Genomic DNA, 139,321 nt, shown 5'->3' on the forward strand with positions numbered 1-139,321 from the left:
TATGCCCACATGTATGCATGCACACACACATACACATGCTGCAGCATGTGCTTATGTGGTCGGTGTCTTCACTCTAATTTGGTTATGAGACAACCATTCGTCACTGCTCTGACAAGCTGAAGAAACAACCTGAGGGAGAGAGATGCTCAGCACTCATCAAAGGAAACAACATTATTTAGCAGCATCCACTCCTTTTTTAAAAGGTTTACATATTAATTATGTATACAGCATCTGCCAACATGTATCCCTGCAGGCCAGAAGAGAGCGCCAGATCTTATTATAGATGGTTGTGAGCCACCATGTGGTGGCCAGGAATTGAACTCAGGACCTCTGGAAGAACAGTCAGTGCTCTTAACCCCTGAGCCATCTCTCAGCCCCACAGCATCCATTCTTGTCTAAGCCTTCCAATGTTACAGATTTGTGGTTACATGATACACTTTATGCTCATAGCTTATGTGTCTGAAGAGTTGGTATTGAATTTATACCAGCAGAACAGAAAACATGTTGTGTTTACATGTCAATGGAATAACCTGCTTTCGTTCTACAGAGAACAGAAATCAGAAATCAAACGCCCTTGGAGTTCCAAAACCGAGCCTCAAAACACTTTGCAATTTTTTATTTAAATTGCTAAGAGGCTTGTTGCTATTGGCTAATCTGCCTTCCAGTAAATACACTGCGTCTTGGTTGGGTTTTTGTTGCTGTGATGAAACACCACGACCAAAAGCAATATAGGGAGGAAAGGGTTTCTTTCAACTCCCAGTACCACATCACAGCCCATCACTGAGTAAAGTCAGGGTGGGAACCCAAGCAGGAACCTGGAGGCAGGAACTGCAGCAGAGCCTCTGAAGGAATGCTGCTTACTGACTTGCTAGTTCCTGGCTTGGTCAGCCTGCTTCCTCATACAACTCTGATCACCTTCCCCGGGGTGGTACCAACCCAAGTGGACTGGGTCTTCCCACATCAACCACTGGTCAAGAAAAATGCCCCACAGGCTTGGGCAAATGACTCTAGCTGATGTCGAGTTGACAAAAATACTAGCCAGCACGTAATTCTTATTATAGCACCTATATAAATAGACCAAACAGTCACTGGACAGTTGATCAGCTAATAGCTCTAACAGAAAGAAGTTGACTTTTCTTCCATAAACCCCAAAAATATATTTCCCACAAAACTCAGTGTTGTTTTATGCAGTTCTCTTACATTTTTGTTCAGTTAAACATAGCTACATTCTTTTTTTTTTTTCCCTATGTGTAACAGCCCTAGCTGTCCTGGAACTCATTCTGTAGACCAGACTGGCCTCAAACTCACAGAGATCCATTGCCTCTGCCTCCCAAGTGCTGGAATTAAAGCCTGTGCCACCATCACCCAGCATACCTACATTCTCATGTTAGCTTCTCTGTTCAATCTGTTTTGAAATGTTAGTTAAAGGATGGGAGGGAAATATGGCCATACACATATTTAACTGGACAAGAGGAAAAAATCAATTTAATAGCCTTTTAAAAAATCATTCTAGACTCTTCTCTAGTACCACACATATCCATACTGTACAGGTGGTTTTATTTATTTATTGTATTATGATATATGTGGGGGTGCGTGTCTGTGTGTGTGAGTTAAGAGCACTTGTTGGGGTGAGAGAACCACCTTAAGGTGTTTGGTCTCCACCTTCCATCCATAGGTCTCTCTGCTGCAGCAAAAGTCGGGCTCTCTGGTTTGCAAGCATCCTGAGAGTCTCCTGTCTCTTTCCCATCTCTTCTGAGAGTGTGCTGGGGTCATAGACGCTTGCTCCTTTCCATTCAGCTTTTTTTGATTCCATGGAGCTCAGCTCAGATTATCAGGCTTACACAGCAAGTGATCTTACCTATCCAGCTAATATTAAATTTTAATAGCACTGGAGAACACCGTTTTCTACGCACTCAGCAAACACTCTACCACTGAGCTATAGCTTCAGTCCTTTTTTAAAAAGTATTTATTTATTATGTATAGTGTTCTGCCTGCATGTATGCCAGCAAGCCAGAAGAGGGCACCAGATCCTAGTGCAGGTGGCTGTGAGCCACCATGTGTTGCTGGGAATTGAACTCAGGACCTCTAGAAGAGCAGCCGGTGCTCTTAACTGCCAAGCATTCTCTCCAGCCCCCATCCACAGCCTCTTTTTAAAATCTATTATTTTAAGACAGGGTTTCCACAAATTTCCTAGCCTGGCCTTGAATTCATTCTGGATCCCAGAAAGGCATTACATTTGTGATCCTCCTGCCTCAGTCTTCCCAGTGCTTTGAGGCATATACAACACTGCACTCAGCAGAGTAAACTGTCTTTGGTACTGAGGGATTCAACCTATGGCACTGCACATAAGAGACAAATCCCAGCTCGTCAAAGGCATTCACAATTGAAAATGGTATTTTTATTATTAGTTCTTTGAAATGGGGTCTCTCTACATAGCCCTTGCTGTCCTGAAACTTGCTATGTAGACTAGGCTAGCTTCAAATTCACAGAGATCTACCTGCCTCTGTCTGCTGAGTGCTGGGATTAAAAGCTTGTGTCACCATGTCTGGTGAAAATGGTATTTTTTAAAAATTGGGCATGGCTGCATATGATAATGATCTTTGCACACGTGAGACAGAGGCAGGGGGTTGTTGCAAGTTTCACGAAAGCCAAGTCTACTTATGGAGTTTCAGGATAGCCAGGGCTGCATCATGAAACTCTGTCTCAAAAGTCCAAAACCAAGGAAATTAAAATGGTACTTTAAAAAAAAATTGGAACTGAAGTCTGGGCATAATGCCACCTGTCATTAATCCCACCACTTGGGAAGCAGAAGCAGGCACATCTCTTTGAGTTTAAGGACGATATGGTCTACATAGCATGTTCCAGGCAACCAAGGCTACTTAGTGAGGCAAAACAAACAAACAAACAAAAAAGTTGCAAACTGAGGTTTGGGAAATGGCTTAGGACACTTGCACATCTGACTTTAGAGTCCCTAAACCCGTGTAAAACCCAGAAGAAGTATGCATCTATATCCCAGTGAGTTTTTTATTATTATGTATACAATATTCTGTCTGCGTGTATGCCAACAGGCCAGAAGAGGGCACCAGATCTCATTACAGAGGGTCATGAGCCACTCACTATGTGTTGCGGGAATTGAACTCAGGACCTCTGGAAGAGCAGTCAGTGTTCTTAACCATTAAGCCATCTCTCCAGCCCAATCCCAGTGATTTTCTAAGGAGAAATGGAAGACACAAACCAGAAAACTCCTGGAAGCTTGCAGGGCCAGCTCATTAATCTGCCTAAGCAACAGTGAATATCAAGAGACCCTGTCTCTTGATGGATAATAAGGACCAACATCTGAGATTGTCCTTTGACCTCCACATGCACACCATGGCACACGCGTGAACAGACAAAACTACACACATTGCGGGGGATGTAGCTCAGTTGGTAGAATGCCTGCTTAGCATGCATGAAACCCTGGGTTCAATCCCAAGCACCACATAAAATAAGGTGGGGTGGTACACATTTGTAATCCCAGGAGGTGGAGGCAAGAGAATTAAAAGATCACAATTATCATCACTTAATTGGATTACTTAATGAAATAGCCTGGGATACATAGCACCATTTCGAAAAAAAAAAAAAAATAAGGGCATAGAAAGATGGCTCCGTAGTTAAAGAACACATACTACTCTTTCAGAGACCCAAAGTTCAATTCCCTGCACCCAAATTGGGCAGTTCACAGCTGCCTGCAACTTCAACTCTGATGCTTTCTGGTCTCCATGGACAACTGCACTCATGTGCATACATCTACACACACACACACACACACACACACACACACATACATTAAGAATAAAATAAAGGGAACTAGAGAGATAGTTCAGCAGTTAGAGCACAGACTACTCTCCCAGAGGATCAGCGTTCACTTCCTAACACATACTTGGAAGTTCACAACTATCTATAACTCCAGTTCTAGGGGATCCAAGACCTAGTTCTGGCCTCTGTGGGTACCAGGCTCACAAACATACATTCAGGCAAAACACTCACATACATTTAAAATTTTTTAAATAAATAAAAATCAAATAAAGTTTTTTTTTTTTTTTTTTTTTTTGGTTTTTCGAGACAGGGTTTCTCTGTAGCTTTGATGCCTGTCCTGGAACTAGCTCTTGTAGACCAGGCTGGCCTCGAACTCACAGAGATCCACCTGCCTCTGCCTCCCGAGTGCTGGGATTAAAGGCGTGCGCCACCACCGCCCGGCCTTTTTTTTAAAATTAATTAATTAATCAATTAATTAATTAATTTTTTGGATTTTCGAGACAGGGTTTCTCTGTAGCTTTTTGGTTTCTGTCCTGAAACTAGCTCTTCTAGACCAGGCTGGCCTCGAACTCACAGAGATCCGCCTGCCTCTGCCTCCCGAGTGTTGGGATTAAAGGCGTGCGCCACCACCACCCGGCTATAAAGTATTTTTTTAAAAATATCAATAGGGTAGCAGGAGCCATGTCTCATCATTAAGAGATCTTGCTTCCTAGCACCCACATTGTGTGGTTCATGACCACTGTTGCTCTGGTTCCAGAGTGATCCAATGTGTCTAGCCTCTGAGGGCATCAGACACACACACACACACACACACACATAATTTAAAAGGAGGAAAGAAGAAAGAAAGAAAGAAAGAAAGAAAGAAAGAAAGAAAGAAAGAAAGAAAGAAAGGAAAAGGAAGGAAGGAAGGAAGCAAGCAAGCAAGCAAGCAAGCAAGCAAGCAAGCAAGCAAACAAGTAAGCCAACCAGCCTGGAAGTATGATTTAATAGTTAAGAACATTTACTGCTCTACCAGAAGAAGAGAGTTTGGACCCTAGCACCTGTATCTGTAGCTCACAAGCACCTGCATCTTCAGCGCTAAGGGATCTGATGCCCCCTTCTGGTCTCTAAGAGTACCACACAGGCATGCAAGCAAAATCTCACTAAGTAGCTCTGACCTGCTTGGAAGTCGCCAAGCAGGCCTTGAAATCACAGTGCTCTACCTGCATCTGCCTCCCAAGTACTGGGCTCAGCCTTAAAATAAATTATTTACAATTTTTAATAAATATATGTAAAATAAAACAATCAAACAAGAAAATTCAAGGCCGGTGTGTTGGTGCATGTCTGTAATCCCAGTACTTGGGAGATGGAAGCAGGAAGGCCATTAGCTGAATAGAAAGTTTGGAGCCAGCCTAGGTTACATGTGACACTGTCTCCAAAACACAAACGAACAAACAAAGCATAAAGTGAATAAAGGAGCACATAAGTAAGTAGCCAACTCTGTAAATATGTGACAGTAGGAACATGGATGGATACTGTTCCAATTTGCTGCCTCTGTCTTCCTTCTTGCTCTGTTGCCAGCATCACCAGTGCAAATGCCAACATGGCGGTGTTATTGTAGCTGCTGTCCTTGAAGACCCCAGGAGCTCTGAGCCACACTGAGCAGCACTGCTAGCAGATGTAGACATAAAAGCAGGGGTTATTGGGGCCAGATGTGCTTGGCAGCTGGAATCACTAGACCAATAGTGTTCCTGCTGTTGGGGACATGTCCACTGCTAGGTTATCCTAACAGGCAAGGCAGGTCACATCGCTTTGGAAACTACAGACCTATAAGAAATGGGTCTCGCAATCACTATCACACTGTGGCCCAGCAGGCAAAACATCTGTACACAGAAAACAAGAAATAAAAACCTGTGGCCCAGAGGGAGTCAGTGCGGCCTGGAAAGTTTGCATTGACTCTTCTAGGATCATGTACAGTGACGCTTCTGGGTTGTAGCTCAGCGGTAAAGCACGTGCATGAGGCTCTGAGTTTGATCCTCAGAAGTACCCACCCACCCCAAGTTAATTCTATCAAGTTTAACATCCCGGTCTGTTATACACAAGTGGCTCACTCTTGTAATCCCAGCACTTGGCGGGTAGAGGCAAGAGGGTGAGGAGTTCAAGGCCATCCTTGGCTATATATTGAACCGGAGATCAGTTAGACTATGTGAGACTCAGTCTAAAAAACGAAGTGGGGAGGAGAAGAGGGAAGACGGCAGCAATAGAATGGAGGGATGGAGAGTGGAGTTTGAGTAGAAGGGTGTACTTAGCAAGTGTCAAGTCCTGGGTTATCCACAGGACTAATAATAATGACAATAACTGTGGTGGCTTCAATAAGAATGATCCCCGTCCACTTGGACGTGTGGTTCCCAGCTGGTGGACTGCTGGGAAGGATTAGGAGGTGTGTCCTTGTTGGAGGAGGCCAGTTCAAAAGCCTTTCCAAGCCCAGCGTCTCTGCCTGCTACTTGAGGCCTCTCCAGCGCCATGCCTGCCACCAAGCGGACTCCCCACCGTGATGACAATGGACCAAGCTGCTGAAGCTGTAAGGCAGCCCCCAGTTAAGTGCTTTTCTTTATCAGAGTTGCCATGGTCATGGTCTCTCTTCACAGCAACAGAACACTGACTAAGATGATGGCGAAGGCTCAGTGACTGTGCCAGGCCTAATTGCCTGAGACTGAGCCTTGGGACCCACTTGGTGTTGTCCTCTGATCTCCCCTCGAACACACGTGTGCATGTGCACTCACTCACACACACACACACACACACGAAAAAAAAATAAGGGCTGAAGAGATGGCTCAGCGGTTCAGAGCACTGGCTGTTCTTCCAGAGGTCCTGAGTTCAATTCCCAGCAACCACGTGGTGGCTCACAACCATCTGTAATGAGATCTGGTACCCTCTTCTGACCCGCAGGTGTACATGCAGGCAGACCACTGTATACAAAATAAATAAATAAATAAATCTTTAAAAAAATAAATAAAAATAAAAAATTAATGATATGGAAATAATAGGCAACTTCAGTAATCATCTATCTAACAGGAGTGAAGATACACTAATGAGAGACACTTGTGCCCCTGCTTAGGCTGTCAGACTATCGGTTCCAAAGAATTAAACTTTCTCCAGGATTCCTAAGCTAGAGTAAGGGAAAGGCTGAAGTCTGGTGTCAGCCGGGAAGAAGCTGCCTCCCAGGAGAGATTTCACAGAATTCTGACTACTATCAGATTACTCTGTCGGCCAGACTAGAGTAGAGGCCCTGAGGGGTCCATGGTTTAGGGAGCACATACCGGCCAAGCCTGCTCAGTTATGCAAGCCTCTTGGCCTCTATGTGAGTCTAAACCTCACGTCAATACCCTAAAGGTGGACTTGGGGTCACTTGACCTCTTTATTTGTTCCTCTCTCCAATGTGGACACATCAAATCAATCTCCTCTCTCTGTTTCTATTACTTGTCTCTTTAATTTATGTATTGGGGTTTGGCGGCCAAATCTAGCTTGTTGGGGCTTTTATAACCCAGGGTTTTTTTTTTATGGTTTACTTAACTTTATTTTATATGCATTGGTGTGAAGGTGTCAGATCCCCTGGAACTGAATCTTCAGACAGCTGTGAGCTGCCATGTGGGTGCTGGGAATTGAACCCTGGTCCTCTGGAAGAGCAGTCAGTGGTCCTAACCATTGAGTCATCTCTCCAGCCCTATAACCCAGGTTTTGACCCTAAGAACTCTAGCGGTACCACTAGAGTAGAAAATCCTAAATCGTAAATACATTCTGTGGGAGCACTGGGGAAAATGAACTAGGAGATTAAGAAAGTTTCCGACAATTTGTTTTGAATTTGAGCCTGAGGTGCAGCCCAGCTGCTAGAGGGCTTCCTTAGCGTGCACAGGGCCCACTGATGACATCTAAACACGGATGGGCAATGGACCTGCAATCTCAGGGACGGGAAGACGGAAACTGGCCATTCCCTGGGGCTTGTCGGACAGCTAATGTAGTCTAGTTGGTGAATTCTACGCCTGTGAGAGACCTTGTCTTTAACAAACAAACAAAAAAAAAGTGGCTGTTGCCTGAGAGGAATCATACCCATTGTCCTCAGACCTTTACTCCCAAATGTACCTGCACACACATGCACACACGGCAGTAGCATTTGAGCTGGCTTTAATATAAGTAGAATTTCAGGTTGGAGAGATGGCTCTTCAGTTGTGAGCAATGAATGCTCTTCCAGAGGATCTGAGATCGAGTTCCAGCACCCACATGGCAGCTCACAACTGTCTATAGCTCTAGTTCTAGGTGATCCTATGCCCTCTCTGGCCTCTGACTACCACCACAAGGTGCACAGGCATACATACAGGCAAAACACCAGAGAGAGACAGAAGGGAAAAGGGATTTCAAAGTCAAGGACAACTTCCTTTGAGAAATTGGAAGTTCTGGGTGAGCTAGGTAGGGTGGCAACATTCACCTAGAGCCTTCTGGATACAAGAAATACATCTGTCTTAAAAACAAAATGTCCAGGGGCTGGAGAGAGGGCCCGGCAGTTAAGAGCATTGCCTGCTCTTCCAAAGGTCCTGAGTTCAATTCCCAGCATCTGTAATAAGGTCTGGTACCCTTTGCTGACCTGCAGGCATACACACAGATAGAATATTGTATGCATAATAAATAAATAAATAAATAAATAAATAAATAAATAAATAAATAAATATTTAAATATTTAAACAACAACAACAAAATGTCCAGGGGCTGGAGAGAGGGCTCGGCAGTTAAGAGCACTTTTGACTGTTCTTCCACAGAACCCACGTTCAACTCCAAGCATACACACCAGTCTGTAACTCCAAGATGTGACACCCTCATACAGATATACATGCAGGCAAAACACCAATATGCACATAAAATTCAAAAAATTAAATTAAAAAACACCAAAATACCTCCACCCCCAGCAAACAATTAGCAGGTTGCGCTAATTCAACAGCCTTTGCCTGCTTCGGTTCAGGGAGTGGCTAGTTTCCGGTGTATCCCTTCAGGATTCACACGTCTCATGGAAAAGTCCAAAGGTTGGGAAATAAATTTCTTCGTGGGTCTTTCCTAATAAAAATGTTATTTTGTTTGCATTGTGAAGAAACAAACAACAACAACAACAAAACCCCACCTTATTTAGCTCTAACGTTAACATCCAAAACATTGCATGAGTTACCTTAAGGGGAGGCTATGTCGTATAATACTGAGTAAGGCACAGTCCCTACCTTCTGCCAAGGAAAATTAAATCATTTAAACTAATATTTTCCTTTTTTTTTCAGACAGGGCCTCACTATGCAGCCCAGTCTAGCCTGGTACTCATTTCTCTTTCCACTTGAGGCTCCTGAGAGAGGAGATCACAGGTGTGTGCCACTACCCCTGTGCTAGGCGCTTTTCTCTTCCTAAGTTTGAGATGTGGTCTTTCTGTGTGCCCAGGCTGACTTCAGCTTCCCAAGTAGCTGGGATGACAGGTGCCATGCCACTACCCACGTCTAGCAATTAAGATTTTTTTTTAAGTGGAGTTGGGAGGTTCCAAGAGGCCTGCACTCAGGCCTGCTGAAGGTTAAACCACAGAATGTTCCGATAGGCTTGGGTAAACAACTGAAGTCAGTATCTGTTGGCCTTCGACATTTCTCAGCAGGAGTACCCTCAATAATTAACAAGGAGGTTACAGTCTAGGATGTCTGCCCAAGCAATGGCTGCCTCCCAAAGCGACTCTGGAAATCCCCAGTAAAAGGCAAAACCAAAGGAGCCCCTCCCTGCCTTTGCCTCCTGCAAAGTTTTAGGGTGCTCCAGTTCAGTCTGTCCAAACAGCTCCTAGATAAATGCTCCCCGACTTTAGTTTGTGGGGTTCTGTGTTTGTCTGTTTTGGTTTGGTTTCTGAGATGATCTCAGTATGTAGCCTTGGCTGGCCAGGACCTCAAATTCAAAGATCCATTCTTAAATTTTTTTTTTTAATTAGTGCTGTGCTTCATAATTTAAATATAAATTGGTCATGGTGCCCCATGCTGGTAAACCCAGGATTGGCAAGGTTGAGGCAGGCAGATTATCTTAAATTCGAGGCTAAGATTATATAACAAAATACAGTCTCAACAATAAATGAAAAATGTACATCTTGGAGAAGCAGAATGTGTTTGCAGCTACAAGCATGTATGGGAAAAGGAAATTGATAAACATGGGGGAGAAAGACGCAAATTCAATTCTGCTGGGAATTCCAGAAATAAAGAAATATGAGAAGAATTTCCACAGGCCCAAGGAATGAAGAAGCCCTTCAGCAAGGAAGGGTGTTGGAGGACAGGCATGTGTAAGGCTGAGAAGGCTGTCTCCTGAAAGACTGGGAAAGTGGACGGACTCCTGGAATGCCTGCCCGGAAGTCTGCCTTGAACCAGGAGGCAAGGTGAATTCACTCAGGTTTGTTTGGGGAACCCAGTGAGTAGTCGCAAAAGGATGGATGGGACCGAAAGGTAAGTTTGGAAACGGATGGAGTTGTCTAGAGCAGAGACCAGTGGACGCCCACTGGGAAGCGGGAGTTGGTGAAGAGAGTGAACATGTAAATGACTAAGAAGGAATGACAGTATGTAGCCACCCCGTGTGGTGCTGGGATCAGACCCAGGGCTTGGCCTGGCTAGAAAAACAGTCACAGAGCTATGCCAAGCCTTTGCTTTATGCTTGCTTCATTTTGTAGTTCATTGCTCACACTGCAGCGCAGGCTAGCTCTCCTGCCTTACCACCCAAGCTGCAGTGAGTGTCACTGTGCCTGGATCACCATGCCTGGAATCAGCCTCCTTGTTTTTATTTTGTTTGAATTTCTTCTCAAGATAGTTTTGTTTTTAAATAACAAACAAAACCCAAGGCTGTCCTACAGAACAGCCCTTCAAAGGAGGCATGTAAAGTACAAAAGTGACCCTAAATGCGACAGACACCACACATTTCTCCCAGACGACAGGCCTTCCTGCTCTGCAATCACGTGGGGCACTTAACTCGTCAGCCAAAGTAAACTGGCTCTCCCCAAACTTGGCATCTAGACTGAAGTATGATTGCTTGGTTGAATTTGTTTGTTTTCGAGACAAGACTCTCTCACTCTTTAGCCGGGTCTAGCCTGGACTCACTATGTAGCTCAGGCTGGTCTCCAACTTAAAGTGATCCCCTACCCCTGCTGCTCAACTGCCAGAACTCCATGCACGAACCATCATACCCAGCTTTTGTTTGTTTAAAAGATGAGGTCTTCATATGTAACCCAGCCAGCCCAACACTAGTGGCCTTTTCAGGCTGTAATCTTCCTCCTCCCTGTTTTCTCCCCTTTCTCTCACTTGCGTTTTTCTTAGTTGCCCCGCTTTGTTTTTAGACGGATTCTAGTTATAGCTGTATATACAAAGCCAGACTTGAACTTCCGATCCTTTTGCCTCCGACACTCAAATACTAAGTACAGGAATGCCTGACTTTTTTTGTTTTATTGTTTTTGCTTCGAGGCTCTGTTAGCCTAGGCTGGCCTCAAGCTCACTGTGAGCCCAGGCTCGCCTCAGACTCACAGTAATCCATCCTCCTGCTTGGCCTTCACAGGCTGGAATTACAGGAGTGAGCCACATGCCTAGCATCAAAAATGATTTTGCAAGTAGCCTTTATTCTCATTCCTGTTTGCAGAACCAGAAACTGGAAGCTCCAGAGGGAAACGGCTTATCTGAGGTTACCCCAGCTGAATCAGCAACACAGCAGAAGATCCTAAGACAGACCATCCTTAAAACACTGCCAAGGCTTCTCTAGCCTTGACCTATGACCTGCTGTCCCTATTCCTTACAAAGTTACGGTCAGTCGCTGAGGGTGAGTTCCCCTCCCGAGGTCTGTATTGTGAGGCTGCAATCCCAGCACAAGGGTGGGTAGGACAGTAGGATTATTCTCAGCTGCACCGTGAGCTCCAGGCCAGTCCCAGCTCCATAAGACCTTGTCCCAAGGGGAAAAAAGAAACAAGGGGCACAGAAAAGTTACTGATCTTTTTATTTCTTTTGAAGCAGACCATTCTTTTCTTTCTAGAAACAAAAGTTCATGCAAAACAATCTCAACAGGCTGCTCCCACCACAGAGTCTAGGGAGCTCTAGGTTCAGTGGGAGACAAGGGGGAAGGGAGGAAGGCAAGCAGAGAGAAAGGCAAGTGGAGGGGTGGGGGAGAAAAGATAAAACGGAGGAGGGAGGCAAGGGGGCGGGAAGGCAGGAAAAGGAACACCTGGGCATTTTGGCTCACACCTCTAATCCCCAAATTTAGGAATTTGGGGAGGAAAGATCATTGAGTTTCAGACCAGCCTGGACTATATCATGTTCCAGACCACCTGAGCTCCATTAGGAGATCCTGTCTCAAGATACAAAATAAAATAAAAATAATAAATCCCAAAGAGAGAACTGGAGAGATTGCTCAGCAGTTGAGAGCCCAAGCTGCCCTTAGTTCAGTTGGCCACACCCACATCAGGGGCGCCCACAGTTCTAGGGATTCCAAGGCCTTCTGTGTCTTTCAGGACAATGAAAGGAGAGGCAGCTGTGACTCAACAGCTTGCCTAGCATGCGCATGACCCTGGCTTCAACCCCCAGCACCCATCCCCAAAGAGAAAGAATAAAGTTTTCATTAGTTGTGCAGTTTAATTTTCTCTACTAGTCAAATGAAAACTGGACAAGGGGCTGGATGTGCAGCTCAGGTGGTGGAGCCCTCACACGGCACTGCAGGGAACAGTAGATTCAACCCAGCACCATACGGAAGCATGGTGGCACGTGTGTGTCCATCTTAGCTGAATGAGTCCAAAGCACCATTTCAACTGCCATCAGTTGGTTGGTTGATTGAAGTCCTGGTCTGGCTGGCCACAGCTCAGGCTATGTAGCCTGAGGTAGCCTTGAATGTGATTGCCCCAGCCTCAGATTCCTGAGTTCTGGGACACCACACCAGCCTATAAAAGATTAATGAGCCGGACGGTGGTGGCGACGCCTTTAATCCCAGCACTTGGGAGGCAGAGGCAGGCGGATCTCTGTGAGTTCGAGACCAGCCTGGTCTACAGAGCTAGTTCCAGGACAGGCTCCAAAGCCACAGAGAAACCCTGTCTCAAAAAACCAAAAAAAAAAAAAAAAAAAAAAAGATTAATGAAATTTATGAAAGTATAGTATTTTTATACTGCTTTTTAAAAATCTGACATGCACTTTATAGCCTCAGTTGTCACTAGCCAGACTGTGACTGTTCGATGGCCACATGAGTCAGCACTGTACTGACAATACACGTACAGAGGAAGGGTTTGGGGGTGGAAGGTCTGGGGGCAGACCCAGGACTCCAAACATCCTGGAACTCACTAAATAGACCAGTCAGCCTCAAACTCACAGAGATTTCCCCTGCCTCTGCTTCCCAAGTGCTGGGATTAAAGGCACCAACTCCTGGCCCAGATGGGTTATGTCTCATAGACCTCCTTCAGTTTAGGATGACTCTTTTAAAATACAATTCTTTCCTTTTAAAAATATTTAATTTCATTTTTACTAATTTTATTTATTTATTTATTTATTTGGTCAGAGCCTCACCACGTAGTCCTAGTTGGCCTGGAACTGGATAAGAAAGCCAGGCTGGCCTCAGATTCACAGAGATATACCTGTCTATCACTATAACTGTGTGTGTGTGTGTGTGTGTGTGTGTGTGTGGTGCACAAGAGTACAGCTTCTGCTGGGGCTAGAAGAGGACGTCAGATCCCTTGGGGCTAGAGTTGCAGGAAACAAGCTGCCTGATCCGGGTGCTGGGAATCAAGTTGGGGTCCTCCGGAAGAGCAGTGCGTGCTTTAGTGGATGGCCACCTCTCCAGGTCCCAGTTCTTTCTTTGTGACCACTTGAGCCCTGCCTCGCCGAGAGAATCTGCAGACTGTAAAGACTTCGTTTAGAACCGACATTTTTGTCACCTGTTGACCTTTGGCTAAGATCAGGTGTAGAGATGACCTTCTCCATTGTAACCTCGTTCCCATTTATTCTAACTGTTTCTTTTGCTTTACTGGGAAGGAAATGGATTGTGCAGTTTTAAGGTGTTACTAGGGCACTGGAGAGACAGTTCAGTAGTTAAGGTATTACTCTTGTAACGAGTCATTCATTCTCTGTCTTGCCTGCCAGCTCTCAAATAATGACACAGAGACTTATTATTTAAGAAAGCTCGGCCTAGGGGCTGGAGAGATGGCTCAGAGGTTAAGAGCATTGCTTGCTCTTCCAAAGGTCCTGAGTTCAATTCCCAGCAACCACATGGTGGCTCACAACCATCTGTAAGGAGGTCTGGTGCCCTCTTCTGGCCTGCAGGCATACACACAGACAGAATATTGTATACATAATAAATAAATAAATAAATAAAAGAAAGCTCGGCCTATAGTTTAGGCTTATTCGTAACTAGCTCTTATAACTTAAACTAACCCATTTATATTAGTCTACGGTCTTCACGTGGCATTACCTCTCTTCCATCTTGCAACTTCTATTTCCTTTCCATGTTTCCTGATTTCTCCCGAGCACCTAGATTCCTCCTCTTTCTTTCTCTCCCCAGAAGTCCTGCCTATACTTCCTGCCGGGACCATTCAGTTTTTTATTACAACAACCACAACAATACACCTCCATACACTGTACACCTATACCATAGCATAGTCTCCCAGAGAGAGTTCAGTTCCCAGCACCCACAGCAGGCAACTCATAGCTGTCTATAACTCGCAAGGAACCTGACACCTCTGCCCTCAGGCATACCCACACATACACATAATTAGAAATAATAAAAATAATCCTTTAAAAAAATCTAATTTTTAAAAAGTGTTACTAGTTGCTTTGATTTACTTCCGTAAAACTAAGCACGCATTTTTGGGGGGGGATACAGCTTATCCAGGAGTCCCTGAGCATGCTCAAGAGAAAACACTAAAGTGTCTCAAAATGATACAGGGATTCTAAATTTATTAAAGGCTTTTTTTGTTTTGTTTTGGGCTCTTATTTGTCGGAAGAGGGAAGAACTAAGATTTCCTTCTTGGCACTGTTATTTCTTCTGGGGTGGGAAAGAATGTCTGCCCTCTTGGTGCCTTGTTATTGTTCTGTCTTGACAAACTCCATCCGGAGAAGAGCAGATTTTCTCTGGCGGAGAGCCACATGTGGTGGAAAAACCCTTTACCCCAGGCCCCCTCCTAATCCATTGGACAATCTTTGGACAACTGACCAGGGTCATCAACCCCCATGGTGACCTTCGGAGGGAAATACAAGACTGCTGAATTCTAGAAGAAAAGGAGGGGTTGGTGAGAGAGCTGCCGTTTCCCGACTGTCCTCTGCCCTGCGGACACTGCTAAGGTGCCCTACCCTTTCTGTTCACACTCTTCCCCATGGCCTAAGGTCAGCCTCGGCACCTGACAAACCCTGAGAGGAGGAAAAGATTCTCTCAGACCCAACTTGGAACGTTCCTAGAGTTTAATTATGTGTATGCGTGTGTGTGTGCACATGTGTGTTCATATACCCACAGAGGCCAGAAGAGGGCATCCAGCCCTCCACCCCCACCCCCGCCCCAGCTGCAGTTTGTGGGCAGCCAGATGTGGGTGCAGGAACTGAACTTCTCTCCCCAGGAGCGGCAGGTGCTCTTAATTGCTGAGCCATCTCTGCAGCCCCGTTTTCTGAGGATTTTAGTGTTTCTCACTCAGGTTGGCCCTGGGGGACAAAGGTTGCCCAGCGAAATATTTTCACCCGTACATTCTTTCTATCTGAACAAGGCTAATTTAAGTCCCTGAAAACTAGAATTACTTATTTGAAGCATAAAAAGGAGAGTTGATCCTTTCTTTTCTCTTTCTGGAGGACTTAGACACTCCCCCCCCCCCCCCCCGTCCGGAGTGCCCTGTTGCTTTAAGCTTAAGCTTTTGTTTGGGAGGAGACTGGGAGGGCGGCAGAGGGCGGCCGCCTACCTGGAGAAACCTGCAGTTAGGTGTGGCAGGAGCCGGAGAGGCTGGAGTCGCGGGATGGGCAGGAGGCGGGCAGAAAGTTGGAGTAACAGGAAGTGAAGCTGTGGCTGCGCTAAGTGGAAACAGACTAGGCGAGACTGTGAGGCCCAAGTGCTCCGAGACATGGTGAGTGGCGTGGGGACTAGGAAAAGAGAGATTTAGGGGGCTGCTAGAGGGGGATCGGGTCTGGGGGTTGCTTGTGTTGAGATAGGTAAGTTGGCGATAGTCAGAGGGCTGGCCCTCTAGGGCCAGCGCCGCCTCTGTCTCCTTACTTTGACAACTCGTCCACAAATAGCTCTGCACTCCGGGCCAGGGATTCCTGACACTTCTTCACCGCCTTCCTCCCGTGACCTCGGTGCTGGATCGGATCAGGGTTTCGGTGGGGGCTGGGGGATCCGAATTCCAAGCCAAGCTACTGCGCCGCACCCTCCCCCTCCTCCGCCTCCTCCAGCTGGGCCTGAGCCCGGTGTTGTGACATTACCGGGCCACAAGCGCCCCTGCTCTTTGGGGCTCAGATTCCAACCCAGCGGGCTGGAGTTCTCCCTCCTAGCCTCGCACTGTATATCTGCAGACATCTGTAGATCCGCCTGGCCACCAAAAGTAGTCCCTTCTCTAAAAACATTAGCAACAGCGCCTGAGTTCGTAAAGCAGCCAGGCGTCGGTTCTCCCTGACAATCTAGCTTCAGCCCACACCCCGTGACTGGTACCTGAGGCCCCCTGGGTCACCAAGGGAGGAGTCCATGCCTTTCCCCTCCTAGTTCAAAAGCCTTATCTAGAAGCCTTCTGCAAAGAGAGACCGCAGCGGGGAGAACTTTTAATATCTATATAAGCAGGCGGTGGTGTGTGGCCTACACCAGGCGCTAAATTCTGGGGAAAGCAGAAGTGTGCGGTCCAACGCTCATGACACTTTCTGGGGGCCACAGCCACTGAACCGCGGTTATACCGCCCAGCAGGCCGGAACCAGAACAACTCACCAACAGCTGTCTCCAGAGGCACTTGGGGGTGGTTGGGCCAGGCAAGGGTGCTCTGCTGGCCAGCTCTCACACTTAGAGAGAACCCACTAGGATTGGGAAGAGGGTAGCTGTGGAGACCAGTGAAGAGTAGCTGTGCACCCCTGAGAACAGAAAGGCCGGCTGTGTCATCTCCTTGACTCTCTTTGTGGCGAGTGGAAATAGGGATAGGTGTGTGTGTGTGTGTATTGTTCCTTGTCAGGGACCCTGAAAATCCCAAGTAGAAGGCAGATGATAGTCCAGAATCAAATCTCATCTTCAGGGACTTAAAAACGCACAAATGTGGCAGCCAAGGTGGCTGGCAGGTAAAGGGGCTCTCAGTGTGAGCCTGCCAGCCTGAGTTCAACATCCCCCCCACTTCTACCCATCCGACTGTAGAAGACAATCCACTCAGGAAAGTTTCCTCTGACCTCCACATGAGTGCTGCGGCGTGCATGTATATCCCCCACTCTGCATCCACACATACACATACTTACATATGTGTGTGTGCATCTATATTGCACTTATACAGGACTCGGTTGGTAGCATGTTTGCCTGGCATGCATGAAGCTCTGAGTTTGATCCCCAGCACCTCATAAACGAGGGCTGGCTGTGCACAGCTGTAATCACTCTCAGCACAGGGTAGGTAGAGACAGGAGGGCCAGCTGTTCAAGGACATCCTACTTAGGAAGTGAGGCCTTCCTAGGCTGAGACCCTATCTCAAATAAATAAGTAAGTAAATAAATAAATAAAGCTGGGGAGGTGACTCAGTGGGTGAAGTGCTTGCCACATAAGGATGGAGATCTGAGTTGGATCCCCAGATGCGCATTAAAAAAGAAAAAAAAAGCCAGGTGTGGTGGCCACAAGCACTAGGTGTGATGGCTCACACACAGCGTTAGGGTGGGCTTGATGGCCAGGCTAATCTGAGAGCCCCAGGCCAGCTCTCCAGAAGTCAGCCTGAGGGGGGTGGGGAGAAAAGGCAAGGTAGCAGGAGCACCTGACTACAGGAAGCTAATCTCTGGCCTTTCATGGTGGGATACACACCTGTGTGTGCCCACCCCCGCACGTGGATATAACTACTATAAACAAAGAACGTTCTCTTGGTAACAGTTAAAGTATTGGAAATGGCTAAAATCTGCTTCAGTTCTTCCAACCTCCTCTGGCCTCCTGGATCCTCTGCTGTTTGGCCTAATTAACCCCTGTTTTGACATCCAGGAGGACGCCAGTGGGGGAAATGACCGCGTTAGGAACCTGCAGAGTGAGGTGGAGGGAGTAAAGAATATCATGACCCAGAATGTGGAAAGAATCTTGGCCCGAGGGGAAAACTTGGACCATCTCCGAAACAAGACAGAGGACTTGGAAGCCACGGTGAGATGGGGAGCAAACCGGGACTGGAGGGAGAGATCTCATGGTGTGGGTGGAGAGGCACAATGAGCAGACGGGATGGCAGACTGCCGTGTCCATCTGCCTCTTGCCTATTCAGAGGACTGTTGGTTCCCCTCTGTGGTTGGTACAGAGTCCAGTGAGTGGGTCTGTTTGGTCTTGGGGGGTCCAACCACAGAGCCACTTCAGAGATAGCTCAGTCACCTGCTGCATTCTTAGGCTTCTTTGGGGCTGAAGCTGATTCTTCTTTTGAAGCCCTTGACAATCATTTGGAGTTGACATTCCCAGGGCAAGTGGCCCTTGGCTTTTAGCTGGTAGTAGGAAAGTAGGGTTTTGCCGAGTCTGCTTTAAAACAGGACTGGGAAGAGCAGTGAAAGTCTTTGATCCCAGGATCCCTCCACCTGCCAAAGGCCAAAATAATCTCTCTACACGGGCTGGAGGGATGGCTCAGTGGTTAAGAGCATTGCCTGTTCTTCCAAAGGTCCTGAGTTCAATTCCCAGCAACCACATGGTGGCTCACAGCCATCTGTAATGGGTCTGGTGCCCTCTTCTGGCCAGCTGGCATAAACACACACAGAATATTGTATACATAATAAATAAATATTAAAAAAAATAATAATAATCTCTCTACACATCTTGCTTAGACCTCTCCTCTTTGCAGTCATGGGCTTAGGCCAGCTTCTCAGGGAAGTTAAGTCTGCCATCAGCCAAGGCTCAGTTTCCACATGCTGTGGAGAACTCTGGCTTTCTGGGTCCCATGTGTAATCTTGGAATCTAGTGCTTTCTGTGAGATAAGATGGAGACTTAGTGTCTGGAAGTTAACTTGGGGTATCAGGAAGCATTTTCTTACTTTCCCAACCCTCTGGAGAAGACAAAGTGTCATGGAGTCGGTAGATGTGCCCATCTGGAGCACACTCCTGTACCCTCAGCCTGTGGGTCTGCTCTCCAAAGGCCAGACTGCTCTGCCAATCAAACAAACCTAGACTATGAGCAGCTGTAAAAGACCCCTTGGTGTGCAGGCCAGTGCGGGGAGGGGCAAGAAAAAAAGGGAGGCTGGAGATAGGACTCAGGCGGTAGAGTTCTTGACTAAAATTCATGATATCCAGGGTTTAGTCCCTGGCACCATATAAACAGCATCGTGGTACATGCCTATAATCCCAACTCTCGGGAGGCAGCATCAAGAGGATCAGAAGTTCAAAGCCAGGCTGTCAAGATGGCACAATGGGTAAAGGCACTTGCTGCCAAGTCTAAGGACTTGATTTCCGCACCTGGGGTGTGCATGTTTGGTTGACAGACAAGACTTGATTCCTACAGAGTAAGCTCTGACCTCCACTCTGTATGCACACCACACATACAAACATAGATAAGTCAATATCATTTTTAAAAGTTCAAGTTCATCCTTTGCTACATAGCAATGGAGGCCAATCTTCGCTATATGAGACCTTGACTAGAAAGAAAGAAAAAAAAAAGGAAGGGAAGGAAGGAAGGAAAAGGAAGGGAAGTCCTGGCCCCTGCCATGCTCAGAGGTAAGCCCCATGAGCTCATGAATTCTAACTCTGAACTTGGCCTACAGATTGTTGTGGAAAGAGATTTATCAAGTAGGAGGGTAACACACGAAGTTCCAATCCAGTCAGGGATATATAGTGAGACTCTGGCTCAAAAGTTAAAAGCAAACAAACAAACAAAGAACCCAGAGAGCTAGCCAAGGGGTAAAGACTCCTGTCACCATGCCCGATGGCATGAGTTCAATCCCCGGGACACAGCGTGGAAAAAGACAGCTCCTGCAGGTTGCCCTCTGTGGTGATATGGCAGCACACAGGGGCACAAACAAATGTTATCAAAATATTTTTAAAAACCTTTCCATTCCCATAGCCAGGTGGGGTGCCATACACCTTTAATCGCAGTACTCAGAAGACAGAGGCAGGCAGATCTCTGTGAGTTCAAGGCCAGCCTGGTCTACAGAGCCAGTTCCAGGACAGCCAGGGCTGTTACAGAGAGAAACCCTGTTTCAAAAAAGCAAAACAAAAACAAACGAAGCAAAAGGAACTGAAAAACCTTTCCATTCCCACTGTAACAGGAAAAATTTGTTTGTTTGTTTGTCCAGCTCTTTGTCCCAGGTTGTTACTCCAGTTTATAATGTAAACATCTACACTCTGGCTTGTGGGCCTCCGTTTGTCCTCTGGTCCTGAGGGAAGGAGCACTGGGTCACTGCTTTGTCTTGTCCCTAACAGTCTGAACACTTCAAGACAACATCGCAGAAGGTGGCCCGGAAGTTCTGGTGGAAGAATGTGAAGATGATAGTCCTCATCTGTGTGATTGTTCTTGTCATCATTGTCCTCATTGCGCTCTTTGCCACTGGCACCATCCCCACTTAAGAGCCCCTTTCATCCCACCCTAGTCTTCAGGGGTAACCCTCCCTAATGTGTGCCAAGAGGGGCCCTCTCCTGCCCTCCTCCACAGAAATGCTGCTTAGTCCCTGTGAGGGCCTTCCGCTACATCATATGCTCCAGAAACACCTCGATCCCCTGGGAGGAGAGAGCTGGAGTGTGGCTGCATCTCATGGGTCCCGAGAGTGGGGTAGAAGGGCCTGCTTGTGGTTGGGAGACTCCTGGTGACTGGTGGGCAATAAAGACCTTTCAGTGTCCCAGCGTGTGTGAGGCACTTTCCTCCTCTCTCTTTTGCCCTTTGCCCTTCTGTTTCTCTCTTCCTGAGGATCCTCTCCGGATCGGTTTCTCCCAATCTAGGATCAAGATGGTGCAAAGACAGAGAGCACAGCTTTATAGAAGAAAGATGGCATCTCAGAGGCTTCGCACACCTGGATTACAGCTGTGAGTTACCATACCAAGCTAGAACCAATAATTTTGTCTGACACACACACAGAGACACACACACACTCTCTAGTGTCTGTGTATGTGTATACATATATATGTATGTGTGTGTGCATATATATATGCATTATATATGTGTATGTATATGGACTTTTGTTTTTTAAAATGTATGGGTATGTGAATGCAGGTGCCCCCAGAGGATGTAGGTTCCCCTGGAATTGGAGTTACAGGAAGCTGTGAGCTGCCCATCATGGGTGTTTGGAACCAAACTTGGGTCCTCTGTAAGAACAGTTTGCACTCTTTTTTCCCCCTTAGGTAAAAAATTTAAATTTATTATTAATTAAAATGTAATTATACTGTGTTGTTCTCTTCAGCCTCCCCATGCTCCCTCACGCCCTCTCAAATTCATGGCCTCTTTAGTTGTTATTGTTTTACACACACACATGCACACACACAAATACAGCCTGTTGATGTTTGGTGCTGCTTGCATGATATGATTTCATATGATTTCAGGGCGGACCACTTGGTGTTGGATAAGCAGGTAAGGAGCTCATCTCTGGGGAAGACTGATTTTCCCTCTCTCAGCATCCCTCAGTTGCCTGTCGTTTTGTCTAGGCCCCTTGAGAGTGCCCCTTCCACGTTAGCATGTTTATTGATGTCCTTGTTCAGGTCTTCTGTAGGCAGCTAAGCTACTCAACAATTTGCACGTTTTGTTTTGTTTTGTTTTAGAAACAGGGTTTCTCAGTGTAGCTCTGGCTATCCTGGAACTCACCCTGTAGACCAGGTTGGCCTCAAACTCAGAGACTCAGAGGTCCGCTTGCCTCTGCCTCCCAAATGCTGGGATTAAAGGTGTGCACCACCACCACCCAGCCAATTTGCACTCTTAACCAAAGAACCATCTCTCCATCTTCTTCCCTCCCTTCCATCTCGAATATATGTGTGTATGTACATCCGTGTGGGTGAATGCAGGTGCATGTATATTTATATGTGCTTGTATGTATAGGCCAGAGGTCAATGTTGGATGCCTTCATTGCTTTCTGCCTTACTATCTAGTGTGTGCCCTGTTTTCCTTCCTTAATGGTACTGGGGATTGGACCTACATCATTATGTATGTGAGATAAGTACTCTACTACGGAGTTACAGCTCCAGCCCTTACCATACTTCTTGAGACGTGTAGGCTGAGGCTGCTCGTTCATTCCTGGCCACCCAGACCTGAAATAATCACACAGAAACTATACTAATTAAAACACTGCTCAGCCTATTAGCTCGGGCTTCTTATTAACTAACTCTTACATCTTAAATTAACCCATTCCTATTATTTTATATTTTACCACAAGGCTTGTGGTTTACTGGTAAGGTCCCTGGGGTGGTTGTCTCCTTCAGAGGCTACATGGCATCTCTCTGACTCCTACTTTCTCCCAGAATTCAGTTTAGTTCTTCTGCCAGGAAATAGACTAGTTCTATTCTGCCCTGCCGTAGGCCAAAGCAGCTTTATTCATTAACCAGTAAAAGCAACACATATACAGAAGGACGTCCCACATCAGAGATGGGGGGTCACTCGGTAAACCTGGAGCTCCAGGGATCTGCCTGTCTCCACAGTGCTGAGGTTACAGAAGCCTCTGTCAGACCTTTACAGAGAACTGGAATCCTAACTCAGGCCCTCATGTGTGCACAACAAGGGCTTTCCCTCCTGAGCCATCTCCCAAGCCCTCCTGTTTTTCTTCATAGCACACTGTTCATAGGCCACAATAAGTATTTCCTAAGGATCTTACCACAAGGAGAATTAAAACCTCCATAGCACTTTAGGGTAGGATGCAGAATTCAGTGTCTTCCTTGGACCTTGTTATGTCCCTTAACTATTCTCCTGGATATGTTTGCAAAGATATGACATGCCATTTAAAACCTGGTTCAAGAGCTCTTCTGCCATTCTCTTCTATGGCCTTGGTATAACTCAAAGCCAAACGCTGAAGGAACTAGACAGCTTTTCCTTTGTTGGTCATTCTGTGTGTTCCGTTTGCCTTTTTTTCCACCATTGCTCTTCTGGGTCTTTACAGGGCCCTGGATCTCAGCTGTTCTGAGGGGGTGGGGGCAAGCATCTCTCCCCGGAGTCCCATGCTAGTCACAGTCAATGTCACAGGACAGGGCCTGCAACACAATGAGCTTTCTGTCTTCTGGACCCCTCCTCCCCACCAGGTTCTTCGTCAGCACTGTTCTTTCCAGGGCCCAGTTTGCATTGGTTTGTGGGAAGGGTTCTTGGCTACCTCTACCCCTGTTTCCTCCACAGCCTTTCCAGAATTAGAAACAACCTGTTGTTGGGAGGATGTGCGGAAAGGGCAGGGTTAAGAGACAAAAGTTTGAGACTAAATAGAGATCAGATTCTGGAACCATGCTCCTGATTCCAGGCAGGACCAGGAAAGTACCAAATAGCCTCTCTTGGTCTGTTTTGCCATGGCAACACCTACCCTCTCTTCCCCAACCCGCTCTGAGGTGCTGTGTCCAAGCTTGGAAACCAGTGGTCTGTCCTCACAGTGGCTCAACCCCAAGGAAGAAAGCCTCTGATTCTTTGGTTAAGAGACCTCCTTTGGAATGTCAAGGGTGGTCTGGAAGATGGAAGACGGCTTTGGTGATTTCTCCACAGAAGTTCAGGAAGGCTCCTCAATGCTAGAGGCGCACCAGCAGCCTTGGCACAGGAACAGGCCTGCAAGTTTCTCATGATGAGTTCAGAACAGAGAAAAGCCAGAGCTTGCACTCTCACGAGAATCTGCTTTCTTTTTACATTGGGGTGAAATTTTTAATCAAGTCTCACTTGATTAAGTGAGATCAAGTCTCACTTTGTAGCTTTGCAGCCTAGCTTAAGCTGTCCTGGAACTTACTATGTAGTTCAGGTTGGTCTCAAACTCAATCTTTCTGCCTCATCCTCTCAAGTATTGGGATCACAGCCATAAGCCACAGTGCCAGCTCAGTTTGTCTTTTTGTTTTGTTTTGTTTTTAGAGAGGGTCTCATGTAGTAAACACTGACCTTAAATTCACTCTATATAGTAGCTGGGCAGTGATGTCACGTGCCTTTAATCCCAGCACTTGGGAGGCAGAGGCTGGTGGATCTTGAGTTTGAAGCCAGCCGGATCTACAGAGTGAGTTCCAGGACAGTCAGGGTTACACAGAGAAACCCTATCTCCAAAAACCAAAACAAACACACCAGAAAAGACCCCACTGTGTATCAGACCAGGACTTGGAACTTCTGATCCTTCTGCCTCTGGCTCCCCCAGTGCTGGGATTTCAGGCATCTACCACCAGATCAAGTTTCTGTAATGCTGGAGATCAACCCCAGAGCTTGGTGCATGATAGGCAAGCTCATGCCCAGCCACAATTTACAGTTGAATTTTTCCCTTAACACTTCAGTCTTTTTAAAAAAATATTACTCTTTTGAGAGGTAGGGTCACCATCTTGAACCCCAGATTGGTACCTAGTTCAATTATTGTCAGAGAGCCTTCATCCAGCAACTAATGGAAACAGAGGCAGAGAATCACAAGCAAACATTAGGTGGAGTTCTGAGAATCCTGCTTAAGAGCGAGAGGAAGGATTGTATGAGCCAGAAGGGTCAAAGCACACTATAAGAAGACCCACAGAAACAACTAACCTGGGATCATAGGAGCTCACGGAGGCTGAGCTGACAACCAGGGAGGCTGCACGGGACTGCCCTCTGCATAGATGAGACAGTTGTGTAACTTGGTGGTCTTGTGGTACTCCTAAAAATGGGAGCAGGGGCTGTCTCTGACTCTTTTTGCTGACTCTTGGGGTCCTTTTCCTCATACTGGGTTTCCTTACCCAGCCTTAATACAAGGGGAGGAGCTTAGTCTAACTACAATTTAATATGACATGTTTGGTTGATATCCATGGGAGGCCTGACCTTTTCTGAATAGAAACAGAGAAGGAGCAGGTTGACAGGGTGGGCAAGGTGGAGAGGGACCAGGAGGAGAGGAAGGAGGGGCAGCTGTGGTCGGGAGTAAAATCAATAGGTAATTTTTAGAAATACCTTTTCTTTAAATTACTTTTATTTCATGTGTAAAGATGCTTCGCTTGCATTTGTGACTATGTACCACATACATGACAGTAGTGAGCTGCCATGTGGCTGCTGAGAATTCAGTCTGGGTCCTTGAGAGGAGCATCCAGTGCTTTTAACCACTGAGCTAGGTCTTGCAGCCCACGTTTTAGTCCTCGGCTAAGCACATAAGACAGTACTACATAATCTATTTCTCCGTGAGTTTTTTTAAAATTTTTTTTAAAGATTTATTTATTATGTATACAACATTCTGCCTTGATATATGCCCGCATGCCAGAGGAGGGTGCCAGATCTCAGTACAGATGGTTGTGAGCCACCATGTGGTTGCTGGGAATTGAAGTGGTTGCTGGGAATTGAACTCAGGACCTCTGGAAGAGCAGCCAGTGCTCTTAACCTCTGAGCCATCTCTCCAGCCCTCCATGAGTTTTTTTTTTTGCGAAGTTCGGATTACAGTGTATCACTTGCAAATCTTTTGCCTTTTTGATTACACCTTTCACACAGTCCTTAAAAACAAGCTCATCTTAGCCTTGAAGTTGGCCTGGGGCTGAACTGGGCCAGTGGGATTTAGGAAGAAGACTGCTTATCTGGTCATTGGCTCCTCTTTAATTTTTCCCAGTTCTGCAAGAAAAGCTGTGGTATCCTCATCACCCCTCTCCTTAAAATCCCATCTTCCTCACCTGCTAGAGGTCCCCCACGGCAGGCAGCAGGAATCGAAGGGGAAGCTGCACATTCTTGGGCTGGACCGTCCCTGTTGGTCTTCCTTGCAGCAGCTTGCTCTCCAGTTTGGGTGCTCTTCAGGACTTTCCATGCTTGTATTTTATCTTTGTAGGAAAGGAAAGGTCTCTCTACTTGAGTACTGCTCTGGAAGCTAGCTCAGATCTATCTTTTCCCTCTCCGCCTCTTGTTGGTCGCCGTTGTCATCTTTTATTTCAGGCTGGGATCCATCCCTGCAACTTTAGAGGCTCATTCATCCATACATCATTGAGACTTTTAGCTCACAGAAATGTCTGCAGCATTTTAGCATTAAAAAAAATCCCCACTCCCCCAGTGTCTGGCCATCAGAGGACAATTTGCAGGAGTTGGTTCTCTCCACTATGTGTTCCAAAGATGGAACTCTGATTAGGTTTGGCTTCAAGTGCCTTTCTTTATCCAATGAGCCATCTTGCCAGATCTGTTTATCATTTTTAAGTGTACAACTCGGTGACATGTAACCTGCTCCGTCTGAAAACAATCAGAACTTTGGAGTGGTTGATGAGTTTTTAATTTCGGCTGAGATGAGCTCACCAAGGTGACAAACACCCATTCTGGAGTGTCCATGACATCTCAAGCACTTAGCACTCACAGATGCTTGTCGCATGACAGAATGACGCCTCCCTGGCTAACTCCTTTTGCAGCCGCAGATCCAAAAGACATACTCTTTTCACTAGGCTGGGGTGTCATCGGAAGTCAGATGCTGGTGACCCGGTAGGAGGCGCCCCACGGGCCCTGTTGTCGCTTTCGGTTTGCCCGGGTCGGGCACCTCTCTAAGAAGTCGCACCCCCCCACCCCCCCACCCCCGCCCCACTTAGCCCGCGGGGCCGCTCCGCCCCGCGGCTTCCTCCAGGACCGCGGGCACTGAGGCCGCACAGGGCAGAGGAGCCGGAGCCGGCAAGCAGGCTGTGGCGGCGGCGGCTGCAGAGGCGATGGTGAGACGGGCAGGGGCAGAGGGTGATTGTGCAGGGGTGTGAGGTGGGAGCCCGAATCCCAGGGGTGTGGGTCACACTGGTCGCATGGGCCAGACCCAAACTTTGCAGGCAGCGGGTATAAGAGACTCAGAGTGCGCCCCGTCGGGGCGGAGTGAGCGGAACTGCAGCTTCCCATGCTCCTGCCCCAATACCGGGCAAGACACTTAACCTCCACAAGCTTTCTTTTCCGTGCCATAAAGTAGGGGCAGCAGTAATACCTACCTACCTTAGTAGGTCCTTGAGAGGTTAAAGGAGATGTTTATGGTTGGTGTTGCCAGACACACTCAGAACCCTTTGCTAAGAAGTAGTAGGTAATGTGATGACCTCCACAGGTCTTCCTGGGGCTCAGAGAGCCAGAGCTGGCCCAAGGGCTGGAAACCTGAGTAGATGCCTGGGCGAGGTCCGCTGTAGGCCCGCTGCTGAAGGGTAAACACTTTCCCCAGGGAAAGAGAAAATAAGTTGTTTGCTAGAAAAGTTCCTTGAAATTATCAGTGTAACACAGGCTGACTTTCCTAACCTCTACCTAGTGACATAATTCTGAGTTAAGTCACCCATACCCCTGTTGCAGACCTGCCATTTCCAAGGTGCCAGAGATCTCTGGTGCCAGGATGCCCCTCCCCTTGGGACTCCTGGGAGGATGGGCCAGAATGGAAGCAAGTTCAGTCCTCTAAGGCTGGATGGATGTGGCCTGGCTAGTGGTGGCAATGCCTGGATGGCTTGGTCTCTGGGGAACAGGAGGCAGGAAAGGGAAGTGGGGCAGGAAAGTAGTCCTAAGCTTTGAGGCCACACCAGGAAACTGAGGGAGTCTCTGAGAATGGGCTCGAGCTAAGAGCCCACTTCCTAGAGTGCAGGGTAAGAGATGGGAGGAGGTAGGGGGTGGGCTTCCAGAGAGCCCTCAGCTCCTGGGGAGCTGAAACGAAGCTATCTGGCTGTACGGGAGAACCTTGGGATGCTCACAGGTGCATTCCATGTAAAGGGGGTTCAGAGCCAGGAGGGGAGTTCATTGTTCCTCTAGCCTGTCTCCAGCTCCATCAGCTAACTCTTCTTCCCTTCTTGTCCCCCTTTCTGTCTCCACCTCTTTCCCTTTGCCACCCACCCCTCTGACTACCTAATTACCCCACCCCTTTCCTTTCCTTCCCTTTTCTTCTCCGTGACTCACGGGGTCAAAAAGGATATAGCAGTTCTTTTGTGCCATAGCACAGGACAAAGCGATGATTGGGAAGATGGAAAGCGAGCAATCAGTTTTTTGCACGTGTACAAGTGTGGTGTGCATGCTTGTTCACATGTGTGGGCACGTACGTGTTTAGGTGCAGATGGAAGTCAGAGGTTGATGTCAGCTCTCTCAGTCAACAGCTCTCTGCTCTGATTACAGAGGCCCTGTCTAGGGCTGAACTGGGAGCTCTCCAGCTTGTCTAGGGTAGCTTTTCCTTGAGGTCCCTGTTCCTGCACCCTGAGCACTAGGATTACACACGGACCGCTAGACTTTTATGTGGGTGCCCTGGAGTCAAACTCAGCTTTTCATATGAGTGCAGGAGGAGCCTTATGCGTGGAGCCATCTCTCCAGAACCATAAATAAGGTTTTAAAAAGACTTGATCATATGTGTATAAATGTTTTTCCCACATGTGGAGTCCAGAGGAGAAGGGTGTTGGTTCACCTCCAATGGAATGATAGATGACGGTGAGCTACCGACTGGGTGCTGGGAACTAAACCCAGGTCCTCTGGAAAAGCAGCAAATGCTCTTAACCGCTGAGTCAGCTCTCCAGCCTCACTATAAATAATTTTAAAAATTACTTAGCTTGCTTGTTTGTTTTTTGGGAGCCAAAGTCTCATATAGGTCAGGTTGGCTCTCACTATAAAGCTGAACCACCATGCCTGACTAGAATTAACTATTTTTTTGAGGCAGTCTTGCTATTTAACCCTTAACCTACCTATGCAGACAAAGCTGGCCTTGAAATTGCAGCAATGCTCCTGCCTCTGCCTCTCAAGTACTGGGATTACAATTATCTGGTACCATGCCCAGCTATTGAATAATTCCTTTTGTTTGTTTGTTTGTTTTTATTTTTGTTTTTTCTTGAGACAAGATCCCACTATGTAGATCGGACTGGCCTCGAACTCTGCCTATTGAGTTCTGGGATTAAATAGGTCCACAACAATGCTCAGTTGAAAATAATTCTTGAAGTCATTCATCTGACAGAATCTGTGTGTGTAGTCACAGGCCTCTCGTTTGAACCTGAGCTGAGTTGGCAGCATCAAGTGACTGGTAGTCTTGAGCCAATCAGTTGGAGCATCCCCCCCCCCCCCCGTAACTAGTTTAGCTTGGGGTTTAAACTTGTAGCCCCTGGAGTCTGGCCGTTCTACCCTCAGATCAGTTACCTACTGACTCTGGACAACTTAACACCTCTGGGCTGTAAAACAGGGACGATAACACTGTCCAGTGGGTTATTGTGAAGACTGAGCCAGATCCCCCTGTGCACAGCTGGTCAGTGCTGTTCAGGTTATGTACCCACTGAAAAGTGTCTGTTGCTAGTGTTCAAGACTTAAGGCCTGTAACCCCAACACTCAGGGGCAGAGGCAGGAGGACCCCCAAGTCTCAGGCCAGGCTGTGCTATTTATTGAGAATCTCTTTCATGTTTTTTTTAAAATTAGAATTTTTTTTTTTCTTTGGTTTTGCGAGACAGGGTTTCTCTGTGGTTTTGGAGCCTGTCCTGGAACTAGCTCTGTAGACCAGGCTGGTCTCGAAGTCACAGAGATCCGCCTGCCTCTGCCTCCCGAGTGCTGGGATTAAAGGCGTGCACCACCACCGCCCGGCTTAAAATTAGAATTTCTGAAAGGGTTGCAGTACGTGATGTCCTAGGTTCAATCTCCAGGACCACACAAATAAACAAGATCTCAATAGCCTGTGGGACCTGAGCAAAAGAAAGCCGATGCTGGGTCAGAGCAGCAGTTCTCGAGGATCCATGGAAGGTTCCCCACTTAGAGAAGATGCATAGTGTGCAACAGGGAAGACCTTGGCTGCTTATGCATCTCGTAAGGAAGGAAAGAAAAGGAAAAGGTGACTCTCTTGAGGAACGTATACCCACACTTAAGATGTCCTTACTAAGGTCCCCAACACTCCTTCATGGTGAGGGGGGATGGTGTTGGCTGGAGTGGTGGCTCAGTGCTGCTCTTCCAGGGACCTGGGTTACATTCCCAGCACCCAGATGGTGGCTCACAACCACCCCTCTCCAGATGCCAAGTTCCAAAGAACCTGACTTCCTCAGGCACGCACATGGTGCACATACAAACATGCAAGCAAAGCCGGGCGGTGGTGGCGCACGCCTTTAATCCCAGCACTCAGGAGGCAGAGGCAGGTGAATCTCTGTGAGTTCGAGACCAGCCTGGTCTACAAGAGCTACTTCCAGGACAGGCTCCAAAACCACAGAGAAACCCTGTCTCGAAAAACCAAAAAAAAAAAAAAAAAAAAAAAACCATGCAAGCATGCAAGCAAAATACTCATAGATAATAAAATCCATCTCAAAAAACAAAACAAAACACTGGCTGCTCTTTCAGGGGACCCAGGTTTGATTTCTAGCACCCACATGATAACTAACGGCTGTCTGTAACTCCAGTTCCAGGAGGTCACACACCCTTTTTATGGCTTCCTCGGGCACTGGATGCACTTGGTGCACATACATGCATACAAAACATCCATACACACAGAAATTAAATAAATAAATCTTGGGGAAAAAAGAGTGGGCAAAAGGAGCCCAGTGTACATGATGGTATACACGTAGTGAGTTCAAGGCCATCCTGGACTACATTAGACCTGGAAAGAAAAAGAAAATGGGCTGGAGAGATGCCTTATTGGTTAAGAGCAATTGCTTCTTCCACAGAGGACCTGAGCCCAGTCCTCAGTATCCATTTTGGGTGGTTCATATGGCCAGTGCCTGAAGAGACCAGATAGGTTGTTACCTCCCCTGGAACTGGAGTTGCAGGAGGTTGTACCCATCTCATGGATGCTTGCAGTCAAAGCAAAGTCCTCAGGAAGAACAGCCACTGCTTCTAACTGCCAAGCCTTCTCTCCGGCCCCCATAAATATTTTTTAAAAAATAAATCTTAGGGCTGAAGGGATGGCTCAGCGGTTAAGAGCACTTTGTTCTTGCAGAAGACTTGGATTTGACTCCCGGAACCCACATGGCAGCCTACAGCCATCCATAGTTCCAGTTCCATGGAAGTCTAAAATCCTTTTCTGACTTTCTTGGGCACCAGACACATACATGGTACCCACACATACCTGCAGGGAAAACATCCATTCACATAAAATAAATCTAAAACAAAAATCTTATGTTTAAAAAAGAAGTCTTACATAAAAAGAAAAAGTGATGAAAATTGGTTTTCATTAATACTAATTAGTTATTTATTTGCGTTTAGTGTGGGTCAGGTATTGTTTAGGCTTTTGTTTATAACATATCCCACAGTCTGAGCTAGTGTGATGAGCTCTATGAAGTAAGTGCTGTTACCACCACTTTACAAAAGAGGAAGTAGTTGGTCAGAAAGGTCACATCCTCAGGTTAGTTAATCAGCTGGTAAGTGGCAGAGCCAGGTAGAATTTGAGGCGAGGGAGGCAGCACACCTTGTTCTTGAGATCAGGTCCTCCTGTCTTCCAGGCCCCCAGCAATGAGGTTATAAGTGCTCACCAATACACACTGTTTTTACATGGGTATGAGCTAGCAGGCTCTGGGAATTTTCCTCTACCATGTCACGTGCTCTGCCCCTCCTCCTTGTGCTAGGGTTATGTACACGCATGGTCACACCCTACTTCTTGTTTTTAAGAGACAGAGGCAGGGAGATATCTATGAGTTCAAGCAGCCTAGTTGGTCTATATATTGAATTCCATGCCAACCAGAGGTATGTAAAACGAAACAAAACTGGGCGGGGCTGGAGGACGTGCTCAATGAGAGATCGAAGGTCTGAAGCTCTCTGCAAGCACGTGCGTGCGTGCGTGCGTGTGTGTGTGTGTGTGTGTGTGTGTATGTGTGTATGTTCCTGCTCTAGCACTCTCTACCACATCCCTTTGAGACTAAGGCTTTTACCAAACCTGGAGCCAGAATGGCAGCCCGTAAAACCAATAATCCTCTCCCTTTGCTCACTAGGTAGCTGGGGGTATTGGGATGTGCAGCCATAACTGGCTTTTTACATGGGTGCTTGGGATCCGAACTCAGGAACAAGCACTTTTACCCACTGAGCCATCTGCCCAGCCCACACACCCCCAGCCTCTGCCTCGAGAAGGTCTAGTGTTGTCTGGGCCAAAGATGACCTTGAATTTCCAATTCTCTGTATCATGCCTAATGCTTTTGTTTTGTTTTTGAGACAGATTGGGTAGTACATAGCCTAGGCTGGCCTGAGATTGGAGATTCCCCAGTTACGCATGCCACCACCCCTGACTTGGTTGGGTTTTATCACTTCCTCCACACTGGTTTTCACCCCTTGACTCTTGCTGCTCTTCCTAGCCCTGCCCAGCCTCTCCACCCTCTCCCAGGTCCCTTCACTAGTGGGCTGTGTCCCTGTCTCTGCCAGAATGACCCAGCTCCATTCCAGCACCTGCCCTTTTGATTACAATTCTGACCCTTGTAATCTCCTTACTCCATGGGTGCCTAGGACACTTTATGTCCCTTGTATGATGGCATCACATATTTCTCTTTCTCAGCTAGGGAGAGCTCTTCCTGAAAACAGGTACAGTTCATCCAGAAAATACCTGTCATGTGTCTGCCAGCTGCCAGGCCCTTGGCTGAGTGACAAGTGGCACAGGGCAGCATGGCCCTTGCCCTCTGTTTGCTCAGCTCTTCCCTGACACTTTTCCTAGCAATTTCTCTTTCATACTGCCAGCAGAGACCTGTGCTGTCCTTTTATCTTTGGTTGAGGGGACCAAAGTGGGCTGGGATTTGGTGGCTGTGTTCCCTAGAACATACGTATCCTTTTGGGTCTGGGGCCCATCTTGGCTCCCCATAGGCATAGGTCTGGCTTTGCTGGAGAGGAGAAAGGCTCCGGACTGTAGTTGGAGCACAGCCAGCTCTCCACAGAAAGTGAACCTGTTTACCCTTTGTATGGGAATAAGATAACAACAGCTGTAGAATCCGGAACACAAGAACAGAGCTGGAGATGTAGCTCAGCGGGTAGAGTGCTTGCCTGAGCGTGAATGAAGCCCCAGGTTTTCATCTCCAACAGCACATACACTGGGCATGGTAGAGCACGCTTGTACTAGTACTGCGAAATGAGACTAAAAGGAGCAGAAGTACAAGGTCAGTTTTGGCTGTATAGTGTGTTGGAGGCCAACCTGGGTTAAACAAGACCTTGTCAAAAGAAAAGAAAAAAGTTAAAAGGTAAAGAAAGGGGAAGATGCTGTGGCTATGGCTCCGTAGTTAACAGCACCTGTCACTGTGCATGAGCGTTGGTAGGGCTTTCTGGTTACCAGACTCTTCCAGGTTCAGTGAGAGACCCAGTCTCAAGGGAGTAAAATAGACAGTGACAGAGCAGGACACTGGCATCATCCTCTGACCTCTGGGTGCATTGCAAGTAGGTGTACTAGCAAAACCACTAACAATACACTCATAAGCTTCCCAGAGTGGGGGACAGACAGACAAACAGGGGCCGTGAAATGGCTCAGCAGGCAAAGCGCTTTCCACACAAGCCTGCTGACCAGAGCTCAATCCCCAGAATCCATGGGAAAGTGGACAAGTTGTCTTCTGACCTCCACATCTGTGTCCCCTTACAATCATAAAAACAAATTTACGCATGCCTTTAATCCCAGCACTTGGGAGGCAGAGGCAGGGGCATCTCTGTGAGTTCGAGGCCAGCCTGCTCTACAAGAGTTAGCTCCAGGACAGGCTCCAAAGCTACAGAAAAACCCTGTCTCAAAAAACCAGAAAAATAAATAAATTAATTAATTAATTAAAAAAAAACACAAAAATACCCCCGGCATCCCACCAAACGGTGATTCTCGATTTCAAGTTCTGTCCATTCCCAAATCTGTGCTTTGGAGTGCTGGGATGTGGGGAGGTTCAAACAATGAAGCCTTGTCCAACAATGTAGTAGTCACGGCTGGGATGACAAGTGACTCAGGAACGGGAGGAAGCATGAGTCCCCTGTTCTCTTCACTGCTGCCTTGGGTTCCAGCCTCTGAGCACCTTCTGCCTCCTTAGTTTGCCCGCACCACTCTAAAAACAAGCTGTTTTTCTGGCTCTTGGGTAAATATTGACCTGTTGGGGTTTCAGGTGCCTGTCCCTCGAAACTCCTGCTGAGCTAGATAAGCAAATCAGGAGAACCTCTCTTGAGACTAAGGGTTCCTTTTGGATAGGCGATCAAGCAGCCGACCCCTTTACTGGGTCCTTGGCGTGATCAGCATTGTGTTGGCCTCCCAGGCTTAAGGGTGCCGGAGGATGGACTAGGATACTGCCCCCTGCTCTCCCTCTGGGAGCTTGTGACCTAGCTGTGGAGAGAGGACTCATGTCCTGGGAATGCGCTGGGGCTGTGTGCAGAGGGGGCAGCTGTGATGGTCCTCTGTGAGGATTCTTGCCTGTGGAGGAGGGAAGCCTCTGTGACTACCAGGTCTCTCCCAACACGTATTCTCCGGTTTTAAGTGGAATTCTGTCAAATGCCAATGTGTCTGCTGCTGTGAACAATGGGAGATATGGGCTGGCAGGAAGGGGTGGGGGTTGATGCTCTGTGAAAAGGAGATAGATTAGGGATGGGCTGGGAAGGACTAGGCTAAGGGGAGGGAGTTTCCCGTGGTTTGCTAATCCTCTGGTATTTGTCTTCCTGACGAGATCTGCTCCTGGTCTCAGCATGTGACATCAAGAGACAGCAGCCCTTTTGCCCCCACTCTCTTACCCTCTCCCCCCCTCTCTCTTTTCCTTTCATACCCCCCCCCATTGAAATGTGTGCCCCTCTCGTCTCCAAAACAAACTGGGTTTCTTGGTTAGGTGAAGCAGTGCCAAAGATTGTCACTTGGATTCCATTGAAAACTACAGATCCCAGTGAAGTCCTGGGTGACTAGAAGGCTGGAGGCCAAAGGCCAGAGGGTCTCAGGTTCCCAGGAGAAGAGGAAATAGAAGGTGGTCACTGAGGTGGAGAGTAGGTTAGCTCAGAGGCAGAACTGGCCTGACTGGTAAGCTGTTCAAAGAGGCAGAGATGAGCTGCTCCGTTGGGGAGGGGTTCTAGGCAGAGATGCTGATGTGGCCTGGTCTCCAATGACCTTTCTGTCCTGCAGAGTGGATTTTTTTTTCTTGCCTGGCTTCCTGCTCTTTGCCACTTCTTGGGGTCAGTGGGAAGTCGTAGGACAGATGAACACTGGGTAGATGCCATCTTGGAGCAGGTGAACAAAGCGTCTGCTTTGTGGGACCCGAGAAGGTTCCCAGTTTGAACTAACATAGAAGAAGCCGAGATACTGAAATCCAGAGCGGATGGACAAGGAGCCCGGAGGTCAACCGCTCAGAAGGCAGCCCTTTAACCTGAATAGCTCATGCCTTTACACACAAAGGATGCTATTACTCATCTGCCATACCCAGACATTGTAGGGGAGCGGGGAGTTCAGGTCCTTTGTGCCAGGAGGAAGGCTCCTGGGTGGGGAACTCTTGCATCCTTGACCTTGGGCTTGGTCCTCAGGCAGGGAAAGAATTGGAGCGATGCCAGCAGCAGGCGGATGAAGTGACGGAAATCATGCTCGACAATTACCAAAAGGTCCTGGAGCGGGATGGCAAGTTGGCAGAGCTGGAGCAGCGCTCGCACAAGCTCCTGGACATGGTGTGTGGCCCCGGGGAATGGGGAAGGGAGCTCTTAGGCTGTGGTGGGGAGGCTAGAGGTGGGGTCTGGGACTTCTGGTTTCCTACTAGAGGATTTTACAAAGATACACTTGAGTTGGGGCTATAGCTCAGCTGATAGGGTGGTTAGCTAGCATGTGCAGCCCTGGGCTCACTCCCCACCATGGCATGAAACACAGCAGTGTACACCTGTGATGCCAGCACTCAAGGGATCCAGAGGACCTGAAGCTCATTCTCAGTCACACAATAAGTCCAAGCCAGAGCTACAGGAGACCCTGTCTTACAAACAAAAGTAAACAAATAAACCTAAGAAGTCTTTGGAGCTGTGTGCATTCCTAGAGGTCATGGGCTAAGTGGGTGTGAGCTAGCAGGGTCGAGAGTCAAGTGTTACAGCAGTGTTTGAGGTCAGGAGCCAGGTTGGAAGGGCTCCAGAGTGCAGTGAGTGGAGGGGCAGCAAACAGGACAGGGGGGATGCTGGCGTGCAGATGGAGAGCTGCCTTTGAGGTCCTGTGGGACCATTAACTCTCTTTCTCTCGGTGTCTTTGGGTATCCACAGAGTTTGGCCTTCAGCAAGACAACCAATACTCTAGCCCAAAAGAAGCGCTGGGAGAACATCCGGTGCCGGGTCTACTTGGGGCTGGCAGTGGCTGGTGGCCTTCTCATCATCCTGATTGTGCTGCTGGTCACCTTTCTTCCCACAAGCGATGGGGAAAGTAGTCAACCATAGGACTTGGATGCAGGAACTGCCGTACGAACTGGAACTGACCCAGCCAGGCCTGAAGGAGAGGCTGAAGGACCGCACAGGCCTGTCCTGGTCTCCAGGGAATCTTGGTGTTTGCGTCTGTCTAGGACTCCCCACTGAGTGCTAAGGGCATCCTGGATGTTGTGCACCTCTACATTGCCCATTATGTCATGGACTGGCCCCTGAGGGCAGCCTGCTGCACTGGCCCTACTAAGTTGCACCGCTGGAGCTGAGTAAAAGCTGCTGTTTGGTTAAAAGGGTGCTCGCTTTCTTTCTTTCTTTCTTTCTTTCTTTCTTTCTCTCTCTCTCTCTCTCTCTCTCTCTCTCTCTCTCTCTCTCTAACACGCACCCCACAGACACAGAAATATAACAGACACGCATACACCACAGACACAGATGTGTACATACACACTCCAGACACAGAAATACCACACACACACACACACACACACACACATCCCACAGGCCCAGAAACATACTACATACTATATACACACATATATACACTAAATTAATGTAATTTTAAAAAGAAAATAAAATCTGTTTCCTAAAGGAGGATACCCCTTCCTTTCCTCTCCTCCTTGATCTTGCCCTTCACAGACAGACCTTTATGTAATATGGGGGCACAGACATAGCAGCCCACAAAACAGACCTTTGAAAATGAAATCCATCATTTCTGACATCTTGAGGGTTGTCAGAGGGCTAATGGGACTCCAGATGGAAGAACGGAGAAGAAGGGGCTTGCTGGGAATCCAGCTCAGTTCTTAGAGTGCTTGCCTAGTATGAACAAAGTCCTGGCTTTGATGGTGGTGCACACATTTATAGTCCCAGCACTCAGGATGTAAAAGCAGGAAGATTACAATGTCAAGATCATCCTTGGCTACAGTTAGATAATGTCAGTCTGGACTATATGAGACCCTTCCTCAAAAGCAAAAAGATGGCTGCAGAGATGGCTCAGTGGTTAAGAAGGCATGCTGCCCTTCCAGAAAACCCACATTTGCAAATTCAGTTCTCATCTCTCAAGTCAGGCACTTCATAACTACCTGTATGTATGTCCAGCTTCAGGGAGAGCATCCCTCTGTGGGCACCTGCACTTAAGTGTACACACACACACACACACACACACACACAATTTAAGCAAACAGAAAACATGCTGAGAGATAATCCCATAAAGTGTTTCCCTTGAAAATACAGGGACCTGAGTTACATCTCCATAACCCCTTTTAAAAAGCCAGGTGTATAGTCCAATATGATAGCATTAACCTTGATCTAAGCACTGGGGGAGTGGGGACAGATAGATCTCTGTGAGATTGATAGCCTGATCTACACAGTGAGACTTTCTCTCAACACATAAACAAACAAACAGTAAACAATATGGTGGCCTTGTACATCCAGAACTGGGAAGGTGGAGACAGGCAAACCCCTGGGGAATCCCTAACCCCCAGCCTAGCCTAATTGGTGAGCGCCAAGTCAATAAGAGATGCCATTTCAAAACTGATCTGGTGAGTAAAGACTGTGGAGTTGGGGGCTGGAGAGATGGCTCAGCAGTTAAGAGCACTGACTGTTCTTCCAGAGGACTTGTGGTTCAATTCCCAGCACTCACATGGTGGCTCACAACTGTCTTGTAACTCCAATATCCTCACACAGATATACATGCAGGCAAAACACCAATATACATAAAAAAATAAATAATTTTTTTAAAAAAGACTGTGGCATTGTAGCTGGTCTGGTATGTTGGTGCACACCTTGCCCAGCTCTTGGAAGGCAGAGGCAGGCAGATCTCTGTGAGTTTCAGGCCAGCCTGGTCTACAAGGTGAGTTCCAGGACAGCCAGGGCTACAAAGAGAAACCCTGTCTTGAAAAAACAAAACACGATAATAACAATGCTCATCTCCTCTTTATCACCGCTAGTTTCTCAGCTCCAGCTAACCAGCATGGATTGTCCTAGCAGATTCACTTTAGTGGTGCCAGTCTCTTGTTAATCACCACTGGGTCTTCAGCCCCTGCTGACCAGAGACACAGATTTGTTTTTGCTCGTTTGTTTGTATTTTTTTTATTTTGAGATAGAATTTCTCTGGTTATCCCTGGCTGTCCTGGAACTTGCTTTGTAGACCAGGCTGGACTTGAACTCACAGAGATCTGCCTGCTTCTGCCTCCAGAGTACTAGGATTAAAGATGTGTGCCACTACCACCCGGCTAAGCCACAGATTCTCAATTCAAATATATCTCACAAACAACCCTGGCAGAGTCTTTAAGGGACTCTTGGTGTGGGAGGTCCTTCTGTCTATGTGTTGCTTTTCTTGATTAATAAAGAAACTGCCTTGGCCTGTTGATAGGGCAGAACTTAGGTAGGCAGGGAGATGGAACTGAATGCTGGGAGAAAGAAGGGCAGAGTCAGAGATGCTGTGGATCCACTGCCAGAGATAGACATGCTGGAACTTCGCTGCTAGGCCATGACCTCGTGGTGATACACATATTAATAGAGATGGGTTAAATTAATATGTAAGAGTTAGCCAATAAGAAGTTAGAGCTAATGGACCAAGCAGTGATTTAATTAATATAGTTTCTGTGTGGTTATTTTGGTTCTGGGCAGCTGGGACTAACAAGCGGTTCCTTGCAACAGACTCTCAAACTTGCCTCTGAAATGTCTTTAAGCCAGGCCTTCATCAGCTGCATGGCTGTCAGCATTATTTTCCAAGTTCCCACAAGTTCATTAAGTTCTAAGACTTTAACAACTTTTCCAGCCCAATGTTCCAACTTCCTTACCAGTCTTCCCAGATAATATGTTCAGATCTGTCATAGAAATACCCAAGTCCTAGTGCCAACTTCTGTTTTGTTTGCTTCTATTTATTTATTTATTTGGTTTTTTTTTTTTTTTTGGGTTTTTCGAGACAGGGTTTCTCTGTGGTTTTGGAGCCTGTCCTGGAACTAGCTCTTGTAGACCAGGCTGGTCTCGAACTCACAGAGATCCGCCTGCCTCTGCCTCCCGAGTGCTGGGATTAAAGGCGTGCACCACCACCACCCGGCTTTTATTTGGTTTTTTGAGGCAAGATTTATTCATGTAGTCCTAGCTGTCCAGGAATTTGCTCTGTAGACCAGGCTGGCCTCAAACTCACAAGAGATCCCCCTGCCTCTTGGTGCTGGGATCTTCCTGAGTGCTGGGATTAAAGGCATGTGTTACTACTGTCTGGCAGTGTTTGCTTTCTATTGTGATGAGACACTATGACCAAAAGCAACTTGTTGAGAAAAGGGTTTATTTCAACTTATAATTGTAGTCCACTATGAAGGGAAGTCAGGACAGAAAATGAGGGCAGGAACTGAGGCAAGAACTGGAGCAGAGGCCGTGGAGGAACCCGGCTGCCCGCTTTCTCAGCCTGCTTCCGTATACAGTGCTGGGGTGTCACTGCCTGCAGTGTGCTGGGCCCTTCCATATCCATCATTAATCAAGAAGAGGACTGTCTACAGGCTCATGTGATGGAGGATTTTCTCAGTGGAGGTTCCTTCTTCCCAGATGACCCTAGCTTATGTCAAGTAAGGGTCATACTGGCTTATTAGTCTTTGTTGGAGGCAGTGTCTCCCTAAAAGCCCAAGATGGCCACTTAAATTCTCAAATTATAGGTGTATACCACCATGCCTGCTCTAAGAATTTGTTTCCTGCCGGGCGGTGGTGGCGCACGCCTTTAATCCCAGCACTCGGGAGGCAGAGGCAGGCGGATCTCTGTGAGTTCGAGACCAGCCTGGTCTACAAGAGCTAGTTCCAGGACAGGCCAAAACCACAGAGAAACCCTGTCTCGAAAAACAAAAAAAAAAAAACAAAAAAAAAAAAAGAATTTGTTTCCTTCCCTGGGTTTATTGTCATCTTCCTCTGCTGAGAAAGATGGAGGATATCCCTTTGTACTGTTAAGTAGGTCAGCAACACTCACTTTGGGTAAGCCACTTCTGAGACTCAGATTTCATTTATATAAAAGGGCACAGAAGTAATGGGGGTGCAGCTCCATGGTAGGGCAGGTGCTTAGCAGGCTCTGCAGTTAAGCCCCCACGAGAAAAAAGAAAAGCAGAAGGTACCTCACTACAGTATCAGACAATTACAGCGATCAGATATGGGTTTTTGTTCTGTGTCTCTCCTTTTATCCTGTTTTTTAAATTTTTATTTATTTTTATTTTTTGTGCATTATTGCTTTTGTCTGTATGTATGTCTGTGAGAAGGTGTCAAATCTTAGAGTTGCAGACAGTTGTTAGCTGCCATGTGGGTGCTGGGAATTGAACCCAGGTTTTCTGGAAGAGCAGTTAGTGCTCTTAACGGCTGAGCCATCTCTTCAGTGACCCCCGACCCCAACCTTCCAGCTTGTCCTGTTTAAGACAGGCTCTTACTATGTAGCCATGTCTTGAATTTGCAATCCTCGGGCTGTCACTTTTTTGGTCTGGTCTGGTTTAGTTTTTCGAGACAGGGTTTTACTGTGTCTGTACTGGAACTCACTTTGTAGACCAAGCTGGTCTCTAACTCACAGAGATCTGCCTGCCTCTGCAGCTTTTTTTAGGGGGGGGATTTTCTTTAAAGATTTATTTATTTATTTATTTATTTATTATTTATTTTTTGGTTTTTTCGAGACAGGGTTTCTCTGTGGTTTTGGAGCCTGTCCTGGAACTAGCTCTTGTAGACCAGGCCGGCCTTGAAATCACAGAGATCCGCCTGTCTCTGCCTCCCGAGTGCTGGGATTAAAGGCGTGCGTCACCTGGCAGATTTATTTATTTATTATGTATACAACATTCTGCCTCCATGTACGCCTGCACGCCAGAGGAGGGTGCCAGATTTCATTACAGATGGTTGTCAGCCACCATGTGGTTGCTGAGAATCGAACTCAGGACCTCTGGAAGAGCAGCCAGTGCTCTTAACCACTGAGCCATCTCTCCAACCCCTGGGGGGGGGGGATTTATTTTTATAATTGTGTATGTGTTTCTGCCAGTTGAATGTAGGTATGGGGGAGAAGGGAGCCAGGGGTTGTCTGGAACTGGAGTTGTAGGAGGTAGTAAATTGACCGACTTGAGTCCCTAACCATACATGGTTTTGTCTTCCTTCCTCTTTCCTTATTTGTTTATGTTTTTTATTTTTATTGACTGAGACAGGGTCACACTTTGTAGCTATGTTTGGCTTCACACAGAAATCCGCCTGCCTCTGTCTTCTGAATTCTGGGGTTAAATGTACCTTTTTTTTTTTTTTTTTCATGTGTGTGTGGGTGTTTTGCTGCCCTTCTGTCTGTCGGTCCTTGCGTGCCTGGTGCCCGGTGCCCGCAGAGAGTGTCGGAACCCTGGAAATTGTCTTACAGATGGTTGAGCGCCACCTGTGGGTGCTGGGACTAGAACCTGGGTCAGTTGAGCTTCCTCTCCAGCCCTTCCACCCCTTATTTTTATGCCCAGAACATCACAAATGCGTGGGAATTATCCTCTCGAGGAGTAGGCGGGGCATGACGGGAAACTCAACCAACGGGACTCAAAACGGCTTCCGGCTTCCGGCTTGCACTTCCACTTGAGGAACACAGTGAGGGCCCTCGGGGCGTGACGCCGGGAAACTCCCCGGAATTCCCTCGTTCTCCAACTCTATTGGCTTAACCTTTGGTCACCTGACTTTTCCGACCCCAATGAGAGGCGACTGAATCTGTACTTCCGCGCCTCTGTGCGGCCAGCGAGCCACTAAGCCCACCCTACGAGCACTCTGATTGGCTGCCCTCTCAAAGCCCGCTCGCTTATTGGGCAGGCGGGATCCGGCTATCCAGCGGCAACCTAGAGCTGTGTCAGACAAGCCTAGCAACCCGGCAGCCATGGCGTCTTATTTTGATGAGCACGACTGCGAGCCGTTGAACCCTGATCGCGAGGCCCGCAACAATATGTTGCTGGAACTCGCGAGGAGAGTGCGCGGGGCTTGGAGCTGGGCCCCGGGCAGCAGGTTTCTGGGCTGGGGCTTGGCGGAGAGGCGGGTAACCTGGGAGATGGGATGAATAATATGGAAATGTTAGTCTGGGCAACGCGAGTAGACGGGAGTCATTAATTTGGGCCGTTAATGAGCAGGACTCGCCAGGGGATCGTGGGAAGGACTGAGTCGGAAAGGGTGGGAGTCGCAGAGGGAGACACCGGAGGTTGTCACGGGGGAGCGGACACGACTTGTGTCTTGTGTGCGTAAATTGGATAGATTCTAGCAGTAAGCTGGCACAGAAGTCCACTGCCGGCCCGGAATCAACTTGGCGTTGCCCGGTCATTACTGAACGACTTCCTTGAGACCGGTACTTCGTGTAAAATGGGAATGAACAGCGAGCTAGAGTTGTCTGGTCACACTGCCGTGCTGGTGTTTTTCTTGTGTTGTGTTTTGAGACAGACTCACTATGTATCCCTAACTGGCCTGGAACTTAATACCTAGAAAAGGCTGGCCTCGAACTCACAGCCTCCCAAGTATTGTGGGAGGCTTCGTCCCGCCCCCACCACGCCTTTTTTTTTTTTTCCTGAGCTGCTGTTGTGTACTGGTCATTATTTGCTAGAACAGGTGTTTTTGTCTGTGTCTAGGGGTTATGGGGACCAAAAATGTGTGGTTTCCTTAGTTGTGACATTACCCCCTCTTCCTCAGATCACTTTTTAATAGGATGGACTTTGAGGACTTGGGACTGGTAGACTGGGAACACCACCTGCCTCCACCAGCTGCCAAGGCCGTGGTAGAGAGTCTCCCCAGAACGGTCATCGGTAGCGCCAAGGCTGGTGAGGATACAAGGTCTTCTTTTCTGTTTAGGGCAGATAAGCCAGACCTGCCATCTCCCCCAAGCCACCGCAATCTGGCCTGTTAGTTTTCTAGGCCAAGTCTGGGTCTGAGTGGGAGGTTAGGGTGGGGCCTTAACAGTTCTCCTGATCAGCACATCCTCTTCAAGAGCTCAAGTGCCCTGTGTGCCTTTTGGAATTTGAGGAGGAGGAGACTGTCATTGAGATGCCCTGCCATCACCTCTTCCATTCCAGCTGCATTCTGCCCTGGCTAAGTAAGGTACTTCATCCAGCCCGTACCCTGCCCTGATAACCAATTCCTAACTTCAGTTTTGGTTATGGACTGAGATGGGAATTAAGGAAGGGTGAGAGCAGGGGTGGAAATCAGGAGCAGCAAAGGGCTGGAATACTGTTCTGATTTTTCTAGACAAATTCCTGCCCCCTGTGCCGCCATGAGCTGCCCACTGATGATGATAGTTATGAAGAGCACAAGAAAGACAAGGTAGGGGCTGGTGATTTTTGTGGAGGGATACAGTGGGCTTGGTCAGCCGTTCCTCCACCTCAGCAGGCTTGGACAGGTCTCTTGACCACTTCATGTTGGTTCTCTTCCAAGTCAAATTAGTAAGGGGCAAAGGCCTTAGCATTGCTGATGCTAGGAACCTGAAAACAGGCTCCATGACAGCTGCTCTGTGGCCCTATCGGAATTCAAGCTTGGCCCTGCCCAGCCTGTTGTCTTTCTTCCAGGCTCGGCGGCAGCAGCAGCAGCACCGCCTGGAGAACCTCCACGGAGCCATGTACACGTGAGGCAGCATCAGGGATGTGAGCTCGGCCTCTGTGACATCTATGCCCTTTTGCACTTTGAGTCTTCATTAAAGGTTTCTTTACCCACTCGGCAGGTGCACTGCTCACACGCCCGAGCAGGGGCTCTGCATCCTCAACCCTGCTGCTAATGAAAAAGATGGCAAAGGTGTCAAATGGTAGAAGGTGCCAGGCTGCATTTCCCTTTTTGCTGGCTCTAGACTCTGGGTGGTGTGGCCCTGGTAGCAGCCAGGGCTTGGGTCTGAGTGTTCTTGGTTAGAAGTCAGACAGTGTCAGGGCCTGGCACTTTGTAGCTTTTTGAAACTGATAAACTAACTTGCACCACCCCCTTCCGGAAGAATCTAGTTAACCTTGGAACCTTTAGTTAACATTGGAATCCTGGGGGTGTTCTTTAGTTCCACAGAGAAAACTTTTAACATTGTAAAAGTTGTTCTCTGTATCCTGTCCCTGTAGTCCCCGGCTATCAAGGAATCAAAAGTTCAAGCCAAACTGGGCAGGGGAAAGAAATGAGACAACAAAGCCAAGCCAGGTCTTTAGCTTGTTTAGACTCATAAAGGGGGCCAAAGTTTTGAGAGTGGGTTTCTATGTGGCCCTGGCTGACTGAGCCTGGTCTACACAGAACTCCTAGCTCCCCAGTGCTGGAATTACTGGTGTGTAACACCATGCCCAGACCCTTCTGATGTATTTAGATGGCACCTGTCACTCTTAGTTACTGGCAACCCTCCAGAATCTTTCTGGGATGAAAGGGCTTTTTCTCATCCCTACCTACTGGATCAGACCCTCCCTGATTCTCCAGAACAGACTGCAAACATGCAAATTAGAATTCTTTTAATAGATATAAAAAAGTACTAAAATACTCATGTGGTTCTGCTGTGTTATTTGCCCTAAAGGAAGTGAGGGGCAGAGTGAAGAACCCAAATGCAGCTGGGTGGGCCTTCCCTTAGGCTAAGGCATGCTCCTCCCATCATCCAGACTTATGGGCCCCCGCTGCCCCAGCCCCCAATTCCTGCAACAGGAAACCCCAGTGGTCTGGCTCTGGCACTGGGAGTAGAAGGCACCTGAAGGGCTGGCAGGGCAAGTGAGGACAGGTGACCTTTAACTCAAAATACTGCTCTGGTATGGGGTAACAGGACATGGAGCAGAGCAGCTGGCGAGACCGCGCTCCTCTATGGCACAGGTGGATGTTGAATGACCACTTCTCCAAGAGTGAGGAAGCTTAGATCCCAACAATACTCTAAAAAATTGTTTTTGGTACAAAAGAAATGCAAAGAAGGTAGAGGGTGTGGGTACCATGGAGGCTGGGCCAGCCACCCTCCAGACTCAGATCATGGCAATACTCTCAGGAGCACAGTTGAGGTGGGTAGAGGTGCTGCTGCTCCCAGAGGACTTACAGGCCCTGCCAGGGGCGGGCTGCAGGGCAGCCACCAGTGTGCCTGAGGAGACTGTCCCAAACTCATAGCTAAAGGTGCCATAGAAGATGAGGATATCGAGGACAAACACCCATTCACACAGGGCAGCTCCATGCTGCAGCTGAGAACTCTCGTGGAAGAAGAAGACTCCACCTGGAGTAGGTAAGGTTAAGGAAAGGTTCACTTGGCAGCACTGTTCGGCCATCCCGTATATTTAAGTATGCTGAGGTAAAGGCTCAGACCTCATAAGGAGATTACTAGGGCAATGGTCACTGAGCTCAAGATCTCACCCCTCCCTGTTTCGAAAAACCAAAAAAAAAAAAAAAAAAAAAAGATCTCACCCCTACCCCCGACTTGGGTGGGAGAAGGGTTGAGCTAAGGGGATGAAGTCCTGGCTACCCTGTCCCAGAAGGATACTAAGGACCAGGGTGATGAAGGCGATGACAGCTAGCACACTTCGCAAGTGGGCCATAGCCAGGTCCAGGGTGGTGGTGGCCCCATGGTAGAAGAGAACACACTGCAGGCACACAAAGAGCAGCCCAGCAAGGAGGGCCACACCGGCTCCGACGTAGTGTAGAGACTTGGCATGGTCCACCTGGCCCAGACAGGGGCTAATCCATGAAGTAGCCCCACCTCTCTTCCCCATCCATCGCTTCTCTTTCCCTCCTCGCCCCTCCCTTCCTGGGTCAGCCTCCAGGTGCTGCCCATGCAGGCAGCTAGACCCTATTAAGGGGAGGTGGGGAGGAGGCACCTGGAAGTTGCCGACCACCACAAGGCCCGCAGCATTGGTGCAGCCTGTGATGAGTGCTGTGGTGTTAATCCAGGAGTGCCGGTTCTGCTCCAGGAGCTGCCCATAGCGAAGGAGGCAGATCAGGGCCACTAGGGGAGACAGTAATGCTGTGGCCAGGTCCCTGCCCTCCTCCAACCTTCCCAGCCTGCTCTCCAGCCTCTTGCTGAGAGCTACAAGGTTGTGAACAAGAAGGTAGGACTGTTTTTCTGTCCTTCCCGCCAGTGCTAGGCTTTTATCCAGGGCAGTTAAGATTAGTTAGCATCTGGCCTTCAGTGAATAGGAGAGAAGTTGCCTCCTCACCAGCTCTTGGTGATGGGGCAGGCTGATCAGAGTAAACATTTCTGGATTTTTTTGGAGATGAGGGTAGGAATGTGATAGTATCACTCACCCATAAAAGCACCCACGTTGCCAATGAGGCTGAAGAGGCAGCTCTCTGGGGGATATGTTCCAGACTTGCTGAGGGGAGGGGTGAGGACAGTGAGGCAGGAGTACCCATGACCCTCTATACCCCTCCTACACCCCCTGAGGGGGCTTTATCTGTACTTGGTCCTTCAGCAGACAAGCCTCTGATTTAAATAGAGCTCAAGTGTAAGAGAGATAAAGAGGTGTCCCAGAGTGCCTGGCAGATCTGATACTCCTTGCTGAGGCCTGCAGCTGGTCTAAATCTCCTTGAACTTGTTTTGGGCACTCAGAAGTGCTGACCTTAAATCCAGGTACTTTCATTGGCTAGCTGTATGACCTGAATGAGTATCTCCAAGCCTCTGTTTCCACATCTAAAGTGGTGAAAAGAGATCCTAACCTGAAGATGGGTGGAAAGGCACTACTGGCATATAAAACTCAGCAGAATGCCCAGTCCTAGAAATAGCAAGTAGTGCATTTATTTCTTTGAAACAGGGTCTTACATTGCTCAGGCTGGCCAAAAACTGGCTGGGATGACCTTGAATTTCTGATCCTCTTGCCTTACTCTCCAGAGTGCTAGGATTGTGGGCCTGGGCTACCACATCTAGTTTTATGTGGTGCTGAGTTTTGTGAATGCCAGGCAGGCATTCTGCCAACTGAGCTACATACTCATGCCCAGGCTCCCTTGTCTCTGTTCTTCCCTGAGACAGTCTCAAGAGCACAGGCAGGTCTGGAATTCATCTTCCTACTTCCCAAGTGCTAGGAGTATAGCTCTTTGCCACTAGCCTTGGTAATATTACTTGGCTAAGTGTGTTTCATCTTGAGATCTAGAGTCAGTCCTTTGCTTGGGGTTTCTGAAGTGCGGAGGGACCTAGAGTCTGCCCAGTTTCCAGGACCTACCTGATGAGAGGAACGTCGTCAAGGGTGCAGCAGGTCTTAGGGCCCCCTTGTTCAGTGGGGTCAGGAGAGCAGGACTCGTTGTAGGACCTGGCAGGTAGGACACAGGGTAGACTGGGAAGGGGTATCTCAAAACCTTGGAAATCTTTCCGACCTCCCCAGAGCCTTCCTGGAGCATAAGTGAAGAGGATGAAGGGATGATGGGAAGTGGGTGGGCAGGCAGGATGTCATGCCTGGAGACCAATGTCAGGGAACAGCAGTGAGGTCTATGGTCTCCATGTGCCTTGTGGGCTCAAAGAGGGACAGAGATGAAGGGAACTTGAGAGTGAGGCCATCTGCAGAGTGTTCCATACCAGTTTTCCACTGGGCACACGTGGCGGTTCATCACGGCCATGGCATACCTGTGGAAGCAGAACTTCCTGTCACCTGTCCCCATGGTTCTTCAGGCCCAGCCACCTCCTACTGGCTCTTTGACTTTTGGCCTAATTCAGCCTCACTGTCCCTGCTGTCATTCGGTGGGGTGAGGAGGTAGGTACTGATGCTATAGCAGACCCTGCAGAATTGCCTTCAACCAAAGACTCTCTGGAGGTGTCCTGCCTAGAAATGTATGTCGGAGCTGTCTTGCTGGACTGCAGTGGTGCCAGCTTGTCTCATGAGGCTGTGTGCCCAGGAATCAGGCCAAGCTTTGGAGACAGAGTGACCCTGGGTACCCACCATTCTGGAGCCTACAAACAGGTCAACAGATTTTTTTATGTGCCATCAAGGTCCTGTTAGAGCCCCCCCCCCCCCCGACCCACACCCCTCTTACTTACACTGTCCATATGCCCGTGATGGAGAATGCTGACAGGCTGACAGGAAGGAGGATCCAGGCGGTCATGAGGGAGTGGAGCCAGGGTGGTGGTGGTTTGGGGGTAAGGACAACAGGTAGGTGGGGAAGAGGGGGCAGGCCCAGCTACCTTGAGGTATTTCAGCCACAATCATCAGCTGCCCTGGCCTGGTGGGGGAGAGAGATCAAGGTCCAGGGTCTGGTGACTGGCCAGGGCGGGGGGAGGGGGAGGGTGGGCAACACTTCACCCAGAGCTCTCCCTGGGCTTTCGAGCGTCCAGATTTTGGGCTGAGCCCCAGCCGGAAGGTGGCACCCTCTGGCTATCCATCTGGGGCCTCCGCGATTTACTCAAATGCCACCGGCGCGCTGAGACCCTCGGGCAGGGCTGTAACATCTGGAAAGAGAGCCACGCTCCCCGGCCTGAGGGACACTGGCTCGGTGGAGGCTGGAGCTAGGACAATCAAGGGGATCATGCCAAGGAAAGCCTGGAAGGGTTCGCCCGGCCGTGAAAGCGGCTGCGAGGCGTTGGCGTGCGGGCAAACCACCTGACCACCGCGCCCCGGCAAAGGGGCGGGTTCTCGAGGGAAACCCGACCGGGTCTCGCTCGGGTAGGCACAGGGACCCCAGCTTGGGTAGGAGTCCGCAGTCAGCGACAACTCCCCTCCCTCCAGAGCCCGGCTCCCCAAAGGCGAACCCTTGGTGGCCGAGAGAGAAAAGAAGTCCAGTACGCACCTCCCCGGAGCGCCCCGCCGCCGCCGCTCCCTGCACGGCCCCCTCGTGGCTGCGTCTCCAGCTGCGGCCCTCGGAGCAGCCCTGAAAGGTTTAAAGGGCCGAGCGGCCCCGCCCCTGGCGGCCCCAGGCCCGCCGCGCCGCCCGCCGGGACGTGGAGTCCGCGTAGCCCCGGCCCCGGTGCCGGCGCCCCGCCCGAGACTACAACTCCCGAGCCCCCGCGGCAATGTCACGGGGGAGACGTGGGCGGTACCCTAAGTCCAGGGGACCTGGGCGCCGGGGGCGATGGCCCGGACACCTCTGACACCGAGATCTAGAGGGCAGTTGTGTTTGTCATTCCTGCGGTGGGAGTGCGGGCTGGCCGGCCCTGCAGCTCCGCCCGTGACTGTAGCCTGTGGCTGTCATCGTACACGTGGCTGGAAGAAGCCTTCCTCCACTGCCTCGACCGGCTGACTGTCAAGGCTTTGGGGAGGCTCTCCCCTACCTCAATGTGGCGCCCCAAGCCTGCCACAGTCTTGACAGGCATGAGGCAGGTGGATGAGAAGGCAAGTACCAAACCTGGTCCTGGTTTAGGAAACCCAAAGCACGTTGGATTTTGTTTTGCCCACCCCACCCACTTCCCTCCGACCCGCCCCATTAGCAAACTTTAGAAGAGGGCTGCTTTTATTTTTATTCTGGGGGCATACAAGAACACAGAGTACTGGCCAGAAGTCACTGTGTTCAAGATGTTTCCCGACTAACGACTCAACACTTAAATAAGGTTTAGGGTACTAAAGGATACTGATTTTAAATACATACAGGTGCCTGTGTAGGGCCAGTAAAGACGAACACACCCAGGTGCTCTTTGCTAGGGGGAAAGGTGAGGGACTAAATGGAATCTGGGAAGAGATAATAGGGAATAAATTATCCATTAGTCTCCCTTCAATTGATGGGCTGAGAGTGTACCCGGAACATTCTCTCCATGAAGGAAAGGGCAGGCTATGTCCTGTGGTGTGATAGGTGTGCCTGGCTCTGCCTATGAGGCAGCCGAGCAGTGGGGTCCCCGTGAGACCACTCTAAGGAGAGTCATTATCCCAAGGGAGCACAATCTCAGGCTGGTAGAAGCGGGAGATAGTCAGACTGGTGAAACCAAGGTTAGCTTCACAAAGTCCCTTGTGCTGAAGCAAATAGAGCAGAACAAGCTGTGGATTGGGGCTTCAAGAGGAGAAACGTTTCCGGGATCCAAATGGAGGACAGAAATGGTATAGGAAACCACTGAATGGCCATTTCCCCCTTACCACCAGGACTTATTAGGAAAAGCAAGATCGAGAAACATGACTGTGCAATGATTACTGGACAAGACGAGCTTGGCTGAATGGACAGGGGTGGTGGAGGTGGGTATAAAATCCAGCCCAGCTTCTGACTGTAGGGACAAAGGTTCAGCTCTCAGTAACACAGTAGTATCTTCCTGTCCCACTGCATTCCGACCTAGCCATGTACCTTCTTTCTTATATGTTCAAACAGGACTATGACCTATCGCTGAAAGCTGCTCCCCTCCCCCCACATAGTGTCCTATTATGTAATCCAGACTAGTCTCAGACTAATGATCCTTCTGGCTTTGGCCTCGAGTGCTAGGATTACAGGCATGTAGCACCACACCTGGTTAGCTTTTTTTTCCTTCCCCTCAAGATAGGGACTGTGTAGTTGTACTGCTGGAACTCCTTGTATCTGGCTGGTGACCTTTTATTTTTAAAATTATATGTGATTTTTATTACTTTCTATGTATGGTGTTTTGCCTGCAAGTCTGTGCACCACATCCTTGTAATGGATCCTCTGGGACTAGAGTTACGGTTGTGTGCTGGGAATTGAGTCTTTGTCCTCTGGAAGATCATCAAGTGCTTTTAACCGCTGAGCCATTTCTCTAGCCCCCAAATTATATAATCTTTGAACTCAAGAGATTTGCCTATCTCCGACTCTTCACCCAGGGATTAAAGGTATGCTCCACCAAGCTCAATTTAGCCTTTAACTTTTGACTATCATCCTGCCTCTGTCCTAGTACTGCTGCGACCGGACTCCATGGCCTTGACATTTATTTAGCTCTGTGATTCCTAACGCTCACTGCATCCTACTGAGCTGGGTTGTCTCTCTATCCCATCTCCACAAGCATTGCTGACTATTCTGACTGGTGTTGAGGTCACCTGCACTCTGAAGCTTTGCCACTGGAGTCACTTTGAGGTTTACTAGGTCAACCTGAATAATCCCTAAAACTTTTTTTTTTTGGTTTTTTTTTTGGTTTTTTTTTTTTTTTGGTTTTTTCGAGACAGGGTTTCTCTGTAGCTTTGGTGCCTGTCCCGGAACTAGCTGGCCTCGAACTCCCAGAGATCCGCCTGCCTCTGCCTCCCGAGTGCTGGGATTAAAGGCGTGCGCCACCACGGCCCGGCATCCCTAAAACTCTTAAGATACAGGTCCTGATGAGGACCAGGTTGTTTATGGACATCTGAAGGAGGAAGCTGCCTAAGAGGACAATAGTAGGACCAGATGGCTTTAAAAGTTTCAACTTTGATGCTACGTGAGTCTAGCTGTTATACTCTGACCAGAGCAGCTCTTAAAATAGTGAGCCCAGCAAGAGATGAGATTTTCAGTGCTGATTCGGTAGTGGAGCGACTTTAGGGCAGGCATTTAACCTCCTGCCCCCAAGTACACAAGTGATTTCACAACTCTTGGCAAAAACAGTGCTGTAAAAATAGTTTATTTGGTTAAAAAAGTACTTTCCACGATTTTGAAACAATTTTCATAATTCATTTTATTTATACAGAAACACCGGAAATGAGAATGTATGGCTTTTTCTGTTTAGCACCACACAGCCGGTACACTCCCATGTGGTTTTGCTTTGTTTTGTTTTCTGTTGTATAGTTTAGGCTGCTCTCGAATGGACAGTGCTCCTCCTGTCTGAGTTTCTTCAACTGTTCACCACACTCCCAGCTCTTGTCTGGTTGGCTCTGGGAAGAAGAGCCCTTACTACAAAGTTCTCTCTTGTACTTTCACTCCAGCTTCTATGGGGATCTGGGCTGGATGCCTAGGGCTCCCAGGGATAGGATAGGAATATAACTGAATTAAGGTTTCAAATAACTGTCAACATTCCACAAGATTTTCCCAAAACGCTCGGAGGTAGGAAAGTCATCTGTCCTTCACACAAAGGTCTCATTTAATTTTGAGTTGTCTGGGAAGCACCACCCTGCCTTTCAGACCTTGTCAAACACACAGTAGGTTGGCATACTTACCCCAAAGGGGTTCGAGTTATCTGGGTTGATCTAGTTGGTAGTACACCCCAGATGACCAAAGAGATGGGATGTTCTTCCACATTGACTAGACCCACCACTGGCTGGACTGTAGCGGACCATACACTACTCACATCATATACATTTTGTATCTTTTCCCTTCCTGCACTATACTCTTCAGAGAATTTCATGCTTGCCAGTGGGCTACAACTCCAGCTTTATCATTTCTACTTGCATAGCCTAAGGCCCCTTGCAAAACCAGCTCTCTCAAGAATGACATAAACTCTGACTCAGGAATTACAAAACTGTGAAATATGGGCTTAATTCTAGTTAAGAATTGAGGGGAATAAACATTCCACAGAGAGTAGGAATGAGACTTTTTGTTTGATACAAGGTCTGTAGTTCAAGCTAGCCTCAAACTCAAGGCTCTTTTTTTTTGGAGGGGGGTTTAACATGGGGAGTTGAGACAGGGTTTCTTTACATAGTTTGGCCTGTCATGGAACTTGCTATGTAGACCAGGCTGGCCTCAAACGCAGTGACCTTTCTGTCTCTGCCTCCCAAGTGCTGGGATTAACGGTATATGCCACCATGCCTGGTTATATGGCAATCCTTTCACCTCAGCCTCAAATGCTGGAATTACAGGCATATGCTCTCCTACCTGACCCAGCCTCCCTTGCCCCCTGTATTCTCCCCCACTCCCACCAAAAAAAAAAAAAAAAAAAACAAACCACAGCCAAGACCTTATCTACTCAAATGAGTGCTGACCCTGAAGCAGTTGCTGTTAAGTTCTGCCTATAGCACACTGCTTCTACTGTGCCACAACATGGCACACTTCTGAGAGCTCACTATGGCTGTGAGACATCTAGAAGCAGGTCTGCCAAATGAACTCAACAGTACTACCATGGACCCCAGAGGAGAGCAGAGCGATGCAGCCAAGCTGTGAGGCTGAAGACGCAGCCCCCGGCATTTCAGGGGTGCTGGAGAAACAGCAGCAGCTCCGACAGGCTCGCTCAGAATGACGGCTTTCAGCTGAGCACAGGTTTGCACCTTTAGGACAAATAAGCTAAGAATCAAGAATGCTTTCTTGGCTAGAAAATCTTTCATACACCTGATAAGCAAAATGCTTCCGGGGAAAAAGGCTTAGAGGAGTTTCTATCAGTCACCCTTCTGAGGTCTTTGTGAGGCTCATATAAACACATAAAAGGACTACACTGAATGCTGTGTTCTTCTCTTTCTTCCTTTTCCAAGAAATGGGAATAGAGGCAAATTTTTAGGTGCTGGGTCCTCAGATTCCTCTTCAGGTGTTTTTTTCTAAGTTCAATAACTGAACCAGGAAATAGGAAAGAAAGCTCTAAGAACGCAAACCCCCCAAAGCAGCCAGAGTTCCAGTGAATCCTGTGTTTCAAGTCAGAAAATGGACTGATTAACTGGAGACTAAAATGACCTGCTGGATGAAGAGCGTGGAGTTTGCAGAACCTCCTTCACCCTGGAGGTTCTGGATGTAATTTAACCATGCAGGTCCAAAGGCACTGACAGCACATGTGCGCAAGTGCAGGGGAAAGGCGCTTTCCTTTGAAAGCAGAACTGGGCTTAGGACCAACATGCTTAAGGCACTTAACCCTGGGATCAGCTCTCTGGGTCTAGAGCATTTAGGTCCCCAGTCACACCCACAACCAGGCCCTTCTAACTTACCACCTAACTCACTGCCCCAGAATTCCTCTGCATGACAAGCTGTGACTTAGTGTTTTAATGGCATCAAGATGCCCAACCCCATTACATCTGTTTTCATCAGAGTGGGATAAAATCCAGCAGCCCCTAAGTATCCTTAAAAACTACTGAGCTGATCGCTAGAATGAGGGTCTTGAGAGCCTCGTGTAGAAACCCCCGGGGCAGAGGGTCTGGTTGTAGGCAGTCTCGGTGCTCACAGGCTCTTTTACAACTCACATTTCAAGCTGCTCAAGGTAGGCTCATTTCCTGGAAATCCTAGGTACTTCTGAATTCCTGTGCACAGGATGTGTTGTGGACTTCAGACCTTAGCCTAATCTTCTGTTGGAAAACATGTCCCCTGTTGGAAAACATGTCCCCTGTTGGAAAACTGCTATGTCTGGAGATCTTTACCCAGAGGACCTAAGTTACATTTTTTTTTTCTTGAAACAGCTTAGGTTGGCCTTTAACTTGCAGCAATCTTCCTACTTTGGCCCCCTGCATACTGGGGTTACAAGTGTGCATAACCATGCTCAGACATAATCTGGGGAGGTAGGAAAGCATCGGGTGAAGAAGTGTTCATATCACTTCATCTATTATGTTCTTTAGGACTCTCTTTTTGCAACTACAGGCCACCTCCCCCAAAGGCAATTATAGCTATTGTCAACTTTCCCAACTTCAGTAATTCAAGACTGTTAAGTCATAATTGGAGAGTTAATTTCAAATTTGTTTTGATAATTCCCTTCTAGTCTGAGCAGACGGTATAGTCTGTTTATAGCTGGGGAGTGAATTTGGTAGACCTAGCCATTTGAGACAGGGTCTCTCTTCAGAGCCCTGGCTGTCTGTCTATAACTCCCTCTGTTCCAGGCTAGTCTTGAACTCACAGGGAGCTGCCTGATTCTACCTCCTGAGTGCTGGGATTAAAGGTGTGTGTCACCACTCCCAGCAGGCAGGTTTTTCAACAGATAACTGAAGCTTAGCTCAGCATCTTCTTCCTAGGTCTCCTACACAGAGGTCTACACAGTGCAAAAGCAGTGGGGCATATGAGCAGCTTGGGAAAGTCATGGAAGGGGAAGGAGATATGTTTCCAAATAGGCCTCAAAAACAAAGTTCTCCTGTTTTATTGGCATCAGAATTACTTGGGAGAACTTGGTAGGAAAGCAGGCTCCCAGAATCCCCACTTTCAAATTCCTGAGTGGTCGAGAAACAGTCATGTTGGGAGGGTGGGGGAAATGGATTCTACCCATGGCAAAAGATAGGAGAAAGGAAAACTGACAACTGGTCTAGGGGAAGCTGGGTGGACGAAAGCAGAACATCAAAGAACCACAAAATATCAAATATGGCTCAGGAAAGGGCCTGGCAAATGACCTCATCAAGATAGCAGCACATGGGCAAAGGTTTCATAAGCCCTGGTTCTCCCTGAACTCTCTGCTCCCAAAACACCAAGTTAGCCAAAACTGTCCATAAAATTCCAGAATGTTAGGTCAAACAAATGGGCCAATATACAAGAAACAATGGCTGTTGGGAGGTAGGCCAGATGTGGTCCTGCAACCCCCTTCTGGTTAGAGCAGCTTGGAGAGGGAGGACAAGGATCCCTGAAGATCATATAGACTGGTCCTGGTACCCTCAAACTAGAGGTGAGCTCCCTGGGTGAAATTCTGCCAAGTGCAGTGAGTCCTGCCTGAATGCCTTCAAGCTGGTCAGTGTTGGCTCTGGCGCTTTGCAAGCTCTTCCTGGATGCGCAATCTGAGGGCCTCTTGCATGGCTGGATCCAGAGGTGAATGTGCTGATATTTCCTCAGTCACCCTTCTGGGGTCATCATCCTACGTAGAGGAAGAGTCAGGAAGCTCAGAGCCGGTCTCTTTCAGGAAAGTGACCTGCCCTGTTCCTAGACAGCATTCTCATAGGATTCTTTGGCTTAAGCCTTCTCATTTCTCAGGAGTCCCCTGTAACAGTGATTCACAACTGAGAGTCACAAGCTCTTGCTGTCCCCCCAACTAAGAATCGCTGTGTGCTGAGAAAGTTGTACCTGCTGCCACTGCCCAGCACTCCCATGGGGAAGACATGTTTTCCCACGGGCCGTGACATAAACATCGGCTCAGGGACTAGCAGTAGCTTCCATCATGGCCCGGGACCTTCAAGCTGCAGCTGTTTCCAGAAGGCGTACCTGATACACAATAACTGATGTGACCTCTCCACTGTCTGCCTCATATTCTAAGCAGAAGAGCTGGCGGCCAGGAGGCTCCAGCTCAGAGCTTCCAGTACTGCTGCTTTCACCCGACTCTTCACAGTCTGGGTTGACTAGGTGGGCAGAGACATCTGTAAGGGCAAACCAGAATGAGAGGGAAAAGGGGGATGCTGCTAAATCCCCTACCCACAGAAATGATCAGAAAAAGGGCACCAAGAAAGGTTCCAGGCTTCCGACAGACTCTGGGTATGCATGTTTGTGAGCACAGTGTGTGCGTTTGGGGAGCTGTCAATCAGGATTTTAACTTTCCTATCTTTTTCTACTCTAGAATAGTTCTGTTAGAAAGTAGGTACAAGATGCACATGACTCCAGCATGTATCACTGGAAGCTGCTGGAAGGATGGGCAGAATTCTGCCTGGGTTCAAATCCAAGCTTTGCTATTTACTAGCTCTGACACGCTGGACAACTTAACATTTCACCTCTTTGAAAAGTGAAACAGAAATAATAGTTCTCAGCTTATGGTGTCCTATGGACTCAACGAGTTAATGCACTCAGGATCTAAACCCTCTGTAAATAACAGCACACCAACTTGGTGTCATTATGTTAGTTAACGTGAGTGTATGGTCACAGGAAAACCGGAAAAGGCCATTTGCTTGGTTCACTTCATTTTATGTACTGGCCGTTTATGTTTTTAACTCTCAGCCAGGCTTTCTCTCTTCCAGGTGGTAGGAATATTAAAATACAGCATGGCAGACTACACCGATGGACAGTGATTTCTGGTCGGGTCCCATGTACCTTCAGTGTTGCTTAACTGGGGTCACGAGCCCTGGAGCGGAGATCTGAGGGCGCTGAGGCAGTGGCTTCTGCGAGGGCTGTGACAAGGGGGACGTGGGCCCTGACACAGAGAAAAGGGGCTCGCCCAGAGGGGTGGGGCTTGCCCAGGGGGCGGGGCCTCGGGCTGGCTGCTGCTTACCTCGGTGGCGCGGCAGGTACACCTGCAGGTCTGGCTTGCGGGGCCGCGTGGGCGCGGGTGTGTGGCGCCTCCTCGCCTTCTCTTTGGCCTGCTTCACCTTCTTGTCGTAGTCGTCCCTGCGGGGAGCCGAGCGGGAGTCAGGCTCTGTCACCCGGCCGAACCGGGCCGGGCCGGGCCTGGGGCGGGGCGGTACCGAGCGATCTGGTTCCGGCGGATGTGATGTACGAAGCCGTGGCTCATGTCCAGACGCCCCCCGGGCTTGCAGCACAGTCCCGGACCTGGATCCCGTGCCGCCTCCATCCGGATCCTGGGCGCAGAGCCGCAGCAACCGTCAAAACGGCCGCGGAACTCAAGTCGCCAGCTGCGGAGCCCGACTTCCGGCTGCGGCTGCGACTTCCGGCTCCGTTGCACTTCTTCCGGTTGCGTAGGCGCCAGTGTTTTCGGAGTTTAGGAACCTGGTCTAGTGGAGCACTATTAGGGCGGGAGTTTCGCTTTCTTTGTAATATCACCAATCCGAAAGAAGAATTTTATAGCTGATGTACCAGGAAATTATAAAAAATGCGAGTCGTCCACGTACTATTGCTAAATATTGAAAACTATTGCTAGAGATGTTTTTATTTTCTAGCCTTTTAAAATTAGTGTACAGTACAGTGAGAGCTTCATTATGAGATCAAATGTATATGTATATGTGTATGTGTATCTGCTTTGTTCGTATAAGGGCAGATTCTGCTCATGAGAAAGTGATATCTTGTCATTCCCATCACCTCTGCTCCTTCTCTCCCTTTAGATCTCTCCCTTGCCTCTTATAGTTCTTTATAGTTCTTTATCTCACACACACACACACACACACACACACACACTATTAAATCTAGGCTCTGCCTGTGGGAAAACACGCAGTATTTGCGATTAATCTTTCCAAATCTTACTGAATGCGCTTAACACGATTTCTAGATTCACTATTTCTCTGCAAATGACTATTTCATTCTTTGTGCAAAGAAAAAAGAAAATGTTATATATGCCACTTGGTTGACTCTGAGCCAGCTGTGCCTAACTTTCCTTCCTTTTGTGTGTTTGTGTGTGTGGTGGAGCCCAGAGGAGAATACCAGGTTTTCTGGTTTGTATTCTCTATTTTTTTTTCTTGAGATACGGTCTCTCACTGAACCTGTAGTTAATCTGGCAGCCATCAAGCCCCAGTGGTCCTCCTGTCTCTCAGGTAGCTAAGTCCCTCCCCCCCATACCCAGCCCCTATTCCAGCAACATTGGGGTTGCACTGTCGCAGCCCAGATCACTTGCTTAGCTGTCTTCATGGGAGGAAGCAAGGCTTTTGAGGGTCTAATATGTACAGCTGTCTCTTCCTTCTTTCCTTCTGCTATACAGCTCAGGATAGTCTCGAACTTACTCTGTAGCCCAGACTGGCCTTAAACTTTGGGAATCTTTCTGCCTCAGCCTGATTGGATATTTTTTTAAGTCCTTGTTTTAAATGCGAAAAGCAGGAACTCATTATTAGAACAGTGACAAACTCTTGTACAACTGTGTGATGCAATATTGCAATGCAAAGTAAGGAACAACTGTCTATACAGTTGTGAAAGAGGCCAGGTCAGAGAGATTTAACACTGTATAGCACTTGAGTATGAAATTCTAGGCAATGTGGTCACCCAGTGGTTTGGGTAGGATTTCACAGGGGCACAAGGGCATTTCTGGAGTGAGACAAGTTTCCTCTCTGGATTATGGCAGTGGATTCACAAATGTTCACACATCACAATTTAGCAAATTACTCGGATCAAACGTGCAGCACTCTGTCAATTCTACTTTAACGGAACTGTTCCAATAGATAGGGACTAAGGCATGGCTCAGGGGTCAAACTGAATGTGGAGTTTTATTAACTAAACAATAAATGAGCCTTGGCAGAGTATTTGCATTTTCCTTATTTCGAGGGCCCTCTAAATATGGTACTAATTGAAGTTCCCAGGTACAAGTCTGAATGAAGGAGGTAATTTGGGAATACTGACTCCTTTTCCTGTATAGGACATCAGTCCCGGATCAGGGGACATCTCCGGATTGTCGTTTCGAGACACAAACTGTCCTGAAGATATCTAGGGGTCGAATGCCAGCTTCCTTTCTTCTACACTCACCGTAGCCCGTGAACGGTTCCTATCTCTTTAAGCTGTGACGAGCAGCTGTGAAGCAGCAGGTTCATAACTGTCTCAACAGGGCGGGTAGCGCCTGTAAGGGTCCAGCCGCGTGTGTTGTCCCTCGCAGCGACTCGTAGCGAGCTGTGCTTCTGAGGCCAGCTCGGCTCCTGATTGGCCGCGTGTCCCCAGCGTGCGCGGCTCCGGCGCGGAAGCTCCTACGGCCGGTGGCGATGTCTAGCCGGTCTAAACGGCAGTCTCATGGTTCCACCCGTGGGAAGCGCGAATCCGAGTCGCGGGGTAGCTCGGGTCGCATCAAGAAGGAGCGAGACCGCGAGCGGGAGCCCGAGGCGGCGAACTCCCGGGCCAGCCCGGTCCGCGTGAAGCGGGAAGCCGAGCCGACTGCACGGGAGGTTCCGGCGTCCGCGCCCCCGGCGGTGAGGGTGAAGCGGGAGCGCGAGGCCGACGAGGACTCGGAGCCTGAGCGGGAGGTGCGAGGTGCGCGGGGCTGGGCGGGGCGCGCCCTCCACGCTCCCCTGTTTTCTTCTTTTCTCCTTTTTCTTTTTATGAGACAGGGTCTCAGGAACTTGGTTGTTAGCCAGGGATGACCTTAGATTCCTCTATTGAGCTCTGAGATGCCCATTTTTCGCCTGCCTTTTAGTTTTCCTTACTTTCTGTGCTTCCCTGCCCGAGGTTGAGTCCAGACAGGACTGTTTTCAGATGAAGACAATTCTAATCTTCACGTTTCACGATACAACACAGCTCCCCTTTATCGAATAGCGCACGTGGGTCAGGTGCTCTGCAAATAAATTTACAGATGTTCCCCTCTCCAGCTTTTTGCAAAATTCCAATATCTGGAATAAGCCCGTTCAGTCGAGATCTCTGTGCACCCGATTAAAGTACTGACTTTGTATTAGTTCAGTATGGAGACAGTTCTGCTTCTCCTGGGTTTTGCAGGAGGTTGTTGTAGGACATATATTGTCTTGTCAATGATGTTGATACAGTCAACAGCCTTAGGAGAGAGATTGTATTATTCTATAGATTGTATTATTCAAGGGCTAGGTTTAATGGTGTACACCATCATACATGGTGAAAAAGAAGGGTTAGTGCATTTATTTATATGTATGTACGCATGTACCATGGTGTACATGTAGAGGTCAGAGGACAACTTGTGGCAGTCAGTTCTCTCTTCCTACCTTGTAGGTCCCAGGGATTGAATTCAGGTAGCTAGGCTTGGTGGCAAGTACCTTTACTAAGCCATCTTGCTTGCCTGGATTTCTTTATGTAATATATGGATTAATCTTTTGTTGGTTATGTATGTAATAGATCTACTCTTAGTTTGTACCTTTTTAGAATGTTGTCACTACAAGAAAAGTAAAAGCTTTTCCTAATCTTAGTTGATCAAAATTTTCCATTTCCATGGGAAACAGAAACAAACAGAACACAGTGTGCCCGTGATTTGAGTAGTCTCCTGTTCTCCATTTATGTTGCTGTGGAAGAGCGAATCCTGCCCTTACTGGTCAAGTGCTCTTCCACTGACTTACATCCCAGCACAAGTTTTCCATCTTAAAGTCTGTGATCTCTTTCTTCTCAGCAAAGAATGGCCGAGTGGATTCTGAGGACCGGAGGAGTCGTCACTGCCCATATCTGGATACCATTAACAGGTCAGTGATAGAAAGAGGATGAGGAAAAGGCTTGGGGATATATCTCAGCAGTGGAGCACTTGGGCTGACTTGTCAGAGGCCCAGGGTTTAATCCCAGTACCATACAGTCAAAACTCAGTGGGTTTTGATATGCAGAATATAGTAAAAATTTTGTAGAAAATTCTCCAAACTGAGCAGTGAACAGTTCATTCAAATTTTCCTCATTTTAAGCCTTTTTGCCTCAAAAATTGTGCTTCTTGCCATGTTCTTCCATGTTGTCTCTTCAGAGTGGCAAAGTTTGTTTGTTGTGTAGCTCTGACTGTCCTAGAACTGTCTGTGGACCAGGCTGCTCTGGAACTCAGTCATCCATCTGCCTCTGCCTCCCGAGTGCTGGGATTAACGACGTGTGTCACCATTGCCTGTCGAGTGAATATCCATACACAGTAAAAGCTTTTAGCTGATTTTGAATTTCTAATTTGTAACTAAGGGATACATGTGTACCTGAAGTTACAGTAGCATACTGAAATACTTATTGAATCCACACCATTTATCGGGTGCTATTCTAGATTTTCAAGATTCATTAAACCAAATATAATTATTTTCTTTGTTACTGAGGCACTTTGAAGAAATTTTAATATCGACTTAAGGACAAGGTTAAGGGAAAGAGGTACTCACAAGAAGGCAAGACACATCTAAGAGCATGGGTGTGGACTTCTCGAAGAAGAGTTGCCAAGACTTCTGTTTCTTCAAGATTTAGCTGTGTGTGTTCTTTCACAAGTTAGTGTGTATCATGTGCGTGCAGGTGCCTGTGGAGGCCAGAAGAGGGTGTCAGTGCTGGGCACTGAACTCCATTTGTCTGCAGCCATTGCTCCTAACTGCTGAGCCTTCTCTCCAGGCCCCAAATGTGGTTTTTGTGTATAGCAGAGATAGTCCTCTTGTATTTTCTTTGATTTCCAGTTGTCTACAGCCTATCTTCTAAGATAGTGCTGTCCAGTAGAATTCTCCACAATACAGAATTGCATTTAAAATGCTGTTTTGTTTGAGACAAGGTTCTGATATATGGCCCAGGCTGAAACAGAATTTTCGATCCCCCCACCTCAGCTGCTCAGTGCTGGGGTTGCAGGTGTGCCCCACCAAGTCCATCAGTAATTGCTTTTCGTAAGGGCTGTCCCTTGTAGGATGTACAGGCTACACATGACTCTTGAGGATTTGAAATATGGCTTTAGCAATTGAAGCACTGATTTTTTAGTTTCTTTGTCATACTTGAAATCAAATCCAGGCCTCTCATGCTGGACATGCTTTACCACTGAGCTATATTTCAGTCCAGGAACTAAATTTAAAATTTAGTTATTGCTGGGTGGTGGTGGCACACGCCTTTAATCCCAGCACTTGGGAGGCAGAGGCAGGCGGATCTCTGTGAGTTCGAGGCCAGCCTGGTCTACAAGAGCTAGTTCCAGGCCAGGCACCAAAGCTACAGAGAAACCTGTCTCGAAAAACCAAAAAAAAAAAAACAAAAAAAAAAACTTAGTTATAAATGACCATTTGTGGCTAACTGGTCCCTCAACAGTACAACTATTAATATTTACTATTAAATCCCTCTCACAGTTGTGGATTCAGTGGACATAAAAGGCTTTTTTGTTCCTTTAATGTTGAGCAGTCACACATATTGCTTTGTGTTTTAATGACCAGGTCTAGTTGTAGGTGTTCTTAAACTTCTTCAGGTGCTTGCTCCTTCATCTCTGTCTCTCTCTCTCGTGGATTTTTTTCTTTTCTTTTCTTTTCTTTTTTTTTTTTCTTTTCTTTTTTTTTTTTTTTTTTTTTTGTTGTTGTTGTTTTGGTGTGTGTGTGTTAGGGTCTTGTGTTTGCTGGGCAAGTGCTCTGCCATTCAGCAGAATCCCCAACCACTTTTACCATTTATTTACTTATTTATTTATTGAGATAGTGTTTCTCTGGGTTACAGCCCTGGCTGTCCTGGAACTAGCTTTCTAGACCAGGCCAGCCTCAAACTCACAGAGATCCACCTGCTTCTGCCTCCCAAGTGCTAGGATTAAAGGTGTGCGCCACCATTGCCTGGCCTTTTTTTTTTTTTTTTTTTTTAAACAAAGATAAAATTTTTATTTATTTTTGAGCTAAGGTCTCACTGTGTAGCCTCAACTGGCTTGGAGTGCAATGTGCAGACTGGGCTAGCCTCAGACTCAGACATCCACCTGCGTCTGCCTCACAAATGCTAGAATTAAAGGTATGTGCCACCATGCCTGGCAGAATTTCTTGTCTCTCAGCAGATGTGTTTACACTTTATGTCCTCTCACTCTCTCAGTGTTGTTGGGTTCTTACTTAGTCCTCTTTGTTGTTTTTCCTGCAAAGAATTTGAATATAATGGAAGGGTCTTTGTTTTTGCTATCTTACTCTATAGTCAATGACGATCTGGAACTTGCAGTCTTGCTGACTCAGTCTTCCAGGTGCCAGAATTAGAGGAGTTGGGCCTCTATGAAAAGTTGTCTCATATCCATGGGGGGAGTGGGACCAAGACTCCCTGAAACATGCCAAAATCTGACTGTTGGCTATATTACATATATTCAATATTTATATAGTTACATATGTTCAGTGCACATCCTCCTGTTACTTTAAATTGTCTGAGATTACTAATCCCAAATACAGTGTCAAGTGCTATGCAAAGTAGTCATTTAGGAAATAATGCCAAAGGGGAAAATGTCTGTATATGTTTAGTGCAGATGTAACTTTTGTTTTTTCCAAATATTGATCCACAGTTGGATGAATCTAATGAAAAAATGTGTTGTGGGCATTTGCGTTTGATGCAGACACTTTGAGCCTGCTCTGGGGGGAGTGCTGGATATGTGGTTTTATGTTAATGCAGTCTATTAAGGATGTGTGTGGCATTGTGGCATGGAGAGCCACCACTGCCTCGTCCCTGTTCATTGTCCTGTGCTCTGTCTCTCAGGAGTGTGCTGGACTTCGACTTTGAGAAACTCTGCTCTATCTCCCTCTCGCATATCAATGCGTACGCCTGTCTGGTGTGTGGCAAGTACTTTCAAGGTAAATAAATGGCATGATTGATAAATGCGTTAAACTGTGAAGCTGTCTTTTCTCTCTCTCTCTATTTTTTTTTTTTTTTTTTGGTGGAAAGTAAGTTATTCTTGGGGACCATGTTTAATAGTTTCAGTCTTTCTTCCCAGGAAACTGGAGGTTTTCTCCTTGATGAGAGTTGAGCACATCTGAAAGGGAGAAAGAGTTAGTCCTAGGTCTCCTGGCACTGAACTTCTAAGTTTCTTTCTTTTCCCCCCACCCTCTTTTCCTTCCTTTTGGCACTGGACAGTGAACCTAGGTTCTCAGATGTACGAGGCAAGTGTTCTACCACTGAGCTGCATACCCAGGTCCTGGGTTTCTGAGTCTAATGTTTTCTGCATTTATATCTTTGCTGTTTTGAGGTGGGGTCTGAGTATGTAGGCCAGGCTTACCTTGAACTTGAGCCTCCTGCCCCAGGCTTTCTCATGCTGGGTTTTGCAGGTGCCCTATCATCATCTCCTGAGAATACTTATTTAGTTCTTTTCTGAAAATGTATTATTTTAACTCATTTAGACCAACAAGTAGTATGCATGTACATAGTATAATGGGGAAGTAAAAAGAAACGAGAAGCCACATTTTTTGCTTTTGTAGGGAGCTTATGTGAGATCAAGATTGACAGATAAAACAATCAACAAATCCTACATTAATGATTTCTGCTAGACTATATAGCAGTGAATAAAAATGAGGACAGAGGGTAGTGAAATACATGAAGATCAGTTTTTCTTCCCCTTTGATATTTGAGACAATACTTCAGTATGTAGCCCTGATTGACCTAGAACTCACTGTATTGGCCTGACTGACTTGAGCTTACCTCAGGTCCCCTATCTCTGGTCATCTGAGTGCTGGGATTGTAGGTGATGTCATCCTGCCTGTCTCCAAAGTCAATTCCTAAAATGTATTACATTTTAAGGTTAGTTTTATATATCAGTGGATATTTGTGGGCATGTGTGGAAGTCAGTGGACAGCTTGTGAGAATTGGTTGTCTTTCCGCCATGTGCGTTCCAAGGATTAAACTCAGGTCATTAGGCTTGGTGGCAGATGTCCTTACCTACTGCCAGCTCCCCAAGGTCGTGTGTGTGTGTGTGTGTTGTGTATATTTTCAGACAGGGTCTTGACCCTCCTGTCTTCATCTCCCTAATGCTAGGATCACAGGTGTGTGTCACCATGCCCAGCCTTTTTTTTTTAAAATATGGAACACTGCCGGGCGGTGGTGGCGCACGCCTTTAATCCCAGCACTCGGGAGGCAGAGGCAGGCGGATCTCTGTGAGTTCGAGACCAGCCTGGTCTACAGAGCTAGTTCCGGGACAGGCTCCAAAGCCACAGAGAAACCTTGTCTCGAAAAACCAAAAAAAAAATAAAATAAAAAAAAAAATAAATAAAATAAAATATGGAACACTGCACGGATTTGCGTGTCGTCCCTGCGCAGGGGCCCTGCTAATCTTCTCTGTATCGTTCCAATTTTAGTATACGTGCTGCCGAAGCGAGCACCCTTTTTGTTTTTCGAGACACATTTTTTTGTGTGTGTAGCTCCCACTTTCCTGGAACTAACCCTGAAGACCAGGCTGGTCTCAAACTCAGAGAGATCCACCTGCCTCTGCCTCCTGAGTGCTGGGATTAAAGGTGTTTGCTCAGCCTTTATCTTTGATGTTTTAGGTTAGAATATGGAATGATAGGTCTCATACGCTCCATCATACACATGTGTCCCTCTGCTTTGTTTTCATTTCTTTGTTTTTGTTTTGCTTTTTGAGACAAAGTTTCTCTTTCTCTGCGTACAGCCCTGACTGTCCTGGAATTCACTCTGTACACCAGGCTGGCCTTGAACACAGAGCTGTGCTTGCTTCTGCTGACATTGGAAGTGCGTGTTCCGCTCCTCTGCATTTGAATGTGCTGCAGGAGAGTGATACTAAAAAGAGGAGTGCTGGAGGGGGTGCGGACGTTATCCCAGCTTCTCAGGAACCTGAGCTGGGGGATTGGAAGGTGGAAATTTGGAGACAGCTTAGTCAACTTAGCAAGATTGTGTCTCAAAATGAAAGAGTTTGGCAGGGCAGCCTGTAGTTGGTTTTTCTTTTTTTAAATTCTTTGTGGGCCTGCCACCCTGCTCCCAAATAAATACACGGGGACTTATTCCTACTTATGAATGCCCGGCCTTAGCTTTGTTTATTTCTAGCTAGCTTTTCTAAGTTAAATTATCCCGTTACATTTTGCCTTTGGGCTTTCTTTTCTTTTCTCTCTTTGTCTCTGTTTCTCTCTCTCTCTAACCCTTCTTCATTCTATGTCTTTCTTCCCTTCTCACTCCGTGACTGGTTGTGTGACAGGGTGGTTGGCCCCTGGCATTCTCTTCTTCTCCTATTCTCACTCCTCCTTGTTCTTTGCTTCACTCAAGCCTAGATTTTCCCTCCTGTTTATTATTCTCTCTGCTTGGCAACCCCACCTCTCCCTCTTTCCCGCCTCACTATTGACCGTTCAACTCCTTATTAGATCAGTCAGGTGTTTTAGGAAGGCAAAGTAATACAGCTTTACAGAGTTAAACAAATGCAACACTAAAGAATGCAACACGTCTTTGCATCCTTAAACAAATATCCTACAGCATAAACCAAGGAAACTTTCACAACAGTAGCCTAGTGCTGGAGTATTGCCTAATGTGCGCAAAACTCTGGGTTAACATTAGTACTGCTAAACAGTAACAAACATAAAGGGATGTAGTGAGGACAGAGGACAAGGGTGCAGGTGGGAGCTGAAGACAGCTGATGGGAAGGCAGCCTCAGGATAGGTATATCTGTGTGTGTGTATTTATGTTCTTATGTATTAAATAACATTTTTTTGATACTCCTAGTTTCTGATACATATGAAGTTAGTAAATATATATGTATATATACATATATATGTATATATATATATATATATATACACTTTTGTTTGTTTGTTTGTTTTGTTTTTTTGAGACAGAGTTTCTCTGTAGCTTTGGAGCCTGTCCTGGAACTCACTCTGTGGACCAGGCTGGCATTGAACTCACTGAGATCCTTCAGTCTCTGCTTCCCGAGTGTTGGGATTAAAGACGTGCCACCGCCGCCCGATCTACATGTATACTTTTATGTTGAAACTAATTTCCCTAACTTATGTCTTAGTGTTCTTTCTGGTTCTCTTTGTGAGAGAAGTTTGTGTGGGGATTAATTTCATGGATGGCATAGGACTTACTTTGTTTTTGTTTTTAACATGTTTTGCACAAAGTAATGAGGCAAGAGCAGACTTGATCTGTGCCTTCTAGGCCTTTCTCTGACAGCCCCTCCCTTCCCACAGGCCGGGGCTTGAAGTCTCACGCCTACATTCACAGCGTCCAGTTCAGCCACCACGTCTTCCTCAACCTCCACACTCTCAAGTTTTACTGCCTTCCTGACAACTATGAGATCATCGACTCCTCCCTGGAGGATATCACAGTATGTGTCCCAGGTTGCTGGTGTCGGGCACGTTGTTTTGTGAGCTATCCCAAGGGACTCTGGGAAGGGCCCTGCTAGAGAAAGTGAAAAAGTAGAATAAATTCAAGTTTCAAACTAAGTTCATGATGATAGTTCTGTGACCAGGAAGATTCTGTCTTGCCTTCACAGCCCTGGGAGGCTTGGAAGCCTAGCAGGGAAGAAGGTGCTCCACTCCTGAGCTAGATACACAAGATACCCCACTGGAGACTTGGGCTCCTGCTGTCTTCATAGTCCTGAGCATCCTGGGGTTCTGGCAGCCATTGATCATGGAGTTGACCAGACTATAGGGGTAAAGACAGACGTGGAATTCAGTGATTCAGGATTAGACACAAAGCCCCTTGCAGATGAGCTCTGTGGAGGACTTATTCCCCTACCTGGGTCTTCATCCCTGGTGGCTGAGCCTTAGGATATAGAGTGGGGCATTTATGACCAGGGAATTTTTATTTTCTGGATATACCTTGTGAACCCTGTTTACAACAACCTGTGTGTTCTTTTTGCTTGGCAGTATGTGTTGAAGCCTACTTTCACAAAGCAGCAAATTGCAAACTTGGACAAGCAAGCCAAATTGTCTCGGGCATATGATGGTACCACTTACCTGCCAGGGATTGTGGGACTGAACAACATAAAAGCCAATGACTATGCAAATGCAGTGTTGCAGGTATGCTCAAGAAGGAACACTGGGGAGGGGAGAGTAACTGGAAGCCGGCAAGAAGTTAACACTTTCTTAGAGAGTACAGTCGGAAGGTCCCAGGCCCCAGACCTCTCTGAGGACTCCACTTGAGCATTTGCTCTGCAGCCAGCAACACACTCCTTTCTGGTCAAGGGGCGGCTACCACATGCTGAGGGAATTTTCAGCGTCTAGGCTTATGGCTCCTGCAGTTTCCAGATTGTGAGAGGCAGTGGACTCTGTTCCTAGGCAATGCCAGAATGAACCACTGTGGTGGGGTCTATTTCTTTTTCTCTCTTGCTTCCTCCTTTCTTCCTCTATTTTTTTTAAATTTATTTTTATTTATTTATTTATTTATTTATTTATTTTTTTGGAGACAGGGTTTCTCTATATCTCTGTAGCTTTGGAGCCTGTCCTAGAACTCGCTCTGTAGACCAGGCTGGCCTTGAACTCACAGAAATCACCTGTTTCTGCCTCTGGAGTGGTGGGATTAAAGGCATGCACCACCTCCACCTGACTCTTCCTTCCTTTCTGTGTATATGTATGTACTGTGTGAGTATGTATGTGCATGTATGAATGCAGGTACTTGTGGAGTCCAGAGGAAGGTGTTGGACACCTTGGAGCTGGAGTTGCAAGCAGTTCTGAGCTGCCAGACATGGGTCCTGGGGGTCCTCTGCAAGATCAGGATGTACTCTAAACCACTGAGCCATCTCTCTAGCCCTGAATACTCTTTTAAAAAAGACTTTTGGGCCGGGCAGTGGTGGCGCACGCCTTTAATCCCAGCACTTGGGAGGCAGAGGCAGGCGGATCTCTGTGAGTTCGAGACCAGCCTGGTCTACAGAGCTAGTTCCAGGACAGGCTCCAAAACCACAGAGAAACCCTGTCTCAAAAAACCAAAATAAATAAATAAATAAATAAAATAAAAAATAAAAAAGACTTTTGATTTTGCTTGCTTTTTTGTTTATTTGTTCGGTTGCTCTGTGTGTGTGTGTGTTTTAATTTTGTCTTTTTTTTTTTTTTTTAAACTAGGGTCTTGCTCTGTAGCCCAGGCTACTCACTACATAGTCCAGGCTGGCTTCAAACTTGTAGTTCTTCTGCCTCAGCCTCCCAGGTACTGGGATTACAGACCTGAGTCTCTGCTTGACTTTTTAAGTCCTTCATTCACTGAGTGTTTGTCAGCCTTTATTTTGTTGTGACTCAGTGAAGGACATTTCTCTGAGCTCTGGCAGCATTTTCTCTTCCTTCCTTCCTTCCTTCCTTCCTTCCTTCCTTCCTTCCTTCCTTCCTTCCTTCCTTCCTTCCTTCCTTCCTTCCTTCCTTTTTTTAAAAGATTTGTTTATTATGTATAGTGTTCTGCCTGCATGTATGCCTGCAGACCAGAAGAGGGCATTAGATCTCATTATAGATGGTTGTGAGCCAATACATGGTTGCTGGGAATTGAACTCGACCTCTGGAAGAGCAGCCAGGAAGAGCAGCCAGCGCTCTTAACCTCTGAGCCACCTTACCAGGCCTAGGGTCAGTTTCTTTTGGACATTTGAAGGCTGTCCTAGTCCTGTCACAGGCTTTATCGGAATGTTAGCTGGAACAGCCTGGTCCTGAGGGGTCCTGCAAAGGGCTTTGTGCTAATTGGAATGCTTGATTTCCAGGCTCTGTCTAATGTTCCTCCTCTTCGGAACTACTTCCTGGAGGAAGACAATTACAAGAACATCAAGCGCCCTCCAGGGGATATTATGTTTTTGTTGGTCCAGCGCTTTGGAGAGCTGATGAGAAAGCTCTGGAACCCCCGGAACTTCAAGGCACATGTTTCTCCTCATGAGATGCTTCAGGCTGTTGTCCTTTGCAGCAAGAAGACTTTCCAGATCACCAAACAAGGTGAGAGACAACTCATCCACATCTCTGACTTGAGAAACGCATTTCAGGGGCATCTCAGAGCCAGTGAACACATTTATTTCGTTGTCAGTGAATCCTGATAGGACATGAGGGACTATCTGTGGATAGAGGTTAGGGTCTTCATTCTTTTCTGATCAGTAGGTCCAAAGAGATTTGTGTAGGGGACCGAAGAGACTGCAGCTGTATAAAGAGAGAATACAAAAATCTTTTTTTTTTAAATATTTATTTATTTATTATGTATACAATATTCTGTCTGTGTGTATGTCTGCAGGCCAGAAGAGGGCACCAGACCTCATTCCAGATGGTTGTGAGCCACCATGTGGTTGCCGGGAATTGAACTCAGGACCTTTGGAAGAGCAGGCAATGCTCTTAAATGCTGAGCCATCTCTCCAGCCCCACAAAAATCTTTTATTTGTCAGAATAATGGTATTGCTTATGGGAGATCCTAGGCAAGCCCCTGTTGTTAAGTGGCTGCCGCTTGTGTTGCTCATTTGTTGGCTACTCAGGGAAGTTTTCCACTCTTTCTCATCTCTCAGCCCACTTCTAACTGCTGCTGAGTGAAGTCTCCGGTTACTCTTAGTAGCCGGGTATTACGCAGTACCACATCGCATCCATTTGTTCATCCTGCACTCTTGGTTTTGAGATAAGGTCTCACTCTGTAGCCCTGACTGGCCTGGCGCTCACCCCAAACTCACAGAGAGTATTTGAATTCTTCCTGTCTTTGCTTTCCCCACGCTGGGTCATCCTCTACTTTTCTTCCTGAGTTTTAGAGCTACAGGTTGAGGTATATGATCGTTTTCTTCCAGGAAATGCCAGGCTAACAGGAAAGGTAATTGTATAGGAAGTATTTAGAGGATGTTAAGTGCTGTGATGAGAAAAGCAGCTTCTCCAGCTCATGGAGCAGAGACCCAGGTAAACATATGGGTAGAGGAGGAGGTGGGTTGGTAATAGGCGTGGCTAGGCAGGCATGGAGTTCCAGTATAGTTTGGGATGCCCAAATGTGTCTGGCACAGAGAGTAAGTAGTCACATCTTGGATTCCAGGGTCAGTGGAGAACCAGGGTAGTAGTTAGGAAAGGGGATTTTCCAGTTTCTGTGTCTTTGTAAGGAGACTGGGTTTTATCTTAAGGATGGAAATCAGTTGGCACTTCCAAAGTGTGACAACAGTGCCATGGGGTTTGGGGGGGCGCACGCCATTAATCCTAGCACTGGGCGGCAGAGACAGGCGGACCTCTTGATTTCGAGGCCAGCCTGGTCTACAGAGTGAGTTCCGGGACAGTAGGACACGCATGCAAACACACACACACACACACACACACACACTATTCTGACCTGGGCATGGTAGTCCATGTGTATAATCCCAGCACCTGTAAGGTGGAGATAGGACTCAAAAATCCCAAACCAAAATAGAAATCCCATTATTGTGATTGAGGAATGAATTACACAGAGAGAAAGGTCAGTGGCTTGGTTTTTAATTTTTTTTTTTTATTATTTTATGTGTGTGTTTTGCCTTTATATGTATGTCTGCATACCACATGCATGCCTGGTACCGGAGGAGGCCACAAAAGGGTGTCAGATCCCCTTGAAGTGGAGTTACAGACACTTGTGGGTGCTGGAAATCAAACCCAGCTCCTCTGAAAGAATAACGAGTACTATCCTCTACCCACAATACCTTTTTTTTTCTTTTTTTAAGATTTATTATGTTTACAGTGTTCTGCCTGCAGGCCAGAAGAGGGCACCAGATCTTATCACAGATGGTTGTGAGCCACCATGTGGTTGCGAGGAATTGAACTCAGGACCTTTGGAAGAACAGCTAATGCTCTTAACCGCTGAGCCATTTCTCCAGCCCCACAATACCTTTGTTTTTTAAATAGACAGGTTCCTACTATGCAGCCCTAGATGTCTGGGAACTTGCCATGTAGACCAGACAGGCACAGAGATCCACTTGCCTCTGCATCCTACATGCTAGAAATAAAGGCATGTCCCACCATGGTTGTGTAGTGGTGCCTTTCAGATTCTCAGGGACTTAGGAGAGGAGTACTAACTAGGAGATAAGGTAAGTAGATGAGGAGCTGAGACTCGGGGTTTAGGAGTTTAGGGCAACAGAGAGTAATATGCACTTGGGAATAGATAGTGTATGTTGACCGAACCCCATGATTTATTTCCAAATGAGCAGAAGTTGCAAAGACATTTGAGCATGGAGTTTCATAGTTTGTAACAGGCCAGTAACACTTACTCTTCTGAACGGGGGCAGCCACCTCTTGTGCTAGATGAAGCTTCACATATCCAGTATCCAGATTCATAAAATTACTTAGTTTCTGCACCAACTCTGTGAGGTCTCAATTTTGTTTTGATTTTTAAGATTTATTTTTAAGTGTGTGTGTGTGTGTGTGTGTGTGTGTGTGTGCAGGTGCCCATGGAGTGTGTGTGAGAGTATGTATGTGTATATATATAAATGTGCAGGTGTTCCTGGATTCTAGAAGAGGCTGTTGGATCCCCTAAAGCTGGAGACTGGAGTTACAGGTAGTTGTGAGCCATCCATTGCAGAGGCTGAAGCTGAACTCAGATCCTCTGCCTAATCAGTGAGCTTTCTTTTGTTTTTATGTCAGGGCTACAACAAGATATGATATTTTTATAGAGAAATTTATTTTGTGTACTATGGGTGGTTTTATCTGTTAGTCTTTCCTTCAGTTTTTGACACCTTTGCAAAGTTGAAGCCTGATGGTTAGAGTTGCCGAAAAGCCTTAGCCCTAAGAGTAAGCTTAGCTTGTTTCCTATTCCATAGTTATAGTTTGCATTGTCAGTTAAGTAGTTCCCCCAGTGTCTGAGACCCCAGTGTCTGGGTATTATCAATTGCCTAGATGTATGTGGGTGTGCAGAGAAGTTCTTGCTTTGGTCATTTGTAATTAAATAAAGCATTGTGTGTGTGAATCTAGGAAAGTAATTTTGTAGAGCTGTCAGGCCTTTGGAATCAGGGAAATGAAGTTAAAGAAGAGTACATAGCCTTATAGATTTTAACTAGATGAACAGAGGGGAAGTGAATGGAGACAGACATCTGGTAAGACAGTAGCCATTGTCTCAGACATACTTGGGAGGTAGGCACCTAGTTTCTTCTTAGGCACTCTTATCACGGGCCAGGAATGTTGCTTGTTCCCAGAATCCTTTGCTTTGTATTGTGTGTGGATGCTTTCTTAGAAATAGCACTTTAAGTCACCTTCCTGAAAGATAAGTCTTTAAGATAGGGAAGTGAGGAAGGAAGTCAGAGCCACTCTGAAGGTGTGGATGTTACAGGGCCTTCATTCATTATTATCACTGGATGGTGAGGTACATTCTGGGGTGGAAGTGACAGGGTCCAGCTGTAGATCAAAATACCTAGAGAGAAAGAGAAGACTAAAGAGTAAGCTTGGGGAACTAGAGAGATGGCTCAGTGGTTAAGAGCCCTGCTTATTCCATCCAGAGGTCTTGAGTTCAATTCCCAACAACCACATGGTGGCTCACAACTATGTGTAGTAAGATCTGGCACCCTCTCCTAACCTGCAGGCAGAACACTGTATACATAATAAATAAATCTTAAAAAAAAAAAAAAAATTGCCGGGCGGTGGTGGCACACGCCTTTAATCCCAGCACTTGGGAGGCAGAGGTAGGCGGATCTCTGTGAGTTCGAGACCAGCCTGGTCTACAAGAGCTAGTTCCAGGACAGGCTCCAAAACCACAGAGAAACCCTGTCTCGAAAAACCAAAAAAAAAAAAAATTAAAAAAAAGAGTAAGCTTGACCTTGAGGAGTGCGGGTGTTTGTTGTCAGGTAGAGGAGGATGCACAGGGTGGGTGCGTGGCTGGAGAGGATGAGGAGAACCAGCCAGTACATGGTTGGGTTCCTTCCCTGCCTCTGAGCTTCAGCATGTTCTCTCTCCCTTTGTTCCCAGGGGATGGAGTTGACTTCCTGTCTTGGTTTCTGAATGCTCTGCACTCGGCTCTGGGCGGCACCAAGAAGAAGAAGAAGAGTAAGTCGTGCTGCTTGTCCAAAGAGAGCCCCATTTTTTTTGTTTTTGCTTTTTTTCTAGAAAAACATTTATACTTATTTATACTTATACTGCTTCTTCCATTTTGAGACAAAGTCTTGCTGCAGCCCCAGCTGGCCGGGAGCTTAGGTTCTTCCTGTCTCAGTGTCCTCTGTACTGAAATGACTTAGAATGCATGGTTCTTCTGCTTCCACCCCCAGGAGTTGGGATTACAGGCGTGTGCCATTAGGCTGTGCTAGACCTGAATTCATCTTGCCCTGTTTTTATTAGAATATGGTTATATTCTCAGTTTATTTTTTTTCCTGGTTGTTTTGTTGTTGTTTTATCTTTTTTTTTTTTTTTTTTTTTTGAAATCTTTGAAATATGTTCTTGCTGCCTAGCCCAGGCTGGGTTGGAATTTGTGATCCTCCTAACTCAGCCTCCTTTATACTGAGATTACAAATATATACTGCCTTGCCTGCCTGGCCCCAGTAGTTTTTAAGCAGAAATGCCTGGAAGATACTGGGTTAAGTGAAGTAAGACAGATAGAAAACATGGCTGTGTCTTGTCCCTCCAGAAGTGAACTTCCGGCGGCCGAGAGTAGAATCCTGGTTACCAGAGAGTAGAATCCTGGTTACCAGAGGCCTAGGGCTAAGGGCTCTCAGACAGAGAAGTCAGCGGGAGGAGGAGCTTTCAGTGTTCTTTGGCACAGTTGGTAAAAGTGGTTGACATCCACTAACTGTACCTCAATAGAGCTCCTAGAGAGGATTTAGAATGTTTTGAGCACAGGGAATGATAAATGTTTAGAGATGAACATGCCAATTAGCCTCACCTGGCCATTACTGTACTATGTATTTACTGAAATAGCACTCTGCTCCATTAATTGATAATGTCTTAGGTATCATTAAAGCTCGTTCACCTCCAAATGTTAGGATTACAAGCATGTGTCATTTTACTCAGATTAAAATGCTTGTTTATTTAATGTGCCTGCATGAGTGTATGTGCACCACACGTGTACAAGAGCATTCCGTGATCAGAGCCTGTCAGAAGCCCAGGGATTGGAGTGACAGGTGGTTGTGAGCCATCTGAAGTGGGTCCTAGGAATTGAACTCTGGGTCCTCTGCAAGAGCAGTATGTGTTCTTAACTGCTGGGCCATCTCTCCAGAATAAGTCAAAGCTTGGTTTTGCTGTTGTTTTTGAGACAGAGTTTATATGTGGTTCTGGCTGACTGTCCTGGAACTGACTGTGTAGACCAGACTGACCTCAGACTCACACAGATCACCTGTCTCTGCCTCCCAAGTGCTGGAATTAAAGACAAACACCACCACATATTGGCCAAAGCATTTTTTTTTTTTTTTTTTTTTTTTTTTTTTTTTTTTTGGTTTTTCGAGACAGGGTTTCTCTGTGGCTTTGGAGACTGTCCTGGAACTAGCTCTTGTAGACCAGGCTGGTCTCGAACTCACAGAGATTCACCTGCCTCTGCCTCCCAAGTGCTGGGATTAAAGGCATGCGCCACCACCGCCCAGCACCAAAGCATTTTTTTACAAATCAGAAATGGTATAATTGTGCTCTAGAAATTCTGACCCAGTTTGGAATGGAGAGTGGGAGCATTGTGTTCTAGACTCTTCGATTCCTCCAGTGCTAGAGTTGGTGAAGGACTGAGCTGAGTGGTAGAGCAGACTGGAGTGGCTCTGCTTGTAGGCACAAAACTAAACTGAGCGTCCCTCTGACCCTCAGCTTCTCTTGTTTACTTTGAATTCCAGTTACACTTTGCAGCTTATAGACTGCAGAGTCAGGTGAGTCATTCTGGAGACATAAGGCAGTGTAGCTTTCTTTTTTGTTTTTCAAGACAGGGTTTTTCATTATAACATTCCTGGTTGTCCTGGAACTTGCTTTGTAGACCAGGCAGGCTTGCCTCTGCCAAGTGCTGGGATTAAAGACCTGTCAACACCATGCCCTGCTGCTTGTCTTCTTTTTTATTTGATTGATCGTGTGGTTGTGTATGTGTTGTTTGTTTTGAGATCAGGTCTTGCCTTGTAGCCTGGGCTAGCCTCAAACTCCCAATCTTCCTTCTTCACTGCCTGAGAATTGGTGTGTCCCACCATACCCAGCTCTTGTCTTCTGGGTTATGACGGCTCTGCTGGGTGATGGAGTTGGATTCTTACTCTAGATAGCTCTGCTCTGTCTGCGAGGTAAATTCAGCCAAGCTCATTCTCTCAGGTCTCTAACTTGTGTTCCACTGGGATTCTCTGACCCTGTGTGCTTTGTGTCTTTGTCTTGGTTTTGTTCTTGTTTACCATCTTAGTCATTTCTCTCTCTTGTCCAGTATAGGTTACAGTCTTTGAAGGCAGAAATACCTTGACTAAGCTGCTTTTGAGGCCGTGTGTGTGTGTGTGTGTGTATACACCTGTGAAGGCCAGTGCTGAGATTAGAGGTGAGATGGGCCTTACCCATCTAGGGATCAAACTCAGGTCTTCATACCTGATAGAAGGCTCTCTAATGACCAAGCCATTTCCCTCTGTACCTATTTTTGTTTTCATTGTTTTGAGGTAGGATCTCATGTGGCTAAAGTTGGATTTGAACTCTTGATCCTCCTGCCTCCACCTCCCAAGTGCTAGAATTTTAGGTGTGAACTACCACACCCAGTTCTATGTCCAGTTCTGACTGATATTTTAAAAAAAGATTTATTTATTTTATGTGTCTCGGTGTTTTGCCTGCCTTTTGCTATGTGTACCATGTGTGTGCCTGTTTCCCTCAGAGGTCAAAAGATCGCATTGGAGCCTCTGGAATGGTTGTGAGCTACCATGTAGATGCTGGGAATCAAACCTGAGTTCTCTCTGCAACAAGTGTCCTAAGCTGCTTAGTCATCTCTCTGGCTCTTTTTAAAATGATTATGTTTTTAAGTCATTCTTTTCAAACTCACATTTTTCCCCTTTCATGACCCAGCCCAGTGGTTAAAGAATGTCGTGTGGAGGAGATATAATGTCATTACTTAGGAAAATAATTATGTAAGTACGGTGATATATGTTACAAGGTGAAGCTTCTGTGCTTAAGAAGAGCTTGAGTCTTACACTGTTCTGGTTTATACCAGAAATTTAGAAGTTGGGATATGTTCTTGACATGCTTTCTGGCCTCACAAACTTTGTATTTTGCTTTTTGTTTGACAGCTATTGTGACTGATGTTTTCCAGGGGTCAATGAGAATCTTCACTAAAAAGCTTCCTCATCCTGATCTGGTGAGTGTCCAGAACAGAATTCTAGCCTGATATATGTTACCTGGGGGCTTGGGGAACCCGGAGCTTAGAGAATAGACAGAATGTGCTCCACAAAGAAGTTGACAGAACACCTGCTGTAGGGCAGTTCTGTGCCCATAGTGGCCTTGTACTGTGAACTTCAGAGTTGGTAGCTGGTAGTCTTGGTTGAAGTGGTTTGACCGCTGAGTGGTTCAGCTGAGCTTCTTGAGAACTTTTTAAATAGTAGGTGAATAAGTAAAACCCTTTCAAAGAGGATTAGTGTTTTCTTTAAGTGTTGGTCTACAAGGGAATGGGTTTGAGTGGTGTCTTCAAACCCGTGTGCCATTACACTTAGTTCTCATTAACCCTCTCTTCCGTTGCCCTGCTCTGTTCCCAGTGCTCTCTTCCTGGCAGGTTTCTTTCCACAACAGTTCCTCCTCTTGCTTCATGTCCCTTGTATTCTCTTTCCCACTCTTCCCCGTGAAGGTCTCCTTCTGTCAGCGATCGATCGCCTTTCTAGTTGGATGACCGCATGCATGCACACACGCCATCAGTTTTTGAATGAATACTGTCAGGTGGTTCTGCATACAGCTGCCTGGGCTCTGAACTAGGGAAGATGTGAGTGAGCATCATGTCTCTGTGGGTTTGCTTCCTGCTGTTCATTCCTTTCCTCTTTTGTCTTCTCATTCATTTTCAGCCAGCGGAAGAGAAAGAACAGCTGCTCCATAATGATGAGTACCAAGAGACGATGGTCGAGTCTACGTTCATGTACCTGACGCTGGACCTTCCCACCGCCCCACTTTATAAGGATGAGAAGGAGCAGCTTATTATCCCCCAGGTGCCACTCTTCAACATCCTGGCCAAGTTCAACGGCATCACTGAGAAGGTAGCCACATTGCCACCCTTGCCCTGTTTTCTTAGTTTGTATTTTAACTTTATCATCACCAGCACCCCTTTTTTTTCAGTGTTGACAACAGGGCTTTGGAAGTAGAAGGCAAGTGCTCTACAGACAAGTTACTCCCCAGCCTCTGTGTCTTTTTCTATTTCAGAATCAACGCATAAAGATCATAGTCTTACTCTGAATGTACTGTCTTTTTCAAGTCTCCCAGCCTCTCTGGTGTTTAACTCTTACTTTTGGAGCCCTTCTTACATGGCTCCTGCCTGCCTCTGAGAACTGTAAAGAAAAGTGGGAGATTCAGATGTTTGGAAACTCAAGAAATACAGAAATCTCATCTTTAAAAAGAGAATTTTTATTTTGTTGTGTTTCTTGAGGTAAGGTCTTGTCTAGCCAGCTTAGCCTAGAACTTGCTGTGCAGCCACAACCAGCCCTGAATTCTTGATTCTCCTTCCTCCACCCAAGTGCTGGCCACCACTTCCAGCTCCAACAATTATTTTTAATTTGTCTATTTTGCTGTTATTTTTTTTTGTTAATAATATAGGTACTTACTGTTAATTCAGTCTCAGTATCCAATTGTTGAACTTTTTTTTTTTTTTTTTTTCCTGAGGTAGGGTTTCTTTGCTGTCCTGGAACTCACTCTGTAGACCAGGCTTGGCTTGAACTCACAGAGGTCCAATTGCCTCTGCCTCCCAAGTGCTGGGATTAAAGGTGTGCACCACCACCCAGTGAAACTGGACTCCTGGGGTGGGAGAAAAGAACTTTGAACTGTTTTGCAGTGGCATTTCCTTCTTACTGAGCTGGCAGGGACAGTGTAGACCCCACACTCTTATTTCCCTTGCTATCTTATTAACATTTTGGAGAAGTAACCAAACCTTTCTTTTGAAAAAGTTTCTTCATTTTCTAGATGACCTTTAATAACTTTCTCTCAATTTGCTGGGGAGCAGGTCTGTAAGGCCCCTCACTATGCAGTCAGAAGTGGGTCTCTTACTTGCTGTTTTATAAGGTCATTGTCCAGATAGTATTAAGCAGGCATATTCTAATTTAAAATCAGTGTTTTCTTGGGGTTAGTGAGATGGCTCAGCAGGTCAAAGCCCTTGTCATGGAGGTCTGGAAACCTAAGTTCAGTCCCTGGAGCCCATAGTGGAAGGAAAAAACAGACTCCTGGAAATTGCCCTCTGGCCTCTAGACATGAAATGTAGCATGTATACATCCACTTTCACCCAACATCTCTCTCTCTCTCTCTCTCTCTCTCTCTCTCTCTCTCTCTCTCTCTCTAAATTGAAAATATTTTCTATTTCCTTGAGCAATTTGTGGATCTCAAGGGGTCTGTTTTTCCGTTTAGAACTCAGTCAGTTCAGAAGGAAGCCTTGGCTGATTGTTTCTGGTTATGATTGGTCTTTCAGTCCTATCTCTTAACTAAATGTAAGCTTAGGTTTTACTGGGGTTTGAGCCTCAACCTTATGTATACTAAGCAAGTGCTTTATTAGGGTATATTCCCAGACAAAGATAAGAATTTATGTTTAACCCCAGCATTAGGGAGGCAGAGACAAGTGGATCTCTTAGTTCAAGGCCAGCCTGGTCTACAGAATAAGTTTTAGGACAGCCATAGTTACACAAAGAAACCGTGTCTTGAAAATCAAAGAGAGAGAGAGAGGTGGGGAGAGAGGAAGGAAGAGAGGAAGAGAAGGAGGAAGATGAAAGAAAGAAAGAAAGAAAGAAAGAAAGAAAGAAAGAAAGAAAGAAAGAAAGAAAGAAAGAGAAAGAAAAGGAAGAAAAAACTATTCTCAGGGCTGGAAAGATGGATCAGCAGTTCAGAGTGTTGCCCTTGCAGAGAACCTGGGTTCAGTTTCCAGCATGCAAGTGGTACCTTACAACCATCTGTAACTCCAGTACCAGGGAATTGGCATGCTCTTCTGGCCTGTCTGGGCACACACGGGTCCACATAAAAGAAAAAGGGAAGCCACTAATGTTCACTCGCTTTAAGCCCTTTGGGTTGGCAGGTCCTGGCCCTTCCCTTTCTTCTTAGGCCGTGTAGAATGAGCTCACAGGAAATGTGACCTGCTACACTACTTACACAAGCCCTGAGATTTCTTCTCAGATGTGAGCTTCGGTTGCTGGGGATTTAGATAGACCAGTGCCTCCTGTGTGCTGAGTACAGGTTTTACTGCAGAGCTACTCCAGCCCAGGTCTTAGATCCTTTAAGACAGAAAGGATGGAAGAAGTTGTTAGCCACCTCCTTTGGAATACTGAGGGTGCTTCACTGTTACTAAGGCAAGAAAATTTTCCCCATTTTGAGTAAGATCTGTTTTGTTGTGTTTTTCAAGACTGGGCTTCTCTGTAGCTTTGGAGCCTATCCTGGAACTTGCTTTGTAGACTAGGCTGGCTTTGAACTCACAGAGATCCCCCTGTTTCTGTCTTCTGAGTGCTGGGATTCAAGGCATGTGCCACCATGCTGCCTGGTGTAAAGTAAGATCTTTCTGGTGATAATTCAGCTTTTAACCGTTGTTTTCATTTGGTGGTTTTGTTCTCTGTGTTTGCCTGAGCCTGCACAGCTGTGGTATTAGTTTCAGCAGTGTGATCCTATACTGGCTGAAGCAGTCCATTGTATTTTACTGTGTTTGCTCCATTGCTGATCTTAGCCTCTTTTGTGATTTTTGGGACTAAGTATTTTCTAAATTTTAGGTGTGATACAGAGCTATGTTTAAAAGCCAGAGCAAAGCTCAGTCCCTTTTGTACTGAGTGCTGACTCTGAGTGCTGGCACTAATGTCATCAAACTGTTTTTCTAGGAATACAAGACTTACAAGGAGAATTTCCTGAAGCGCTTCCAGCTCACCAAGCTGCCTCCATATCTAATCTTTTGCATCAAGAGATTTACTAAGAACAACTTCTTTGTGGAGAAGAATCCGACAATTGTCAACTTTCCCATCACGTGTGTATTGCCCTACTTCATTCTGGCGGGGTCCCTCCCCTTCTCTTTTTGAGACAGGGTCTTATGAAGCCCAGACTGTCTTTGAACTTGGCAGATGATCCTGACCACTTGAAACTCCTGCCTTAGCCTGTTGTAGGAGCTGCTTGCCTGTTCCTACCTAGAAACTGTATTAATTAAATCACTGCTTGGCATATTAGGTTGAACTTCTTATCGGCTATCTCTTAACATACTGATTTAACCCATTTCTATTAATCTGTAACACCACGTGGCTGTGGCTTACTAGATAAAGTTCTGTTGTCTGTCTCCTGCGGGGCTACCAGGCTTCTCTCTGACTCTACCTTCTTTCTCCTAGAATTCAGTTTAGTTTTCCCTGCCTACCTCTATTTTGCCCTGCTCTGCTATAGGCTCAAAGCAGTTCTTTATTCATTAACCAATAAAAGCAACACATGGACAATAAAAGCTCCCACACCATCAGCCTCCCAAGGCCACAACTGTCCCATCTGACTGTGAGTCTGGATTATCTTTCCATAGTGTTCCTTTTCGACTGACTTGGTTGGAGATTACAAGAACCAGCTTCCTACATCAGAGAAATTAATGATTTTGCTGGAAGGATGTATATATTTCAGGGTCCCCAAAGGCGGATATTATAGTCAGAGTTTTTCTGTCCCGCAGAAAAACTGCTCTGAGGCTTGTATTAATTACAAATACTGGGCTGGAGCTGGGGAGATGGCTCAGAGGTTAAGAGCACTGGTGGTTCTTCCAGAGGACCTGGGTTCAATTCTCAGTACTCGCATGGCAGCTCACAACTGTCTGTAACTCCAGTTCCAGGAGATTTGACACTTTCATACCAATGCACCTAAAATAAGATTAAATAAAAATTGAAAAACAAAACAAAATAAGTGCCCAGCCAGTAGCTCAGGCTTATTACCAACTAGCTCTTACATTTTAAGTTAACCCATATTCCTTATTTGCACTCTGCCACATGGCGGCACATTCATTCATTCATTCATTCATTTATTTATTTATTTATTGGTGGCACCTTTATTAGCATGGCACATTCATCTCCTATTCCCACTTTGGCTGTCTGGCAACTCCGGTCTCCACCCTTTTTTCTCCCAGCATTTTCTGACTTTCTAGCCTAACTTTGCTGTTCAACTATTGGTCAGTCAACTTGTTTATTAAACCAATCATAGGGGTATATAATCATACAGTGTATAGAAGGGTTATTCCACAGCAGGGTACTTAACATAGATACAGCCATTTATTTATTTGTTTACTTATTTGAGATACAGTCTCATGTAGTCCAGACTGTCTTTGAAGTCACTTTCTAAGCCAAGATGACCTTGAACTTTTGATTTTCCTGCACTCTACCTTCCAAGTTCTGTAATTACAAGCAAGTGACAGCACACTGTCATAAATTACAAATTTTAATGTGGGACCTTTTAATTTACTCTGCAGTTGAATTTTCAGGATTTTTTGGTTTTTTGAGACAGGGTTTCTCTGTGTAGCTTTGGTACCTGTCCTGGAACTAGCTCTTGTAGACTAGGCTGGTCTTGAACTCAAAGAGATCCACCTTCTTCTGCCTCCTGAGTGCTGGAATTAAAGGTATATGCCACCACTACCCGACTTAAGTTTTCATGATTTGTTTGAATGAACTGAAGGGTACCTGATATTTTTCGTTGACTGTCTTCTAATTCAGAAAGACTGAAGTGTCTTTAGAAAGAACTCTAATTCACACAATTGGTTATGGTCTGAAAAGCCAATACTCTTAGTTTTTTAAATTAAATTTTAAAAATTATTTTATGTGTATTGCTATTTTGCCTGCATGTATGTCTGTATCTTGTGCATTCCTGGTGCCCACAGAGGCCAAAAGGGCATCAAATTCCCTGGAACTGGAGTTACAGCCACATGTGAGCGCCCATGTGGGTTCCAGGAATCAAACTGTAGTCCTCTGGAAGAGGAGCCGGTGCTTTTCCCTGCTGAGCCATCTCTCTACCACCAAGAGACAGTGTTTTACATGGTCTGAAGAATGGTCTGAGAATGTGGGGAAGCCTCGTGGCAGGCTGACAAGTGTGTCAGTGGGTATTGAGGTTGGAGGAAGCGTAGTGTCCAACACAGATAGCAGGGGAGGGCTTTGGTTGGGCCTGTGTTTAACTTGAATGTCTAGAGTATGTCCAGTTTTCCTGTTGACAGGGAAGTTTTACACTTTTGTTTGTTTCTTGTAGTCTTTGAATTTCATATTTTAAGTCTTTGTAGTTTAAAATAGCAGAGGAGTTCAGGGTTATGGTGGGCAGATGCTCATCTTCTGGTCTCCTTTTCCCCTCAGGGCCTTTCTCTTTCAGTCCCCTAACTACCAGGACTGCCACTTTTCTCCTGTGGAAAGATGTCCAGTTCTTGGTTCTGTGTGAGTCTGGAGAGAGGATTAGCTGGGCAGATGGCTTAGTGGGTAAAGCGCACTCTGGGCTGTGGGCCTTAGAGTGGATGAGCCCTAAGGGTCCTCCCAGGGCAGGGCTTGTTTTGTTTTTCTAATGGATTCCATCTTCCCTGAGAATCTGTGGCAGTAGATGGTGAGAAGAGAGAGGTGCCCTGGGGTATCTTCTCTTAATTACTGGAGGCAGAACCAGGCATCCTAGGTGCTGGGCAAGCACTGTATCACTGAGCTTTATCTAAATTTTACCTAATTTTTGGAGACAGGATCTTGCTATGAAACTCAAACCTGGCCTTTGCTGAACTGTGCCCTCAGCTCAGCCTCCTCAGAAACTAGGACTGTGAGTCTGTGACAGATGCCATGCAGGAGAATTTCTAAATGTGGAATACAAGAGAATTTTCTTTTTTCTTTTTTAAAAGAATATTTCTTTAATTTTTTTTAATGTTTATGCGTGTCTTACCTGCATGTGTGTCTGTTTGCCATGTTCATATAGAGCCCATGGAGGTCAGAAGAGGGCACTGGATCCTCTGGAACTGGAGTTACAGATGGTTGTGTACCATGTAGGTATAGAGAACTGAACCTGGGTTCTCTGAAAGAGCACCCGGGCTCTTAACCTCTAAGCCATCTCTCCAGCTCCTTCTTTCTCCACAGGCTTGTTTTCCTGTTTTCTGTCACTGTCTTGTTTGTGTGACAGGTGGGGAATACAGAAGCCACCTGTCTCATCTCTTGAATGAAACTTCAGAAACACTGCTTTTGAAATCCCACCAACCAAGGCTTTAGGTCAGAGCTAGTCTCTTGTGGACAGTGTGTTCCTGATAGGAAAGAGCTTCAGTCGCAAAGAGGCCACTGTGTGGATGGTGCTTCTTCAGTCCTGCAGAAACTCCTTACCCTGCTGCCTTTTCTCTGGGGCCTGGAGTGGGTTTCTCCTCTTAGCAGCTGCATTTGTACATTTGGCAGTTGGGACTTGGGTAGCTTGCCCTTTAGAAAGCTTGCTCTGGAGAAGTTATAAAACAGGAGGTCTATTAGACCAGGACTCAAAGACAATTTCATTTAAAAAATTACGTTATCTTTATTTTGTGTATGTGTGTGCACTCATACGTGGGTTGATGAGCCTCAGCATATTTCTGGAGGTTTGAAGATGATGTATGGGATTTATTTTTCTTCTTCCACTATTTGAGTCCCAGAGGTCACTCTGGCTTGCATGGTGAGCACTTTCCTAATTGATCCATTTTCCTGTTTTTTAATTTTTTTTAAAAAAACTTTTGTTTGTTTGTTTGTTTTGTTTTGTTTCTGAGACAGGGTCTCTACAAAGCTTTTCTGGATATCAGTATATAGGCCAGGCTGGCCTTGAACTCAAAGACATCCTCCTACCTGTCTCCTGAGGAATTAAAGATGTATGTCTCTGTGTCTGGTAGAGGCAGAGGTTTTGTTTTCTCGAGACAGGGTTTCTCTGTAGCTTTGGAGCCTGTCCTGGAACTAGCTCTGTAGACCAGGCTGGCCTCGAGCTCATGGAGATCTTCCCTGTCTCTGCCTCCCAAGTGCTGGGATTAAAGGTGTGTACCACCATTGCCCAGCTGTTTTTTAAGATTTATGTATTTTATGTGTGGGTTTTTTTTTGTTTTTGTTTTTGTTTTTTTGTTTTTCGAGACAGGGTCTCTCTGTAGCTTTGGTGCCTATCCCGGAACTATCTCTTGTAAACCAGGCTGGCCTCGAACTCCCAGAGATCCGCCTGCCTCTGCCTCCCGAGTGCTGGGATTAAAGGCCTGCACCACCACTGCCCGGCTTGGGGGTGTTTTTGTCAGCATGTTTGTCTGTACATCACATGTGTGTCTGGTGCCTTAGAAAATCAGATGTTTTTGATATTGGATCCCCTGGAGTCACCTTGTGGGTGCTGGGCATTGAACCTGGGTCCTCTAGCAGCCAGTCTTACCTGCTGAGCAGTCTCTTTCCAGCCTCCAAGGTTTTTGGTTGTTGTTTTTTTCCTTCAAAAACAGGCAAAGTGAGCCGGGCGGTGGTGGCGCACGCCTTTAATCCCAGCACTCGGGAGGCAGAGGCAGGCGGATCGCTGTGAGTTCGAGACCAGCCTGGTCTACAAGAGCTAGTTCCAGGACAGGCTCCAAAGCCACAGAGAAACCCTGTCTCGAAAAACCAAAAAAAAAAAAAAAAAAAAAAAAAAAACAGGCAAAGTGTCAGTCTGTGGACCAAGTTGACCTGAATCACTGTGTAGCTCAGAATGTCTTTGAACCCTAGGTTCAGTGGAGACCCTGCCTCAAAAGTAAGGACTAAAGTAATTGAGGAAGACACCAGGTATTGGTCTCTCACCTCTCCAGGCGCTCACAGCCATCTGCATGTGCACACAAGTACATACACCACACATACAGAGATCAGAAGACAGCTAGCTCTCTGGACCCATTTTTTTCTTCAGTGCTGGTTTCTAGTCTAGAAACCTTCAAATAAATTCCTCTTAGCACTCGGAAGGCAGAGGCAGGTGGATCTCTGTGAGTTCGAGGCCATTCTGGTCTAGAAGAGCTAGTTCCAGGACAGGAACCAAAGCTACAGAGAAACCCTGTCTCGAAAATCAAAAAAAAATTCCCCTTTTATACCTTTGCTACCTACGGCAGCTGGGTTACTTGTAATGATTTTGCCTCTAACTTCACTGAAAAAAAATGAAAAAAGTAAGAGTCTTGAAAATAAGAAAGCTGATGGTTGCCTAGTTTTTAGATTGAATTGGTTACAGTGTAGTCAGTCTTCTTCCATAGGGTGTCTCGGGGCAAAGGGCAGCTGCTGCCTGGATCCCGGAGCAGCTAGGTACACTCCTAGCCTGTGGGCAGGCCCTGCTGCCTCAGCTCATCACTGTCAGGGGAGGCAGTGGAGCTAAGATCCTTCTATAAAAGACTTAAATTCACAGCTGTCTGGTAACAGCCACGATTCCCACTCAAACCCTTGCCTCCAGACATGCTTCTAAGGGGTGTTTTTCACTGTTGGAAAATGTGAATTCAACACACTGGAACTGTTGTGGCGCTACAAACCTTTCCAGAACTAGGACCCTAAAGTAGCAGTCAACAGCTCTGTGCATCATTCATAAGGGGCCTTTCCCTAACTTCACAGCTGTGGTCTGATGTTTTGTTGTTTCTCTTTATCTCCAGAAATGTGGATCTAAGAGAATACTTGTCTGAAGAAGTCCAAGCAGTCCACAAGAATACCACTTACGATCTCATCGCCAACATTGTGCATGATGGCAAGCCCTCCGAGGGTTCCTATAGGATCCACGTGCTTCATCATGTGAGTGGCCTCTGACTGGCCTGGAACAGAGCTGCAAAACAGTCATTGTTCCTGTGGTGTGTTTGAGTTTGCCCTTTCTGGGCCTGGCTTCAGAACTCTGTACTGGATGGTTTTAGTTTTGTCTTAATGTTAGACACCACTGGGAGGTACCTCAGCTCGGTTACGGTAGACATTAATTTTCAGCTGGAGTAGAGGCTGTGGATGCAGCCGCAGATCCTGCGGTGCTGAGCCCATCTCTGTAGCATGCTTCCTTACCCCAGGCAGTGATTGGCATCAAGGTTAATTATGAGACTCTGCTTTACAGTGTGTGGGTGCAGAATGAGGTGTTAAGTGTTCTAAAGTTCCCTGGGAGGTTCTGCTAGCCAGTCGGGATTGAGAACCTCTGTTCAGGGTCAGAGCCCCACCAGCCCCAGGAGCTGGTGCCATCGGAGGGCTCCTTAGGACAGCAGAATTTCAGCTCCCTGGGACACATTGTATCAGCTCTTCATTATTTAACAAGACCCTTTGATATGCATGAGATTAATGTTTGAGAAGCATTGGTTTAGAGACTCCTTACTTTGTCTGTCATGATTGTTTTTAAGACAGGGTCTCATACTGTAGCCCAGGCTGGCCTGGAACGTAGATATAGCCCAGGCTGGTTGAGAACTTGTGGCAGTTCTTCTGCCATTAGCCTCCTAAGTACTAGGATCCGAGGCATTACTGCCATGCCTAGCTAAGCTAACACATTTTAAGATTGTATCTAAAGCTGAAAACAAAAGCACACACAGAATATATGTATAAATGCAGAATTTTACTGTAGGTTATTGTAACTTAGTGTGTCTGGGACTAATGGTTTACTGTCCTTAAAGCACATCCCTTACATATGAGGAAACCTAGACTTATAGTCTGAGAATTTATCTGAAGTCAGTAACATTGGGATTTGTGCTGGGATATTTGACCTCAAAACCATGCTTAACTAGTCTTAGAACCAGAAGTGAACTTGCTTATATAGGCCCACATTTTCTCTGTAGTCCTATACTCTGAACTTGAGGCATCTGCAGTCTGTCAACACCTGTGTCCTGTCACAGCAGTTCTCTCCTGTGTTAGGTCTTTCCATGGCAGCATGCTGTGAGGTAGTTTGCTATGTTGGTGACATTGGTTTGCAGGCAAACTCTAGGTGATAGGCAGTGTCCACCAAGGTGCCTTACCTTTTTCTTTGTTGCTCCTGTCTCTGGGTTGAGGGTATGGAGGAGGGGAATGTCAATTTATAGGTTCTTAGCAGCCAGCTTTATGTACTTTCTAGCAGGTTTGCCTGATTTACAATTTTTGGACAGGAAAAAGACATTTGAGATTGGAGGGCATTTTCTTTTTCCTTGTAAGTGGCCACCTAAATCAGTTCCCCTTAAGTGGGTCTGGGGATTTAGCTCATGTGACAGGGTGTCTAGCATGTACAAAACCTTAAGTTTGATTCCAGACACCACATGAACTGGCGGTGGTGGTGCCCACCTATAGTGCCAGCACTCTTGAGGTAGAAGCAGGAGAGTCAGAAGTTCAGAGTCTTCCTTGGCTAAAGAGAAAATACGATGTTAGACTGAACTATGTGACAACACCCTACACACACACACACCCTACACACACACACACACACACACACACATACACACACATGGGGCGGGGGTGCAAAATGTTTGGTACTCCATTGTATTTCAAAGACTCCTTGACAGGAATTGAGGTTGCCAGAACTGTTTATTGACTCAGGTCTAGCCAAGGTTTTGACCCTTGCTGATGTTTAGTGGCCATTCTGCTGTCTCTGATCCTGGGCTGTGATCGTTTTCACACCTCTGTTTTTGGAGAGCAGATTATTAACCCAACCTTTCATGCTTTTGCAGGGAACCGGCAAGTGGTATGAATTACAAGACCTCCAGGTGACTGACATCCTGCCCCAGATGATCACATTGTCCGAGGCCTACATTCAGGTGGGTGTGGCCCAGTGGAATTGATGTAGAGTCTTGATTACAGGCCTGGGTGCTTCAGGAGTGCAAGGGGACCAGATTATGTGACCCCAGAAGTTAAACAGATTTTCAAAAAGGAAAAGTACAGAAGCCTGTAAGTCAGCAAGTGTGTTTGTGGCCTTTTGAGTTTAGCAGAGATCTGTAACTTAGTCCCAGGAGATCCAAAGCTGTCTTTTGACATTTGAGCATACCAGGCATGCACATGGTGCATACATAAGTGTAGACAAGACATTCATACACATTAAATAATAAATGAATCTGAAAAAGAATAAAGAAAAGAATGAACAAAAGTTGTGGGTGTGTGGAAACGTGAATGGGATGGAAGGGACTGTGTGGGGATTGTGCATCATTAGTGGGGAAGGCAGCGCATGTGACAGCGGGCAGGGCGGGGCGGCCTGCTGCCTGCAGCCTGCTCCCTGCTGCCTGCTCCCTGCTGCCTGCGGCCTGGCAGAGAATAGTTACATGATGGCTGACGCAGAGCTCATCATTGTTTTCATTTCTGACAGATTTGGAAGAGACGGGATAATGATGAAACCCACCAGCAGGGGGCTTGAACACCTTGTCTGGGGTTTCACCTCCAAGGGCTGAAGATGTTAAATGAAAATACTGAGGCTGTACTTTCACACGGACTGACTGAAGATTCCTGCCCCAGCTCAGTATCTGTGGGTCTGGCTGCGTCACCATCAAAGAGCCTGTCTGCCCGTGGTGTCCTGTGCTGTCCAGCGGTTCTCTGATCAGCACATTGCAGATGATACTCCTTCCCTTTCAGCACCAGCAGGCAGAACTCCTACAGATGTATGCCTTACTTGAATTGCTGCAAGTATCAGAGAACAGATAATTCCTTGGAAACATCAAGTCTTGAGATTCAACGAGTGAACATGAAGCTAACGGCATCTTTCTGTCTGTCATAGGTAGATGGTTTTCCTATAGTTCCTTCTCTCCTATGGGACTTTTGGAATGGATTAAATATCCTCCTGTTTTTAAACCTGCCTTTTGTTTTATGTACCTCATTTAGGCTTGCGAAGAGGTTTATTTTCCTTTGTAACTTACACACTTTCTGCCCTTTCTGCCATGCAGTCTGTCATCTTGTGGGCATCATTCTTTTCTCTTCCTGTCAGCTTGTGGGTGGTATGTCATTTGGAGTACATTTGTCTCTAAGTAACAAAATATCTCACTAAAAATGATAAACTCTTGTGCCTAACTAGAAGGCTAAAGGTGGGTAATTTCAGATTGCAGTGCCGCTTTGGAAGGCAGAGATGAAAGAACTAGAAAGCGCTGCTTACAGCGGTGCAGTTTTGAGCAGGTCTCAGCCAGAGCAGAGATTGACTGGCCAAGGAATTGGGTAGAAGCATCTTCTACCAAGCTCAGTCATTGACTCAATAACCTGGAGGATTTGAACTCTGGCAGGAGCACTGAAGCAAGTCTAAGATGTGGGAAAGGCACTGCAGCAGAAGGCAGTCAGTGGATTATGGTAGCTTCTCTTTGAATTTGTTTCCTTCTTCCCACCCTCCTTCTCTCCCTTCTTCCTTCCCTCCATCCCTCCCTCCCTTCTGACAGTCTTGCTCTGTAACCCAATTGGCCTCTAACTTACCATGCTCCTGTCTCCACCTTTGGAGTGCTGGGATTACAGGCTGCCACTCCCCTTCAACGGGTTCTGAACTGGGGTGCTTCTGCAGCTGTGGCCCATGTTTTGTTTGGTGTATTGTTTTACAGCTGATAGAAGCTGGAATGTCTCAGGTCCCTTCTCACTGTTCACCTCTTCCCCAGGCCATTTCAGCTGCACCTGTGGCTCTGTTTGCCACTCTGAGAGAGGGGACAGCTAGAAAGTCCTAACACCACACATCCCGGAATTCTTGGTCTTAAAGCCAGTCGCCCATTTGGTTTGCTTTTTGATGTCTTCAAATCAAATCAGACTTAGTTGGGAATGTAGTTCAGTTGGTGGAATACTTAATTCGACTAGCGTTCACCCTTGGTTTGATCTCTACCACCACATAAACCAGGCATGAAGGCTTGTGTTTGTAATCCCAGTATGTGGGAGACTAGGCAGGAGAACCACAGTCAAGGTCATTCTTAGGTACCTGAGATCCCATCGCAAACAGAACCCTGATCAGTTTTTCGGGAGTCATCCTTTCCTTTTCTTTTGGTCTGTGTGTGTGTGTGTGTGTGTGTGTCTGTCTGTCTGTCTGTCTGTCTGCCAGCCAGAGGAGGTCAGATATCCCACCATTATTCTCTGTCTCATTCTTTTGGGACAGGAATGAGCCTAGAGTTAGTCTTTGTACCAGCAAGCCCCCTTGATCCTCTTGCCTTCACCTTGAAACAGTGGTTTGTAGGTGAGCTTGTGTCCACAGAAACTCAGTCTTGATGCTTGTGGGGCAGGCACCTTTTCCCACCAAGCATCTCTCTAGCCCCCTCCTATCCTGTTACCAAGTCCTGTTTATTTTCTTTTGCATGTGTTTGTCTCTGCTCCCTCTCTCCCCATCGCCCTCCCTCCCTTTTTTTCTTTTCCTCTTTCCCTGTCCTAGTTGGGCTAGTGAAATGTTTTGGTGGGTAAAGGTTGCCAAGCCTGAGGACCTGACTTCAGTTGTTGGGACCCACGTGGAGAGAGCTGGCTCCTGCAGTTGTCCCATTCCTACACAGAGTGTTATTTTCAGGGATTTTTTGTTTTTGATTTTTTGAGACAGGGTTTCTGTGTCCTGGAACTCACTCTGTAGACCAGGCTGGCCTTGAACTCAGAGATCTGCCTGCTTCTGGCTCCCGAGTGCTGCGATTAAAAGCACACACCATCACCCCCAGCTCTTTTCACATTGCATTTATTTATGCGTTTGTATATGTGTCAGTGTGCACATGCCACAGCATGTGTATGAAGTTCAGAGGACAGCTTGCGGGAATTTGTTCTCTCTTAGCGTGTGGGTCCTTGCGTTTGAAATCAAGTCCTCAGACTTGGCAGCATGAGCCTTTACATGCGAGCTCAGAACTGATCTTAAAGCGGGTCTCAGCAGATCACTCCTCCCTCTCACTGACCGTCCACTTTGGCAGCTCTTTGTCTTCTACAGTAAAGACTGAAGGATTTTCCTCACTTCTAAGGTCATTTGTGTTTGTTTTGAATTCTGGACTCACTGACCTAGGATACAAAATGTCATGTGTTGATAAGCAATGACGTGGGTGCTTATTTTTATTTATTTTGGGAGACAGGGTCTCACTATGTAGCTTTGGCTGGGGTGGAATTTGATGGGTAGACTAGGCTGACCTTAAACTCACAAAAATCCACTTTGTTAGCATTCAGGTATTTATGCTGGCCTGCTTTCAGGAACCTAGCAGAACACATCAATAGCAGCCAAGACGGAGGAGAACTGTGGTTGCTCTGGCTGGCTCAGAACATGCTGTATAGTTCAGGTTAGCTTCAAATTTTCAGCAGTTGTCTTCCCCAGACTCCTCTAAGTGCTGGGATTACAGGCATGTGTCTATGCCAAGCCCTCAAACTTAAGTTCCAAAAGATAGGTTGTTTCTTTTGTCTCAGCCCTGGGGAGAGACTTGGCACTTAGGAAGTACTTAGTGTTTCTGGATCAGATTCACTGGTACTATGTTCTTGCTGCTGTCCTGAATGGTAATTTTTGTCTGCTTACTTTCCCAAGAAAGTGACATAGTATCACCTAAGCACTTGGGACCCACTTCTCAGAGTTTTCTATTTAATAGTCTAAGGCAGCGGGTCTCGACCCCTTTGGGGGTTGCCCCTTTCACAGGGATTGCCTAAGACCATGGGAAAACAGATGTTTACATTATAATTCATAACAGTAGCAAAGTTACAGTTACGAAGTAGCACCGAAAATAATTTTATAATTGGAGCCACCACAATATGACAAGCTATATTAAAGGGTTGCGGCATTAGGAAGGTTGAGAATCATTGGTCTCAGGTCTGTTGTGTCTTGCTACTAACCATGGCTGTCTGAACAGGTGCATACCCTTTGTGTTTCAGTCATGATCCCATCATGCAACTCCTTTTTTCCTAGACCTCAAATCCCAGAGTATGAACCATGGTGGGGAAGGGAGACTCATGCTTTCTTAGCAGGACCCTGCAGCTAGGTTGAGGAACATGGAAAACATCCTGTGCCAAAGATACATGATAGGAAGATCAGGTAGGACAGTAAATTATGAGTACTCCCAGATCTTTACTGTTACTACGGTAAGCAGAGTCAGTGAGATGGCTCAGTGTGAAAAGCCTTTGCAGCGCCCACCTGAGTCCAGTCAGTCCCCAAGTCCCACAGAAAGGTGTATGGAAAGAATTTACTCCACGATGTCTTGAGCTTCACATGCACACACAAACATGTGCACACTTCTCACACTTCACACACACATAAAAAAGATTTATTTTTCTTATTTTTGTATGTGTCTGTGTGTGGGTTTGTCCATGTGAGTGCAGATGGCTTCACAGGCCAGAGGTGTCAGAAACCCCTGGCGCTGGAGTTATGAGCAGTTGTAAGCCGGTGATGTAGGCACTGGGAATTGAACTCTGGAATTGTCCTCTGGAAGAGCAGTGCATGTTCTTAACTTCAGAGCTATATCTTTAGCCCATAAAATAACTTTTTTAAAAAGAGGAAAAGAATCACAATCAGGCAGAAAGCCCAGACACTTCAGAAAGGATAAATGCGAACAAACTGTAAGCATATAGATGTTTATTCAGTAATCAAAGCTGAAGAGCTGACTTGTTGATTAAAGAGTATTTGGTGCTCTTCACTGGGCCAGGGTTCCATTCCCAGGTCTTATAAGGCATCTTAGTACCGTCTATAACTCCATTTCCAGGTCATCCAATGTCCCCTTTCTGGACTTTGAAGGCATCAGACAGGCACATGTGCAGTGAACATACATGCAGGCAGAATACATGTGCATAAAATTAAAAAAAAGCCAGGTGGTGGCGGCACACACCTTTAATTCCAGGATTTAGGAGGCAGAGGCAGGCGGATCTCTGTGAGTTCGAAACCAGCCAGGGCTGCAAGAGCTAGTTTCAGGACAGGCTCCAAAGCTACAGGAAAGCTCTGTCTCAAAAAACCAAAAAAAAAAAAATTTTTTTTAAATTATTTTAAAAATGCTAATTACACGAGGGCCTTGTGTGTCCCAACCTAACCTCAAACTTAACCTAGAGCTGAGAATGACCTTGAACTTCTACCTCTACCTCTGAAGTGCTGAGAATCACAGGCCATCACATCTGGTTCATGCAGTGCTAGGCACTGAACCCAGAATTTGGCAATCTCTTTACAGGATGAGATACATGAGGAGGCCAGCCTGGCTTCCTGCCTCCCTGTTCCAGGCAGGGTCTTACTCTAGCTCAGTCTGTCCTAAAACTCATTATGTAACCCAGGCTGGAGTGCAGGGATTATGGACTTGCACCACCGTGTTTTCATTTATCTTTTAGTAAAAATGTAAAGGATTGCTAATCCTCAGACTTATGGAAAATGGAAGAGATACTTGCAGTTGGGCTGGAAGTAGGTACCGCCTGTGCAGAGCATCAACTCAACAGGAAGCCTGTGTTAAAATACAAACGTGCAGACTTTTGCCCCACAACTATGCATCTTGAAATTGATTCTAAGGAAGCGATCGGGACTTAGGAACAGATGTAAGAAGATGTAACTGGGAAGACAGCCCCTCCATAGCAGGCCTTGCTCTTCAGGCCAGGCTGGACTGATTCCAAAGCGCCAGGATCACAGATGCGTATAGTCTGTCTGACGAGAATCTTTACTCTTTTTTTCTTATTGTTAGTAATTATTTAAAAGGAAAATTATTAGAAAAAATGTTGGCTAGAGAGATGGCTCAGCAGGAGAGAAAGGCACATGCCATCTAGACCAGACCGAGTTGTGCATGGAAGGAGAGGACCGACTCACGTACGTTCTCTGGCTGCTACTTTTGCACTGTGGTGCACGTATGTCCCCCTCCCACACTAAGTAAATGTAACTGAGAGCAGTTTGAACGTGATCAGCAGTGGTGGTAAACACCTGCCTGTGTTGACTGGGAAGGCTGGGGATGAGTTCAGTGGAGGAGCACTTGCCTGGCAGCACCAGACCCTGTGTTTCCCTCTAAGTGCTCCTCTGACTTCCATATGCACACACACTCATACACTCATGCACATGCACACTACCCACACAAAGGAACACAAACATGCATATAATAATGAACACATTGGTGTGTGTACACGCACACACACAACTCAATGTGGTGGCACATGCCTCCAATCCTAACTCTTGGGAGGCAGAGGATCATGAGTTAAGGACCATGGTACAATGGTAAAACCTACTTCAAAAACCAAACAAAAATGCCAAGTTGCTGGGTTGTTTGGGGCTTTTGGTGCTGGGGAACCGAACCCAGCCTTGTGTTAGGCAAATGTTCTGCCTGCCACTGAGGCACACACCCAGTCCTGGCAAGGTGGAAGGAAGCAGTGCACACCGCAGAACAACCTGGGTACGAGTCATATTCATTCTCCCCAGTAAATCTGTATAATTTTGCATATGTGCACATAAAAGGTTTCAGTAGTGTATAATGAAATGCCTTGTGTTGGGGCTGGAGAGATGGCTCAGCAGTTAAGAGCACTGGCTGTTTTTCCAGAGCACCTGGGTTCAAATCCTATCACCTATATGGTAGCTTACAACCATCAATAACTTCACAACCAAAGGCTCTGATGACCTCTTCTGGCCTTTGTGAGCACCAAACACACATGGTTCACAGACATATCTAAGGAAAAAAATACCAATAGAAAATAATTAAAACAATTTTTAAAATGGCTTGTGTTGTCTGTTTAAAATTTAGTCATTTGGTACTGGCATGAGAACAGACAGGAGGACCAATGGAACAGAATAGAAGACCTGGTTATCAATCCACACATCTTCCAACACCTGATATTTGATAAAGAAGCAAAAAATATCAAATGAAAAAAAGCATATTTAACAAGTGGTGCTGGCATAACTGGACGTCAACATGTAGAAAAATGAAAATAGACCCATATCTATCACTATGCATAAAACTCAAATACAAATGGATCAAAGACCTCAACAAAAAGCCAGCCACACCAAATCTTACAGAAGAGAAAGTGGGATGTACACTTGAATGCATTGGCACAGGGAACCACTTTCTAAATATAACCCCAGCAGCACAGACACTGAGAGAAACAATAAATGGGACCTCCTGAAACTGAAAAGCTTCTGTAAAGCAAAGGACATGGTCAACAAGACAAAACGACAGCCTACAGAATGGGAAAAGATCTTCACTAACCCCACATCAGACAGAGGTCTGATCTCCAAAATATACAAAGAACTCAAGAAATTGGACACCAAAAGATCACATAATCCAATAAAAAAAATGGAGTACAGACCTAAACAGAGAACTCTCAACAGAGGAATCTAAAATGGCTGAAAGACACTTAAGGAAATGTTCAACATCCTTAGTCATCAGAGAAATGCAAATCAAAACAACTCTGAGATTCTATCTTACATCTGTAATGGCCAAGATCAAAAACACTGATGACAACTTATCCTGGAGAGGTTGTGGGGAAAAGGGAACACTTCTGCATTGTTGGTGGGAATGCAAGCTGGTACAGCTCCTTTGGATGTCAGTGTTGCAATTTCTCAGAAAGTTAGGAAACAACCTTCCTCAAGACCCAACAATACCACTTTTGGGTATATATCCAAAGGATGCTCAATCATGCCACAAGGACATGTGCTCAACTATGTTCATAGCAGCATTGTTTGTCATAGCCAGAACCTGGAAACAACCTAAATTTCTGTCGACGGAAGAATGGATAAGGAAAATGTGGTAAATTTACACATGGAATACTACACAGCAGAAAAAAAATAATTTTGAATTTTGCAGGCAAATGGATGGAGCTAGAGAACATCATATTGAGTGAGGTAACCCAGACACAGAAAGACAATTATCACATGTACTCACTCATAGGTGGTTTTTAAACATAAAGAAAGCCAGCCTACAAACCATAATCCCAGAGAACTTAGACGACAATGTGGACACTAAGAGAGACTTTCATAGATATATTCTACATGGGAAGTAGAAAGTATAAAAAGACAAGATCTCCTGAGTAAGTTGGGAGCATGGAGACCTTGGGGGAGGATTGAAGGGGAGAAGGGAAAGACAGGGAGGGGAGCAAAGAAAAATGTAGAGCTCAATAAATATCAATTAAACAAAATTTAGTCATTTATCATGAGGCCATAGATGAAATTGTATTTCTCAGTAAATGAGAATTGGCTCAGTGAACCTCCAAACCGTATTATTTTCATCTGGAAGTAACTCATGGTCTTTCTTTGTAGCCATGGCTGTCTTGGAACTCACTGTGTAGACTAGGCTGGCCTTGAACTCTCAGATCTGCCTGTCTCTGGAATGCTTGGACTAAAGGCTACACTTGGCTCAGTTCCTTGTTATTATTTAGCCTTTCATAGTGACTGGCCATTTAATCTTCCCCTTTCCCTGGAAGTAGCTTATACTTTGTCTTGTCCTGAGCAGAGCTCTTCTCTCCCTCCCGCTCCTCCTCTCCTCGTCTTTCTCTGGTCCTGGTGTTTCCTCAGAGGTACCACTTGTCTGGACTGGTGGTTACTTTTCTGTGCTGGCATTGCCAAGTAAATTCTGACCTTTGGGCATGGGCTGTGATTGCTCTTGCATCAAACCATGACAGGGCTCTCTCTGCTGCCCCCATTCCCTCTTTTTGTGTAATTTCAAAGGATTGAAGGCATAGAAGATGCATTGAAGCTCAAAGACAATTTGTGGGTGTCAGTCCTCTCCTTCCACCACATGGTTCCCAAGGATCAAACTCGGTTCATTGTCCATGGCAGCACATGCTTTTACCTACCGACCTGGTTTTCTTTCTATTGCTGTAACAAAGACAGTGACCAAAAGCAGCTTGGAAAAGAAGGCTTTATTTATTTGGCTTACACAACCTGATCACAGTTCATTAAGGGAAGTCAAGGTAGAGACTAAAGCAAGCGGCCATGGAGGAGTACTGCCTACTGGCTTGCTCCCTGTGGCTCACTCATCCTGTTCTCTTGTACAACCCAAGGCTCCCTGCTAAAGAGTAGCACCACCCACAGAGAGCCAGGTCCTTCATAATCAAGATTTCCTCCACAGACTTGCTTATAGGCCAATCTGATGGAGGCAATTCTTCAATTGAGAGTCCTTCCCAGGTGACCCTAGCTGTGTCAAGTTAACTGAAAGCCAGCCAGCACACCCACTACGCCATCCTGTGGCCCTCACAGCGCTCTTTTGTGTTTATTATTTTCGCAGTGTTGAAGATTGAGCCTAGGGCATCATACATGGAATGCAACGGCTTTAACTACTAAGCTACAGCGTTGCTGCTTTTTTATTTTTGAGATAAGGTTTCATTAAGTTGCTGCAAGCTTGCCTTGTACTTGCTAAAGAGCCTAGGCAAGGCCTTGAATCTATAATCCTGCCTAGGTCTCTGAGTTCCTCCTTTCCTTTCTTGAGGCTGTGATGGAGGCAGGATTCCCTGGTTGTAGAGAACTGATCCCTCCTGGGACTTCTTTCCAATATATATTATACATATAACATTTTATACACTCTCTCTCTCTCTCTCTCTCTCTCTCTCTCTCTATATATATATATATATATATATATATATATATATATATATATATATATACACACAGATTGATTAGATTGACTCACACAATAAGTATGGATTAGGCAGTCCAAAAATGACTGTCTGCAGACTGGAGAGGTTGAGCTGAGCATCTTGTAGCTGCCCAGTCTGTGAAACTGGGTGCCTTGTTAGTCCCAATCTGGCCTTGGAAGCCTGGACGATCCTGGAGAGCTGCTGGTCTGAAGTCCACAAAGCCAAAACAGTTCCTTTCAGTGAAGGATAGTGGCAGCGGTCACAGCAGAAACAGAGTTGATGCATTCGCCAGCCAGGAGTGAAAGCAGCCAGGCAAAAATAGCTGCGATCTCCCTTCAGGCTCTCATCCTCATGCTTTGGCTCATATTCCCAACCCAGCTACATCTCTGCTTTTTAAAGGTAAAATATCCCCATTTCCTTCCGTTGCCTGAGTGCAGTAATGAAATCAGTGACTTTTAATCTGCTGTACATTTATGAAATACCTATTGTAAAGTTTAAGTTTAGAGGCCAAGGATTTGCATGTCATCTGCTGTCTCAGAGCAGGGTGAGCAGAAAGTTTGCACTGGTGCTTGGGTGGTGGGTGGAGCCAGAGTGTCTGGAGTGCGGGAAGAACTAAGTATACTGTCGGAATATGCATGTGGTCACAGTGCCTCCCTTGGGGTTGGTAAGATTGAATGTCATGGGTCTGTTTTTGTTTGTAGTTTCTAGATTTTCTTTAACAAATGTAGTTTTTTGTAATTAGAAACATGGCAAAAGTTTACATACATACATACATACACACACACACACACACACACATATGAAAATGAATGGAATTTATGCCCTGGCAATGCTGAAGCATGCATGGGCAGCCCATATATGGCGGTTCTGCTGAAGTTGTCCATGTATTGGGTTTCATGGTCTAAGTTGATGAAGACGACACACACCACACACACACACACACTTTTTTTTTTTTTCGAGACAGGGTTTCTCTGTAGCTTTGGGGCCTGCCCTGGAACTAGCTCTGTAGACCAGGCTGGCCTCTAACTCATGGAGATTCACCTGCCTCTGCCTCCAAAGTGCTGGGATTAAAGGCGTGTGCCACCACTGCCCGGCCACACATATATATGTATGTATATGTATACACACACACACACACACACATCTGGCATTTAGATTTTTAACACTGAAGATTGAATTTTTTAGATTCACCTGTTTTATGTGTATGAATGATTGGCCTGCATGTGTGCTTGTGCATCGGGCACTTGTCTGGTGCCTTCGGAGGTCAGAAGAGGGCATCGGATCCTCTGAAACTAGAGTTGCAGATGGTGGTGAGCTGCCACGTGAGTGCTGGCAATCAAACACATGCTCCCTGAAAGAGAAAAGTTCTCTAAGCTGCTGAAACTCCCCAGCCTCTTATTTGCTTATTTTGATATTTTGGCACCTTCAGCTCATCTTAAAAAGTAGCTTCTGGGGAGAGAGGAAGTAGCAGGAGGGAGCCAGGCTGGAGCAGGGATGGGGGCAGCGGATGGGGACCCCTGCTCTGGAAGGCCGAGAGAGAGGTGTGCCCCGGCCCTGCTGACATCAGGCTGAGGCTGTGACTCCTGCTGCTCCTTTAAAGACACTGTTTTCTTCCTTTGCACAAGGGAACAGGATTTTATTAGCTGTGACCCAGGCATAGCGTTAGCATGGGAACTGGTCCTTGTATGCACAGTCCTCACTGGTCTTAGATATTGTGGCAGGCATGGAATCACCCTCAGGACTGTAAACTTACAAAAAGACAGGAGAATCTAGCCCTCTTTCCATGCCCTTTGTTTTCAGTGCTGGGATAAAACCTGGGGTCTAGAGCGTGCTAAGTCAGTACTCCACCACTAAGCTATACCTTCAGCTCCAGAAGCCCTTTCTAGAAGAAGCCCTAGCAGAGAGCTCCTCAAATACAGAAACATAATGGCCAGCGCAAGCAGTGCTCACCCTCACCCAGGTCAGGGATTTCCTGACTCAGGAGAAAATTATCATTATTATGTGTATGTTTATAACGGCAGGGGTGGGGTGGGACACATGTGTACCATGGCATAAGTCTGGAGGTCAGGGGGATAACTTTTGGGAGCCAACTCTCCTACCATCTTGGGTTCCAGGGATCATCAGGCTTGGACAGTAAATATCTCTACCTGCTGAACCATGCCACTGGCCAAATTTTTAAATTAAATGTGAATGCATGTTTGTATTTATATGTGGGGGGCCCACGTGGAGGCCAAAGGACAACTAGAAGTTGCTTCTCTCCTTCTCCCATGTGGGTCGTGGGGCTCAGACTTGGATCATCAGCCTGAGGCAGTCAACTTTTACTTGCCAAAGCATCTCACCAGCCCTTCCTGGTTGGGTTTTTATTCTCTTTTTTGAAAAAGCACAAGCTGAGAATTTCATAATGCCTATGTCTGTGTTTTGGACTGTTTGTGCCTTGTTTCACTTAAAAAAAGAAAGCTCTGTATCACAGGCTGCAGTCTCCAAGTGCTGAGATCGTGGCCGAGAGACGCCGTGACGCCGCCTTCAAACTTTTGTTTGTTTGTTTGTTTGTTTTCCGTTTTAGTGCTGGGAATTCAGCCCAGGTTCTGCATGCTAGGAAAGTGCCGCGTACTGAGCCTCACCCACGACCCTTACAACACTTCAGGTTCCCATTTTTATTCTTCCGAAGCTTGCATTTCATAGAAGCCTTAGCAAGAGGTTGATGAGGCCAGACCCAGGCTTCTCCTTGCTGTCTTCTGGGAGCCATGGCAGTTTCTTCCCAGTCCCTGGGGGTGTAGGAGCCGTAGGAGCTGGGCGTGGCTCTGCTGGATGTGAAGACCTGAAGCCCGGTGAAGGCTTCCATAAGACTACTGTGCCTCATCCCCGAAGGGCTGTGGCAGCGTGGGGCACGCAGGGTGACAGAGGGCTGGGGGCACGCAGGGTGACAGAGGGCTGAGGGCACAGGGTGCTGTGAGGAAGGAAGTAGGGGGTTTAGGGTAGGAGGTGAGGCTCCTGGGTGGGGGGAATAGCTGCTGGGCCTGGGGCCTGTTGTGATTGATGGCAGCTGCTCAGAAGAGCCTGAGCCCCTTCACTGGGCCACTTGTAGCTTGAGTAGTTGTGGGAGTTTGAAAGAAAATGGCCCCCAAAGGGAGCAGTATTATTCGGAGGTGTGGCTTTGTTGGAGGAAGTATGTCACTGTGGAGGTGGCCTCTGAGGTCTCTATATGTTCAAGCCACACCCAGTGTCTCACACTTCCTCTCGGCTGCTGATCAAGATGTAGGACTCTCAGCTCTAGTACCGTGTCTGCCTTTATGTCACCCGTGTCGTACCACGATGGTAATGGACTAAACTTCTGAAACTGTAAGCCACCCTAAATGTTTTTCTCTATCAGAGTTGCTGTGGTGGTGGTGCATGTCTTTATTCCCAGCACTCGGGAGGCAGAGGCAGGGGGATCTCTGTGAGTTCGAGGCCAACCTGGTCTGCAAGAGCTTGTTCCGGGGCAGACTTCAAAGCTACAGAGAAACCCTGTCTCAAAAGACCACAAAAACAAACAAACAACAACAACAACAACAAAGAGTTGCTCTGGACATGGTGTCTCTTCACAGCAATAGAAACCTAAGACCCTAGTGATGTCTCAAGAGGGGACTGTGCATTTTGTCTGGGGGCCCACAGCCTGTTGATGGCAGGATTGGGACCAGAGCTCAGGTCACCTCACTCTTCCTGCTTCAGCAGGCAAGGCCTGGAACCCTGGGAACCGGGGAAAAGACGACTCTCATCTTGGCAGCCTCCTTCGCTCCAGGTGCCCAGATGGACTTAATAGGGAAGGGCACATTAGACTGGTCCCTGAGAGACTTACTGAGTGAGTGTGCCCCCTGCCCACAGGGACTGCCAGTGCCGGGGTCCTTCCTCACGTTAGAAGTGGTGAGTGTGCCCCCTGCCCACAGGGACTGCCAGTGCCGGGGTCCTTCCTCATGTTAGAAGTGGTGAGCTGGGTGTGCATGCTGGCAGAGCCCTGTCACAAGGACCCACTGAGTTTTACAATCGTGTGAACAGATGGTAAACCACACAGTGAGGGGCTAGCCTGGAGTACACTGTGACCCGGACCCAGATCACTATCAGGGTCCCTTGAGAGACCACTGTTGCCCTTCATCCCCCAGCTCATTTCCTGACTCTGGTGTTAGAGCTACTCCTGGCTTAGAAAACAGTCACCTGGAAAGTTATTGGCCTCAGAGAGGATGGGGTCAGGTGACCATGGTACTCTTGGCATCTGAGGAAGTGGGGACAGCTTAGACAGTGTAGCATGATTTCCTGAGGTCTAAGAAAGTTTGAGTTTAGCTCGAATATGTGATATCCTTAAGGTTAGGCAGTCCAGATACGAGGAGGCCGTGGATAGAAACTGTGGAGGGCTGGATGGGGTGAGAAGAGCAAGGAATGACAATAGGTCAAAACCCCAAAACAACCAAATAAAAAACCCCTTTTCCTGATGGGACCACTGGAGATCCTCAGAAGCCGGGAGCTGGGCCTGGGAGAGGTGGGTGACACAGTCCACAGAAGGGGCAGGAGTGGGGCTGGGACTTACCTGGAGACTGAGTTCTCAGAGGTGCGGGCTTTGGAAGCATTGCAGAGGACTGGCCTGGGCCTCACACACTCCCAGAGCCTGCCAGAGACAGCAGCAGGTATGGAGACAACTCTCACTTCAGACCCGCTGCCTGGATATGACCTTCAAGACCTGTGGTGCCACTTTCCAAGACATGGCCTCGAGGTGGGACCCCCCATCCTGAACTATAACCCCACCACCGGACACACACTGGCCCCTGAACACAACCACAGCCCTCAGCTGTCTACCCCACCGTCTGTTTGCTCCCCTTCCACCTTATTGTGTTAGGGTTTTTGCTGCTCTGTTCTGTGGGTACAGTTAGTGCTGGACTGCTGCACCTGGGCTGCCGGCCTTTAAGAGATGGGGTTCCTAGGATCCTGAACCATGGGGGGCGGGGGCTCCAGGAGCAGAGAGAAATCCCGGGACCAGCCAAAGGGGTGGGCGTACCTGGCAGGTGGTATGGGCATTCTGGCTCCTGGGCACCAGGACCAGCAGCTGGGGTGTGTGCTGTTCCACAAACTGCTCACACTGAGAAAAGACAGATAGACAATATGTAGGTCCCAGTCTATGGCAGGACTTCTTTGTCCTGTAGTCCTGGCCTTTTTACCTCCCCCGGTCACTCTGTTCCTTCTGACGGTGGGCATGCGTCTGTCAGTGCCTGGCGGACCTTTCAGACTCTATGTAAGGACTGGAGAGAGGGCTCAGTGGATGAGGCACTTGTTCCCCCTTTGGAGGACCTGATAGAGGGGCTCATAACCACCCTTAACTCCAGTTCCAGGTAATTTGCTGGCCTCTTGTAGCCTCTCTGGGCACTGCACACACATGATGCCCATACATGTATAAACATGAAACACATACACATGAAAAAAAAAAGACCCCACCTAAGCCTGATTGGCTGCAACAGGTTTCTGTGGGTAAGGCAGGGCCCTGGAGCTGGCTTTTGGGAAGAGACCAGTGGGCTTGCCTCACTTCACATCAGTTCGTGTTTGCCCAGCATGTGTGAGGCTGTCAGTTTAAACTGCCCGGAGCACACGAAGCTGAGCACAGTGGTGCATGCCTGAGAGGTCTCAGTATAAAGGAGGTGGAGGCAGGAGAATCAGAAGATTCTTCAGTGTCAGGTTAGGTTACACGGGACCCTCTTTCTAAAGGAAGTACTTTTCTACTTTGGTGAGGAAATTTACCGTAGGTTACAGAACCATCAATCTCAGTTCTTTTAAAATGTCTTTTGCTTGTTTTGTGTTTTGAGGCAGGTTTCTCTGGGCAACCCTAACTTCCCTGGAACCCATTCTGTAGACCAGGCTGGCTTCTAACTCAGAGATCTGCCTGCTTCTGCTTCCTGAGTGCTGGACTAAAGGCATGCACCATCACCGCCTGGCTTTGAAATGTCTTAAAATTGTATTTTATTTATTTATACGTGTGTGGGCACACGTGTGCTCAGAAGGACAGCTTACAGGAGTTGATTCTCCTCTTTTACCATAAGGATTTCAGGGATCAAACTTAGGTTTTCAGGCTTGGAGGCAGTACCAGTGAGCCATCTCCCTGTTCCTCTTGTTCTCTTCCCTTTCTAGCTCCTTTTTCCAGACAAGGTCTCACGTAGCCCAGGCTGACCCTGAGCTCATTATTTATATAGCTGAGGCTGGCTTTGAACTCCTCATTCTCTTTCGTCAGCTTTCCAAATGCTAGGATTACAGGCCCCCACTACCACACTCAGCTTCTAGCCCTCACGTACAGGTGGACTGCTCCCAGCTGAGTTACAGAGTGAGCAGGCTGGGACAGGGAGGATCCTGGCTGAGTTCTTTTCCTGCTCCAGCTGGCCCTGGCTTTGCTCATTTTCTGTTGCCTATTAGACACTGTCACCATGGGGGTAGCATGTGGCCCACCAGGGACACAGGGTGGCAAGCACACTGGGGTGAAATCAAGAAAGGACAGCATGACCCTTTTCTACTGGGACTAATAGCACTTTGAACTTGGCCCATGAAGAAGGCCTGTTGATGGCTGGGATCCAGTCCAAGTCCTGGGTGTCTCTGGCTACAAAGCCTCTTCTGGTTCAGCCACAACCATGCGTAAGTCCTACTCGTGTGCCCACGCTGTACCTTTTGCCTGTCCAGCCAGAAGCGAAGGCAGGCCTGGCGCATTGTCTGCGGCATCGCCTCTTCACTTGTGTTCCAAGCCCTGGTGATCACGGCCTTGCAGAGGTGGCACTCAGTGTCTTGTAGTGACCGTTCTTCCATCAGGGAGTCCAAAGCAGGGAGGGCTACAGGGAAAATAGTCAAAACTGTACTTCAGGTTGGGCATGGTGGCACAAGCCTTGCCACACCAGCACTTGAGGCTGAGGCAGGAGGATCACACCAAGCTTGAGGCCAGTCTGTGCTCTGTAGTGAGACTGTTTTAATCCTTCCCCTAAAGCTGTCATACATAAGTGTTGGTTCTGCGGCTGGAGAGATGGTTCATTGGTTAAGAGCACTGGCTGCTCTTCCAGAGGACCTGGGTTCAATTCCCAGAGCCCACATGGTGGCTCACAACTGTCAGTTATTCCAATTATAGAAGATTCAGCTTCCTTTATGGCCTCTGTGGGAACCAGGCACACCTAGGGCATATAGATGTAGATGCTGGCAAAACATACATACCCATGCAAATAAATACATAAATAATTAAAAAAACAGTGTTGGTTCCTGTCCCCCACCTTGTCCATGTACCCTCCTCCTCTATATGTGCACTGTAGCTCTAAGTCAGGAAGAGGACCAAAGAGGGGGGGAGATGAGAGCAGGCTTACCTGGGTCAATGATGTTCTCAGTGGCACATCGGAGGACAAGGCCGCAGACTAGCTGGGGCACCACACGGCCCAGCAGTGCATCGAGTAGGAGGACTGTATAGCGCTCAGCCAGACACTGGCAGATGCCACCCACCACCAGGGGTACCACGTGGCACACCTGGGCCACAGCCACGGCCAGCACACCCTGGGGTGGAGGTGGAGAAAGGACAGCATGGGACCTTCCTCTGACATATGAGTGGGCACCCCAGGCACACCCCTTTCTCCCTTCTAGGAAGGCAATGCGTGCTGTCCACAGGCCACTGAGCATTCGAGACAACAGCGACTCAGGGGCGCACCTGGAGTCTTTGAGAGAGTCAGCAGTTGACACCAGACCCAGATCTGACTCCAATTGCTTTAGAGCCGCTTGAAGGGGGCAGCAAGGCCACGGCTTCTGACAGCCTGGCCCAAAGCTAGAACTCCAAGCCCATTTCCTGAGCCAGGGCCACCCTACTTCCCCATGGTCATCCATGGCAGTTCTTTTCATTGGCCCAGAAAGATGACAGGGTCTTTAAGAGCCCCTGGGAAAGCCACACTTCTCCCACCTCTCACCAGCTTGAGACAAGCTCTAAGCTGAAGGGCAGCAGAGGTCACAGATGTGTAGCTCTTTCCTTTATTCAGTCCATGTGACAAGCTAGCCCCAGTGCCAGGAGGTTGAGAAAGGAAGAGGGCTCAGCGTATGGACACTTCTGGAGTGTGCGGTACTTCCAAAATGGGGCACGCCACTTAAGGCCCACCTGGGGTCATCAACCCACACATGGCTCTCCTTCTGTTATGGTGATATAAGTCAACAGTCATTGTAGTCAGTGAACAAGCTGTTCACTGGTGACCCGGGCTCCACCCTGGCCTACCTTCCTGACCTTATCCTCTCTCTGGTCCCTGCTGTCTGGAGACGATGCTAAAATGGCTTCTGACCTTGGGAAGCCTCACTGGGCCTGCTCCCCTTTCTGGAACACTTCAGCCCTGCATCCCCTGCCCAGCTCTCATCTTGCCTGGCCGTTCAGCAGTTTTCTGATCAATTGAACGCCCTTCGTCTCTTGGCTTCCCTGACAACATGTCACACCCCCACTTTGCTGACTTTTCCCTCTCAGCTCTTCTGCCATTGTTTCTATCTTGTCTCTTCATGGTTTTTCTCGGTTCTTGATTCAGTCTTCCGCCGATGATGCTCAGGCTGGTTTGACTGGCAGTTTGTTTGTTTATGCACGTGTATGTTCTTGTATATGTCCTTATGTGTGCAGGCATGTGGAGGTCAGAGGTCAATGTAGTGTCTTCCTTAGTCAATCCCCACCTTATCATTTTTTAAAAGATTTATTTTTATTTATATATATATGTGTGTATCTGAGTATATGTATGCTACATATGTGCAGGTACCATGGTGCCAGAAGAGGACGTTGGATTCCCCAGAGCAGGAGTTGCCTGACAGGGGTGTTGGGAACCCAGCTCAGCCCTCTGGAAAAGCAGCAAGTGCTCTTAACTGTTGAGCCATATCTCCAGCCCCTCTATCTTGTTTTTTGAGACAAGGTTCTTCGCTAACCCTGGAGCTCACCCATTGGTCTAGGCTGACTGGCCAGCAAGCTCCAGGGAGCTACCCAGTTCTGCCTCCCTGGCGCGTAGAGTTCCAAACGTGCATTGCTATCCCTGACTTTTTATGGATGCTGAGGATCTGAACTCAGGTACAGCCAGGATGTTTCTCACTGAGCCATCTTCCTAGCTCCCTGAGCTCGCCTGAGCTCCTTTCTTCTTGATGGATGCCTTTGGCTCATCAGGACCTTGCTTCTGCCTGGATCTTAGCTTGTTACTTCTTCGGAGCCTCCCCGGCCTAATTCCCATGATTTCATCTGCGTGACCCCTCAGCTCACGGGGTCTATAATCTGCACCTTCTTTCCACAACACAGGCTTCAGAAAGGCGGGAATGTGTGCCCTGCTGTGGGTCTTGAGTGACTCCATTTGGGCAGTGTTTATAGGGCATGACCACCTGTGGGCAGGACAGCCCGGGGCTGACGAGGCCACTGGGAGAAGCCACCATGGGTTTGGAGCACAGAAGGATGGAGATTACTGGTGGACATTCAGATTTGGAGAAATTAATGCATTCTTTTCCTACAGGGACCATCAGGGCTTCTCAGCCTTCAGATGGTGCGCTCCTGGAAGAGAAGGCTGGCCCTGACAGACTCTCCCGTACCTGAGCCTCAGGGTCCTTGGGTAGGGACAAGGTGTGGGTGTCTCCTCACTTGCCTCCTCACAGCTTTCTTGGTGTGTTGAGGTGAGGGAAGGTGCAGCTACTGGGGACCCTCCTGAGCTCTGTGGGGTTCTGGGCACTGAGGCCTTACCTTGGGAATCACGGTTTGGACCCGCTTGATCAGAGTCCTGCAAAGCCAGCAGAAGGGCAGAGGGATGGGGAGCTGCTGCTCAGAGAGATCCTGAGGAAGGAAGGGGTGAGGTGGGGTTAAGGTTGGTGCTTTCCGAGCCCTTCCGTTTCACTTTGCCTTCTCTGCCTCCTACTTTAAGTTCTGCCTGGTGCTTTTTGTCTCTTTCCAGCTCTGCCCCTCTGGGTGCTCATGTGTCTCAGTGGCCACTTTAGCCTTCGGGATTTCCCACAAGTGGCTGTTGGCGGGTGAGGTGGGGAGTGTTGACTTACCTGTGTGTGAGGCCCAGGCCTTGCCAAGAGGGCCCCTGGCAGCGCAGGGAGGACCAGCTTGTTCAGCAGAGGATCTAGAATAGCATCCTGCATCCCTGACTCCTGTTCTGGCTTAGCCTGTCCCAGTGGGCACAGGCCCACATGCTTGCAGATAGCCTTTGGGTTCTAGGGCACAGAAAGGTAAGGGCTGTTAGGATCAGGAGGGAACCCCTCACTGCCCAGGCTCTGTTCAGGGACAAGGATCACAGTCTTTGAGCCTGGACTTTTGGGGAGCAGGCTGGTGGGAGGCTCCATTTTAGGATTCCAGGGAAGGGGCAAAGACAGATGGGATGATGTAGGGCCGTGGGGCAGGTGTCTGGGAAAGTGTGAATGCGTGTGAGCATATTGTGTGAGAATAAATAAGAATGTGGGTGTATGAGAGAGAGGGGATGGAAGGCATGTCTGGATGTCTGCAGCATGTTATTGAGCAGGTACACCTGATCTGGGTGTCTGGATGAAGGAACTGAGTTTCCTATAACTGTAGTGGGAAGTGTGTGTGTGCGTGTGTAGGTATGGATATGGGTGTTCATGTATATGACTGTGTGGGTGTTGTGTATGTATTTGGTTGAATGTTCTCTCTCTATTTCTGTGTGTGTATGAGTGTTGGGGCCACTTATACAGGAAAGTGACCACTTAGGCACGTGTGCTGTGTGGCGGGTGTGGCAGGCAGGTCAGGGTCCTCACTATCTGGCTCTGGAAGTAGTCGATAACCAGGGGCAGGTAGACATCAAGCACTTTTCGACACCGGGGCACGAGCAGCTTCAAGGGAAGGATATCACATTCTTGTTCCAGAAACTTCCGGATTGTGTCCTGGGAGGGCAGAGAAGGGAGGGTTAACCTGGCCTTTGTGAGGTCTGCCCCACCAGAGTCCCCTGATACAAGACCTCCCCCGGAGCACACTGGGTGTGTGTGGGCAAGTGTGTGTGAGTGCATGCAAGACCTCCACCAGAGCACACTGGGTGTGTGTGGCCTCGGCTCACCAAGGCCAGAGGCGTCAGATCATCCTGGAGTGACTGCGGTCGTAAGCTGTCTGAGGTGGGCGCTGGGAACCGAACTCAGGTCTTGTAGCACATATGTGCTCTTAGCCACGGAGCCATCTTTCCACCCCCTAAGCTCAGTTTATGAATCTACTCTTGGGTGGATGAATCCACGTGGAGGATTCACCTCAGCCTAGAAACACCTTCTGGGGAGCTTGCTCCTTCTCCTCACTCTGCCCCTCATCCCTTGCCCCCTAAACTTCATCCAGGATCTGGTTCCCATTACCTGGAAAATGTCTTCCTTGGTCATCTTTATGAGGAGGTGGACAATATCCTCACACTCTTGGCACAGGTCATTCTGGAAAAAGGGTCTCAAGTGGAGCAAAAGAGTTGAGGTGTGCTCCTAGCTCCAGGGAGCATGACTTTCTCAGACACAGGCTGACAGATCCCTCTAAGGCATAAGTATCTACTCCTCATCCAATCTCATCCTGTTGTGTAGATTCTGTCCCACTCCATTTGGTCCATCTCATTTTATCCCATCTTCTCTGTTGTGTCCCATCCCACCCATCCCATCCAATCCATCCCATCCATCCCATCCCATCCCATCCATCCCATCCCATCCAATCCATCCCATCCATCCCATCCCATCCAATCCATCCCATCCATCCCATCCCATCCAATCTATCCCATCCCATCCATCCCATCCCATGCATCCCATCCCATCCAATCTATCCCATCCATCCCATCCCATCCATCCCATTCCATCCCATCCCATCCATCCCATTCATCCCATCCATCCCATCCAATCGATCCATCCAATCCCATCCATCCCATCCAATCCATCCCATCCCACTCATCCCATCCATCCTATCCAATCCATCCCATCCCACTCATCCATCCCATCCCTCTCATCCCATCCTATCCCACTCCATCCCATCCATCCCATCCCATCCCATTCCATCCTATTCCTTCCACCCATTTCATCCCAGCTCATTCCATCTAACCCCCATCCATCCAGCTCACTCTATTCTTTCCCACTTTTTATCAGCCTCTCCCATCCATTCACCCTGTTTTGGGTCATCACTCATTTCATTCTGCTCAGTTCTACCCATCATTTTGTGCCACACTGTGCCATACCATCTTCCACACCACCCCAGCCTCTGTGGGAGCCCCATTTCCCTTATGCCCATTCAGAGCCCACCCTGATTCCTCCTTTCCAGATTCCCAGTGCACCCTAGCACTACTCACAGCTCCTACATGTCCCCAGACTTCCTGTAGGCAGTGCCCCAGGGCTCTGCACTGCACTGCTTGCTCCAGGTTTTGGCACCAGAATTTAGGACCCTGTGCACAGTCCGGGGATGAGGCCAACCCGACAGCTATAGTTGGGGTCAGAACAGCCTTCATCAGGATCCAGGATACACTTGGCACTCTGCCTCCACCCCACCTCCAACCAAGTTTCATTGCAAATGGGTGACCATTACTTATGTCAATCATATCTGAGTCCTCCTGCCTCAGTATCCACCAACTGACCTTGGACAAGCCCCTAGTACCTCTCTGGGTCAGCTGACTTGTCTTTAAATTCAGGAATATGTGCAGCGTGGGACTGTCCTAGGCACAGAACTGGCTCGGTAAATGATGGAGATGTCTCTGTGAGGGAGGCTGGGAGACTCACCTGCACCTGGGCTGCAGAGTGTGGGCAGCAGCAGCAGCCACTGCAGTAGACGTGACTTGGCCATAGTTGCTTACTGCTTGGCACGCTATTTGAGGCATGCTCTTATAGTGGGGGAGAGGACCTGGGGGCCGGACTCCATGGGAGCAAGCTGACCTCAGTGTTTGCCTGGGTCTTGAGAACCCTCCAGGTGTTTGATTCCAAGCCTTCTCAGCAGGGTCATGTCTGTCACCTTCCCTGTGCTGGCTGGTGTTCCCATTCCTTTCTTTTGCCCTCCTCCCCAGTTTCTGCAGCCTGTCTCTCTGCTCATCACCAAGGGGGTCTTGCTTAATCCCAACTCTCTGTGCAAGGGATGTTGAGGCAGGGCTGTGAGTGGGGTGAGAATGAACCTCTCCAGCCCCACCCCAGGCTTCTCAATCTGCAGTCCTTATGCAATGCTCTTGAGAGCTTCCTGCCTGCCTCTTGATACAGGGTAAGTGCCGGAAGGGCACACCCAGGGTCCTCCTGGGGCTGCCTAACCCCCACTCCCTCCTTACTTTAAAAATTCTCTGATTTTATAGACTCTGGTTGGTGCTAGTGGGAAGAAATTCAGACAAAACAAGATAATAATGCCCTGTGAGGCTGAGGCAGAGACCAGAGACTTGGAGGATTTCTGTGTCCCCTGGGGCTCTCAGGTAGCTTTGTCCAGAAGCAGTTTCTTATGCCCCTTAACCACCCTTCCTGGGTATGAGATGGGGCTCCCCTGAGGCCATGTCCCCACCTGACTGGGCCCCAGTGAGACCAAGAGTGGGCAGTAGGATACTGCTGTGCCCCACCCATCAGAACCCCTTATCCGATTCCTGCCTTGGCTTTCTCCTTGGGAAGCACTCCAGTGCTCCCCGGCTGGGAAGGGTGGGAGCTAGTCCCGTGATGAGATCAAGTAGCTGGATGCACGATGGTAAAGAGACATACTGGAAGTGGCTCATGGATTCATATGGTTTCTGTAGGCTTCAAGGCCTTGCCACCGTGCCGAACAGTTGCCACAGTGAGGATTAACCGAGGCTGTGTAAAAATGTGTGACCAGAGATCGTGAGCCCAGTGGCTTGGCTAAAATCAGGATAAGTTTGAGGCCAACTTGATCTACATAGCAAGTTCCAGACTGGACAGGGTTAGAAAGGGAGCCTGTCTCACCCCTCTTGACTCCAAAGGCGGTTTGTTGTTATTTATTATTATTATTGTTAATTATTAAGACAGTATTGAGTCCAAAATGACTTCAAAGTCATTATGCAGCCAAAGACCTTAAACTTCTGATTTTCTGCTTTGCCTCCTGAGTGCTGAAATTACAGGTGTGCACCATCACACCTAGTTATATCTGCGCTGCTGGGGATTGAACCCAGGTCTTTGTGCACGGTAGGCAAGCAGTCTATCCTTGAACTATATTCCCGGCTCATGAATTAGCCTCAGCCTTGGATTGATTGAATTCCATTTTGCCTCTTGCCAGTCCTGGAAGAAGGCCGCTGACACCCAGACATCCAACCCTGTTGAGAATCTACCTCTGGAACTCATTAATGCCCACAATAGTCTGCAACTCACAGAGATCCACCTGCACCTGCCTCTGCCTTTTGGATGCTGGGATTAAGGGAACACACTGTTATGTCTGGCTACATGTATATTTATTGTAAATGTATTTATGTAAGTCATATTAACCAAGACTGCCATTTACGGGTCTGGAGAGGCTCTGCTTATGAGCACTGGCCGCTCTTCCTGAGACTCTTGGTTTGATTCTCAGTACCTTCATGGTACCTTAGGACAGCTGTAACTTCAGTTCAGTGTATCTGGTGCTCCCTATGGGCACCACACACATATGGTGCACACACACACACATACACACACACACACACAAGCAGGCATGCAGGCAAAACAACCATACACATAAAATAAAGATATTTCAACCTCAAAAATATTTCTTTTAAGGATTACCATTTAAGACAATGAAAAACAAAACTTTAGGATAGTGTGACCAGAATGTCCTTGCAATAGCTTTAGCTAATGTAAATGTGTTATACAAATTAGCCAAGGGCTAAAGGTAAAGGTGGGAGGTAACACGTGTGCTTAGCACACACACGGTCTCAGGTTCCACCCTGAACACTAAACCAATCAAACACCACAAAAATTCAACCAAGAGACTACAGATGTAGCTCAGTTGGTAGAATGCTTGCCTAGCATGCTTAAGACCTTGGGTTTGATCCCTGGTACTGCGAAAACTGAGTCTGGTGGCATATGCTTGTAACCCCAGCACTTGGTTACGATGAGGGAGGCTTTAGGGACCAGGACGGGTGTGGTGTCTGCCACGGAGCCTACCATTCTGTTGGCACTTCACCCCAGGGAAAGCGAGGAAGGGGCCTTCTTAAGAAAGTGATGAGATCTGCTTTGCTTTTTTGTTTCTAGACAAGGACTCAGGGAGCTTAGGCTGGTCTCAAATTTGATAACGTAGCTGAGGATGACCTTGGACTCCTGATGCCCCTGCCTCCACTTTCTGGGTGCTGCAACTGATGGGTGTGTGCACTGCCACACCTGGTTTATGTGGTGCCAGGATTACAGGTGTGTGGCCACCATGCCTGCCTCGCTCGTGTTTCTCCAGGCATTCCACTGTGCCACTGAAGACACCTATGATGTACTGTGTGGCTTGACTGTCAGACACCCCACCCCCGCCCCAACTGGACAGTCCTCAAGACCTTGATAATAGCTCCAGAGAGTTCTTTGGCTAAAGACCAATGCAATATCTGTCAAGTAATGCAGACAATGCCAGAAGAGGTGATATTTCTGCTACGTTTTGTGTTTCTTGCATCTTTCTGCCTCTTGGTGGTCCTTGAGGGCTTTGATGGCAAGGGCAAAAACCGGGGCCTACACTTCTGATGGTCCATGTTGCTCAGGGTCAGGATAGGCATGACACTGCCTTGGACACCAGGGCCTCTCAGGTACAGATCTGTGATGTCACTGGGAGAGATGTAAGCAGCATGGTGGTGGTGACTGGTGTTAGATGAGTCTGGACCTGGTGTGGACTTGGCCTTTTTGGCATGTGGACCAAAGTTCCCAGAATAAGGTAAGTATGTGTCAAACATTCAACACCGATGACTGGCTGCTTAGAGCTCCGGGCTGTGGAAAGCTGGACTGTCAGAGATCCACAGCTAAATTATCTCCTCCAGAGCTTTCGTCACCTGTGCCAACAAGCTGGAAACCAAAGCCTACGCCTTTAATTTTTCTTTGTTTTTAAAACATTTATAAAATTTTAATTATGCATATCTCTGTGTGGATTGGCACGGGTGTTACAAAAGGGTGGACTTGGGGCTAGCGAGGTGGCTCTAGGGTTAAAAGTGCCCGCTGCTCTTCCAGAGGACCTGTTAATTTGGTGCTGAGAACCAAACTGGGGTCTTATGCTGTCTAAGCATACCCTCTGCGGCTGAGCTACATGCCCGGTCCTGAAAATACACACTAAGCTTACTAAATTGTATCTTTTTTATTGTTTATTTACTTATTTTTTGAGACAGAGTTTCCCTGTAGCTTTGGAGCCTGTCCTGGAACTAGCTCTTGTAGACCAGGATGACCTCAAACTCAGAGATCCGCCTGCCTCTGCCTCCGAAGTACTAGGATTAAAGACATGTGCCACTACTGCCCAGCCACTAAATTGTATCTTTAAAGAGGCTTATTTTGTTTTTAAGTATATGTGTGTGCCTCTGTGTGCTTTCCATGTGTGTGTGCCTCTGTGTGCTTTCCATGTGTGTGTGCCTCTGTGTGCTTTCCATGTGTGTGTGCCTTGCCTGTGTGTGCAGGTACCCTTGGATCCAGAAGAAAGCATTAGATTCCTTGGAGCTGAAGTCATAGGTGCTCATGGGTCACCTGATATGGGTGCTGGGAATCAAACTCAGGGTTCCTGGAAATGAAGCAAATACTCTAAACACTGACCCATCTCTCCAAACCCTAAATTGTATCTTTTGAAAAAGATTTTTATCTTTATTGTGTGTGCATGTGTGTGTTTAAGTGTACACACAGTGTGTACACCTATATGCATGTTTCTTCCCCGATTACTGTCTCTTCCTTTGAGGTAGGATCTCTCCTTGAATGTAGAGTCCACATTTTCTTGGCCAGGCTGGCAGCCAGAAAGCTCCAGTGATCCTTCTGTCTCTGCCTGTCTCAGAATAAGGGCTACAGGGTTCACAAGACTCCTGTCTTGGTTATATTTATGCTGAGATCTGAACTCTGGTCCTCATGATTTTGCAGCAAGCCCTCTTAACCACTGAGCCGTTCCTGCAGCCCTCGCATGTGTCTTAAGTGTATTATGTTCTTTATATGAAGTAAGAAACACAGATAAAGCACTTTTCTGCATGGGATGTTTGATGTATCTCGGGGAACATTTGCACAGCTGGGTCACAAGTTGAGCTAACCTTTCTTCTTGGAGAACACCATTTCCCCCCTTGTGGTAATAAAGTGGAGAGACGTCTCTGTGGTAGAGCTTGTGCTTGTGCAGCGTAATCTCCGCACCACAAACCCCATGAACATAAAATGTGTCTTCTTGACGGCTTTCATGTGGCTAAGTCTGAGGTTCTGGGTATATTCTCATTGTGAAATAGATCCCCAGGACATTGTCATCTTGCAGAGCTGACACTCTGTACTCATTAAACTCCTTTTTGTTCCTTTTCCCAGCATCTGATAACCATCGATCTTTCTGCCTCTGAATTTTTTAGGGAGGTTTGTTTTTGTTTTTCTAGTGCTGGGGATTGCTCTGCCGGTTCTGTTTCTACAACACACATACACACACGCACGCACGCACACATGCACACACACGCACACACGCACTTCACACACACAGGCACACACAGACACACACATGCATGCACACACACATGCACACACTCATGCACACATGTACTTCACACACAGAGACACACACAGACACACACATGCACGCACACACACATGCACACACTCATGCATACATGCACTTCACACACACAGAGACACACACAGAGACACAGACACACGCACACACTCACTACACACACACACACACAAGTTTTAGTAAGTGCCCATGTAGCCCAGGCTATTCTCAAACTTGATATGTAGCTGAAGATGACTTTGAGCGCTGATCCTCCTGCTGGGATGGCAGGCCTGTGTCACTGTGCCCGGTTCATGTGGTACTGGAGACTGAACACAAGGCTTTATGCATGCAAGATGAGCACTTGACAGCTGAGCTACACTCCCAGGCCCGTGTCTTTGAACTTGACAACTTTGGATAATGAATAGAGATGAAATGGAAGGGGGATGTTGGCTTTTTCATATGAGTTTGCTTCACTTAGCCTAATGTTCTTGTGTTCGTTTATTGAAGAGCATGCATTAGGGTTTCCCTCCTTTGGAAGGCTGAAGAATATTTCTTTGTGTGTACATCACTTTTTTTTTTAAATTTATTTATTTTAGATCCTGATCACAGCCTCACCTCCCTCTTCTCCCACTCCCTCCCCCCTCTTCCCTCTGCTCTGCTCTTCTCTCAATCCACCTCTCAGAAACAGGCTGGGAGGCCATTAAATAAGGAGTCTTTTCTGTTTATTTTTCAGATGCTCTGTATCACAGTGAGGCTATACCCTCTACCCTTACATTCCTAGTTTGTTGAGTGTTCCTGTTAGGGGTCCATGCCCCCATATTCATGTGTACAGAGTTTGGAGGCTGTCTGATTTTTTTTTTAAATCACTCCCCCACCCCATTATAGGGTCTCGTTGACTAGACTAGGCTGACTAGTCAGAAAGACCCAGGGATCTGCCTGTCTCTGCCTTCCAGCATTGCTAGTGTGGTAACCTCTGTGACCCACTTGTCTTTTTCTACACTTAACAATGCTGTTTATTTCAACTTTTATAATCCTCACGATGCTCTCTTGTAAGCCTGATATGGCTAGTGATGAAGGTTGTGGTGAAGCCTAAAAACAATAGGGATTTTCTTTCCTGTGCGGGCAGATGTGAAGCTACCAGGGTCTAACTGCTCACTGAAGGAAACTTGTCATCTTTTCCTTGATCAATTACCACTTCAAACTGGGAACCCAAATAGGATACGAGACAGGTGACATCGCAAGCTTTTGCCCCAGTGACACAGCCCTGGGCTGCCAACTGGAGCAAATGCTGACACAGATATGTATTTTCCAGGATTTTTTGTGGCCTTGCATAGAGTGACCAAAATAGACCTCCTCTGCCAGCCCACCAGGAAACTGGCACCTGCGGGTTGTGGCTGTTCCTCTGTTACGTAAGAGAACATCCTGCAATTTGTCTTTCATCCCTGTAAAACCCCGCACCAATGCTGAAGTCCCAGCTGTCATTGTCTCCTCTAACAGTGCAGCCATGGGGGTTGGTACCCAGAGCACTGATGGCAAGGCCGTGTTCCGAGGCAGCTGGCTGATATCCAGGTGACTTCCGTACGAAATTTGGTTCGGTGAAAGCTAAACCAGACAGTCAGTGGAGTGCAAGACACTTTCCACCCTCTGCCTGTGGTAGTAGGCAGACAGCAAATCTCATCTTACACTTCAGATCAACACTGTCATGTTTGAGAATTTTCTGGAGCCTTCCGAAGCACCTGTTGCTGGGTATCCGTTTCAGTGTTCTTCTTCTCCTGTCAGTTACTACTTGGTCTTTGTTGTTGCTGTTTTGGTTTGGTTTTTTTTTCTTCCTTTCTTTCTTTAAGGCAGAGTTTCACTGTGTAGCCCTGGGTGGTCTGAATCTGACTGTGTAGACCAGGCTGGCCTTAAACCTACAGAGATCCACCTGTATAGACCAGGCTGGCCTCAAACCCACTTCTAACTCCTGAGTGCTGGGATTAGAGGTGTGAGCCACTGTGCCTGCACAAATTTTTTTTTAAAAATTTTGATAATATGTGATGCATCCTTATCACAGCCATTCCAACTCCATTTCCTTTGGACACCTGCAACACCAGCTCCTCCAGTCTTTGGCCTCTTCCTCCCCTGCTTCTCCTCCTCCCACTAATTTCACTAGTACTGCCTGTACACTCACGGGTACCTCACCAGGGACCACATCTTTATCGAAAAATGGCTCCCTCTCCCCAGCAGCCATCAAATGCAGACAGCTCCTCAGCTAGTGGTGGGGCCTCCTGGGCCTCGCCACCATCCATGCTGGGATCACCGACTGGCTTGGTCTTGTGCAGGTAATGCGGTGCAAGCCCGTGAGTGCATGTCCCGAAGACAACACCTCCTGGCACTCCTCCACATCCTCTGACTCTGCTATGCTTTCTGCTCCCTACTCCTTTATACTTCCTGGGGCTTGTGAGGCTTGAGATGGACATCCTGTGCCCAACAGTCGCTTAGTCTCAGCGTTTGGACCAGTTAGGGGTCTCTGTATTGACTGGTTCCCACTGGAAAAAGAAGCTTCTCAGACCAAGATTGGGAGTAGCGCTAATCTAAAGGTATGAACAAATATTTAGAAGGCAGTTTGACAGCATGTTCATTTAGTGAAACAACATTAGTAGGTCCCCAAGGGCCTGCGACTTCCCTAACTCTGGGCTTTGGGCCAGGCTTACAGAACTAGGCACGAGTTCCCACCTACGGAGCAGTCCTCGGAAGTCGGTTGTTCAGCCCCTCACAGTCACGCCACTATTTCTCCAGTCGGCACATCTTGCCTGGCGGGTTAGCATTGTAGTGTGCAGGATCTACTGCTGGGTAAATCCACGGATGATATTTCTCCTTCAGAAGCCTGTATTATGAAAGCTATCCATCAGAGAGGAAATTTCAGATTCATCTCAATTTCTTTACATCCTGCAATCAAAGTGTGTTTGGCAATAAGGTCTTACCATCTGATGGTTGTGGTGGGAACAGCACTTGGGAATTTCTTATATAAGAAGTTCAGGCACAGCCAAAAACCCCTTGTGCCTCAGAAAATATTCTTCCCAGGCTGGGGATGTAGCTCAATTGGAAGAGTGCTTCTCTTCCAATTAACAGGTTTGATCCCTAGCACTGTAAAAATAGGGCATGGTGGCACACACATCCTAGCACCTGAGAGAGGAGGGCAAGAAGGTGAGAAATTCAAAATTATTCTAATTCAAAGACATTCTTGGGTATACAGTAAGTTCAAGGCCAGAATGAGCTCTCTCTCTCTCTCTCTCTCTCTCTGAGAGATAATAACACACACACAGAGAGAGCAGAAAGAGAGAGAGAGAGAGAGAGAGAGAGAGAGAGAGAGAGAGAGATTCTTGCCCTTTGTAGCTTATGAGAACCTTGGCATTATCCAGACACACATCCTAGATACAATCCAAACGAGAAAACTAGGGCTTATCCCTCCTCTTTTCTTTAAGCCAGCGTTTCTCCACAGGGCTCGCTGTGGTTAGACTTATCTACCACCCTAATGACCCATTGTGTGTATGAGGAAGTCTCTATCTGATATCAGTATCCTCAGACGCTGATGAGATTCCTGTTCTAACCCACTGACAGCCTGGCCAGGCGCCATTGTGGTGCCTGAGATGGGGCCCTGCTGATCATATCAGGTCACCTGCCTAGGAAATAATAGAGGAGGACCTGCTGAACCCCATGATTTACTATCTAATTAGAGGGACTGAAAAATGCTGTTCTCAAACTATTAACTCTAACAAATTGTGTGGGAGGCAACACGGGGTGCTTCAGTTAGTGCTGGTCTCTTTCAGGGTAGCTAGCTGAAGCCATACGCGGGTGTCAAGTCTGGACCCTGAGCCAAGCAGGCTAAGACCTCCTGACGGCACACGTGTCAGCCAACCCTCTTCTATTGTTAGACAATGAGCCCTAGTCTCTTTTCATACAAACTCCAAAAACTTGCTAGACAACCTTGCCAAACTCTAAGTTGTGCTATTGATTGCCAAGGCCTATCGACTTCGGTGCAGAAGAACTGACCTCACCTATAGTCCTCGGCTAGCTCTGGAAAATTCCGACTTTCCTTGCTGGAGGTCAGCTGGGTCACAGTTTTATGGAGGAAGGCCATAGGCTTTTGGTGTATGCAGTAGTTTCAGAGAGGCCATGAACTCTGGCCTCTGTTTTCGTGTTGAAACACAATATTTGAATAACCCAAATCTGTGCTCCTCGCCATGGCCACTCATGTTTGCCTCTACTGTAAACTGTCTTATTTCTTTGTTCGTCTTGGTACTAGCCAGCTCCGGATTTAGCCTTATTTTCAATAAATTTGTGGATTAGTTCAAACTCAGAAATGGTGAGGTAAAGGGTTTTATATGGGGACCTTAGAAAATGTATTTTGAGGGCTGGAGAGATGGCTCAGCGGTTAAGAGCATTGCCTGCTCTTCCAAAGGTCCTGAGTTCAATTCCCAGCAACCACATGGTGGCTCACAACCATCTGTAATGAGGTCTGGTGCCCTCTTCTGGCCTTCAGGCATACATGCAGAAAGAATATTGTATACATAATAAATAAATAAATATTAAGAAAAAGAAAATGTATTTTGAGTGTTTGCTTTGGCAGCACACATGCTAAAATTGGAATGATACAGAGAAGATCGCACGACCTCTATGTAGGAACAACACACAAATTTATAAAATACTCCTTGTTTTAAAAAATATATATTTTGAGAGCCAGCCATGAAGGTCTATGCCCATAATTCAAGCATTTAGGAGATAGAGGCAGGAAGACCAAGAGTTTAAGGTCATCCTTAGCTACAGCTGTGAATTTTAGTCCAGCACAGGCTACACAGTGGAGGTGCTGTCTAAAAAGATAAACAAAAACCATTTTCAGAACCCCTCCCTGCTTCAGGGGACAACCCACTCCTCAGAGCCTCATCTGCTAGCTCTTCAAAAATGACACACACACATGCACACACAAAGACACACGCATAAGTGCACACACAATGTTCACATGTACACATAGATACACACATGTAGGCTGCATATAAAGTACAGGAGGTAGGGCGCTTGCCTCGTATGCTTTAAGCTGTCGGTTGGATCACCTGCACAAAACAAATCACAAAAACCGGAAATTGTATTTCAAAGAGCACGGGTGTTGATAGTTAAAATCGGTGTCCTGAGGAAGGAAGAGGAGGTGGAGGGTATATCGAGCAAGCAGTGTTGAGTTTTTTCATGAGAGTAAGAATCCCTTGGGCTGGAGACCCGTCTGAGAGATGAACACTTGCTGCTCTTGCAGAGGACCTTGTTTGGGCTCTTAAAATCCACATCCAGGTGGCTCGCAATCATTTATAACTCTAGTTCCAGGACACCTGACATCCTCCTCTGACTTCCTTGGGCAGTCCCATGACATGGTATACATGCATACACATAAAGAAAAATAAGCAAATTCCAGAAATTTTTGCTGGAGTTGAGAACAGGCGCAGGTTCTCATATAGATAAATGATAATAAATGATAGAAGAAAAAGAAAATTATATATATGTATATATATATACACACACATACGTACATATACATTTGCAAAAACAAGTTTATGGCCTCAAGATCCATTTGTTTTTGTTTACCTACCTATGTGTGTGTATATGAGTATGTTTCATGTGTGCGAGTATGTGCACATATGTATGTATGTGTCTATCTATCTATGTATTGATATTCTATCTAAGGTTTCTGAGAACATGTAGTCTTATTCTAGGTGCTCATGTAGAGTGATTAATGTTCACCTTCCCCAACAACAGATGTTGGGGAGACTCCCCATGCAACCTCCAAAGGCCATTCTGAAAAATTTTCCCAATGTTTTTTTCACCCTAATTTTCCTTTTATTTTCACATATTCCTGGGTCTCCTCCCAGACACCCTTCAGCACCGTTCCCGTGCTTGAGAGCACTGTCAAGCTTGAGCCTTTTCACAAAGAGTTGCAAGTGGAGTCAGTTTATTTGGTAGACATTGGGAGTTTGTGTATTATTCCCTGCCCCAAGCTCCGCATCCCATAACCTGGAGTAAAGGGCATCCTAACTGTAGCATTCTCAGGAGTGCTGAGTGGGATAGAAAGACAGGAAATGGGGGGGGGGAGAGTGGGTACAGGTGCTTGCTGCCAAGCTTGATGACCTGAGTTCCATCCCTGGGACCATGCGGGGAAAGGAGAGAACTGACTGTCGGAACTGACTGAAGCTGTCCTCTGCCCTCCATAAAATAAGTAAACTAAAATGTAATAAAAACTTTTTTTTTTTTTTCCCGAGACAGGGTTTCCCTGTGTAATGATTCTACCTGTCCTGAAACGTGTTTTGTAGACCAGGCTGGTCTCGAACTCACTGAGATCCGCCTGCTTCTGCCTTCCAAGTGCTGGGATTAAAGGAGTGTGCCACCACCACCTAGCATAATAAAACATTGTTAAGACAAGAAAAGTTATGGAGATATGGAAGAGTCAGAAGCCCCTTACTCTGGAATCTGGGATCCAGGGGCTTCAAGACAAACAATAAACATGCTGCTTCTAGCGATAGTGCCTCACAGCAGGGTTGGTGCTGAAGTTGAGGCACGATGCTCACGATCTAGAGTCTGACTTAAGAGTGCTCCCTGTTCATCGCCTTACAATTCCTTTTACAAAAGGGAGTTCTTTAAGATAAGAAAGAGCTGGTTATGGTGGTGTGTGCCTTCAGTTATGGCAGAGGCCGAGGCAGGCGGGCGTCTGTGAGCTTGGGGCTAGCCTGCTCCCCACAGTGAGTTCCAGGTCAAGCAGTCTGCATAGTGAGAACTTGCCCACCCACCCCCATTAAAAACTTTAGGACAAGGCCTGGAGGCATGGCTCAGTGGTTAAGAATGAGTATTGATCTGTAAGTACTGGTCTTTCAGGAGACCAGAGTTCAATTCTTAGCTCTAACATCAGGCTGTAACTCTAGCTCCGGGGAGATGCTGCCAGCGTGAGCGAGCAAGTGAGAGAGAGAGAGAGAGACAGAGAGAGACAGAGAGTTAGTTAGTTCCTGTATTCATTTATTAAACATATACATATATATATTAACTTTTTTCTTTATTCTTTGTGTCTTTCACATTATGCATCTCAATCCCATTCATTTCCTGTCCCTGCGTATCCGACCTCTGCCCTTGCAGGCCCCCCCAAAACATATGTTTTGTTTTTAGTTTTGTGAAACAGGCGCTTTGGAGCCTGTCTTGGAACTTGCTTTGTAGACCAGGTTGGCCTTGAATTCATGGAGACCTACCTGTCTGGGATTAAAGGCATGTGCCACCCCCACCCGGCTAACATTTTTTTTTTTAAATACCGTATGTTCTGGCTCACCTGGAACTTGCTATATTGACCTCCAACTCACAGAAATCCACCTGCCTTCCCGCGTGCTGGCCTTGAAGGGGTGAACCACCTTACCTGGCCAGTTCCTATATTTTTACTTAAATTTTAAAATTTGCTTAAACCTTAAGCTTCACTTAATCATTAAACCTTGTTGTGAAATTAGATCCTTTGAAAAACAGAGCTTAGCTGCCGAGCACATCCAAGCCGTTCTGAAGATGTCTAATTGCACCTCTGGTTGCCGCAAAGCCCTCTTATCTCGGGTGTGCGGTGTTCTTTTGCTGTGAGTCACTCTCTCTAAACATCCTGCTTAAGTGAATCGTGCACTCTCCTTATCTCCACTTAATAAGCTCGCTCACTTTGCCTCACTCTTCTCTGTTTTGAAATTCTTTTCTGCACCGTAGGCAGGGATCTGGCTTTACTTTAGTGGAGGTCCCTGAGCAGGCTGGGCCTCCCCACTTCTGCTGACCGCACAACGTAGCACCTTAGCCATTCCGGTCCCAGAGTCTCCACAAGCTAGATAGAACCAGTCACCTTCAAAATCAAAAAGTGGTGGTGAGCTGTAGGCCGGCAGGTCAGCCGAGCTGCACCCCAGACAAGAGGGACTGAGGGCTCCAGCCCTGTCTTCAGGGGTGCTGATGTGAGCTCCAGGGTGGTGGAGGGAAGGGAATGAGAAGAGTTTGTGGCCAAGCCGCCATGCTCAAGCTGTGGTCTGGTCACCATGTCAGCTCTGTTTATACTGATGTTTAGGGGACAGTCACAGAGGCAGGGGAGTAGGTGTTGGGTGCTGAGGAAATGCGGCTTCGCAGAGGGATGCCTTCAGGATCTCTTTGCTTATGTTTGTCTGTCCTGTGATCCAGGCAGTTTACATCCTGAGAGCGCAGATCCTGCAGAAATGGCACCCTCAGAAGGATGGAAGCCTGGCATCTCTGCTCTGGCCACCTGCTTGCTGCTGCAGGTCTGGGTGTTCACCACACATGGAGTGTCTCTTTAACATAACTCAGCTCCCTTCAATGCTGAAGATGCCGAGAGAAGTCACTGACCTAAGCCTGCAGCTACTGTAGAATCCTTGCAGGTTGGGCCACCCCACAGAAAGGCCTACACCCACAATGATAGCTAGGAGCACCCTGGAGTAGAAGGGACATTGTGGAAACCAGACTGGTCCCCTCAAGGGATGATGATGTTAAAGAAACATTGGGCCACCTTGAAGGACCAGAATGGAGACAATCAACCAGACAACACCTTGAGTTCTTGCTCCCCACCCCAATGCTTCCTCCATAAAAGCTGGAGAGTGACTTCGTGTAGTCAGGCTTGGCAGCAGGTACCTTGACCCACCGAGGCATCTCAATAGCCCACTTTCTTCCTTTTATTCAACCTAGGACCCCGGTCCATGAGATGATACTGCTCACATTTTAATGTGGGTCATCCAACCTCAACGACCCAGTCTAGAAACTCCATCACAGACGTGCCCAGAGAGCTGTTTCCAGGAGATGTGAGATTCGGTGGCTAGAGTCAATGTTAAGCATCACTTGCTAAAGCAGGGTTTTCTTTCCATCATGGAGTTGCTGTCTTCGATTATGGGAGCAGCTGTACCATGGGGTGATCTATTTCCATGGCCTTTCTCTTCCTGGCAAGTTTAATAACCAGGCAAAGCTGACAGTCAGAGATCTGTCAGAGACGCCTTAGCTACTCCTACCTTGTGGTCTTCAACCTCAGAAGGGGAGGATTATTAGCTTTACACACACAACCTTAAGCGGTCAACACGCTTGTGCATGGAGCTGAGCAGAAATCTGACCCAGAGTTAAAGGCACACAGACTGACACAGAATGAAGGCAGAAGGTTTATCTTACTTCTGCTTGCCCATTGGGCATCTGCTGGCCCAAGCCTTGGTTTTTCAGCCAACATCGATTTGAAGTCTCTGTTATACCAGCTGAGGTTAGAGGACATTTTTTTTTTATTTTATTTTTTTTTATTTTTTCGAGACAGGGTTTCTCCGTAGCTTTTGGTTCCTGTCCTGGAACTAGCTCTTGTAGACCAGGCTGGCCTCGAACTCACAGAGATCCGCCTGCTTCTGCCTCCCAAGTGCTGGGATTAAAGGCGTGCGCCACCACCGCCCGACTAGAGGACATTTCTTTTTTTTTTTTTGGTTTTTCGAGACAGGGTTTCTCTGTGGTTTTGGAGCCTGTCCTGGAACTAGCTCTTGTAGACCAGGCTGGACTTGAACTCACAGAGATTCGCCTGCCTCTGCCTCCCGAGTGCTGGGATTAAAGGCGTAAGCCACCAACGCCCGGCTAGAGGACATTTCTTGTCGGTCGTACCTGGAGTTTAGCTTCCGCCTAAGCTGGACGAGGGGCGCTGTCTCTCCAGGAAATTCTCTTAACCGCTGAGCCATCTCTCCAGTCCAGAACTTTTGTTTATCTTTTTTTTTAAAGACAGTGTTTCCTCAGGTGGTGGCGCATGCCTTTACTCCCAGCACTCAGGAGGCAGAGACAGGTGGAGCTCTGTGAATCGAAGCTAGCCTGGTCTACAGAGTGAGTTCCAGGACAGCCAGGGCTACACAGTAAAACTCTGTCTCGGAAACCACCACCACCACCACCACCACCACCACCAACAACAACAACAACAGCAGCAAGAAGACAGGGTCTCATAGGCCTCAGCTTGCCCTTAGGTTCACTATAGTCCAGACTGGCCTTGCATCCTGATGCTCCCACCTTCATCCCTTGAGTGCTGGGATCATAGGCTTATGCCCTGGACTGGCCTTGAACATTTAATCCTGCCTCAGCCTCCCAAGTGGCTGGAATCCTGGGCCTGTGCCACCAGGTCTGGCAATACTTGTTTATAAAAGAACTCCCAGGCAGTCTGACCTCTGCACTTCCATGAAATGTCTTTCTAGAGAAGGGACAATTGGGGAAAACAACCTGGACACCCATCCTTGAGGAACAGCAGGACCAGAATGTTTTGCACACGACTGGTCAGAAAACAGAGGACTTGACAATACTGACGATCTCCCCATCCCGTGGTGCCGTGGCTGGGCCCCGCAGCACTCACAGCAGTGATCCGATCTGAGGTCAGGTGTGCAGCAGACAACAGGAATTCCTTTCCTCACCGCCTTTCCACAGCAGGTGACCCAACCTGAACTTAAATTTTCCAAGTCTCAATCAGAAGTTGCATCATGCTGTTGGCTCATCTAGCAAATGGCATGAATTTTCTTTATTCTGCCTCAGGGAGAGGCAGGGTTGTGTTTGGCCCTTTGTTGGATTTTTCCAAGCAAAGGGATGGAAGAATCCTTTATTCTTCTTCCTCTCTCTCTCTCTCTCTCTCTCTCTCTCTCTCTCTCTCTCTCTCTCTCTCTCTCTCTCTCTCTCTCTGTTTTGTTTGAGTCAGGGTTTTCAGCATATAGTCCTGGCTGGCCCTGAACTCATTACATCATAGCCCAGTCTGGCCTCAAACTTACAGCACGATCGATCTTCCTGACTTCTTTACTTCCTGAGAGCTAGGGTTATAGGTGTGCACTGCGATACCAAAATTGGAGGAATTATTTTTTTTCTCGGGATGAACTGACTTATGTGCACAGTCCCCTAAGGACAAGCCACAGAAACCAATACTGGCTAATTTAAGAAAATGAATAGCCATGGCCGCTGTGGGGTAAGGCCTAGATCCAAACTTAGACAGAGACAGGAAGCTGGAGGGAGTAAGAGCTCATTGGTCTTGTTTGTTGTGTCTTTTTGAGGCAGGGTCATGCCTCAGTCTCCTGAGGGATGGGCTTACAGGTGTGTGCTACACTCACTGTGTGCTCACGGGATTTGCAAGAACCTTACCCCTTTCCTGTGTTTTCTGCTCCAAAAGCAAGGGCAGCTGGCAAAGCTTTGATCTCAAGGCTGACTGGGTGTTGTGAGATGTGGGAGTGTTTGGCAGGAGACACAGAGATCCTTCAGCTTGGGGTAGAAGGATGGAGCACTAGCTTGCGCATACAAGGTGGTCCAGATGATTGCCAAAGGATGCTATGGCGACATTAATGAAAAGGCCAAACACGTTTCTTTTTCTTTTAAGTGGTAGGCAGGGTCTTACTGTCTCGCTTTGCAGCCTTGGCTCACTGTATAGCCCGGTCTAGTGTTGAATTGGAAGCAATTCCAAGTGCCATTGCTCTCGTGGTGCAAAGAGGGTGAGGTCACCGTCGTACTTACTAAAAGGAAGCTGTTTCTCTGACAGGGGTCAGGAACTGGAGACTTGCCTGGGCAATGGAGACCTATGTGAGACCCGCCCTCAGTTCACTCTCCTCAGTGACTGAACGCACTCACCTGTCAGCTGTTGTCACCTGCAGCCTGAGGGTTTGCTCTTTAGTGACTGTCACTCAGAGGAAGCCAGGTCCTTGCCTACACAGCAGAAAAGAATTTCAGGGGTCAGGGTCGAGCAAAGGGCACTTAGTAAGGAGAGATAAGAGACAGAACACGCGTCAGATTAGGACCGGAGGCGGGGGAGACAGAGGAGGAGGGGAGGGAGACAGAGACAGTGAGACCGACTGGGAGAGAGGTGGGGGAGGGAGAGACAGAGACAGTGAGAGAAGGACAGAGAGACAGGAGAGACACAGAAAGGAGAGAGATGGGGGAGGAGACAGAGGGAGGAGGGGGAAAGGAGAGAGAGAGAGAGAGAGGGAAAGAGAGACAGGCAGACACAGAGAGTGAAAGAGACAGGAAAAGAAGGGGAGAGACAGTAAGACTGAAACAGATAGAGAGACACAGTGAGAAAAAAGAGACAGAGACAGGCAGAGAGAGACACAGACATAGAAAGAGAGAGAAGGAGAGAGAGCTCTTGTGAGCACACGTACCTTAGGTCCCTTCACTGTGACCACACACTCACACACAGACACACACACACAAACCACACACATGATTCAATGGTTAGAACTGCTCAAAAGATATCATTTGCTATCAGGTTTAAAGATTAGGCAAAACTTAAAAGTTAAATACAAAAATATGAGCTGGAAAGACGGGCGGGCGTGCTGCTGCTACCGTTCAACTCAAGGCCGCAAATACTCCGCCCCTAAATCCAGTTTGTTGTTGTTTTTGTTTTGAGACCGCACGTCTCCTTCTGCAGCCTTGGCTAGCCTACTCTCCTCGTAGCCCAGGCTAACCTTGAACTCACAGTCTCCTGCCTCAGTCTCCTCCGTGCTGGGACGGAAGGTGTGCTCCACCACACCCAGCTCCAGTGTTGGCCTTGACGTCCCGTGTGAGGTGTCTTAGAGAAAAGGAGGTTAGAAGGCAACTTTGACTTTGTCAGTTGCGAAGCAACTCTTAGCCAGCAAGAAATGTCACCATGTAGCTGGGCGGTGGTGGTGCACACCTTTAATCCCAACACTCAGGGAGGCAGAGGCAGGCGGATCTCCGTGAGTTTGAGGCCAGCCTGGTCTACAAGAGCTAGTTCCAGGACACACCAAAAACTACAAAGAAACCCTGTCTCCAAAATCAAAAAAAAAAAAAAAAAAAAAAAAAAAAAGGCAATGTCACCATGTTCCAGGGTGCCCCGTTCTTTCCAGTTCCATGTCTCGTTCATAGTTTCTACCTCTGTTTCTCTTTCTGGCAGGGTATCTTGTATCCCAGCCTGGACTCAAAGTTGCTGGGTAGCTGAGGATGACCTTCGGTTTTTGAACTGTGGTGGGATCATGGGCTTGCGTGACTGCACCTGCTTTATGTGGTTCTAAGGATGGAACTGGGACTCCGCCCATGCTCTACCAACCAAACCTCTTTCTCAGCCCAGGCTGGCTTCGTAATGATTCTGTTGCCCAGCTGGTCTCAGACTGGTGATGATCCTCCTGCCTCGGCCTACTGGCTATTTCTCCCTCTTTCTGTTCTGCCTGGAACAGACATCCAGAACGCTGTGTGTGGGTAACACCCAGAGTACTTATCCGCCCGTGTTGTTCACGGAGCAGCACCCTGAAGGTAGAGGTCATTCCGTGGGCACCGCTACCTCTTGAGTAGGAATGTCTAACCTGTGGCTAAATTGATACAAGAGGCTGCCTTTTTTTTTTTTTTCTTGTTTTCTTTTCAAGACAGAGTTTCTCTGTGTGTAGCTTTGGAACCTGTCCTGGTACTCACTTTGTAGATCAGGCTGACCTGGAACTCACGGAGATTCACCTGCCTCTGGCAAGTACTGGATTAAAGGTGTGCACCACCCCTGCCAGGCATTCCTGTGTGTTTTGTAAGTTCTCCCTGGGTCCTGGGCCAGGGCGGTGAGTAGGGTGTGGAGAGTTTTCTCTAGTTCCTGCCTGGCTAGGGCACTGCTAACGCCTCCTATTACAACCCCACCTGCTCTTGGGATGACCTTCCAAGGCCCTGGGGACTAAGCCCCGTACTCCAAGGCAGCACTTTTCCTCTCTGACGCTGGGAGTAATTCCTGGAATTGCTGTAGGTGCTTCACATGCAGGTGATATACAGTAGATTATCTGTTTGTCTGGACATCTGCATACCTCTGTGTGTAGTGTGTGTGTGAGTGCGTGTTTGTGTGCATGCATGTGGGAGAACACAGGCCAATGCTGAGTATCTTCTGTCTCACGCTACCTTTTATTTTGAGACAGGGTCTCCCCATGCCCAGAGTTCACTGATTGGTTAGATTGCTGGAGATTATCTCATCTCTCTGTGTGCCGCTACCTCCTTCCAGCCCCGAGGTTATAGACAAACGTGCCATGCCCAGGCTTTGTGTGGTTGTTGGGATTTGAACTCGAGTCCTTATTCTTGTGAGGCAGGCACTTTACTGAATAAGCTATGCCCCCAGCTCTCTTTCTATGAAAGCTGCTTTATGTTGTGGGTTCTGTCTCATAGTTTGTACGAGGAAGATGATTCTGACGTTGATTGCTTGTTCTCTGTAGCACGCTTGGGTTGTTTATTGTGATGATTTTATTACCAGGACTCCCTAGGACCAGGATTCAGATGGGTTGCTGCACAGACCTTTGATACCTCATTCAGGAAGGTGGCACAGCAGGATTGTGTGCGCAGGGTGAAGCTGGGTCACGCTGGGTCACGCTGGGTCACGCTGGGTCACGCTGGGTCACGCTGGGTCACACTGGGCTACCCGGTGAAACCCTGTCTCAACTTTAAAGCGCCAGTAACAGAACAGCAGCAGGGGCTGGGAATGTGGCTCATTGGTTAGAGCACTCACCCAACATGCATGGACACCTGGCTTTGATCCCTAGCACCTCATAAACTGGGTGTGGTGATGCACCCGTGTCCCAGTACTTGGGGGGGGGGGGTGGAGGCAGGAAGAGCAGATGCTTCGTGGTGAGTTCAGGGCCAGCAGCAGCAACTAAGCCTAAAACTCAAAGGACCACAAGGGGGAGATGAGGAGGGAGGGAAGAACCCGCTTTAACACCGTTCACACGCTGCCACCTACTGGCAGAAAACCATGTTTAGCCTAATTATATAATAAGAGGGTTTTTTGTTGTTGTTGTTTTAATAAGCCTGTACTCTTCCAAACTCTTCCTTGTTCTTCCTTACATCAACTGATATTATGGGAATTTTTCATTGCAACAATTAGGTTTCAATTTTCCACCATTTGAGTTTTTTTCTGTAACCTGGGCATGATGGTACCATGCCTGCAGTCCTAGCACCGGAGAGGAGGAGGCGGGAGGACTAATATCAGATCCAGAGTGAGTTTGAGACTAGCCCAGGCTACATGAAACCCTGTCTCAAAAACAAAACAAGGGGTTAGAGATGGCCCATCAGTTAAGAATGCTTGCTCTATCACGAGGACCAGATCCTCCCAGCACCCACAATGGGAGACTCACAAAGACTCGTAACTCTATCCCAAGGGAGTCAACACCCTCTTATGGCTTCTACAGGTACACACACACACACACACACACACACACACACACACACACACACCAAACACAGACACTCACACATGCACCCAAAAAATCTTTAAAGAAAAATAGCAACAAACCCACAGATGGGTACAGTGGTACAAACTTAGGCAGAGGCAAATGGCTCTCTGAATTTAGGTCAGCCTGTCTATATTGCAAGTTCCAGGTCATTCAGGGCCACATAGTCAGGCCTTGTCTCAAAAAGCAAAACAAAATAAGAATAATAAGCAACCACAATAAGAAAGGTCTTAGAACCCTTGAAAGTTTTTTTTCCACAATTAAGCAAGTAAGTAGGTATATGCTGGGTGATGGAATCCGAACCCATGCAGCAATCATACACCTGCTGTGTTAGCTTGGATCCCAGGCACTGGTATGCGCCAGTGATTTCACACACAGAAATGGTCAGACATAGGCACTTCACTGCACAGGTTGGATCTAAGTCTATGGATGGAAATATTGGGAACAAATATTCCAGAAAGTTCCAGATAGCAAGACTTCAGAGAGTGAAAACTTATCTCAAACAAAACAAGACTCAAACAAAACAAGATTTGCCACTTGATGCTCTTAAAATGGAGACAAGTCAAGTCTAGACACACCTGGATGGAACTTCCAACCACTTTCGGCCTCCTCAGCGTCTCTCTCGAGCATGGGAGCATTGCTTGCCTGTGTCCTGTTTGTGTGCGTGTGGCAGGGCCTACTGTGCTGTGCGTATCCTGAACAGGTACAGATGTTTTTCTTCTCATTATTAATTCCTGAAAATATAGCGTTTATTTTTATCTTTAAAATTGTGTGTGGGGTGTTTGGTCCATCTGATGCCTGTTCAGCACATGTATGTTGTGTTGTCAGAGAGGGTGTTGGACTGTGGCAGGGCAAAGGTCTCAGACAGAGCCATCTTTGGTTTAACCCAAAACTGACCCCCATGTGAAAAGTCCTATAGGAAAGTAGCCAACCCCATTCTAGAAATACCCCAGCTAACCGCATGCTTTTGGCTTCTATTAAACCACTTTACTCCTATCTGTCTGTCTGTCTGTCTGTCTGTCTATCTATGTCTGTCTGTCTATCTGCCAGTCCATCCATCCATCCATCCATCCATCCATCCATCCATCCATCCGTCCATCCAGTCCAGGTTGACCTTCAGTTCGGTATGTAGCTGAGGGTCTTAAGCTTCCAGGTTCTGCTGGGATTCTATGGGTGAGTCACTGCACTGGTTTTGTGTGGCACTGGGGCGGAGCCCAAGACTTTGTACATGCTAGGGAAGCACTCTATTGACCAAGCCACACCCCAGAGACCTGATGTCATTTTATATTAGGATGACATAAATTTGTGGGTGTGTCAATTTTGATATTTGTAGGGTATCCAGGAACTGGGCCTGAAAGACAGCCAGGGATGTCTTGATACACGTCCTAGCTGAGTTCTCTTTGACAGATCCTTGTAATGACTCTTTCTCTGTCATGCTAGCTCACAAATAGAGATGTGAAGACTTTTTACCATGAAGGCTCAGCCTTGGCTTAGGCTTGTCCCACTAGCTCTTATAACCTAAATTAACCTGCTTTTATTAATTTTGTTATTTATTAACAAAATTTTTAAATTATTAACCTATATTTTACCATATGCTTTTTTTTGCCTTTCTTTCATTCATTCTGTATGTCTGACTTCCTCTCTCTGACTGTACCTCCTGCCAAGCTGTTGGCCATTCTAATCTTTATTAAACCAATCACAGCAATATATTTTCACAGAGTATACAAATATCTCACAACAGACACCAGAACCAAAGATATCCTGGTACTATGAGACTTTTTTTTTTTTGAGACAAGGTCTCCTGTAGCTGAAGCTGACCTTGCACTCTTTATATAACCAAGGATGACCTTGAACTTTTGACCCTCTGCCTCTGTGGCCGAAGTGCCAGGTTTATAGTCATGTGCTACCACCACCATTTTATATAGTGCTGGGGGTCAAATCTAGGGTTCCATGCACACGAAGCAAGCACTCTCTTAACTGAGCCACATTCCCTATGAAATGTTTTTAAATTTACATCTATCTATCTATCTATCTATCTATCTATCTATCTATCTATCTATGCATGCACACATATGAAAGTACCACAGTTCACATGGGGAGGGGATCAGAAGGACAACTTGTGGGAACTGTTGAACCTGGAGATGGAACTCAGCCTTGGTGGCAAGTGCCTTTCCCCCAGTGAGAGCTTGATCTCAAATATCATTCTCTTTTTTTTTCTTTTTTTGAGACAGAATCTCACACTGATTGATCATCATAGGCTTTTGCTGGTCAAGTCTGGGAGATTTATAGTAATAAATAATGATTTAGAATAAAACCAATGTTGGTTTCTTCACGTAGACATAAGCAACAGTTGAAGAAATAAGCCGACAAGGGAAGAAGGATGCTCTGTCTTCTCTAGAATTCCTCTTGGTCAGGGAAGAAGGAATGCTGGAAATAGAAAAGCCAGGCTTTGGCTGACTTCACAGTACTAATGGCTAGAGGATCCTTTATGAGGCTGAAGCTGGTGGTCGGATATGACAGACAACAGACGTTCCATTTTCTCCAAATGTCTCTTCACTCGTATGTTAATGTCAAAGCAGAACATAGTGATCTTGCTTGTAACCAATCTCCAAGTGATCATCTTACTGTCCTTAGGAACAGAGGCAGCTGCTTCCTGCCCCCTGCTGGGATGACCGAGGACACAGTGTCTCTTCAGTGGTGTTCTTGCCCAACATACAGACCCACGATCTAATCATGAAAAATACCAGACACACCCAAAGTGAGAAACATTCTGCAGAGTAACCGGCCACTGCTCTTGAAAAATGTCACAATCGTGAAGAGCAAAGAATGAGGAAACTGTCTCAGATCACAGGAGACCACGGGACAGGCCAGCTCAATGATCCTGGCTTGGAAAAGGAGCATCAGTGAGACAGTTGGCAAACTTTAACTCATGTCTGGAGATAAGTTGCCAGTATTATGTTTCTGTTTCATACTCTGGCTTTTCTGATTAAGCTGATAAGATGTCAGCATTGTGGGCTGGAGCTTAGGGATAGAGCCTGGCTTGCCCAAGGCTCTAGGTTCAACCCGTAGCACAAGAAGGGGGCTGTGGTGCTGAGATCCAGTGTTCTACCCTTTAGATACGTCCTCAGCCCACGTGATGTCGATCTTTTAAAAGGTCATTTCTTTTCATTTATTTTATTCTTATGTTTATGAGTGTTTTGTTTACATATGTCTGTGCACCGTGTGTGTGTGCAGTACCCTCAGATCTCTGGGAACTGGAGTTCAAATGGTTGTGAGTCATGTAGGTTCTGGGAATGGAATGCAGGTCCTCTGGAAGAACAGTCAGTGCTCTTAATCACTAAGCCATCTCTCCAGTCTCATTTATGATGTTTTTAGCATTTGAAATGGTTGAAAATGAAGAAAACCAAGAACATGTATATGCTTTTTAAAAAGCAGTACTTGGGGCTGGGGTGTAGCTCAATCAGTAGTCTTGCCTAACACGCATGAAGCCACACATGTTGAAAACTGGGTGTGGTGGTGCGTGCCTGAAATCCCAGCACTCCCAAGGTGGAGAAGGTCAGGTCAGAAACCCAAGGTCGTCCTCAGGACACAGAGTTGGAGACTTGGGATACTCGAGGATCTACCTAGCAAAAGAAAGCCCACACCACAATAGCATGGGGGTAATTACAAAGCGAGCTATGTTTTGATTGCTAAAGTTTGGAGCCCTTAAGCATTAGCCAGAGTTCCTCTTCTTCACTCCTTCCAAGCAAATGGAAAGCATCTGATGCTGACCTTTATTGTACCACACAGGTAGGAAGAAGGGAAGCCTTTGGGCACACGCTGAGCAGGTCAGACAGTAAAGGCTCATTAGATGTTTGAACTGAAAAGTGATCATACATTGAATGGATTAAGCCTGGAATTTTCTGCTCACAGCTTCTGGCTGCTCTTTCTACATTTCAGAGATCTCTAGCATAGTCTGGAGGGCCACAGGGCTTGACACTTTTTGCTTTCACAGACTGGTTCTAGAGTGCCAGAGTTCCAGGGACCAGCAGCGACAGCTCTGGGTCAGGAAGATGGCTACGGTAGCTGTCTGAGGTCCTATTGCTTTGGTGGCTAACCAGTCTCTTTAGACGGAGAAAATTGCTCAGGATCTCTCTCTGACCACAGAGAGTTGCTTCCAGAGCCTGGGTTCAGATGAACAGGAGTCAGAACATGGTTGCTGAGCTGAGCTGGGGGCACTTAGTGCAGAGCTGGCTGGGTCACCCTCCAAGGCTATTCTTCTCTGTCTCTGTCCCTCTCTGTCTCTCTCTCTCCTGGAGTTTGGACCCCTAGCCTCGTGCATGCTAAGTAAATATTCTACCACAGCTCTTCATGTCCAGCCATGCTCTCCACTTTGAGTTTGGGACAAATCTTTACTGAAACCTGGAACAGAATGGTGTCTCTGGAGAGGATCTCTATTTCCAGTGCTCCAGATGTCCCTGGAGGGTGGCATCTCTGCTCCTACCCACTGCTCACCTAGGCATTTCTTTTTCTGTTGGAGGTCCTTTCCTTCCTTCTTTCCTTGACTGAGTCTCATGTAGCTCAGGCTGACTTCAAGCTCACTCTGTAGCTGACACTGACCTCTGATGCTCCTACCCCCACTTCCTGAGTGTTAAGGTTGTAGTCTTTACCACCACACCTAGCTTACTTGGAGGTTCCAACTTATGATATTTCCCCCTTCTAGACAAAAACCAATTCTCATTTTTGGGGTGTCTGAGGCCCCTCTTGGTTCTGTGGTGCACATCACTTGACCCGTGAGAGGGAACAAGTCCTAAGAAAGTATGGGACAGAGCCATGAACAGAGACAAACCTCAACAACAATGTCTGAGTTTTCTTCCTGCCTCCTCAGCACCCCGAGAAGCGTATAGGATAGGCACACAGAACTGCCTCTGGAATCCCATGGCTGTGTGACTCTGAACAGGAGCCTGCCTTCTCTGGGCGTCAGTGTACTGAACCCTGAGAGAACTATGAGAGCGGATGATTTCTTTCCGGGTTTCTACTTTCGGCTCCTCCATTTTGTGGCACTGGGAGCCCTCTGACAAAGGCCGAAGGAAGCCAGGCCCATTCCTGGAGGACTTGAAGGTGTTTGCTCTTGGCTGTGGCTCTAGGGAGGGATTGTCTCTGCTCTGTCTGCAATTAGGGCTGAGTCAGACATGAACATGCCATGTGTTAAAATAAGAGTAGGTGTTTCTGAGAAGGGAAGTGCCAGAGCCGGCCAGGCCGGGATTAACTGTTGATAAGGGGCCTGGCATTGTTCTAGCCCTCCCCTGAGGCCCACACCACATCCTAGAAGAGTAGCCAGGTCCCTTGGCAGGGACAGTTGTGGTTAGAACTGGAGGGGCTGTCCTGGAGGCCATCTGTGGTCGTGGCTGTGAGGAGGTAGGGCATCACAATGGTCAGACACAGACCTCATCCTTGGTACAACTTTGCTATTGCAGCCTGGGCCCTTGTCACAGCCTTGTCCCGCAGCCAGGTCCACTCTAGGCAAGACAATGGAGGAGACCCCCGCCGGCCAACCAGGCAACCTGAAATGTTGTGCAAATCCAGCAAGCCAGGCCAGCCACGTCCTTAACCCCAAGGTCAAAGCAAGAGCCAAGGAATGGGGAGGGAGAGGGGGACCTCTCCAGTTTAGACTCTTCAGTCTTAGAAAACAAAGGCTGACAGGAATGTGAGGAAACCACTGTTTACTCGGTTCTCAGGAGTGTTCCACTCAAACGTGTCCTAAAACACTTCTGGGCTGAGGACGAAGGGGGAGGCATGCCGAGGTGGGAACCGGAGGTGGGGGTGAGAACTCGAGGTTCTTGGGAAGTTGTGGGGAGGAGGTCAGCTCTCTTTCCACCTCGCTGAGGATGCAGGTGTCAGCTACTCTGAGGTTCAGTGAGAGCTGGACAAGAAGGAGGGCAGAGGGTCTGAGGGGAGCAGCAAGGATTTAGTGTCCAGTCAGGAGGGCGGCTGTGAGGGCAGTGGGCGTTATTGCGGCGGATGGCCACTGTGGTGGCCTAGTATAGGACATGAAGAGGGATACCTGGAAGCAGGGGTGACGGTTTCGAACCCAGCTCCCAGCTGGCCGAGGTCGGAATATTGTTGGACATACGGTTGCCCATTCTGATCTTCCCTGTTGATGACCTCAGGCCTTCCTTCTCCACACGACTACAGCAGGCTTCTCGTGACCTTCTGGAGACAGAACTCACTTCCTGCTACTCAGAGGCGCTGGGTCTCAGTCCTAGATTCTAGGGAGTAAACGTGACTATTCCTGAGTGCCACAGGCCTGGCCAGGTGAGACAAGCTCGCTCACGGGGGACAAGGGATCTTCCCATCTCCCCCGCAGCTATGGGGAGGAGGCAGTTCTTACAGCACAAAGAAGCAAAACAGGAGATGGGAAGAGAGTATGGGCAAGGAAACCATTTGACATTGGGCCTCAGAGGGGACAGAGCCAGGGGACAGCTGGGGAAGAAGAGTTACCAACTCAAGACAAAGCATCCCCCAAACCACATCTTTTACAAGTGATCTGAGCCAGTGGGTAGAGGGATGGCATAGGGGCCAAGAGCACAGGCTACTCTTACAGGGGACCCAGGTTTGATTCTCGGTCCCTTCATGGTAGCTCATGACCATCCAAAACCACCGGTCCAGACCTGATGCCCTCTTCTGGCTTCCTTGGGCATTGCACGCATGTGATGCATAGACATTCATGCAGGCAAAACATATGTATACAAGGAAAAAATGAGTGGTGGGACTTTCTAAATGAGGCTCTCCAGCTAGGTACGGTGACAAATGTCTGTAATCCCAGAACTTGGGAGGTTGGGGCCCGAGGATCAGGGTTTAAAGTCATACCAAGTTTAAGGCCAGGCTATATGAGATGCTGACTCAAAAACAAACAGACAAAACCCTATAAGATAGATAAAAAAGAAGTGGAATTTCCATGAAGACACTCTATAACCTGTTTCCCACCAACTAATATAGCACAATGTCTGATTTCTCTAGGGGGCCATTTTAAAGATTTTATTTATTTATCCCCCCTGCCATGTGTGCACATGCTTGCACATGTGTAGATGCACGTGTATGCAGTTTGAGTGTGTATGTATGTGGAGGGCCGAGGCTGATGCTGGGACTCCTCTTCCACTGGCCTGGCTAGTTTTATGTTAACTGGAATTGTTCGGGAAGAGGGAACCTCAATTGAGAAAATGCCCTCACCAGACTCACTAGTGGGCAAGCCTGTGGAGCATTGATTGATTGACAGTTGATGTGGGTGGGTCATGGGGAGCAGAACCAACCCTTGGCAGGTGATCCTGGGCACTATAAGACGACAGGCTGAGGAAGTCTTGAGGAGCGAGCTAGTAAGCAGTGTTTCTCCATCAGTTCCTGCCTTGAGTTCTTCCTGCCCTGACCCCCCTTCATGATAAACTGTAACGGGGCTGTGTAAGATGAAATAAACCCTTTCTTCCCCAAGATGAGTTTGATAATGGTGTCTTATTACAGCTGTAGGGACCCTGACTAAGATACCCACCTATTCAATGTGGCAAAATTTCTCAGTCAGACCCAGGACTTAGATATGACAGCCAGCTTGTCCTAGGGATCCCTGCCTGCCTTTGGAGACTGGAGTTATAGGCAGGTTGCCACAGCCACTCAGTGTTTATATGGGTTCTGGGTACCCAGACTCTGGTCGTCTGGCTTATGCTGCAAGTGTTTTAGCCACTGAGCCATCCTCCTGGTCTTGTAGTAGGGCATTTTTTGATTAAAACAACCTCAGAGGATTCGACACATTCAAGAGCAACATTTTATTTCGCATTTAGGAGAGATGTCTCCTGCCTGTTTGTTCCCTGCTCTAGGCCACCGACATCAAACTCTTCAAGGTGGTATATGAATGCCTCAGTTACTCTGCATGTGATCCTGGCCTGGGGTATACGGGCACTCTTCTCCGCAGGCACTCGGAGTTGGAGAGACAGCCAGCACAAGCGGATGTGGGCCATGGCCTTTGAGAACTGATGCCCGAGAGTCTCAGGGCACACAGGAGTCTGCAGCCTTCTCGTTTCTTTTTCTTTCTTCTTAAATATTTATTTTATGTGTCGGTGTGGCTGCCTGCTTGTCCTTGTGCCTGTGTGAGCACAAGTCCCTTTGAGGCCAGATGAGGGCATCTGATTCACTAGAACTGGGGCTCCAGGCCATTCTAGGCTACCAGATGTGGGTGCTGGGAACTAAACCCAGGTCTTCTGCAAGAGTACCAACTCCCCCGCAGCAGCCACGTTTCTGTCCCAGGAGCCGCCA

The 139,321-nt window shown here is 47.2% G+C and overlaps 7 protein-coding genes, 2 non-coding genes and 1 pseudogene across 16 annotated transcripts; 5 read left to right on the plus strand and 5 right to left on the minus strand.

The window, feature by feature from the left end:
* The first annotated feature begins 15,729 nt into the window (after nt 1–15,729).
* On the plus strand, nt 15,730–20,749 carry Vamp8 (vesicle associated membrane protein 8). Its single transcript, XM_057774099.1, has 3 exons — nt 15,730–15,883; nt 17,962–18,114; nt 20,361–20,749. Exons 1-3 carry the CDS (start codon nt 15,881–15,883, stop codon nt 20,502–20,504), a joined length of 300 nt encoding a protein of 99 aa, XP_057630082.1. The 5' UTR covers nt 15,730–15,880; the 3' UTR covers nt 20,505–20,749.
* On the plus strand, nt 20,689–37,001 carry Vamp5 (vesicle associated membrane protein 5). 2 transcript variants are annotated; one of them, XM_057774078.1, is made up of 4 exons: nt 20,689–20,957; nt 21,471–21,498; nt 35,383–35,520; nt 36,094–37,001. In XM_057774078.1, exons 1-4 carry the CDS (start codon nt 20,689–20,691, stop codon nt 36,262–36,264), a joined length of 606 nt encoding a protein of 201 aa, XP_057630061.1. In that variant the 3' UTR covers nt 36,265–37,001. The 2 variants fall into 2 exon arrangements, with proteins under 2 accessions (XP_057630061.1, XP_057630070.1); XM_057774087.1 differs by lacking the exons at nt 20,689–20,957; nt 21,471–21,498 and adding an exon at nt 26,571–26,702 and having other exon boundaries at nt 36,094–36,728.
* A 5,060-nt stretch (nt 37,002–42,061) lies between these two features.
* On the plus strand, nt 42,062–44,660 carry Rnf181 (ring finger protein 181). Its single transcript, XM_057785015.1, has 5 exons — nt 42,062–42,219; nt 42,892–43,019; nt 43,187–43,296; nt 43,444–43,518; nt 43,761–44,660. The coding sequence occupies exons 1-5, from the start codon at nt 42,095–42,097 to the stop codon at nt 43,818–43,820; spliced, it is 498 nt and encodes a 165-aa protein (XP_057640998.1). The 5' UTR covers nt 42,062–42,094; the 3' UTR covers nt 43,821–44,660.
* Nucleotides 44,647–49,214, minus strand: Tmem150a (transmembrane protein 150A). Of its 2 annotated transcripts, XM_057784994.1 has the most exons (8): nt 48,889–49,214; nt 48,143–48,324; nt 47,684–47,731; nt 47,334–47,420; nt 46,423–46,490; nt 45,996–46,123; nt 45,662–45,839; nt 44,647–45,397 (listed from the first exon to the last, which is right to left on the minus strand). In XM_057784994.1, the coding sequence occupies exons 2-8, from the start codon at nt 48,205–48,207 to the stop codon at nt 45,156–45,158; spliced, it is 816 nt and encodes a 271-aa protein (XP_057640977.1). In that variant the 5' UTR covers nt 48,208–48,324; nt 48,889–49,214; the 3' UTR covers nt 44,647–45,155. The 2 variants fall into 2 exon arrangements, with proteins under 2 accessions (XP_057640977.1, XP_057640986.1); XM_057785003.1 differs by lacking the exon at nt 48,889–49,214 and having other exon boundaries at nt 48,143–48,867.
* A 2,378-nt stretch (nt 49,215–51,592) lies between these two features.
* C1H2orf68 (chromosome 1 C2orf68 homolog) lies at nt 51,593–57,377 on the minus strand. The gene is made up of 4 exons (XM_057785972.1): nt 57,201–57,377; nt 57,008–57,123; nt 56,014–56,165; nt 51,593–55,669 (listed from the first exon to the last, which is right to left on the minus strand). Exons 1-4 carry the CDS (start codon nt 57,305–57,307, stop codon nt 55,547–55,549), a joined length of 498 nt encoding a protein of 165 aa, XP_057641955.1. The 5' UTR covers nt 57,308–57,377; the 3' UTR covers nt 51,593–55,546.
* Nucleotides 57,378–59,341: 1,964 nt separating this feature from the next.
* On the plus strand, nt 59,342–89,633 carry Usp39 (ubiquitin specific peptidase 39). Of its 2 annotated transcripts, none has more exons than XM_057770564.1 (13): nt 59,342–59,634; nt 60,731–60,800; nt 63,739–63,833; nt 67,161–67,297; nt 67,842–67,994; nt 69,650–69,875; nt 73,815–73,892; nt 77,057–77,124; nt 77,819–78,007; nt 80,807–80,949; nt 86,524–86,659; nt 88,528–88,614; nt 89,157–89,633. In XM_057770564.1, the coding sequence occupies exons 1-13, from the start codon at nt 59,370–59,372 to the stop codon at nt 89,202–89,204; spliced, it is 1,695 nt and encodes a 564-aa protein (XP_057626547.1). In that variant the 5' UTR covers nt 59,342–59,369; the 3' UTR covers nt 89,205–89,633. The 2 variants fall into 2 exon arrangements, with proteins under 2 accessions (XP_057626547.1, XP_057626555.1); XM_057770572.1 differs by having other exon boundaries at nt 89,389–89,633.
* Nucleotides 65,245–65,351, minus strand: LOC130890029 (U6 spliceosomal RNA). Its single transcript, XR_009058676.1, has one exon. It is a non-coding gene; the product is annotated as a U6 spliceosomal RNA (small nuclear RNA).
* A 9,827-nt stretch (nt 89,634–99,460) lies between the features above and the next one.
* On the minus strand, nt 99,461–111,064 carry Sftpb (surfactant protein B). 5 transcript variants are annotated; one of them, XM_057781279.1, is made up of 11 exons: nt 110,978–111,064; nt 110,554–110,681; nt 109,592–109,663; nt 109,013–109,138; nt 108,290–108,454; nt 107,982–108,071; nt 105,619–105,802; nt 104,939–105,099; nt 103,293–103,373; nt 102,828–102,905; nt 99,461–99,620 (listed from the first exon to the last, which is right to left on the minus strand). In XM_057781279.1, the coding sequence occupies exons 1-10, from the start codon at nt 111,039–111,041 to the stop codon at nt 102,843–102,845; spliced, it is 1,134 nt and encodes a 377-aa protein (XP_057637262.1). In that variant the 5' UTR covers nt 111,042–111,064; the 3' UTR covers nt 99,461–99,620; nt 102,828–102,842. The 5 variants fall into 5 exon arrangements, with proteins under 5 accessions (XP_057637262.1, XP_057637269.1, XP_057637234.1 ...); XM_057781286.1 differs by lacking the exon at nt 99,461–99,620 and adding an exon at nt 100,615–101,087 and having other exon boundaries at nt 105,619–105,733; XM_057781251.1 differs by lacking the exon at nt 99,461–99,620 and adding an exon at nt 100,615–101,087.
* A 5,829-nt stretch (nt 111,065–116,893) lies between these two features.
* On the minus strand, nt 116,894–119,949 carry LOC130874521 (S-formylglutathione hydrolase-like; annotated as a pseudogene).
* Nucleotides 119,950–120,422: 473 nt separating this feature from the next.
* LOC130889590 (U6 spliceosomal RNA) lies at nt 120,423–120,528 on the plus strand. The gene has a single exon (XR_009058610.1). It is a non-coding gene; the product is annotated as a U6 spliceosomal RNA (small nuclear RNA).
* The last annotated feature ends 18,793 nt before the right edge of the window (nt 120,529–139,321 follow it).

Source organism: Chionomys nivalis, chromosome 1 (genome assembly GCF_950005125.1).
Source record: "Chionomys nivalis chromosome 1, mChiNiv1.1, whole genome shotgun sequence".
Classification (NCBI taxonomy): Eukaryota; Metazoa; Chordata; class Mammalia; order Rodentia; family Cricetidae; genus Chionomys; species Chionomys nivalis.

Bases quoted from the DNA above. Each gene is read 5' to 3' on its own strand.
- Sftpb (XM_057781279.1), bottom strand. From the start codon at position 111,041: ATGGCCAAGTCACGTCTACTGCAGTGGCTGCTGCTGCTGCCCACACTC. The intron at 109,664-110,553 runs GTGAGTAGTGCT...CCCTTTTTCCAG, and splicing joins TCTGGGGACATGTAGGAGCT to AATGACCTGTGCCAAGAGTG. The intron at 103,374-104,938 runs GTACAGCGTGGG...GTCTTTTCTCAG, and splicing joins TCTGGCTGGACAGGCAAAAG to TGTGAGCAGTTTGTGGAACA.
- Rnf181 (XM_057785015.1), top strand. From the start codon at position 42,095: ATGGCGTCTTATTTTGATGAGCACGACTGCGAGCCGTTGAACCCTGAT. The intron at 42,220-42,891 runs GTTTCTGGGCTG...CCTCTTCCTCAG, and splicing joins AGCTGGGCCCCGGGCAGCAG to ATCACTTTTTAATAGGATGG. The intron at 43,519-43,760 runs GTAGGGGCTGGT...TCTTTCTTCCAG, and splicing joins AAGAGCACAAGAAAGACAAG to GCTCGGCGGCAGCAGCAGCA.
- Usp39 (XM_057770572.1), top strand. From the start codon at position 59,370: ATGTCTAGCCGGTCTAAACGGCAGTCTCATGGTTCCACCCGTGGGAAG. The intron at 63,834-67,160 runs GTAAATAAATGG...CCCTTCCCACAG, and splicing joins GTGTGGCAAGTACTTTCAAG to GCCGGGGCTTGAAGTCTCAC. The intron at 77,125-77,818 runs GTGAGTGTCCAG...ATTCATTTTCAG, and splicing joins AGCTTCCTCATCCTGATCTG to CCAGCGGAAGAGAAAGAACA.
- Vamp5 (XM_057774078.1), top strand. From the start codon at position 20,689: ATGGGTCCCGAGAGTGGGGTAGAAGGGCCTGCTTGTGGTTGGGAGACT. The intron at 20,958-21,470 runs GTGAGTTACCAT...ATATGATTTCAG, and splicing joins CGCACACCTGGATTACAGCT to GGCGGACCACTTGGTGTTGG. The intron at 21,499-35,382 runs GTAAGGAGCTCA...CTTGGTCCTCAG, and splicing joins ACTTGGTGTTGGATAAGCAG to GCAGGGAAAGAATTGGAGCG.
- Vamp8 (XM_057774099.1), top strand. The intron at 18,115-20,360 runs GTGAGATGGGGA...TGTCCCTAACAG, and splicing joins CAGAGGACTTGGAAGCCACG to TCTGAACACTTCAAGACAAC.
- Tmem150a (XM_057784994.1), bottom strand. From the start codon at position 48,207: ATGACCGCCTGGATCCTCCTTCCTGTCAGCCTGTCAGCATTCTCCATC. The intron at 47,421-47,683 runs GTATGGAACACT...CCTACCTGCCAG, and splicing joins GTGTGCCCAGTGGAAAACTG to GTCCTACAACGAGTCCTGCT. The intron at 45,398-45,661 runs GTATCCTTCTGG...TACCTACTCCAG, and splicing joins CTTCATCACCCTGGTCCTTA to GTGGAGTCTTCTTCTTCCAC.
- C1H2orf68 (XM_057785972.1), bottom strand. From the start codon at position 57,307: ATGGAGGCGGCACGGGATCCAGGTCCGGGACTGTGCTGCAAGCCCGGG. The intron at 57,124-57,200 runs GTACCGCCCCGC...GGCTCCCCGCAG, and splicing joins CGCCGGAACCAGATCGCTCG to GGACGACTACGACAAGAAGG. The intron at 56,166-57,007 runs GTAAGCAGCAGC...TTGCCCTTACAG, and splicing joins GTACCTGCCGCGCCACCGAG to ATGTCTCTGCCCACCTAGTC.